This window comes from Anabrus simplex, chromosome 8 (assembly GCF_040414725.1).
Source record: "Anabrus simplex isolate iqAnaSimp1 chromosome 8, ASM4041472v1, whole genome shotgun sequence".
Lineage (NCBI taxonomy): Eukaryota > Metazoa > Arthropoda > Insecta > Orthoptera > Tettigoniidae > Anabrus > Anabrus simplex.
In genome coordinates, this window is record NC_090272.1 from 166,921,540 (window position 1) to 167,047,354 (window position 125,815).

The window sequence follows — 125,815 nt, forward strand, 5'->3', positions numbered from 1 at the left end:
ATGAAAATCACCGGGAGCAAGATCAGGACTGTACGGTGGATGATCAAACACCTCCCAGCCGAACTCCTGCAAAAGATCTGCTGAGCGCCGAGCTGTATGTGAGCGAGCACAACACCAGCACTGAGCAGACCACGCCTCATGTCCTGAGTGGCCGATCAGAATTCTCGTAGAAACTGTATCACAGACCGAATCTCACAGGCGGCTGGAGAAAGAATACGAGCCGCCATTTCGAGCCACTGCTGCTGCGCTACTGACACAAGGCGGGACTTGTCCGGTCGGTATGTGATTGCTACGTCGTAGATTTGTCACACATGCTCATTTTCCGATTAAATACGTTAACTTTACAAGAAAGGAAGTAGGAAAACAAATTTCTGGATGGCCTAGGTACATAGATAACGAAAGTCGTGAAAGCCTTCGTGAGGAGTGCGGGAATTTGGAGTTACTTTAGAGTATTATTGTGCTTCTCTAGAGATCGACAACCGCACATCAAAGAGCTGCCTAGAAGTGAGTGGGATGGGAAGAAGAGGAAGCGGAGTTGTCGCTTTCCTTTCTGTAGTGCAGCTAATAACAACACCAGCCATGTTCTCAAGTGAACTTGTTGCTAGGGGCTTTACGTCGCACCGACACAGATAGGTCTTATGGCGACGATAGGGTAGGAAAGGCCTAGGAGTTGGAAGGAAGCGGCCGTGGCCTTAAGGTACAGCCCCAGCATTTGCCTGGTGTGAAAATGGGAAACCACGGAAAACCATCTTCAGGGCTGCCGATAGTGGGATTTGAACCTACTATCTCCCGGATGCAAGCTCACAGCCGCGCGCTTCTACGCGCACGGCCAACTCGCCCGGTCTCAAGTGAACTAGCACAATATTGTAATGGTCATAGCGTCCGCCATGTCAACTGGCAGTGGGCCCGACCCGGCACCGTAAAGACCCACCCCTTACGCCTCAACTGCGCCAATCACTAGCAGCGCTTTAGTGCTAGGCCAGCCCCACTCGCTCCCGCTCGCGGTCCCGTCACCGAGGAGTATGGAAATGACTCCACGATTAATCTGGAGTGTTCCATCTCGCGGTGTTCCTGGATCCATCCAGCATCCGGACGATTCTAGAAGAGCCAGCGCAGGTATAAAAGAGAGGAACGACCTGCCTGGAGTCAGTGAGAGACTGAGTTAGAAGTTGGTGTGATTCAGTTGTGAGTGACTGCCAGTGTAGTGAAGTATGTGAACTGCCGTGATTGTCGGACTAGTGTGCAACAGTGCGGACTGTCGGCGAAGGAGAGAACGTGTAGCCGCGCGACGCGGGACCTTGTGTGCGAGTGTGAAACTGTGTAGTGTGAGAACAAGTGAGAAACGAAGGGAGAGAGAGCGCGCGAACTGTGCAAGTTTGTGTTATGAGCTAAAGTTGTGTGTAGTCTTGTGTAGTTTAGTGCCTAGTTAATAAATCTTAGTATTGAAGCTACCAGTCTGGTGTTAATTGATCATACTACCCCGCCAACTCGTTATAATATGAAAGAAGACAAGACATCGCAACCCAGCGCGTCACTCCACGCGGACTTGACAAGAAACGGACATCCAACATTTTCAGGTTTTCATTGGATTCTTCAGGGCTCTCACTGGTGCGGCTTGCATCAAATAATATTTCCCATTGTTGTACCGAAGCTGTCCGTGACAAGGCAAGGAACATGGAAGCTAAGCCGCATAGTAACGTTTAGAGAACACAATAAGGCAGTTTTCACAATGCAGGCGGAGCAAAAAGCGTGTCCGAACTTGGCAAGACCGACCATAGCAACTGAATGTTCACACAAGTCGCACCGATAGGTCGGTCAAAACAATTGGTGTCCAACAACTGGGGCATCGGTATGTCCCTACCACCAGCCAGTATTTTATTGCTCCTAGATAGTCCATGGCGGGTATTTGGTAGAAAAAGGAGACGTTTTTGGGCTCATGACTTGAATGTTGATAACCCCTGTGGGTGGGGGTGATGGAAGAACACCCACGGTATCCCTTGCCTGCCGTAAGAGGCGACAAAACCCTAACTAATATAAACTAATTCATTGTAATCATTATCCTAGTCATATCTTTTGTAACCTTGTTCTACTACCTTCGATTAATCTTTCTTGCATTCCTTTTCCCCTATACCGAATTAAAGTTAATCCATGGGAGAGTGGGTTGGTGACTACGGGGTCCTCAGCTGAGTCCTGGTAGAAAAACAGATCTGGTGAATTTATGGAACCTCCGGACCCCAGAATGTCCACTGACGCCGACCATAAAGAGGCCAATGAAAATATTCGGCTTTGCATGAAAAATAACGAAAAACATTGAAAATAATTCTCGATGAGCGCTGTTCCATGAAAAATAAAACTTTGGTAGCATCTTCAAAATCTGGCTTGATACAGCAAAACGGTTTTCAGATTTGAAATCAGCATGAAAAACTGGCCTGGAAACAGTAAACATCACGTAGGATATTTAGCCCTTGTACATCAGTGTTATAACGTCCAGATACTGCACACAAGTTCAGGCTGACAACACATGCGGCGATGGGCTTCTTCGTTGGACACACGTAACCTTAAGCAGGCGCCACGTTTCGAAGGATTGGATTTTCTTCTCCGTGGAATCTACTAGTGTCCAAGTTTCTGCACCGTAAAGAAGTGCGCAGTAGACGTAACACCTAACTATTCGTCTCTTCAAGTTTAGGCTGTCATTTTAATGTCGGTTCTATGCGACATCTGATTTTTGAAGAAGAATCCAAATTTTCACTGAAGGTAATCCCAAAACTTGAGTATACCGAGTGGTAATTCATGTCTGCTGATGACCTTGTATTTCATTTTTTCTTTTACATTAATAGCAAGGCCGTATTGAAGGCTGGGATGGCACACTGTGTTTAAGAGCTGTTGCGTCGTCTGCATACCGCATACTGTTGATGACTTCACCGCTCACCTTTATTCCGTCCAATACATCGTCGAGCGCTTCTCTAAGGGTTTGCTCAGAATATACGTTGAACAGCAGTGGTGACAACACACAACTCTGTGGCGTGTCTCTAGTGATCATGACTGGCTCCGAGAGCTTGTTTCCGAAGTGCACACTCACTTCTTGACCCCCTTCGAGTTATTCGGGTCTCTTTTCCAACCACCCCAGTGCTTTTCAGCGCACCGAACATTTTATCGTGAAGACAACTTTCAAAGGCGAGTCTCGGTCTATAAAGAAGTGCTGCAAAATAGAGTTCACCACCACCAACAAAATGTGTGTACGAACCAACATATTTTACCACGCACAGCAAGTACCAAATCTGCCCGTATCTACATGATTAAGATATCAAATAATACGAGTATGTTACCATAATATACAAGTAACTCTGCAGTCAACAATTCTGAGCCTGCCACAATGTTATCAAATCACATTCAAAAGTAAAAGAAAAGCCTATCTGGAGTTGAAAATTTAATTTTGTGATCTTCCAACAATTTACCTAATGAAAACAATCATGTTTTTTAAGCATTTATTTACTACATGAGTAACTAAACATTTGTATTGATTATATTTCATGTTATAGTCTATTCTTTATTATGTCTACATCTATGTTCGATTTAAACAGTGACCAATGTCATTTAACTATTTTAACTGTAATGTGCATAATGTGAGGAGGTGCTCTTTAGGGTCTATTAAATAAATAAATAAATAAATAAATAAATAAATAAATAAATTGGTTTTGTTTGGAATATTTTCAGGTCTAACGAACTGTAAGATCAATGAAGATCACAACCAAAAAACTGCCTCCTTAGTAGCCGGTCATCCGTGATTGAGAGAGAAGTTATCCATTGTATACCCAAGTATAATGAACAAAATGTTTTTTTTTTTCAGATTTCACGGGAACTACAATAATCTGCATGGCGGATTTTTGACGGAAAGCTTCACTAGTTTGACGGGGTACATTACTGGGTTTGATTTCATCGATCGTAAACCCGCTGATGAACTCTTCAATGTGATCCGCCAAGAGTTTAGGAATGGTTCAGTGATCACGTGTGGTCGTGGGGTAAGTTCCCTCCTTGCCAATCACTAGAAGAAGTAAGTAGTCTGATCTAGTGGTTCAGATTTCATGCACGAATTGTTCAATGCTCTCCAAAAAGCCCTATTTGTTTGTGTTTACTATTTGAAGAGAATATTGCATTTGTTTTGTGAAACTTAAGCCATCGGCTTACGATCATTTCCCTTCGAATACCTCCTGAAGTTGGGCTTATTTCTTTAAAATGTAGGTTAAGAAAACTGGAAGTATTTAAAGACAGTATTGCAACGAATAACATTAAGGTAACTTTGCATTTTGCTGCCTTTCACTGAAGGCTTCTAGAATCGCAGTAGACTTCCTACGGGAGGAGATATTATTATTGTAATTATTATTGTTACGGGGATACCCGTGGAGCAGAAAGAGGTTAAGGAATGTGCCAGGGTGAATGGGTCTATCTACAATATCAAAATTGAATTAAAACTTTAACAAAGGTTATATTTCTTTAGAATTTCAAACAACAATTTTTCACTGAATGAACATAACAATGAAACATCAGGTACAATGACAATTTCAAACATTAGAAAATTCAAGTTTCAGACCTTGACAATTTTGGGCTACAAGCCCCTAGGTTACAAATTTACAACTGAAAGTGGTATTATTTAATTAAGGGCAGAACCCTAATTCAAGAGCACTTGCTCTCCAAATATAATATCTAGCCTTCCAGAGGCACTCTTTACTATTACCAAAACTTTGAAAAAGTGCTAACAGGCTCTCAGTTTCTTCTAGCCTACTCAAGGCAACATCAAGAGTTACAATCTCTGGCTTCTTAAGGCACAACTTACAAATTGAAAATAATTATATACAGGGGTATCTAATACCCAACCTACAGGGCCTTTGCGAAAAAGAACAGGTTAAATAAACGGCCCCAACACAAACTGAATGGAGGCGTAGACTGCGCTCCGAGATAATGAAAAAATTAAGATCCTACAGGGCTCTCGGCCGATGAAACAAGGGCTAGTCCCAAACTACTGAGGTGGCTCGCATGGAAATTACTTTAACACATTACAGGAGAACACAGTTACGAAAACGTAGTCACCTCAAACCAAGATGAAGGGGAGCTCGAGAGGGTAACTCACTCTCTACCCCCGATTTACAGTTAAAGATTTAATGTTTTACATTAGCCGAAAGAAAATTTACATTTTAGAGGGGTATAGTTACATAGTTAAAGATTCGGACCTTACCCTCAGATAAAGTTGCGGAGACAGCAAGAAAGATAGAATTTTATGTGGCCATTACCTTATAGATGTTCTGGCTGCCGACGAAAGAGGCGCCCCGCCTCCTGCCTTAACACACACTTATAAAGACGACGATCAATTGACAAGGAAACATGAAAAGCCGCAGTTTATATACCCTCAGGGAAGGTTCGAGAGGATTCTGGGCTAATCCGTACACACCCTCTCAATTTTATTGGTTAAGTTCAAAAGTTACATTCAAAATCGAACAAGAGGCCTGTGATAGGTTGAAAATTACAGAAATTTGTCATTGGTCAGATTCAAAACTGGCGGAAAAAAAAGAAGTGTTGAGAACCCAAAAATAAATGAACATAGATTCAGTTATGGAAAACCTAGGAATATGAAAGTTCTTTAATTTATGTTCTTCCACCTTGCACCAGAGTGCATGATCAGAGTTTTTTGGTAGTGATATCTGTGGAAACATGTCCAAACTTCTTGATATATAGCAAACAAAACAAGGAGAAATGCCATCAGTTTAGAAAACTTCACAATAACACAGTTCCTCAATATTTTAGTAGTGACATCTTCTGATTAAAAGTTACGACTTCATGTGGTATCAATTTCACCTTTTGACCGACAGAGGAGTTCATTAAGGCGCTTATTTTGAATGCACGGCGTTGAGGTGTACCTCCCTGTACAATTATAATAATAATAATAATTATTATTAATATTAATTTATGTCCCACTGTCCCACTAACTAATTTTAAACGGTTGCCGAGCTGATTGGAACAGACGGTTGAGACGCTGGCCTTCTGAAGGCGTAAAATCCTTGTTAAATCAACACCAGATTATTGAAGGCAAAAAAAAAAAAAAATTGATAACTAAGGTATCATAAGAGACGCCATCCACATCATGAGAATATATAACTATATAAAGTCTGAATAATTTGTTGTACGTGGTATTATCACTATGTAATGGATACCAACGATGAAGATTATGTTTGGCATTACTTTCCAGGATATCGAGACAGCAGGATTGGTAGCAAACCACGCTTACACCGTGACAGGAGCCAGAAGAGTCGAGCTCCCTGGTCAAGCTGTAGTTAAACTATTGCGCGTACGCAATCCTTGGGGAAAAGTCGAGTGGAGCGGAGAATGGGGTGACAGGTAAGTCTTTTAGCGCAAGCGCGAAGAGATGAATGAGGAACATCGAAAATGTCTCAGGCAGCCTAAATGGCCTTTAATCAAAATACCTGGACACGGTAGCACAGGCCATAGGATTATTATTATTATTATTATTATTATTATATACGAATAAGCCCATTAGGACTACGCAAAGCAATTATAGCCTTGTATTTGTCTTCCTTCGTTCCCATATTTCTATTATTCTTTTGCAGTGAACTTCATTTCTGTCTTCAGGCCAGGTTGTTCCAATCGTCTTCTTCTTCTTCTTCTTCTTATTCGGTCTTTCCTCTTGGTCCACTTGGTCATTTGTAATTTTGGATCTGAAGATTAACCTGTTCTGGACATCTGCTGGTGTAATTCCTGCCTGTTTCAAATCAGTTTTTATTTCGCCAATCATTTTCATTGTGTTTGTTTTGGCTTTACTCCTGGTTTCGTGGAATTCAACTATTTGTTTCCTGAGAGTGGATTAATCAAGGGTATGTAAATTACAAGTATTCTGTTACTCACGGAACTTACGTTCCCTTTTGATTCGCTAGTGACATTTTCGGCTTGATACGATAACTTTTATTTATTTTGTAATTCATTTCGAAATTCCTTCGTTGATAAATCATTTTGGTTTATTTTAAATTTCTTTTCCACTTTATTTGTTCAGAGAGGATGAATACCTAGTTTTGCTTCCTTTTAAAACACAAATCACCACCACCACCACCCTAAATCGTGGCAGAGTCCGGTAGTATTTGAAGGTGCCCAAATACGTCAGTCTCGTGTCGGTAGATTTAATAGCACGTAAAAGAACTCCTGTGGGAGTAACTTTCGGTACCTCAGCGTCTCCTAAAACAGTTCGAAGTAGTTAGTGGGACGTAAAAACAACAACAGTCAGTCTAGCCTAAGCAAGTGTTATGTGCAGGCGTGCTGGGTCGAGTGTGCCGGTAGAGCGGGAGTGCAGTGTGAGCGGTGAGTACAAGAGAGAAGACGAGAGTGAAGTGGAAGATGATTGGTGTGGAACAATATCGGGTAGTTATAGGAAGATGGCAGGGGAGAAGGAAGAAGGAAACAGCTGAAGGAGAAGGAGGTAAAGTGGAAATAAGATTGAAGGATGAGATGATACTGGTGGTAGTGGTGATTATGGTACTGGTAGTTATAGGGGGCGTGGAAGTAAACCCCGGCCCGACTTCCACTGGAAATATGAGCTGGGAAGATGTGGAGGTCATAAGAAGGGTGATAAAGGAGGTTGTGGAAGAAGTATGCCCATTTGAAAAGATTTAAAATATGATTGAGGAACAAGTGAAAGAGTTCGAAAATATGGGGCAATGGATCCTGGGAAAAATATATGAAACAATGACCAAAGTGGGAAACAGCGAGAGAGAAATTATGCCACTCAAGTAGAAAATAAGGAATATGGAAGAAGAGGTGATGAAGCTGAAGGCAGAAATAGAAGACAGTAGCCAGGAACGCAGGAAGAAATGATTATTTATATATGGAGTGCCGGAAGAAAAAGGAGAGGACAAAGTTATCACAATTTACAAAGTTGTGGAAGTCATCTAAAAAAATAAAAATTAACTTCAGTGAAGTTGATATAGACGATGTGGAAAGGATAGGTAAAACACAGGGTAACAGGCCGATAAAAGTGAATTTGTTACCCACCCTGATGGCGGAAATAGTGATAAGAAACACGGGTAATCTACAGAGTACACAAATTTGGATTAAGAGAGATATGGGAAGAGAAGGGATTAAGAATATAACAACCCTAAAGAAACATTTAGTGAGGACCAGACTTCAAGGATTAAGGGCTCACATTAGGGGTCAGCAATTAGTGGTAATCAATGGCCAATGGACTAGATTTTGGACAGTGACTAAATTACGGGAATTAGAAGAGAACTTGAAGCAAGAAGAAGTGATGGGGAAGAGAGTGGGAGAAAGGCAAGTTATAGAAAGAAATGTCGGAGAAGATAGGAAACAGGAAGTTGAGTGAGGAAAGGCCGGGAGATGAACATAGTGAAAGAGTGGTCGTGCATAGTGAAAAGGAAAATAGCAGTGGAAAACAGGGTGAGAATAGAAATATTTAGGGAAGCAGCTATGGACATAGCCAGGGAAGAGGAAAGGCAGAGTGGTGAACACAGTGAAGGAATGGACGTGCAGAGTGGAAAGGAGAGGTTAGTTGAGAACAGGGAGAGAATAGAACTGCTTATGAACAAAAAGAGGAGCAGGAGCTTAAGGAATCTCTGGGGAGTGAAAAAAGTAATGAGGGCATAGTAACAAGAAGTAAAAGGTCAAGTAAAGTTAGTAAGTAAGGGAATAGTGGGTGAAGACATGGTGGTAATATAAGGAGAGGTGGATCGGTTGGTTAAGAATGAGGAAGTTATAGTGGTTGTGAGGATTTGAAATGCAGAGTGAATTGGATTTGAAATGTATTGTCAATTTAGTTGTTTTTGTTAAGTGTGATTTTGTTAGGAGTGATTATAGTTAAGTAGATTTAAGGATTAAGCTGGAAGGAGAGTGGAGTTGATGGGGTGATATTTGGTGTGATTGTAAATGAGGAAAGATTGTCTGGTTTGTTAAGAGTATGTATAAATTGGTAGGTGGTAGAGTGTGCTTGTTAATGGGATTTTAAATGTATAGTGAATTTAGTGGTTAAGTGTGATTTTGAGAGACGGTAGCTAAGAGGGTTGGTACATCGTATATTGAATGTTTTCTAATCAATTTAAATTTGGAAGGTGATGGAGTGGGGTTGTTAATAGTATAAGAGGATGATTTGGTGGTATGTGTCGGTATTTTGAGTGATTGTTGCTAAGAGTGGGTATGGTCAAAAATGGATGGATAATTTAATGTGAGTATAAATAAGGGAAGATGATCAGGTTTGATAATTGAATTGTACGCGTACGTGGTAGATATGTGGAGTCTGGTCTGACGAATGAGTGAAGGATTAAGCTGGAAGGTGAGTAGAGTGAATCGTGAATTGAGGGATTGTTATTTTAATAGAGTGTGTTCGTAATTAAGTTATGTTGGCAGAGGATAACGCAAGGTGGTGAGGTTTGATAATTGAATTGTATTGAATTGTAAGTGGTGGTATAAGGTGAGAGGAGGGATTTGTGCGTGGTGGTTTATGAATGGGAATTATGAAGCGGTATTGGCTTGGTGGAGTTTGGCTTGTTATAAGACGGAAATGAAAGTAGTGAAGTATATTTTAATGTGGAGTTTGGCTTGATTCGTTTGTTTACAATTAGAATAGAAGATATAGTATGATTAAGAGTGATGGTGATTATAATGGTTGGTAAAGAGTGTAATATTAGATTGTTTTGGTGGATTTAGTTTGTAATTACTTAAATAGCAAGTGGTTAGATAATGTTGTCATAGTGAGTAATGGAAGTAGAACAATGTACTAGGTAGATACATGAGAAAAATAGAGGACACTGACACAGCAGATGTTTCAACGTTGGTCTGGCTCAGCAAATTGTAATGGGTCGCGTGTTGACATGTAGGAGTGGAATGTGTAATAACTTGCTGTGTCAGTCCGGAGAGGAGTGGGTGGACATTACCCCTCCATATGGATGGCCAAGCGCCATGTGCCGTGCTGCCGTTTATTTTATTTCACCGTATTTTATGCCATATATGCCATTTTGTTTTGTGTTCACACAATTGCCGTATTCCCACGGATAACGGATCTCTGAGAAGGAGTTGACCGTGGGTCTCTTGACAGTGTCTGTCGATGATTTCATGGAATATTATTTTGTTTGTCTGTTTGTTTATTTTTCAACAAATGCAAATTGATTGAACATAAGTTAATAAGATTAGACATTGTTATTTTTCTCCGATATAGATCATTAAGGTCATGTACTGTAGATCTGGAGGAAAACAAATAAATATATCCATAAAAATATATCCATAAAAACAACAAAAACAACAACATTATTACCTGCATACTTTCCTTATGTACATGCGGACTGAATAGGTTTAACATCGTGGATGGTTCAGCAATGTACTAATTCTGACATTTTCCTTCCGTTTTTACTTATTCCTCAGCCTCATCATCACATTCCTACTTCTCCCTTCTATAAGTCCTCACATACACACTGCCCTTGTTCATTAATAATCCCTGAAATGTCTTTCCAGAAACCTGTTTCCTCCTTAAAGTACCAATGCATATCATTCCATTTCCCCTAAAATTTGCTGAGTTCCTCAGATCTCTCCTTATTTCCAAAACCATTCCTAACTATCTTTCCACGCCGTACCTCCTCTATCTCTTCATTTCTCTACTATAATATAGTGAATACTTTAATGTATTTTGGTGCATGTTTACCCGATCAAAATGAGAATAATATGATAATATGAAAACTGTTAGCCTTATCAGGAAAGGAGAATAAGTACAGGAATTAGAATCCAATTTCCTAGTAGTTAAGAATGCACGATTAATTAATTTAGAGTTCATTCCTAAACACATTAAACGGCATAAATGTCTCCTTTAACGAGCTTCTCCACACCTGTCCATGTATAATGCCCGTAATACTGTCTTGCTATTTAAAGTCGTCCTTAAGTCACCTGCAGTAGATCTGTCCACGCCTTCTGCACTCATTTGGTGTCATACGTTTGTTCCTCAAATGTTGCAAACTATGACTGCGCGAGCGAATCTGTGGCTAGAGGTAATTGTCCATATAGTTTCGGATCCACAAATAACGTTTTTTTTGACATAAATGTCTTATGGTTGTGGGTGATCTGTAATTAGCGATACAAAACTTGTGATGCGATGTTACCTAGCAAATGTGCAGGCTGTGGTGTGAATTATTGATGGATGGCCATGACTGAGCCACATATAGAAGGATACTTTATCATACTCTAGAGACGTGATTTCATTCGTGGTAGTTTCGTAGGTCCTCAGTCAGTTTCTCCCTTTCGAAGTATCGAATTGTATACTTGTGTCCAAATTCCATACTGATGTATCTCGAAAACGATTCGTTAGAGACAAATAAATTAATCGATATCAATTTGAGTTTCATTTATTGAAATATATATTTATGATCATTTAATTTTTCCAATGAAAAATTAGACACCATTTGTGTTTATTGAAGTAAATTTCTTTAAAATGCATTTTCAATTGCGTCACACCAATATATACAAAAGAAAAAGCTCCGGAAATGTAGATCTGCCTATTTTCCTCAGAAACCTACAAAATATTTACGACAATTTCTCTATAGTTGTATATGAAGAACCTGGAATCGGCAAAAGAAACAAAATTGCTGGAACACTCAAAACATAAATTTACATTTTGATGTTCAAAATCCATGTTTTATTGTATGCTGTCGTGTTACCGTCAGTTTCAAAATATAACTGTATATTTTCAGTGACACTCGATGGAAGAAAGTGGCCGAGACCGTTAGAAAAGAGATGGAGTACCACCCAGAGGACGATGGAGAGTTTTGGATTAACGTGGCCGATTTCGTCAAGGTGTTCGACAGTATTTTCTTCGCCAACAAGATTCCAGATAGACAGAATGACAAGCCAATTGAATTAAAAACCGTAAGTATTATATGTGGTAATATAACGTGAATTCCTGAATGTATCTAGAGGGAAACTCGAGTTTTATTATTATGTTTATTTATCTAATAATAACTAAAATAAATAACTAATTATAATTCAGCACGGTAAAATGAAATGGCGTATGGCTTCTAGTGCCTGGAGTGTTCGAGGACATGTTCCATGCTGAAAGTTCGTGAGTCATTATGGAAGTGAAGACGGACAGTGAGATTATTCGTAGTACCGAGTGTTAATATCAGTATAACTATATGGTACATTTTATACACGTATAAAAGTTTGTGATTGAAAATAAATTATCAACAGAAAGCTGACAGTACTTTATGAAGGCAGTGTGCAGAACCTGAATTAATAAATTTCAAGATAGACGGTAAAACAATTATTCGGAGCAGGAAACTGTAGGAGCGTGGCGAACACTAGGCGGCCTAGGAATATTTCGGGAAGTGCCGGGTTGAATAAAACGACATATCGTCGTTTCAAAAGCTTGTGGTGCGGGCATAAGCGTAGAAAAGAATTGTGAAAGTGTCATGGGTCTTAGGCACCTATAAGTGTTTTGTTGTATAAATTATCATAAATTCATAATTAGGGTGTTAATGATGGGTAATCGGCCAGGAGTGTTTTTTATAGCAATGTTATAAAGTTCGGCAAGATGAACGAGTAGACGGATATGGGGCCATGAAGCTTCTCAATCGCCACGAGACAATGGAAATCTACACAGGAATGAGTACACAAATTTGATATATTATGGGATGTTATCGCGATAAGACACGAGTGAGTTCTGCCACTGTAAAGTTGCTGATTTCATTACTAATGTTTTCTTGCAGTTCCTCCAATGTGTGAGGATTTGTTCGATACACTTTTTCTCTCAGTTTACCCCACAAGTAAATATCACACACTGTTGAATCTGGAGAACGCGAGGTAAATAGACCAGCACAGATCACTCTGTTTGCAAACACTTCCAAGATTGTGAGAAGGGAATCTTCCGCTGTATGAGCAGGGACTGAATCTTGTTGAAACCACCCATGCGATTTGGTTTTTTTCCGTTAACTGATGGCAGAACGGCATCAAACCGACATCTTGGTACCTCTCTGCATTTACTGTCATCTCGAAAAAGTAGGCCTAATTATTCGTCTTACACTAACAGCACGCCAAACACTAATCTTCCTATCATAATGAGGGACTTCATAAACAACGTTAGGATCTTCTGCACACCAATAGTGGGAGTTAAGACTGTTCAAACGGCCATTAAGATGAATCCAGAACTTTTGCATAGGAAAATACTGCGTTTCAGTGATAACTGTCTCAACATTTTAACAGCTAAGATTCACACTGGCGACTGGTGCTTTCCTGGTCGAACACGTGCAGGCTGCTTGCACACCTCCCATACTGCAGCTTGCGGATCGGAGAGTTAATGAAAACGCCGTTTCGATGACCTTAGTTTATATGAGAGACCTGTATGTGGGTCATCAACAATTCGCCCAAATACGGCATCGAATAAACAGAAACTCGACTAAGGCCTGCACTGTATTCCAACAACTACTATTAAAATTAATGTACTGTACTTCAGCTTACAAGGAGAATATCATTAAAACTACCCTCTGGTTTTACCCTAATATTCCCTCGGTATTTTTTTCTTTACAGTTGATCTCATTGCGAAATGCCTGGGTGAAAGGAAGAACTGCAGGAGGTTCCCTGGGATATGATATACAGAAGTATGCTACTAATCCACAATATCTGTTGATTGTCAAAGAAACAGGTAAGCTCACAAAATCATATGAACCGTTTACTCCCCAAAGTAGTCTAAGTTCATATTTGCATTTTTGTGATATTGAAAGTTTTGCGTTTAATCGCAGAATGCAATCTAGGAAGCATATAGGAAAACCTGTCAATATTTGTCAAATTTTCGTGTCCACTGAAAAACAATAATTTATTTGCAAAGTATTGCTTTATAACGCGGAAAACAATAGAATATTGCTAAAATAACATTTCAAAGAAAATATTTTGTTACTTTTCTACGCCAAATGAGTGACTAAATAGTTTTGGAATCTTGTATTAATATTTCTTGCTTTTTTAAAATTACATTTCAATTTCAGTAGGCAAATTTTCAATATGGTTACAGGAGTAATTATTAATTAAACTATAAAATACACTTGTATTTATTTTTACTGATAGAGTATGGGCACATATTACTAGATCTTTTGGTGATGATGATGATAATGATGATGATTGTTGTTTAAAGGGGCCTAACATCGAAGATCATCGGCCCCTAATGGAACGAGATGGACGACATGATATATGACAGTTAAAATTTTAAAACGCATCCACTGACTAGAGTTTAATAAAATGGTGGTGAAAATGAGTATGTGTATGTATGTATGTTCAGTCTTCAGCCCTAAGGCTGGTTGGATCCTCAACAGCTCTGCCATCAGCTGCCATAGATGGCCTAGGCATCACTGAAGAGGCGTACTAGGGAAATGAGAAGTGAGGTAGTTTCCCGTTGCTTTCCTCACCGAGCCAGAAGTTGCTATTACATATCAGTCTGCCAAGCCCTCTGAGATGCATGCAACAACCGACCCTATGAGCAACGTTTCACAGCATTCATAGCAGGGACTGGCTGCACAAGGAATGACATTACTAGCATCGCTCATACCTCAGCCACTTTCATATTGTCAAAGCCAAGGATAAGACAGAGACAGATCAATGAAAGTAACAAAATTGCTCTAGCCCATACCAGAAGACATAGTGCACTGTAAACACTAGGTCCTGCCAGCAAAGGCATGAAAAATGAGTATGTGATTAAAACAATCAGTGGATCTAATTCGCAATGCCTTATTTTGTAATAAAATAAGAGAAAATACAGGAGACAAAGGAATAAGGCATTGCCTGCTAGTGCAAATATACTTTACATTAGACGTTAAAATAACACATTAAAATACGCAACACGAACTAAAATGAAGTCAATAGGATAAAAGCGCAGTTAACACAAAGACACGAGCACAAAGGACATCATTATATACGATAAAACAGACCACTATCCCTCATAAAGCGGATGACGATGTCTGCTGACTGCTCGTCATCTCGCAAGATAAGGGATATGGTACCCGGGAGGTTAAGACTTCGGCGAAGATCGACCAGGTCCATACACTCCGTAAGGATGTGTACCACGGTAAGATGGTCGCCGCAGGTACAAAAGATGCGAGTGAGTCACGATACCATGGCCGATCCGAAGACGACAAAATACCACGGCTTCCCTCTGCGAAGCCCGAAGGGAAGATCTTCCATACCTTCGTTGTTCCTTTTATCGCTCTCAGCTTATTGGGAAGTGGAATGGCCTGCCACTCCATCTCCCAAAGGGACATAACCAGATGTCTCAGCTGAGAGCGAATATCACTTGCTGGAACCTTGAAAGGCAACGGGGGCAGTGTAAGTGCCTCCTTGACAGCCTGATCTGCTAACTCGTTTCCCTCTATGCCCATGTGGCTTGGGAGCCACAGAAACGTGATTCTGGTGCCGGCATCCGAACACCCGGCCAGCAGGTCCTGGATCAGCTGCACCAGAGGGTGCCGATGGAAACAGGTATCAATAGACTGGAGCGAACTCAAGGAGTCAGTACACACAAGAAAGTGTCGGCGCTCGTTGTACAGTGCGTACCGCAGAGCTGCACAGATAGCATAGAGCTCTGCTGTGTTCACACTACAGGTTTCCGAGAGAGCAAAAAGAAACCTATCATTGTTGACAACGAACGCACAGCCCACCTTCGTATCTGTCCTTGAACCATCCGTGTAGACACTAGACCTTTTCAAAATTTAATTGTAAATTATGCGATGTTCCAAAATGACATCTAGCTACAGTTAGCCCGATATAGGATTCCCGCATAACACAAAAACTGTACTGAATCCATAATTCTAGCTTGCTAAATATTGCAACTACAAGATGCAACTACGAGTGCAACCATAATTCTTTATTGGAAGCTTATCTCACGTTCCGTGGCAAGCGAGCCACACATTCGAACGGGGTCGGAACACTTCGGCTGACCTCTGGTAATTAATAAATTAACTTCCAGATAAAAACCTTCATTGCGAGAGATTTCGGCAATATCATTAACCAACAAATAAATAAAGAATTATTTAACGAAGCTAAAATCCATAGGGTGGAAATGTATTTAATTAGGCCTGGAGAAAATTCAGCATCCATACTGGCAGATTAGAAACACGTGCCAATGTCACGCAATCAAAATGCGCGCGGACTCACCCGCACGAAATTAATTACGCCCGTTAAAGGAACGGGAAAAATCATCAAACACCATCACGATTTGAAATTTTGGTGGAATTTTTGGGGTAAGTCTTAACGCGTGAGGGTCCGGTCGTTTCAACCATTTCTATTTACTTTTACCAATCCTTCCGCGAACACTGTTCATTATACTTCCTCCACCTCAGTACCTTTCAATGGACTCATCCACACTTCTCTCACACCACTGGTATCCCTCTCCACTCGTTCAGTGAGTGACAAGCTGGCTATCCGATCGTTTCCTTCGCACGCGACTCCTCACGCTACCAGTCTCCGGTCTATTCAACCATACGCGACTCACGGCGTAGACTCTTTTATAATGTGGAAAAAGCATAGTTATCATTCATTGTTGAGTAAAGGGAGAGGAGCATTGTCTACATTTGTGTTAAATGAAATTAAACATCATTTTAAAAGTATTTTCCATAAACAGAACTTTAATTTTTATTTTCAAATTCATCAGCAAAAGGCAATCTCATGATTATAATTATTATTTTAAAAAGTGTCCGCCTCTGTGGTGTAGTGGTTAGCGTGATTAGCTGCCACCCCCGGAGGCACGGGTTCGATTCCCGGCTCTGCCACAAAATTTGAAAAGTGGTATGAGGGCTGGAACGGGGTCCACTCAGCCTCGGGAGGTCAACTGAGTAGAGCTGGGTTCGATTCCCACCTCAGCCATCCTGGAAGTGGTTTTCCGTGGTTTCCCACTTCTTCTCCAGGCGAATGCCGGGATGGTACCTAACTTAAGGCCATGGCCGCTTCCTTCCCTCTTCCTTGCCTATCCCTTCCAATCTTCCCATCCCTCTCCAAGGCCCCTGTTCAGCATAGCAGGTGAGGCCGCCTGGGCGAGGTACTGGCCATTCTCCCCAGTTGTATCCCCGACCGAGAGTCTGAAGCTCCAGGACACTGCCCTTGAGGCGGTAGAGGTGGGATCCCTCGCTGTGTCCGAGGGAAAAGCCGACCCTGGAGGGTAAACAGATGATGATGATGATGTTAAAAAGTGTTTGTGTTTAAATAGTATTGCCACATATTATTGTAACAATAAATAGCGTAATAAGTAAGCGTTTTGTATTTTATTCATTTCCGGTCGAAACTATTTTTTTGCTATTTGTCTTACGTCGCACCGGTACAGATAGGTCCTATGACGACGATGGGACAGAAAAGGCCTAGGAATGGGAAGGAAGCGGCCGTGGCCTTAATTAAGGTACAGCCCCAGCATTTGCCTGGTGTGAAAATGGGAAACCACGGAAAACCATCTTCAGGGCACCCGATAGTGGGGTTCGAACCCACTATCTCCCGGATGCGAGCTCACAGCTGCACGCTCCTAACCGCACGGCCAACTCGCCTGGTCCGGTCGAAACGACCGAACGCGACTCCTGACGTTACACTCGGCTTGCGACCCCTCGCGGGTTAAAGAAATCGGTCCAGTGGTTATGAAATTGTATGATTACACCACAATACATCACGACCAGGAAGGCGTACCTAGAAAAGTTCAGAAAGCATCTCATTCACTTTGTCATTGTTCACAAGTGCGGACCTACGTCGTTTTAATATCAAGTGGGGGCTCTCAAGTATTCCTTAAATAAACATTTATTGAGTTAGTTGGCTCGAGATAGAATATTTTTACCAAGTGGTAAAATGGTAAAATAAAAGTATTAATTGAATCACTATAGAATTCTTGAACTTCTCAAATGGGAACAGCGAATTCATAGATAGCTTTCGTGAATTATTGTGTCTCTTAGTAGTCACTGAAGGGAACCGTAGACTGGCCAAGGTAAGCTTCGGGTTTCATACCTGTAAACCACCTGACACAAGAAGGAGCGATTGGGAAGCTTTCACGGAGTGTTAAGTCTTCGCCGAGGAACGGGGCAGTTGTACAGATTGTGTGTGTCTAGAATAATTTATTATTTACGTGTGTTTATCAATTATAGTGTAGAACTTGGGTAATTATAAGTATAATAAACAAAAAGGAAGAATGTGTTCTTCAACCTTGATGGGCTAAATTGTGAGACAAGCTGGTCAAAAATGTAACCAAGCTAGCCCCGGGTCTACAACGCAGTTACAAGATCTATCTAATTTGAATATCATGTTTCGTAGTTAGAAATTGTACATGCTTGTCCCGTTAAATTAATATTGGCGTGTGAAAAAATTAAGTGTATTGCAATGTTGAGGCGAAGTGTCTATTATTCATGTCAGTGCGCGAAACTCGAAAATGCGTTTAAATTTCTTTTGGAAAATGAAGTTGAAGTTTTAAATATTGTACTGAAAATCAATTATATATAGTCAGGCGGGTGAAAGTAACAGTAATGATAATGAAAAACAGCTGTTGTTAGCGTGATAAAAGTTTCAACATCCGTATGCTGCCAGACGGAATGCTCGTCACAAGAGGGGCTGCTTGTAAGTGAATATCCTCTTTTCAGTTGCTACTTGCATTCTTTCCTTGTTTTACAAGTGACTCGCCAATACGGACATGAATATGAAGAATATTTTTTCTCTCTTGGTATGGTCAAATTAGTGGGGAAGAAAAAGTGAAACCCCACGATGTTACAGGCCTGACGAGTCTTGTCTTATCAAACAAGCGTTGGTCGATTATGATGAGACGCATGGTGAGCGCAATGAAACACTTTTCCTTGAATTTCTAAATTGGGGCCGCTATCTCACCGTCAGAAGCTTAACTGTTCTTACGTAGGTTGAGTGAAAACATTCCTGATGTTGCCAGGAGTTGTACCCGCGGCCTCCGTGTGAAACGCAATCTCGTCACCCACAAATAGTGCTGGTGGTGGTGATTATTGTTTTAAGAGGAAGTACAACTAGGCAACCATCCTCTAAATAACACTAATCTGAGGGGGGGGGGGGAATGGAAGGGATCCGACACTTCGAAAAATGAAGGTATCGGCCAAAGGAAGACAAGGGCCACGAAGAGCGTGAAAATCAAACACTCCCTAGGCCTCCATACGCAATACCGTCGGGGTCGGAAAAGAGCAAGAGTTGAGGAAGAGAGGTCGGATAGGATTGATGAAAGTGAGGAGCCTGGCACGAGTAAGTTGAAGCAATGCCAGGACTCAGCTAAGGAGCCCGTGGACGCCAATCTACGCTCCAAAGTTCAGAGCCCCTGAGGGGATACCGTGGGTGTTATTCTACCACCCCCACCCACAGGGGGGGGGACAAATAGTGGGGCATGCTCATTTCTCTATCAGAATTAGTATATCAAATGCATTGAGGGATGAAACGTACACAAGATATTGCAGAAATAAAATTAAAACAATGTACCTCTTGTGACCCAGTGTCCTCATATGAGGATATCATGTTTACAAAGCTGTGCATTTTTTCAGGTTTCTGAAAATCACAAAACGAATAACAGAACATGAAGGTTATATTTTCAGCTATGTTTAACCACCTATAGATTTAAATTCCTGAATTGATCGACAGTTATGCAATGTCAATAAATAACAGTCAACTCCGCTCAGTAGAGAAGACAACAATGACTGATTTCCGTACGTTCTATTTCATTGTTGATCCAGCTGAGAGCAGGAAGTTTGAAATGAATGCATAAAGAAAGTTCGAAGGAAGATATATCACACATTCAGTCCACTTCTACGGTATGCCTAAGAATTTCAGGCAGAAGAAAGTGATATCCTCAAATGAGGACATGGTGAGCACAAGGGAAATGCAATCATTTTACATTATATCTAGTACTTTTCATTGAAAGGTTCTTTTTTTAACAATCTGCTCTACGTTGCACCGACTCCTCTAAAAACATTCCTTGAAATATTAAGGCTTTAAACGTCCTGTTTTGACTTCTCATTTCAACCTACTGTATTGCCGAGCGAGTTGGACATGCGGTTAGGGACCAGTTGCTGTGAGCTTTCATTTGGGAGATTGGGTTCGAATCCCACAGTTGACAGCCCTAAAGTTATGTTAAATCACTAGAGAAAATATAACTACTGTATTACACGAATTTTTACGAATAATTTCACAAACAATATATAATTAGTCATATGAAAGTTCCCTATGAGAATAATTCGGCAAAATTTTATGAAATTCCGCCCAGTGGTTTCAACTTTATGCCATCTCGGAAGGCAGACAGGGAAAAAGACGAGATTTAATTTGGTGTATACAGTACATGTATTGAACCCTTTTCCTCAGGATATGGGTTCAGTATGTATGTATGTAGGTAGGTAGGTAGATTACCCTGCCAGAAGGCTAGTTGGATCCTTAACAATTCTGCTATCAGTTTCCATGGATGGCCTATTATTACTACAGAGTCATACAAGAGAAGTGAGGCAGTTTCCGATGCTTTCCTCACTTCAGTTTTTTCTTCTTCTTGTTTATGAATTTGGCCGCCTATGGACAGAATTGAACCTAAGGCTTCCTTTTACTTCTTTATCATCTTCTTCTTATTCTTCTTCTCCTTTTTCTCCATGAACCTCTTCATTCTTTCACTCCTAATCTTCCTTTTTTTCTCAGATATGACCAATTTGGGTCTACATTTCGTTGGTTCCTCCTGGAATGTTTTGATGCTGTCCACTCGGCTTCAAAATTCTTTTCTGTTGTGAATCGTATCCATTTAAGTCCACTTTCCATTGCATCTCTTTTTACCTCTCCGACCCACTTCGTCGAAGCTTTCAGTCCAGTGATGTAATTGAATATTTTCACACTTAGCTGTTTCTTATCCACTCTTTCTAGATGTCCATATAATTTTAGCCTTCGCTTTCGCCTAGTGACTGATTTTTTCGGTGTATTTGTAGAGATCATCACTTTTTCTATTCTTCCACTCACCATCAGCATTTTTATGTGGTCCTAAAATTTTCTTTAAAATTCTCCTCTCCTTTTTTCCGAGTTCCTGAAGCTCACCCTTTTCATTCGTTGACAGGCTCTTTGAAGTTTAGAGACATTCTGGCCTTACCACTGTGCTGTAGTGTATAACTTTCGCCTTGTAAGATATTGCTCTTTTGTTGAATCTGTTCTGGGTTAACCTGTAAGCTAATTCTAGTTTTCTAATTCTTGCCCTATTCGCGTCTTTATCCAATCCGTTAGGTTCTATCCATTCCCATAGATATTTAAATTTCAGTTTCATACAAAAATAATGTTTTGATAATAACCTCCTGATTACTATCCTGTTATGTTCCAGACGACGATGATGACTGTCAACCAGGAGAGGCTCCGGATCAACATGCTGATCATAAGCGCAACACCTGTACTCTGACTGTCGAGTTGGTACAAGAACACAATCGCAAAAAAATGCGGAAGTTGTACTATATTGGCTTCTATCTTTATCAATATAAGGTAACTATGGCGCTAGTCTGCAAAAATATGAATAAGATTTGTGGAGAGGAAAAGGTGAAGGGAACAGAGTATACAGTGGGTTGTCAATTATTCGGACAGTTGAGCTTAATAAACAGTCTCCACCTGTCAGTTTGAGTAATTCTTAAGTAACAATTAGTAGTGCTCAGTTCTTAGAATTTAGTAAGTGAGTTGTCTTTAACAAAGCAGCAGTAGCTTATGGAAGAACTGAAAAGGATATCGTAGAAAAGGTTGAGAATTAAGGGACGGGTACAATGTATCAATTTGAGATTGGGAACCCTGACCCGGAAACGTCTTAATCGGTAGGTATAAACCAATCTTGTTTTGGGATACGTATAAACGTGGGATGGAAATAAAACTAAAATCTTCTTGTGGAGATGTAATAGCTGTATTTATCTGCACTGTATGCACATACTACAGAGACATATGCAACAGCTGTTTAAAATAGTGCCCCCCCCCCAGCTTCTACGAATGCATGACTACGTCGCAATAACAACTGCGTATCCGCTCGAACATCTCAGGAGTCATTCTGACAATGTCACTAGCAGTGAAAATTCTTTTTTTTTTCTATTTGCTTTACGTCGCACCGACACAGACAGGTCTTATGCGACGATGGGACAGGAAGGAGCTAGGAGTGCGAAGGAAGCGGCCGTGGCCTTAATTAGGTACAGCCCCAGCATTTGCCTGGTGTGAAAATGGGAAACCACGGAAAACCATCTTCAGGGCTGCCGACAGTGGGGCTCGAACCCACTATCTCCCGAATACTGGATACTGGCCGCAATTAAGCGACTGCAGCTATCGAGCTCGGTAGTGAAAATTCTTGCCAGGAGGTCCTTTTCCAGACTCCAGAAGTGTATCGCAGACAAGACACTTCCTACAGCTCCACAAGAATGAATCAAGTGGGAACAGATCAGGAGAACGAGGTGGCCTCGCTACATAATCCACTCTGCCTATCCACTTTTCCGGGAATATCTGACTAAAGTGTTCATGAGTAGAAAGTAAAAAACGGACTTGCACCGCATCATGTTGAACCAACATGCGAAACGCAAAACGGCGTAGGCATATAAGATGCGATGGACGTTTCCAGACCGATGTTCCCTATCTCAAATTGCTACATGTGCCCTTCCACACCATCTCTAAAATTCTATAATCAGGGGAAAAACCCTGTATAACATAAGGACAGTTGAGTTTCCATGTATTTCTACACAGCAAAGATTCAAACCACATTTTTATGAGCACTACTGATGTAGGCCTATTCTGATGCATGAAGTTTACTAAATACAAGAGTGACTGTAAAAAATACGGGTTGGACCTTAGTGAACTACATATGTTTATTAACGTCATGCTTCTGATAATTCCTTCTAAAATGTTTCGTAATTCCAATATTCTCAGATAACATCACTCATTTTTTATTATAAATTCGTGCACTGATTACTACCCTACAAATTAATTCTCCGTACTTTTACATTACAGAAACCCAAGCCTGCTAAAAGGCTGTCTGCTGGTGACTTGAGGGAGTTTCAACCACTTGGATATGCCATGCACTTGCCAGTAAGTTCTGCAGTGGGAAGATTTGTTCTAGAGCCGGGATCATATGTCATCATTCCCTGTACCGAGGAGCCCGATTTAAGTCGGGACTTTCTGCTGCGTGTGTACTGCCGCAAGCCCATCACTTTTAAAGAGCTATGTTGATTGTTCGCACATGAATCTGGGTATTTTGTACTAACAACCTTTCAAGGAACTTACATCCAATACTTTCATCTGGTAACCAGAAAGTACATTTTTATCCATTCAAATGTTCTCAAAAAAAGCGTTTATTGTTTTGTCCTTTATTATCTTATTTTAATTTTCTTAAAATTGTGCCGTAAATTGTTTTAATGTGGCCCTGCGTCAACCGAACGTCCTTACCGGTTGGCGGATGCAGAATAGACTTCAGCTTACCGCTGGCCGCGGCTGGACCGTGGTGCTACACAAGGCCAACTGCGTTACACCTCTGAAATGAAATGTCGTATGGCTTTTAGTGCCGGGATATCCCAGGGCGGGTTCAGATCGCCAGGTGCAGGTCTTTCTATTTGACTCCCGTAGGCGACCTGCGCGTCGTGATGAGGATGAAATGATGATGAAGACAGCACATACACCCAACCCCCGTGCCATTGGAAATAACCAATTAAGGTTAAAATCCCCGACCCGGCCGGGAATTCGAACCCGGGACCCTCTGAACCGAAGACCAGTACGCTGACCGTTCAGCCAACGAGTCGGACCGCTACACCTCTTCATTCGTGAGACGCAAGGAGGCTGGTTCTTACCTCCGGCTGACCTGACAATTATTTTCCGTGGTTTTTCTTTCTCCTGCACTAAGGGAAAATCCAGGACAGTTCATAGTATAGGCCACGGCCACCAACCCCCACTATTTCTCCATACATCACCTTCGCCCCACCTTCACCTCTAAAGTTTCCTTGACGTGAGAGAAGGCGTAACTTCCGTGGTTTTCCATTTTCACACCAGGAAAATGTTGGGGCTGTACCTTAACTAAGGCTACAGTCGCTGTCTTTCTACTCCCAGCCCTTTCCTCTTCCATCGTCGCCGTAAGACCAATCTGTGTCGGTGGGACGTAAAGCCAATTGTAGAAGGCGTAACCTTCTTTACTTGCTATTAGCTTTACGTCGCACCGACACAGATGTCTTATGGCGACGATGGGACAGGAAAGGGCTAGGACTGGGAAGGAAGCGGTCGTGGCCTTAAGGTACAGACCCAGCATTTGCCTGGTGTGAAAATGGGAAACCACGAAAAACCATCTTCAGGGCTGCCGACAGTGGGGTTCGAACCTACTATCTCCCGAATACTGGAAACTGGCCGCACTTAAGCGACTGCAGCTATCGAGCTCGGTACGTAACCCTTTAAGAGGCCCATCGTACTCCGTAAGGATACGAAATGAAAATATTTTGTTGTTGTTGTAGTAGTAGTAGTAGTAGTAGTAGTAGTAGTAGTAGTAGTAGTAGTAGTAGTGGGAGGAATCTTCGTTATCTGCTAATTCATCAGGATGAGCATTCCAAGACTATGTACGTTCATGTTTATCCATTCGGTATTACTTGCTAAATTGGATACTTATGTGAAGAAAGGTGCGCAGTGACAAGAAACATTCCATATCATCGGGGCTAGGACCAGAGAAGGCTTCTCAAGGCCAAAAAACATGGTAGTAGTACGAAGTCCTCTATGACTGGTACACATTTCTTTGACATTCATAACGAATAAACAGGGGCATAATTGCCCATACTACTTGGCCTTAATGAAAAAGAGAATGGTTGCACATAACCAGCCATGAAGAAAATCGATGAGATTATCGTCACTAAAAATCTGAATATTTCGAAAGTTCCTTCAACGTATTAACTCGTGTTCTTTAAATATCGTACATATCACTAGTAAATCTACTGGCACAAGGCTGACATATTTGAGCACCTTCAAATATCACTGAACTAAGCCAGGATCGAACCTGCCAAATTAAGCTCAGAAGGCCAGTACTCTACCGACTTTAGTAACTTACTGTTTACAAGTTTGGCACTCCGCGCCTTTCTGCTGAAAAGTATCCAATTGTAGATACATCGCAATACTCTACTTAAAAAGAAGAGGTGGTAGGTTTGAGAAATATAATTGCCTGCGGGACGTGCAGTGACAGCCTCTTCTTGTCAGCCGACATATTAGTGCAAAATAGTATGACGTTACCAAAAAAAAGTGAAATGCAGCAGAAGGACGAGTATATTAAGGCTGGTTTACATTAGGCAAGTTTATGGGTTTGTGGCTGTTTTTCTGGTGTCAAAAATTACAACTACCCCTACGTAAACCCCTAGGACAGTACAAGCCCCAGTGTATGAAACAGGATAGCGTATATTCACTATCCCACTGTCCTCTCCTCACCATCACATTTTCTTTCAAGAGGCTAGAGGAAGAAGTTAGCTTTCTTCTCCTTTCAACCTTGGCTTTTACCCGATCCCTTTTCAGTAAGCACATTTCATCCTCGATCGTAGAATTTAGTTAGGTCAAGAAAGCTCTGCTCATACTGAAGGCACATTTATTTTCGTGAGAGTTTTCCATTACGACACACAAATGGCTTCATATTAATTGCTACACTAGCCGTTGCCTTTGTGTGTAAACAGCTGCTATCAATTTTGTGAAGTAGTTCAATGAACGGACCACCTGCTAGGCCTAGTGTCAACCTTTCATACTGGCGTAATGTAAACAGCATCCTAGATCTTTGAAATGTGACACTGTTTCAATGATGCTTCTGTCCCAAGTAGTAAAATTGCTGGTGATTTTCTGTTAGCTGATTACCTTATTCACTAAGTACAATGGTTATAGAAAGAGAGAAAATGTGTTATGTTCCCCTTGAGGATTCCTATGCCTTACTAAGTGCCAGAAAGTTTGACAACATTTTACTCAGTGCGTACTAAAGTTTTAATTGATACCAAAGAGCATGTCTTACGAGGGAACACACACATGCGTTACACTCGGATTCGGTTGAAATTTGGTAGGAATATTCGTGGGAGGCAGTAGAATGCTAAGGTGAAAACTGCATGTGCCCAGCGCAAGTTTAAACGCCAAGATTGAACAAAAAAATAGTCGTAAAATTAGAAGTGCCGCGGGAGTATCGGGGTGTGGCGGAGAGGTAGGGAGGAGCGAAACAGCAGACGTGAACCAACCAGGATGTAACAAGCTGCACCAGCAGCCAGGCAGCGTATAGTTAGCGCGTTCCCCTTAACTTCCCGATCAGATGTGCAAAATGTAAATATGAATACAGCATATGAATTCACGCCCGAGTTCTTGTTATTCGTTGTAATTTTACACACCTTTTTGGCATCGTTGTTAAAACATCGTCCTTTGTACACTTGTTTCATGTGCTGTTTCCATATTTACGTTTTGTACATCTAATCGGGAAGTTAGGGGAACGCGCTATAACTATACGCTGCCTGGCTGCTGGCGCAGCTCGACGCAACCCGGTTGGTTCACGCCCGCTGCTTCGCTCCTCCCTACCTCTCCGCCACATCCCGATACTCCCACGGCACTTCTAATTTTACGACTATTTATTTGTTCAATTTTGGCGTTTAAACTTCGCTGGGCACATGCAGTTTTCACCTTAGCATTCTACTGCCTCCCACGAACATTCCTACCAATTTTCAACCGAATTCGAGTGTAACACATGTATGTGTTACCTCGTTAGCTAAAGAAATCATTATTACTTACGTGAATCGTTATTTGTGCATATTTTAATAAATGTCATAGAACAAGCTTTTTAACTTCTGTCCAAGTACAGCAATTATATATATATTGAAAAATAAAAGATAGTTTTCTTAACAGCAGGCCTTTCCTGGGCACTGCCAATTGAAATTCTTTAATTTCATACTATGACGTAATTGCATTCTTTTTGTACTCAAGAGAGTATGGAAAATGACACTTTACCGTACAGTAATTACAGTAATTGTTTGATTAGAGATAGTGTTTGATTGCTGAACTCCGCTTCACAGTAATGTAAACACTTGTAGTCAGAGTGATTATGAATCGGAGAACACCTTCATGAATTGTTTGTCCGACTAATTATAATACTGTAGTTCCGTATCCCTCAACAGCAAAAAGACATCTCTGCATCCCCTAGCTAATGTGATCTGCCGCCGTCACAATGTTGACTAATGTATAGCTTAATCCCTTTCCGACAGATAAATATCGCATATATTACAGTATATCGTTAATTCCGTATTACCTTCATTAATCCAGGACTGGGTGACCATTTTTATGACTCCGATAGCTTACTGCACTATTCACTGTTTCAAATAACATTAATGTTGATATTTTACTATCGCACAACTATATCTTCCTTAGCAGCATATTCATAAAGAAAAAAAAACCTCACTGCATGAGTCAAACATGGATAATTTGAGTAACGGCGTTACAAAAGTACTTATAATTAAATACTGAATTTGTCCGCCTCTGTGGTGTAGTGGTTAGCTGCCACCCCCGACTCGATTCCCAGCTCTTCCACGAAATTTGAAAAAAGTGGTACGAGGGCTGGAATGGGGTCCACTCAGCCTCGGGAGGTCAGCTGATTAGAGGGCGTTCACTTCCCACCTCAGCCATCCTCGAAGTGGTTTTCCGTGGTTTCCCACTTCTCCTCCAGGCAAATGCCGGGATGGTACGTAACTTAAGGCCACGGCCGCTTCCTTACCTCTCTATTGCCTATCCTTTCCAATCTTCCCATCCACCTACAAGGACTCTGTTCCGCTCAGCAGGTGAAACCACCTGGGCGAGGTACTGGTCCTCCTCCCAGCTGTATTTCCTGACCCAATGTCTCACACTCCAGGACACTGCCCTTGAGGCGGTAGAGGTGGGATCCCTCGCTCAGTGCGAGGAAAACCAACCCTGGACGGTAAATAGACTAAGAAAGAACAAATAAGAAATATTTTATTTAAAATAAGTAAATACACCGTAGTACGAGGTAAAATATTGTACGCATCAGCCATTAAAGTGATAAGTTTAAGTTAGTCGTTTCGAATTTCCGCGTAAACATCGCACTTGTAATGTAAAAATCGCTTTCCTTGGTAGTTGTGTAAATAACTATTACAGCACATTTTATACCGGCCCCGCAGTGTAGGGGTAGCGTGCCCAGGGCCCCTGGTTCGATTCCCGGCCAGGTCAGGGATTTTTACCTGCATCTGAGAGCTGGCTCGAGGTCCACTCGGCCTACGTAATTACAATTGAGGAGCTATCTGACGGTGAGATTGCGGCCCCGGTCTAGAAATGCAAGAATAACGCCCGAGAGGATCCGTCGTGCTGACCACACGACACCTCGTAATCTGCAGGCGTTCGGACTGAGCAGCAGTCGCTTGGTAGGCCATGGCCCTTCGGGGCTGTTACGCCATGGGTGGTGGGACATTTCATGATTTACTCTACCACAAGTTACCTATATCACGAAATTGCCGATTATTTCCTGTTCAGATACGAAGTGAAGTTTTCAAATTATAATTCCGAAAATGTTTCAACATTTCAGTTAGAAGTTGTACATTACTTTATCAAGGATGTTTTGAAGAGGAAATATGAGCAGTTCGATGTAATACATGTAATATTTGTGTTCCCCTACACAATTCATCCCTACTATATATCATAGCCCTCACTTACTTCTCAGATGTTCATGACAGACATACAAGGGCTCAAACATCCAACCTGCTCATCATCGAACTGCCGCATATAACAGTTCATTCTCGGTGTTTGCGCACGAGAATGGAGTCGTTTACCGGACGACGTCAGAGGAATACCAACTACAGTGTCATTTAAAAGAGCGTTAAGAGGTGTTTTTTTGTACGTCGCACCGACACAGATAGGTCTTATGGCGACAATGGGACAGGAAAGGGCTAGGAGTGGGAAGGAAGTGGCCGTGGCCTTAATTAAGGTACAGCCTTAGCATTGGCCTGGTGTGAAAATGGGAATCCACGGAAAACCATCTTCAGGGCTGCCGATAGTGGGGTTCGAACCTACTATCTCCCGAATACTGGATACTGGCCGCACTTAAGCGACTGCAGCTATCGAGCTCGGTGTTAAGAGGTATAACAGGATGCGTGTGACCTGTGAATTTCTGTCCTTTCAGTGATCGTGCTACTACAATATTATTATTATTATTATTATTATTATCATTATTATTGCTGTTGTATGTATGTCCTACTGTGGTGGAATTTTATTTCAGTTGTATTTTGATTGTGTTTTAATTATGTCTTCTAGTATTAATTACGGTAGTATTACTTAGGACTTTAATGTATACTAATTGGTTTAGTGTAAGAGAAGGCCCAATAGCCTTAACTACGCCAATAAAGACATCTATCTATCTATCTATCTATCTATCTATATGCTTCAAAAACACGCAATTAGGACACATAATGCCAAAGAGTACATACTTACTGTAACAACGTAATCGAAGAAATCCCAACAAAAATAGAAGTATTCTAATATGCCATAGGCCCACATAACCTTACTTCTGTTTAATGGGTTTCTTTCCTTTGAATTGATATTTTTGTCATGGTAATAAGTAAAATTATATATGCAACTCATATGCGTGTCTTTTTTTTTTTTTTTTTTTTTTTTTTTTGCACTTGTATAATTTAAGCACCAGGCGTTTCATTTCCAAGGTGTTCAGAGAAAAATAAGCAAAGTCTCTGTCACAAAATGTTTTCACGATGGCTACGTATTCTTCTTTTCATAACCTTTATAATGATCTCTGCCACTATGTAGAATCTAAGAAGGTTTATGAAACGAACTCTGTATTATACGGCTCTGTGGCTGAGCAACTTATGAACCTCGGGGTTACGATTTCGATTTTAATTGTTAATAATTAATTCTTTTGGCTTGAGGACTAGGTGTTTGTGCTGTCTCCATCATTCTTAGAACTCTCCCAGCCTCACTGGAAGGTCTGTCTTACAAGGGCTGCTCTAGGCTTATTAGACACATAATAATAATAATAATAATAATTATTATTATTATTATTATTATTTATTAAATAAATATTAAAATTATTATTATTATTATTATTATATTATTATTATTATTATTATTATTATTATTATTATTATTATTATTATTATTATACGAAGTCAATTTTGGAGATGTAGCTTAATTAATCAAGGTCATGGACGCTACCTTCCCAGTTCTGGTGGTTCCCTATATCTGTGTCGTTAAAAATTTGTATGTTTCATTGCGATGTCACGTAGCTTGTAAAAGAATTCCCAATGCTGTCAAACCAGTAGCATTTCTTGTATGCTAAGTAAAATATTTTGTGTCAGTTCAGACGCTATATGTGTAATAATATCTGAATCTTTCTCCTTTTATATCTTAGAGCTATGCATGAATTTGTTACTAATTTTGGATTGCTATCAATTTCTAACTTGCATCATCAAACTATGCTTATACAAAGAATATTAATTGCTGTATAATTAGCACATGTATTGCCAAGTGTGTTTAAAGTATGTAATGAAAAGTTTCAGTGAAATGGTGAAAAATAAATGTTTTACAATGCCCACATTATTGTTGTTTTGAATTATTTATTGAAAAGGAAAATGAAAACCTACAACCTGTTTTCCAGTCATTGACCGGGTCAGGGATGGAATGAATGAAGCAGATATAGGCTGTTAGTACGATGGGGTCGCCACTCCCAAAGTGATTTATTAATGAGTGATAGATGCTATGAAATGAGAATGGAGAGTGTTGCTGGAATGAAAGATGATAGGGAAAACCGGAGTACCCGGAGAAAAACCTGTCCCGCCTCCGCTTTGTCCAGCACAAATCTCACATGGAGCGACCGGGATTTGAACCACGGTATCCAGCGGTGAGAGGCCGACGCGCTGCCGTCTGAGCCACGGAGGCTCTGAATTATTTATTATATTTTCCTATTACACTTACACTGTGATATGGCATGGAACGATATTCATCGACGAATAAGCTTGAATGGAGATTCTAAAGATAGGAAATATAATATGAAGATAAAGTTGGAATTAAAGTGGGCAAATTGGGGTAGGTATTTGTTTTATAAGCATAGGAATTAGGTAATGAAATAATTTACCAGGGGAGATGTTCGATAGATTTCCAAAATCAAATAATTTAAGAAAAGGCTAGATAAACAATTGATAGGGAATATACCATCTAGCTGATGATCAGTCTTGAACAAACGAAGGGAAAAAAAAGAATGAATGAATGAATTAATTAATTAATGAATATTAATTAATGAATATTAATTAATGAATTGGAGGGCCTAGCGCCAGACGGAGCTAAAGTGAGTTTTGGGGGGTATTTGGACAGCTCATGTCATGTCTTAACAAGTGTTTAAATCTCTAGTATGTGGGGTATTCAGGCAGTTTTACCAACTCACAATGCGAGGCTTTGTATGACTCTCAGTGCCAGACATCTAAAGATGGCTTGATCTAAACATCAAAGAGATCCTACAGCTGTATCCTCTTATATTACTACACTGATGGCTTAGATACCAAACTTGTTTCCTGAAGGAACTTTACTGCACTGAAACTACGAGTCCTACTGTCCATGCGAGACCTTTCATCCCACCAGTTTTTCATTCATTTTATGATGATTTAACAGCTTCAAGCCGTGCAGATTCCAATTTAAAAGCTGAAGAAATTGAATATTGGACACAGTGTTTGTATTTTCAAGACTTTTCAAATGCTTTAATTACTGCGCTTTGAAATTACCACCGAGCTCAATAGTTGCAGTCGCTTAAGTGCGGCCAGTATCTATTATTTCAGGGGATAGTGGGTTCGAACCCCACTGTCGGCAGCCCTGAAGATGGTTTTCCGGGGTTTACCATTTTCACATCAGACACATGCTGGGGCTGTACCTTAATTAAGATCACGGCCGCTTTCTTCCCACTCCTAGCCCTTTTCTCTCTCATCGTCGCCATAAGACATATCTGCGTCAGTGCGAAGTAAAGCAACTTGTAAATATATAAAAATTTAAAAAAATGAAATTATGGCTTAGTAACATTAATGTACTTTGTAGAAAAGTTAGTGTTTTAAAAAGTAATCAAACAATAAATGTTTTTCAATTATATAGTAATATTTTATTTCGTATGGCATGAGGATACATTGTTACAATTTGGTTATTAACTATATTTATACATTTGAGCTCATCAATATCTGCATTGCTGCTAAAGCTGAATGTCCAGTTTTGTTAGCCAACTCACAGCTTCATCACTGGCCTCGTGGATATCCTTTATTGTCCCACTGAATCTTCGGAGTGGGCACTCTGTGACGATATGTTGAACGGTCTGAGGCACATCAGAGCAGTCGCGATAAGGATCGCTGTTAATCTTCCACTTGTGTTTCCAGAAGTTGCATCTGCCATGTTGAGTTCTGATCCGATTAAGTGATGACCAGATTTTTCTGGGTAAGTTGAAACCAGGAGGTTGCATAACTGGATCCGAAATTAGACCTAATCTGTCAGGGTTTGAAGCTGCCCACCCATAGCGCCAGGCAGTGTTAGTATGAAATTCATCTTTGACTAGCCTCTTTCCTAGTAACCAAGAAGGTTTCCTAGATTTCAGCCTGAGATCTTCACGTAGGCAGTCTTGATGTATTGGTAGAAGAGGATTGTCACAGCATTTAACCCATTCTTTCTTCAGTGCCATTTGTCTTCGGAGATGAGGAGGTGGAATATTTGAAAGAACTGGTAACCACTCCAAAGGTGTGGATTGGATGGTTCCTGATATAGCCCTCATTGTATCGTTTAACTGAGTAATATACAATATATGGAGGACATATTGAACTAAAAAACATAGTGTAATAATCGCATGGGGAGAGATCAGGACTATAGGGTGGGTGCTCCAGTGTCTCCGCTTGTTATTGTCCGTAATGGATGAGGCTGGCCTCCCAGATCGACCGGCTTCTTGTGTCGAAACGCGACCCGCACGGCACTTGGTGCACCGTTCCTCAACGGTAGATTTCGACAGGCGTGTTGCCCCATACCACATACAGTAGAGCAGGCGCGGCTCCATAATATGATCTGCAGAGCTGCAGAACCACCACAATGAAAGATACACAGTAGTATATAGCGATTAGCGATCCCATCCTTGATACTGAGTGTTTATATCGAGCCAAAGATCGATACCCATACAGCTTTTGGTGATCTGGCAACCCTGTTTAGATCTGTGAACGACAGAACATTAGGAGAGAACACTTAATTACAGCTTTCTTCCGATAGGTGCCTAAGGGTCGCCCATAAGGTTCTGTATGAACTGCACGCCTTGCAGTACGTCTGGTTTATTCCGTGACCATACAGTTAGTAAATAATACACTAGACAGCGCCACCGTCCGTGAGAGAATCGTTGCAGCGAGCGAGCATCTTGAAATGTCAGCTATTTGGGAAAAGCTCCCTCCATTGTACTCATCATCAGTGTAAATAGAGAACTTTTAAAACTGTGTGGATATTGATATGGTTTAAAATTCTTACATGTCAACATTCTAAGATACCGTACTACAGTATAGTTGCGATGCTTCTGTTCAGTAGAAAGAAAGTTCAAATTGCTTAAATACAGGATAAATGCGTGATAAAAGAGGATGGTTGTGATTAAATAACACAAAATCAATTTACTGTTCATGTTAAGTCTTCAAACAACATACCTTAAGATTGTGGGTATGTATAATTCTCTATATTTTGTGTAAATGACCAGGACTTCAGCATAATTCTATCCAACGACCGAAAACATTCTCTCTCGTACGAAGCGAGTTCTTAGGCCTGCAAGTAATCATGACTAGGTTTCTCCGTAATGGTAGTGAATTCTTCCGAGTTATGTAGTCAAGAAAATGAAAACAGAAACGCTAGTACCATCAGATGATATTCCCCCTCCATTAAGAAAGCCGGCTCCCAAAGATGTATGCAGGTCTCGGAAGCTTTGTAAATATAAATGTATCGATAGATCAGCATTTTTTTCGATAAGGGGAAGAGGGGCTTTATTTTTTGTAACTTTTAATTGTTGTTTTTTGTACAAGTCAGTAAATGAAATGGCGTATGGCTTTTAGTGCCGCGAGTGTCCGAGGACATGTTCGGCTCGCCAGATGCAGGTCTTTTGATTTGACGCCCTTAGGCGACCTTATTTATATTGTCGATGTCCCTCGAAATCGGAGTCTTACAAATTGAGAGATGAACATCCACCTGTAGTTTTTCGGTACATTTTCGAGAACTTCACACTGATAGGACATGGATTAAAGCGTTTCCGCGGAGTTGAAGGATGGATTCACAGGAGCTCAGCTGGCACTTCCCGTATGCAATACGAATTTAGATTTGCCTATTACACTTACTGCAATGGACTGGGCGTCACTGAGCAGAACCACCAACATTATTCAGCACGAGCCGCTACTGCAGTAGAGACAATACGCGACACTTACGGATTTAGCCTTGTTAAAATGGGAGACAATTCGACTGTGGCGCTGCTAATGACTTGACCTAAAAAATCGCGCTAAATTCAAATATCAATGGAAATGCTTATACGAAAATGGATAAATAAATTACGTCTAGAAAGAAAGTATTATTGAGATATTAACTTCGAAGTTTCTAAAGCAATTCTGGATAAATGAATGAAGAATTATTTAAAAGGTTATTATTTATTTATTTTTTGCTAGGGGCTTTACGTCGCACCGACACAGATAGGTCTTATGGCGACGATGGGATAGGAAAGGCCTAGGAGTTGGAAGGAAGCGGCCGTGGCCTTAATTAAGGTACAGCCCCAGCATTTGCCTGGTGTGAAAATGGGAAACCACGGAAAACCATCTTCAGGACTGCCGATAGTGGGATTCGAACCTACTATCTCCCGGATGCAAGCTCACAGCCACGCGCCTCTACGCGCACGGCCAACTCGCCCGGTGTTATTATTTAAAGACTGAAGTTAGACATATAAACAAGATGTGAAATGGACTGCTGTAAAATGGGTTGATCTTTCATTTATGCATTACTTTTCTTTGCTTTAGCTTTCCTGCCTGAAATTTTACGATTAGATTTGTCTTTTTTCTCATTTAGAAAACATTGTATCATCACATTAAGACACTTGTCAATAAAAACATCGCCACATTTCTTACACACGTGATGCAACGAACTAACATTTAAAAGCTGGACAATTTTCTTCTTAACATTAAGCCTACTAACAGAAAGGAAATCTATAAAATCCCGGCTTTAATCTGAGAAGAGGCATAAAAGGAAGAAAAGTATTAAAATGTTGTCAATAGTGATGCTTTGAGGAATATTTACGCACAGTTAGAGTAAACATGTAACATACCCTTGGCTGTATAGTCGAGGATTTTTAAAGTCGCTGGCCTGGAAATGATCTGAACAGATCTTATAATTCTTATATAAGCGTAACGCCCCTTCTTTCTTGTACACCTTATCCAAATCACTTCTGTGACATTTCAAAACACATAGATCACACCTACAACACATCGGTATTGAAGGTTAACTGCTGCACTATACAATAAAATATGCGTATTATATTTTAAGCCAGTTAAAATATGGGTCGAGCAGGTCAGAAGATTATGAAGTACTATAAAAATATCTTTGTCACTGGAAGAATATGTATGCAAACACAATATTACTTACATTTTCTTGTCATGAGGGAACCGAAAGAAAGACCGCGCATTCTTCTCTACTTCATAGTTACTGTAACAAAACACAGGACATACCTTTCCCCTCATGTTGAGAGGAGATATCAAGGAATGACACACGCTATCTCAACTCATTGAAAACGCATAAATAACACGAAAAACTTCACACATAAATACACGTGGTCTTATGACAGAATCAGTAGTTGTCAGGTCTACCCGCTAGAGAGAGCTCTAATAGCTGTCCCCGCGGCTGTGAGCTTGCATCCGGGAGATAGTAGGTTCGAATCCCACTATCGGCAGCCCTGAAAATGGTTTTCCGTGGTTTCCCATTTTCACACCAGACAAATGCTGGGGCTGTACCTTAATTAAGGCCACGGCCGCTTCCTTCCAACTCCTAGGCCTTTCCTATCCCATCGTCGCCATAAGACCTATCTGTGTCGGTGCGACGTAAAGCCCATAGCAAAAAAAAAAAAATAGCTGTCCCTCGATATATCGCTGAGTGTCGCGTATTGCCTCTACTGTATTTGCCCATACGCAGTCTTTGAGAAAATAAAGTTCTATTAAAACCTTGTTTTTCTCATATTGCATCACATGTGGGATAGCTCCCTATGGTACTGAGCCCCTCAGTTAATTAATAAAACCCGTCTGTTGCAATTTGTTGATGGATGCAGTATTTTTGCCCTGTCTTGAGTACCGGCCAGAACAAAGTTAAATCCCATTGATATCACAGCAATATAGTCATGCAGAGGAGGTGTAGTGATGAGTGATATTGCGAGCAAGAACAGTGCGTCTGAATGTTATGAAAGGAGTTACTCAAAGGATAAGTCGTGCTGCAATAGCTCTTCCTGGACCATTGACGAAAGCAATGGGAAATTAACTCACTCCCCATTTTCATTGGTACACCTCATTTTGGTGCCACCACCTTTTTGTTTTGGACTTCCGCCATTACCGCTTAATCTTCCGCAGTGGATTTTCTTTTATAAGTCCCACACGTACCGTATATATTATTTGGATTTCTCCATATTTCTTTCATCGGATACGCTCATGCGCCGGGTTGATGCGTGTACCAATGTTAACGGAAGGCATTTTGAAAAGAAAGAGTTTCATGTAATATGCGAGCACGTTCTGCACCTACGCATTTCCTATGAGTAGTGTACAGTGGAACCTCGATATCTCGAGTCACCTCGGGAGCTAAATTTTATTTCGAGTTACCGAAAATTCGAGATATAGAGAATACCTTTTTGAGCATGTACAGCGCATAATTGATTCATATCTATCGGCTTATATTGAATACCTACATTATTTTAACAGTATTTAGATATATACAAACTCTAAATTTACGGCATCACTTTAATATTATAACCCTTATTATATTAACTTTTTAGAAGAGAGGATACAGAACGTGCAGCAATGAAACAAAAAACATACTGAACCATACAGTTCATGGAACGATAGTATGGATTTTAGTATTAGATATTGGGATTACCTGAGGCCACCAAGGAAGTCATTGTCTTATAGTTTATTTCATAAAAGATTCCAGAAGAAGCGTTCTCGTGGGAAGAGAGCTAGAGCATCATTATGAAAAATTCCAGACACTCATTAAAGGGATTTATATCCCAAGGGAAGCGTCTTCATGGAGACCGGGGACGCTCCCCAGATCACGGCAAACAAACCTTTGGAGGGAAGAAGGAATTAATTTAATGTCTCTGGCTACGGAAGAGATGCATTGGATCTGATACAAGAATTGCAACCTGCATAATTTATGCTAAATTTTGATATGCAACATGGCTGTAATCATAAATGCATTCGTTAAGTAGGGTACTTGACGTGCTTTGTGCGGGAGAACTTCGAGTCGCGGGCGCGCGTATCCTACACGCAATCAAGCGGCGTGGTTACGCTAACCTGATTATAAATGCAGGTCCGCCTGGCACGTCAGCCTCATTCTCTGACCGTAAGGCTGCTTGAACGAAGTCGTCACGCTGCGAGTCGGCACCGAGAACGTCTTATCTTCGAGCTGCACATACAACTACCACTACTGAATCTGGAGGAAATTACCTCTGCATCAAGCCAGTACGAGCTTCTACATAATCATTGCGAAGAAGGCAAAGTGGGAGCTGAAGCCGGCACGACATCGGGAATCGATCCAAGAACGTTGGGCGTACCTGATCAGCGCGACGTCGAATGGGACATCTTCTAACCATCTAAGGAACTGCAAGAAGGATTCACGCCAGATAGAATGTCTCCAGTCGTCCGCCTGTATCTGCTGCAAGCGTCGCAGTTTATCATGATGTGGTAAATTCAGTGGTCCACAGGAAGGGCCGCTCCGTCATGTCATCAATCATATAAGGTCAGAGATTTCCAATTCTGTTTCAAGCATGTCATTTAAATTTAGATAGGAACAGGGTGGGCCGTCAGCCAACAGGTTAGTTTATGGTAGGAAAATTATTGATAATATATAGCTTTGCCTCAAGCTCGAACCCAGTACATTAGTGTAGGTAGTAGGTTGTATATTCCTTGTTGGTGTGATTATATTTCATTTCGATAGTATTATATTAGTGTACGTGTAATCTTCATGAGTCAGGTAGAACTCCCTTGGTCATGTTAGGTAAGTGTGACAGACAGGCACTGTTTATAGTGTAGCGTTTAGGCAGATGTCTTTGCAGACGTAGGTTGTGTTTTTGAGATCAGGATTTACCCCGTAACTCACCTAGCTTATCTGACAGGGTGGGCGTGTCCGTATGTTTGAGAGATTTGGGCATTATGCATGTAGCTGACTGTATGAATTGATATGAGAGAGCCCCAGAACAGATTAAGAGTGTATTAGATGCATATGAGATGCCTTATTATGGCTATGTGATGATAGCACATTGGATTGTGCCTTTGTATTTTTAAGGATGAGCCCATTGGAGGCGGAAATGAGATTTGTTGTATTGTTTGTGGCATTGAGATGAGGGCGTGTAGCCCATGTGTATTTAAAAGAGCGCTTTAGCAGCCAGATTATGTGAGGTACTTTGAAAAGCGAAGTTTCTTTGCACTCAGCCTACAAGTCAGTCAGCTGAGCTCATAATTTGTGTGGGTAGCCGCCTGTCTAGTGAACCGCTGGTGAGGGTCTTGAAACTCGGTTATATTGCTGTCTGCAGCTTGTCGAGTGTGTAGAGGGGAAGGAAGACCTTGATGTTATGACGCAGGGAGAGATTTTAGTTCTGTTTGTTCTGCTTTACTTTAACGTTTTGCCCGTTTTATGTTGACCCTTAGACAAGGTAGTTGTGTTCCTTTTAAATTGTATTTTTTTTTGTTGGTGTATGATTATTTAACGCCTTGCTCTTCATTGGACCAGGGATTGATGCCGGGTCAGGGCACTGTACATTATGTGTTTATATTTGTTTGCACCGGGGTTCGATGTTCCGAGGCATAGTAAATTTTTATGATGAGGAGATTACTGTTAGATGTGTATTTCAGCAGATATCCATTTTCTCTTTATTTCATTACTTACACCATTGTCCCATGCTTGTTACAGCATAGCTGTTTCGTGAAGGCAGTGAACTGGTAATCATCGGCTCAACATTATCTTTACCCCAGTCACATTTGAAAGCTCTTATATTTGTAAATAGTATTTTTATGTAATAAATCCGTGATTGTAAAACTTTGAATGCAGCGATGTTTTCTGTTAGATATTTTTTTGGTAGGATTTTTCTCTTACCCTGCATTATTTCGTATCCACCTAAGTTACCTTATTTAGCCCTCATTTCTACCCTGATACCCTGATTCATGTTCTACTGAGCTGCAGGTTGTGGATACGCCCCGCAAGGCAAGACATGTGCCGTACATACATCTTTTCTTGGGTGTATCGGTCACTATAATGTTCTTGGTTCGAATTCGGCATTTGCCTGACGGGAATCAAAAGCATTATAGGGCACAATACCTCCGTTAAAACTTTTGGAAACAAATCCGTTAGGCTCTTCTGTATATTACTGTTAATATTCCCTACCTTCACGTTGAAACTTCTCGTCAACACCACGCAGCCGAGATTCATAAATGGAGCTTGTCATCCGTGACTTCGAGCGTTGCTTTCGTACGTGACCAGACATTAATTCACACCCGAGAAACAGCGAGACTTCACTGATTTTCCGATCATTAGAAGTTTTAGTTTTTCGGTTCCCGTCATACTAGCTCCCAGCATCACTGTAAACCTTTATTTGCTTGTTAACTGTTCCTCACAAACCACAAAGGCCATATTGCACAGTTAATGTTGCACAAAATTCGAATTACAAAGAATGTTTTGCTTCAAGGGAGGAAGCGTTTGCTTCGAGAAATCGAGAAATTCGTGTAACCGAATTTCGAGTAATAGAGAAATAAATACACGTGTAGAATAGGACAAGCGGCCGGGAAATTTAAGTTACTTCGAGATACTGAAAATTCTAGTAATGAAGGTTCGAGAAATCGAGGTTCGACTATATTATGTAGAGTTGTAGAAAATGAGTCCTAGCATGGAAATAAAGCATTTCCGCATGCATGTCCGAATAATATATTTTCTTCTCCTACGCGTAAGGAATGCGTCCTGAATGTTTGGGCATAGGCTACCCGACTTTTACTTCTCTTTCTTCAATTTTCTTTTCCGTCGCACTGACACAGACAGGTCTTATGGCGACGGTGGGATAGGAAAGGCCTGGGAGTGGGAAGGAAGTGGTCATGGCCTTAGTTAAGGAACTGCCGCAGCATTTGCCTGGTGTGGAAATTGGAAACCACGAAAGACCATCTTCAGAGCTGCCAACTATGGGGTTCGAACCCACTATCTCCCGAATGAAAACTGATAACTACGTGACCAAAACCACGCGGCCACTTTCTCGGTTCCTCATTGTTACACCCAGTAGATTGTGTTCATAGGAGCCGAGCTGAGTGGCTCAGACGGTTAAGGCGCTGGCCTTCCAACCCCAACTTGGCAGGTTCGATCCTGGCTCAGTCCGGTGGTATTTGAAGGTGCTAAAATACGACAACCCCGTGTCGGTAGATTTACTGACACGTAAAAGAACTCCTGCGGGACTAAATTCCGGCACCTCGGCGTCTCCGAAGACCTTAAAAAATAGTTAGTGGGACGTAAAGCAAATAACATTATTATCAGTGTTCATAGGAATGTGCCATTCTAAGCTCGTTACTCTGATATTAATGTTATTACTGGGAGTGGGAACTATTCTGGACCTAAACGATGTAAATAATGCACTTCTTGTAAACTAGCTGTGTTATCAAAAATATATTCATTACTACATTAGCCTATAGGCTAATATTGGAAAAAAATATTAGAACAAAATGTGTTCTCACTCGAAAAAAAACCCAGAAAGAACCATCATACCGTACGACTGTAGTGGTGGTGGTGGTGGTGGTGGTGGTGGTGGGATTCTACGGCAAACAAGAAGATACAAATTTGACACAGATAATTTTTGCTAGTTGTTTAACGTCGCACCGACACAGATAGGTCTTACGGCGACGATGGGACAGGAAAGGGCCAGGAGTGGGAAGGAAGCGGCCGTGGCCTTAATTAAGGTACAGCCCCAGCATTTGCCTGGTGTGAAAATGGGAAACCACCGAAAACCATTTTCAGGGCTGCCGACAGTGGGGTTCGAACCTACTATCTCCCGAATACTGGATACTGGCCGCAATTAAGCAACTTCAGCTATCGAGCTCGGTGACACAGATAAATCACTGAACATAAACATACTGTACTCGGCTGTAGCATACAATTCTGCTTCACAGGGATGTTTGGAGGTTTGCCGCTATAGCCGGGCGTCAGATTGTTTTATTCATGCTATGGTCTTCATACTCGGTCATACATGGCCATGTTTAGTCTTCACTCGACGAACCAGCTGGTGTTATCTGCCTTGAACTTCTGCGATTACACTGTGCGAGTTATGGCGGCACTGGCCTTGCCATAATTGCTACAGTGCAAACTGCGATGAGTGTGGAACTCCAATGACACAGCTGTCTTCCCTGTATACATAAGGGCGACCTTGCTACAGACTACAGAGGTCACGGCCTCGTGGTTACCTCCGTTGTAGGTAGTGACGTATCATTGATAAGGCAGTGTATTTCATCAGTACACCGTAGTTCATTTTTTCTGTGAAACTCATGCTTATTCTAGTTCCTTCATGGTATTCGAATACTAGCGCAACGTGGGAATTTTTTGCAGGTAAGCTGAATGGAAGACAAAGTTTCATGTAATAATAAACTACCGGTCACAGTTTATTATAGGTTCGACATTTCTTCATGTTTTCTTATTCTGGGTTGTTTTTTAAGTACAATCTACTATCGTCCGTACAAACGACTCCTTGGCTGAACGATTAGCGTTGAAGCCTTCGTTTCAGGGGGTCCCTGCTTCGATTCTCGGTCGGGTCAGGGATTTCAATCGCGTCTGATAAATTATTGTGGCTCGGGAAATGGGTGTTTGTGCTTGTCCCAGCACTCTCCTCTTCATATTAAAACAACGCATCACACGCAATAGTGTTCACATACCTACGAAAAAGGGTTGCGTCAAGAAGGGCATCCGGCCGTAAAATAGGGTCAAATCATCATGTGCGGCGTAGTTTTTATCTTCAAGACCACAGGTTTGGGAAAAAGCGGAAGAAGAATTATAAGAAGGAGAAGAAGAATATCGTCCCTACAGAGACTTGTGGTGCAGAATACTGGTTGAAAGTCAGGTTACGACAGTAATTTTATTTTTTTAAACCTTTCTTCTCGCCCCTAAAATATCGAGATTTTATTCGAGAATCGGTCGAAAGTTATCCCACGCCAAGATTTGCCTTTAAGCAACAAAAGTTTTATTTGTGACCTGAATTTTGCAAATTAACTTTTAGAAATATGACCGCTTTTTTATTAACAACGAGGTAGTAGATATATCAGGACAGATGTGGAAGGTTGACCCCTCAGCAGTGCCACATACTGTATATTCCTCAGTTTTCCTAAGTATATAAGTATATGTCAAGGAAAATTCCGACGAAAAGGTAATCATGTGAAAGAGTATTCCAGAGAAATATTTCAAGTGCTACACTGGATAATGAAAAGAATTCCCCTCCGAATTCGACATCTGTTTGTTCGCTGTCATGACAGAAACCAAGTAATAAATCAGCTAATGTGAGTGAAAATTAAATAGCTATTTTCCTAAGGTAAGGTAAGGGTTATTCTGCCCGAAGGCAGGTCCGAACCTCCGCAGAGGTGTTCCTGAGCCGGAGTTTACGTGCGGTAGGGTGGCCAGTTCCTTTCCGCTCCTCCATTCCCTTATCCCCCACCAACAGCGCGTGGCAACCCATCCAACTCCTGACCACGCCCAATTTTGCTTAACTTCGGAGATCTCACGGGATCCGGTGTTTGAACAAGGCTACGGCTGTTGGCATTTTCTTAAGAAGCAAATATAAATTTCTTAAAAGAAAAGTCGATATTGGACACTTGCCTAATAAACCACTTCATTTTTAGGTCATGGTGTTAACAGTTATTTATGTCGCGGTTAATTCTCGCACAATTATTTTAAAGTATGCGACTTAAAACGAGCACAGATAAGCGACTTTATAAATGAAAAGATAACAACTCATTGTAAAATATCCACTGCCGAATATCTTTGGTGTCAGTCGCAATCAAAAAAAAAAAATTCGTGAATACTTTTTAAATGAAACTCTGTCAGGTGTTCGAAAATGAGTTGGTAAACACTGGAGCACGACAAATAACAAAAACATTATTTAAGAAGCACTTAGTAAATATCAGTCAATAATTTAAATGACCTTATTCCATGCATTTACGTTCAGCAATCGCCTATTGACGAAACTAGCGCTCTGCAGTGGCGAAGCATGTGAACTAACCCGAGTCAGCTCACTATATTATTCTGCTACTTGTGTTTTAACGTCGCACTAACACGCAGAAGGTTTGCTATATTCTTAATGTTATTGGCTGTACGTCCCACTAACTACTCTTTTACGGTTTTCGGAGACTATATTCTTCTAATTGTTATGGTACCTACAAAATAAAAAATCGTAACGACCGTGTATCTGTACATTGACCATTTTGACGAAATTTCCGTACAGTTATCCGTGTCAGGTGTAATAATGACCACCTGCATATTTTTTAGCTTTGGTGTCTGCTTGTTTGTCTGTCTATCTATAACTAGAAAACTACTGGATATATGTTTACCAAACTTCATATTTAAAATCCACCTGTCCTTGGGTAGGTTTAAGGGCAAATATTATTTTTACGAATCCCAAACCGTGATTTTGCACTCCCACAAAATATACACAACCAGACTTGATGGAAATTAATGTCTAAACTTTTTTCTCATGTGCATCATTTCGATACCAGGAAATTAAGGGAGATGTCATTAACGGACCTTTTTTCGGTACAAGTCCCACTGGACTTAACTCAAGAGCGGGTGCGTGTAAAGCGTATTTCTTACAACTTGAAAACTACTGAAGATATTTGAACCAAACTTTATATTTAGCATCCACCTGTCCAAGGGTAGGTTTTAAGGTCAATACCATTTCAAATTCTCGGAATGGACTGGGGTTTTGTAGGGAACCGATATGGAGATTTTACTCTCCCACAATATAGCCTATACAGTACAAGACCAACCTGACCGAAAATCGACCAAAACTGATGGAAATCCATTTCTAATTTTTTCATGTGCATTTTTTCGACAGTAGGATTAATAAGAGAGGTATCATGAAAGGTCGGTTTGTCAGGCTAAGTCCAGCAGACACAGCCCAAAAGGTGTTGTACGTGGAGCAGATCCCTGAATCTATCTATATAAATCCAATCGTAACGACCGTGTGTTTGTGCATTGACTATTTTGGCAAAATTTACGTACAGCTTTCCGTTTAAGGGGTAATAATGACCATCTGCATATTTTTCTTGCTATAGTTACCTGAAAGTCCTAAATTTTATTCCCTCGCCCAAAATCAAGATCTGCAAAATAGAATTTAGGCAAAATTATACGTTTTAGCCGGTTTCTTACAGAAAACTTCCAAGATCTTTAAATGTTTTCACTTTTTATGCCGAAGAATATCGAAATATAAAGGCAATTTAATGACGGTGCAGACCTTCGTTTCGAGGTATTTCGCGGCTAAACGGTAAGTCCTATCACAAAACGGATGGCACAATCTCCGTTCAATTTCGAGTGATCTACAACTTTGGTCCTGTGACATTTTGTCGTTTCTCTCTCTCCCTTATAGGGTAGATTAGGCTATATACTTCGATTGTTCGTAAATTTTATGCTTTTTACACATATGTTACATAGTTTGACACACTTATAGGAAAGATAGTCATCTAATTTGACACGCACATTGACACGATCAATGGCTATATGCAAACCAAATTTCATGATTCTAGCTTCCACGTACGTATGTGAAAAATAATTTAAAATATTAAAAATGTGACAAAATTTCACCCCATCAAATATCGTAACTCAGTCGAACCCATAAATATGGGAGATACGAGAAAATGTTCTAAGAACAAACAAGTAGAACGATAAAAGGACGTCTGAGGGTGCAAACCGCTTGTTGATATGATATACCGTTTAGGAGCAGTACATCTCGAAATGAAGATTTTCACTTACTTATCTGTCACCTACATAAATATAATCGTAACGACCGCCTGTCTGTACATTGACTATTTTGGCGGAATTTCCGTCCAGTTATCCGTTTCAGGTGTAATAATGACCATCTGCATATTTCTTAGCTTTGGTGTCTGTCTGTTTGATTCGTGAGTTCTTATAACTTGAAAACTACTGAATATATTTCTACCAAACTTGATATTTAGAATCCACCTGTCCTTGAGTAGGTTTTAGGGCCAATATTATTTCTGAATACCTAAATTAACTGGGGGTTTTATCCGAAACCGGAACCATGAATTTGCACTCCCTCAAAATATGCACATTCGAAATTAATGGAAATCTACTATCCTTAATGGGAATCCATTTCTAAAACTTTTTTCATGTGCATTTTTTCGACAGGAGGATAAATAAGTGAGCGGTCGGTTTTGCAGGGTAAGTACAGCGGACATAGCCCAAAAGGTGTTTCACGTGGAGCAGATTCCTTATCTATCTATATAAATAAAATCGTAACGACTGTGTGTGTCTGTACATTGACTATTTTGGTGAAATTTTTGTCTAGCTACCCGTCTGAGGGGTAATAATAACCTGAAAGTCCTAATTTTACCCCCTATCACCCAAAATCCAGATTGCGGCATAACCTGCCAGACGAGCAAGAAAATTGAAATTTGGAAAAATTATACGTTTTAGTCTGTAACGGACGGAAAACTTCCAAGATCTTTAAATTTTTCACTTTTGATTCCCGAAGTATATCGAAATATGGAGGCAATTTTAATGATGGTGTAGACCTGCTTTTCGAGGTATTTCGTGGGATAAACGGGAAGTCCTATCACATAATGGATGGCACAATCTCCGTTCAATTTGGAGTGATCTACAACCTTGGTCTTATGACTTTTTGTCGTATCTGTATCCCTTATATGTTAGATTAGTCTTTATTTCTCGATTTTAAGTAAATTTGGACTTTTTACATGCATAATTCATACTTTCAATCACTTACAGGAAAGACAGAATCATCAAACTCTACACGAACATTGGCCCACCCAGTACCCACATGTGAGCCAAATGCTATGTCACATAATTATTCGAAAAGTAATGAAATGTAAGATAATCTTACACAAATTTTACCCTATTCAACGTTTCTAACTGTCTGACCCATGAATAGATGAGATGCGAGAAGATATTATAGGAACAGCCATTTAGGCAGCTAAATGCTGCGTCTTATGCTACAATCCTTTGTCGATATGATGTACCGTTTAGCAGCAGTTAATTTGTAAGTGGAGGTCTGCAACATTGTAAACATGCATATCGTATGTTGATCTATATATATTCATTGATGTCGATTTGTAGCGATCGAGAAAGGGTGTGTCTGCTATTGTAATCAGTACTCCCCACACCGACTTTGAATGGCAGTTGGAATGGGGTCCTTCTTCAACTCCTGTGTAACTGGCATTAGTAAGGAGGGTCTACCATTGTAATGAATAATTCACTTCTCTATTTGACTTTTAGAAGGCAAAGGAGCATGCAGTTTTGCTCAAAACTCCCCTACCCGATTGTGTTTGGCTGAAGGCTTGGGTGCCCGCCATTATAAACAAATGTTCCAATCTAAAATGTGACTAGCATTAGGCATAGTGGCCTGCTATTTTAATGGAAACTCACCAACTCTGTGTGACTGGCAATAAGTTGCTTGGCGGAAGGAAAGAGGGCCTGTCATTATAATGATAACTGCACAACTCTATTTTGACCGGTAGTAGGGAAGTTGCCTGCTATTATAATAAAAACTCCTGGTCTGTGTTTAGAGCTGTCGCCCAAGTGGCAGATTCACTGGCCGGGCGGTAAGGGACACGCAACTGTGGGCTTGCATCCGGGAGATAGTGCGTTCGAACCCCGCTGTCGGCAGCCCTGAAGGTGATTTTCCGTGGTTTCCCATTTTAACACCAGGCAAATGCTCGAGCTGTACTTTAAATAAGGCCACGGCCGCTTCCTTTTGTCGGAAATCATCCAGAACAATCTTGCTGCTTTCCATTGGATCTCTTCCAGTTCTCGAATAAAGTAGTTCTGATGAAGGTTCCATACACCAAAACCATACCATAATATCAGGGTATTACCAGAGACATTTTCACCCTCTCCTTTGCATCTCTACCGCAACTCCTAAATACCCTCAATACCATATGGAGAGATCTGAAACATGTATATATAATCCCGTTTAAGTGATTACCCCAGTGAAGGTATTTCCTTATCTTAACACTTACAGCAGATACTTACAGTGATCCCCACGGGTTAGTCACCCCAGCAACACAATAGTTTTTGTTTGTTTGCTTGTTTGTGTGTTTGCTTTGCTAGTTGTTTAGCGTTGCACTAACACATCGAATGTTTTCGGTAACGGAAGGATGGCAAAGGGTTGGGACTGGGAAGATAGTGGCCGTAACCTTAAGGTACAGTCCCAGCATTTGCCTGGTGTGAAAATGGGAAACCACGTAAAACCATTTTAAGAGGTGCCGATGGTGGGATTCGAATCCACCATCTCCCGAATGCAAACTCACAGCTATGCGACCCTCACCTCTAACTCGCTCGGTGTCACATTATAGTTAGAATTATATAGTAAAGTGGATATCTCGTAAAAGAATGGTGACCCCAAAACAGTACAACATTGCTGACTAACAGTGTTAACTAGTGGCAGTTAACAGGCGTGAACAGCTAATTATAAGCTACAGCTGCTAATCTCGGTTCATAAGATTTGGCTCACTGCCTGTTTGGACTGTGATTAGGTAACTTTCCAGCTGTTCAAGTCGTGGAGATATAGTTCCAACTTTCATGTGATCAGAAGAACAGCTAAAGAATATTAGAATTTAAGAAGATATCTTGTTTCTTTGCTTTTAATTTTTGCTTCGTGTCATGCCGACTCGGGTAGATCTTATGGTGACAGTGCGATGCTAGCTAGGACTGCAAATGAAGTAATCGTGGCCTTAATAAAGATACAGCCCCAGCATTTGCCTGGAGGAAAAATTGGAAACCACGGAAAACACGGCTGTCGACAGCGGGGTTTCGAATCCATCATCTCTCGAATGCAAGCTAACAGCTACACGGTCCTAACCGCGCAGCCAACTCACTCAGGGAGGAATAACTTTTAAAGAGGTAAGTGATTCAATCGTTTGCTGCACTAAATTCTAACACGAAGATGACCATCTTCAGCGCTGCAGACAATGAGTTTCGAATCCACTGTCTCCCGAATATAAACTAACAGCTACGTAATCCAAAACCGGGCATCCACTCGATCAGTCTGAAAAATTATGGCTTCCTTCTCATCAAAATAATTAGTAACATCAAAACGCTAAAATAACAATCATTATTTTATAGGTTAGATATTTTAATTATTTCTCTGCAACTGTAAATTAATTGTTTAAGCTTCATGTGTTTGTTAAAATTTTAGTGTAACAGAAGGCTTCAAAGTCTTAACTACGCCAGTTATAAGAAGACAAATAAACAAATAAGTAAATAAATAAATAAATAAATTTTCATTATAGAATGTCATGCCTTTCAGCGTTCAGTCTGCAAACCTGTGTGAATTTTCTAATCGCCACCACCTCTTTTTATATAAGTTGCTTTACGTCGTACCGACCCAGATATGTCATATGGCGGCGAAGCGATAGGAAAGGACAAGGAGTGGAAAGGAAGCAGCGGGGTCTTAAGGTACAGCCCCAGCATTTGCCTCGTGTGCAAATGGGAACACGCGGAAAACCATCTTCGGCGCTGCCGACAGTGGAGTTGGAACCCACCATATCCCAGATGCAAGTTCACAGCTGCGCGCTTCTAACCACACGACCAACTCTCTCGGTTAGTAAAATACATCTTCCTATCAAAAATGTGTATAGAAAAAATCGTAAATAAAAATGTAAACTTGTTTTGTTCTGTAATATTTGTCAGTAAGTTGTTCGGCTGTTCGATTGAATGGTCAGCGTGCTTACCTTCTGTTCAGAGATATGTGTGAGATTCCCGGCAGGGCCGGGGATTTTAACTTATTGTTCATTCCTCTGTCTCGGGGACTGGGTATTTATGTTCGCAATAGTGAATACATCCACATACAGCTGGTGTTGAGGAGGGTATCCAGCCGTAAAACTGCGCCAAACCTAATGAAGTGACAATGCCAACAAATAGCGAAAATCTAGGAAGAAGAATATAGGTCCGTTAATTCAATATTAAGGGAGATATTTAAAAAAAAATGATGCTACCTTGTAACTGGTGTTCAATATTGAATTTAGAAAAACCTGTATCCTAGTAACGTATTACAGCCTAGCTTAGTCGAGATACCAAGTTTCCTAAATATATTGTCTGACTTTTGCGTGATTGTGGAACAAGCAGAGCGACGTGAATAGATATTCTTGCTGTCATTTATCCTAAGTGAAAGTGAGGAATGTGGCACAAGTAACTGGAAGTAAAGTCAGACTCAGCAAGGGTTTCCGTGCTCACTAACCCAAGTTAAGAGCACCTTGGATTTCCTTTAGTTACTTATTACAACAAGCAGAAAGCAGAGGACAATGAATTTGTTCGACATCCCGACGCACACGGAGACTTTATTACACTTCCGGATGAAGCGCCTTAAAGTAAAGGAAGTTCGTCTGAAGATGAAGATTATCTCGTATTTATAGACAAGCAATTCGGTTCCATGGCTAAATAGTTAGCGTGCTGGTCTTTAGTCACAGGAGTGCCATGTTCGATTCCCGGCAGGGTCGAGAATTTTAACCATAATTAGTTAATTCCGCTGGCGCGGGGGATGGGTGTATGTGTCGCCTTCATCATCATTTCATCCTCATTACGACGCGCAGGTCGCCTACGGGTATTAGATCAAAAGACCTGCATCTGGCGAGCCGAACTTGTGTTCGGTCATTCCCGGCACTAAAAACCATACGCCATTTCATCTCATTTCAATTGGGTTAGGCTAGGCAATGGTGAAGGTATTAGGTATTAATTAAATGTAATTAATAATGTTATTGTTCTTATCCTACTAACTAATTTTGGAATTTTGTCCCGAAGGAATTCTTTTGCATACCAGTAAATCCACAGACACGAGGCTGACGTATTTGAGCACCTTCAAATACCACCGGATTGAGCCAGCATCGAACCTGCCAAGTTGGGGCCAGAAGGCCAGAGCCTCAAATGTCTGAATCACTCAGCCCGGCAGAGGACGTTCATCTGAAGCTGTAGCTTATCTGGTATTTATAAACAAGCAATTCGGTTCGACTAGAGAATGGTGAGGGTATTAGGTATAAATTCACAGTACTTAAACTAATTACTTTTCTGGTATAAACCTCCTCTATAAAAGAGACTTTATTTTAATGACTCATTGAAATGCTTAAGACAACTCGTGTTTTTTTTAACTCTTTGCGGTCATAATTGATTTAATGATGTTTATAGTAAGTTTCCAAGGTTAAGGACAACATTCGCCATTTAACTCCTTTCAAAATTAGATGTTGTCCGTGCTCCATCTACTCCGAGGTCGGTATGGGTCAGTGGCGTAAAGATATCTACAGACAAGTTACTTAACCTCACGTCATATGGATTTTAGTTCCAACAGTCTTCCCATCGCATTGAGACGCCAGCTCTTTCGGTGAGTCCTTGATTTTACCATTTGTCGTAATATTATAGAACTTTCAGAATTCATATAAACTCTTTAAAAATTTCTGGAAGACATGATTTTTGTTTACGTGTATGTCAAGTGTGAATGGTATCAGTAGAGCGGCGCCATTTCCAGGGGTGAGTATTTCAGTTTCCCCCCTGAGGGTCGCATTTCAACTAGGGACTGTGTCACGAGTTTATGACTCGTGGAGGTTGCGGTTAATCTCAGTAATATTCCTGGTTAGTGGAATGGTATAATTATTTTCGATGTTCGGCTCCATGGCTAAATGGTTAGCGTGCTGGCCTTTCGTCACGGGAGTCCCGGGTTCGATTCACGGCAGGGTCGGGAATTTTAACCATCATTGGTTGATTTTCCTGGCACGAGGGCTGGGTGTTTGTGTAGGCTTCATCATCATTTCATCCTCATCACGACGCGCAGGTCGCCTACGGGAGTCCAATAAAAAACCTGCACCTGGGATATCCCGGCACTAAAAGCCATACGCCATTTCATTTATTATTTTCGATTTCGTTTATCAAGTAGTTTTCAGTAATTTTACCAAGTGTGTACTATTACGTGACGTTTGATATCACAATATTATACCAACGGGAATTCGAAATCTGCGCCGTGAAACTGGAACAGGAACGAGACATTCCATTCCATATATCCTACAGGCAGTGATAGAGTTATAAACCGTGTTTTCCTTAGTGAGAAGCAACTCGGCTTTCCAACATTTTCAGTAGCAGACTTAAGTCATTATATCCTTCTTCCTCTTAGTATTAATCTGCTTACCCTCCAGGGTAGGTTTTTCCCTCGGACTCAACGAGAGATCCCACCTCTGCCGCCTCAAGGGCAGTGTCCTGGAGCTTCAGACTCTGGGTCGGGTGATACAAATGGGGAAGATGACAAGTACCACGCCCAGGAGGCCTCACCTGCTATGCTGAATAGGAGCCTTGTGTGGGGATGGGAAGATCGGAAGGGATAGACAAGGAAGAGGGAAGGAAGCGGCCGTGGCCTTAAGTTAGGTACCATCCCGGCATTTGCCTGGAGAAGAAGTCGGAAACCACGAAAAACCACTTTCAGGATGGCTGAGATGGGACTCGAACCCACCTCTACTCAGTTGACCTCCCGAGGCTGAGTGGACCACGTTCCAGCCCTCGCACCACTTTTCAAATTTCATGGCAGAGCCAGGAATCGAACCCGGGCTTTCGAGGGTGACAGGTAACCACTACACCACAGAGGTGGACCAGTCGTGATATTACCTAATAATATACCAGGCGAACCTACTGCCCCTTATAATGAGGTTTATGCCACCCGCTGTGTATAGATTACTTGAAAATAACGTTCCCTGTAGTTATGCACAAACAGTAAACCCTTGATAAGACACTCCCGTCTATTACGCTATTCTGGTTGATACAATATTTTTCCTTATGAGAAACCTTTAAAAAATACCCCGTTATATCGGGTTTCGCTCTCGTTTAAGACGCTCATTTTTGAGGGAGTGTTGTTTGGTTAATGTTTAGCTAGCTTCAGAAGAAATGGAAAAAATTTGCTCCTTTGTCTGCGGAGGTTCGGACCTGCCTTCGGGCAGAATACACCCTTACCTTACCTTACCTTCGTCGCAAGTATACCTACACACATATAACCGAAGAAAACTGTGAACTTTACATGGAGCAGTGACGTATGCTGGTATCAAGACGTGGGCTACCAGTAGACTTCGGTTGCCCCTTTTCGATAGTTGGTTTAGGGAACGTCAAGTCTTAAGCATTTTGAGCTGCAGTCAATAGCCAACAGAGAAGCCTGCTGTGTTGTCAAGGCTGCTTCACAAGCTACTGCCCTGGCCTCTGCCACTGCTCAACCCCTGATCAGTGGAGATAGCGTAAGGTTTAGCAAATGAAAGTCCGGCTTTGTGGCTAAATGGATAGAATGCTTGCCTTTGGTGCGACTGCCGCGGTTCAGTTTTCAGAATCAACCCCCCCCCCCCCCTACTACTGTTAATCCCCGTAGCTTGGAGACTTGTGTTTATGGCGTCTTCGCAATTCATTTTATCCTTATTAGTTCACCACCAAGCCTATACAGATGCCATGGACATTATTATTATTATTATTATTATTATTATTATTATTATTATTATTATTATTATTAACATCATCATAATCGTTAAATAACAATGTTGAATTTTACAGTGGTCGTACCCATCTTTCACAGGTTAATTATCTTCCTCGGAAGATCATTGGTGGTATCCGACCCATAATCATGGGTTCGATTCCAACCAACAAAAGAGAACATTAAACCTGAAAGATTGCGTTTCATTTTAGCAGATCTACCAATAAAAAGAAAACTATATTGCTCCTATAACAGCAGCCCTGCAGTGTCTTCCTACATGGATGTAGAAGTAAACGGGAGTGAAATACCAGCACTCTGCTATCTATATAATTAAGACAGAAGGATGAGGTGAAGTATATACGATGATTAACGCATGGTTGATAGCAGTAGCGATCTGACGGACCGAAGCCTAAACACAGCTATCCTCCGCCGGTCCCCGCGCCTGTGGGCATACATACAGCAGCAAGCCGCGTGAGCCGAGTCGAGGGGAGCGGGACGAGAGTCTAGCTGCAATATCAGTCTCCGATGCCTTGTTCTCAGAAATACATGCGACGTCTATGGAACAATGTTCAGATGCTTACAGTATAATGTGCTTTAGATTTCCATCGCTCGTATTTGAGGTTTGGGCTTCACCGATAGCCTTGGTAGCCCTCAGTATACGCCACTGACCTGGAGCTAAAGGCTAATAGAGCACGTTGATATTCAGACCTCGCAAACACCTTGTCTTAATCTCGCCGCGGGAGTTTGCAGTATTCGCAAATGGACTAAACTGTAGAGGCGAAGAGAGGCTAAGTTAAGATTTCCTGAAAACAAGTTGTTACATACCAATGTAGAAATCATGGACAAGGAAGTGCGAGAAGAAACCATTTCATTACATCCTTTACTGGCTAAGGCACGTATTCACCAACGCGAGTAAAAGCTTTTATCTTGGTTTATGGCTAAGAAAACCGAGATAACAGTTAAATTTGTATTCATTAACAACATTATCTCGGTTTAACATTTTACCGGAGAAGGTTGGCTGGTAAAACAGGAAATCTAACATAATAGCCTTTCAAGAAGGCAGCTCGCAGACTGCTGAAATGTTGAACTGAAAAAGAAAATCAAAGCGACAAGGAATATGACCACGTTTATGCAATAAAACATCCTGGGTGAATAAGAAGAAAGCGCTACGTACTTTTCTGCTATTTGTTTTACGTTGCGGCGACACAGATGAGTCTTATGACGACGATGGGATAGGAGAGGTCTAGGAGTGGGAAGGAAACGGCCGTGGCCTTAAGGTACAGCCCCAGCATTTGCCTGGTGTTAAAATGGGAAACCACGGAAAACCATCTTCAGGGCTGCCGACAGTGGGATTCGAACCCACTATCTCCCGATTACTGGATACTGGCCGCACTTAAGCGACTGCAGCTATCGAGCTCGGTGCTACGTACTTTCAAGACTACAAGGACACTGATTTTGAAACGCATTTTACGTTATCTAAAGCTCGACACTCTCTGTGATGTATAAGATGGCGCAGAGTGAAACCACGCGTAGGTAGAGCTCCTAGAAACTGTGTATTTTTAGTGTGTACAGCAGAAAATTACACGTTAACTCGTAACTATATCAAAACCAGATGGGTTTTGACGCTTGAAGGAAGTGTAAATATTGAAAAGTCATAAGTTATTAACGTGATATCTGTAAAAAGAAGTGAAAGAGCTACCTCCTAGTCGCCATGGGTTTGTGTGCGGAATGTAAGGAGGTAGGGAAGGGAGCCAAAAACGGGTGCGATGCGCATTGGTATCACCCAAATATCACTATAAAATTTGTCACAAATGGAACATAATAATTTCTTTTACACATATCAAGTGAAAAATCTGCGGCAAATTAAGAAATACCTTCGTTATTTGAGAAATATGAAAACATACTTAAGGCTTGTAGACAGGACTAGTTTATGTCGTACTCCGCTGCTGGTGCCGTCTTTGTTACTTTCTTGAGGTCCAGGGCTAGCACCGTGGAATGGGAGTGCTATGTCTGTGGATTCTCATTATCTTTGTCCATAATACTAGAGCGGCCAGTTCAAACAGCAAAATGGAGGTCAACAGAAAAATAGCATGATCCCTGGACCAATAAATATTTTTATTTCTGTTCGAACGAAAGTAGCTCGATCCCTGGACCAATAAATCACTAGTCCACTGAATTTTTCTTATTTACATTGACCACACCATTTTGTCGCCTATTAAATATTTCATATCGCGATACAATTCATGAAATGATGTCATTGACAAGTGAAGCAATGAAACGAAAGCAAAGAACTTCAGTGAACACAGATATCACACACGAAATTGTAATAATAATAATAATGTTATTTGTTTTACGTCCCACTAACTACTCTTTTACGGTTTTCGGAGACGCCGAGGTGCCGGAATTTAGTCCCGCAGGAGTTCTTTTACGTGCCAGTAAATCTACCGACACGAGGCTGACGTATTTAAGCACCTTCAAATACCACCGGACTGAGCCAGGATCGAACCTGCCAAGTTGGGGTCAGAAGGCCAGCGCCTTAACCGTCTGAGCCACTCAGCCCGGCACACGAAATTGTTGAAAGTGTAAGACAAAAGACATACGTGTGTCACTGTGAGTGTAACACCAAATGTACTTGTAAAGTGGTAAATTACGTATACATAATATTCTCCAAAAGTCAAATATTTCTTAATTTGCCGCAGATTTTTCACTTGATATGTGTAAAAGCAATTATTATGTTCCATTTGTGACAAATTTTATAGTGATATTTGAGTGATACCAATGCGCACTATACCCGCCAAAAACAGTGCGAAACGTGTAAACACTTGTACCACGTGAAGTGCTTCAGTGTCGATGGAGAAAGTGATGAATTGTGTAGACATTGCAACAAAGGAACATCTCCATCAATTGTTCATGTGATCGAACTTATTAACAAGTTTCGGCGAGAAATGAAAGAGATGAAAAAGGTACAGACTCAGGTGGAATTCATTAGAACTGTGTCACACTAAACTCGATGATAACGCCAGCCTTCTGAAGAAACAGCAGGGTGATGTAGCTCAGTCAGTACGTTTACATGCAGGATTCAGATCGATCTGAGCACACTTGCCGTATTGAAAACGCCATGTAAACGGGGACTCAGTTCGGATTGAGTCTCAAGGTCGATACGGTAAAATCTGGGATCGTATCGTACTCGGTTCGAATTGAATTTCATGTAAACGCGGATCGTACTGAGATCGTATTGAAAACGACTGCGCATACACTCCATGTTTGTTCTGACGAAATCATCATAATCAAAGTTCTGTCGAAATAACAAATATAATAGGTTAGTAAATATGTAGCCTCCGTGGCTCAGGCGGCAGCACGACGGCCTCTCACCGCTGGGTTCCGTGGTTCAAATCCCGGTCACTCCATGTGAGATTTGTGCTGGAAAAAGCGGAGGCGGGACAGGTTTTTCTCCGGGTACTCCGGGTTTCCCTGTCATAATTCATTCCAGCAACACTCTCCAATGTCATTTCATCTGTCATTCATTAATCATTGCCTAATAGGAGTGCGGCAGACTTCGGCAGCCGGCACAATTCCTATCCTCGTCGCTAGATGGGGGCTTCATTCATTCCATTCCTGACCCGCTCGAATGACTGGAAACAGGCTGTGGATTATCAATAAGCCAGTAAATATATTTGCCTGTATAAATGATTAACATCTGCAATCATATTATAAGACGGCCAGCCCTTGCGATTAACAAAATCACGATAACCTTCTGTTGGGGGTAAAATTGGAATGTACGTTCCATCTATTGCACCAATTACATTTGGAATACCACACATACTTTCAAAACAAAGTTATCTCGTGGGCTTCTACTGCATTTGGCGTTTTTAAATTCTAAGAGGTGATATCGATTTTACTACAATTCTGCATCGTTCGTATACGTACTTGTTGCCTGGCGGATTCAATACGATACTCAAACAGCCTACTACTGTACATGTAAACGGGGATCGTATTCAATACGGTAAGTTTACTCAAATCGATCTCAATCCCCATGTAAACGTACTAGTGTTAGGCCAAGATCGAACTTGTAACGAAGGAGAATAGCAATCTGCGTGCCAAAGTGAAGGCTCTAGAGAACCGTGTTGTAGAGAGAGAACAATATTCCAGAGGGAACACCCTTGAAATACGGGTGTGTTCCTGAGTGCCCGAATGAAAACGTACTAGAAATTCTAAAGCAGATTGGAAGAGCTCTGGGCCCTGTTTCATAAAACATCTTTCACTAATATTATTAGTAAGAAACCAATAATATTAATTAATAATATTAGTATTATATTTCATAAAATTATTCGCTAATAATATTAGTTATTAGTTTATGAGTCAAAATTATTAGTAGATGTTCCTAATAATATCAGTAAATTGTTTCATAGACAACATGACTAATAAAAGTTACTCATATTATTAGGATTATTTCCATTAGTGTATTTTGACTCATAATTCATATTATTAGTGAAACCAAAGTGAGCGGTATTTTAATATTTTGGCATAAAATCATGAAGATCACTGAAATGGTCGACTCTGATTCAAATAGTGATAAGGAACGAGTGTAGGTATTCACCGTTCAATAAATGTTACGTCAAAAACAGCCTGTACTGGAATATAACAAACATATTGATACAATGGGAGATTTAGGTTAGATTACAGAACTACTGAGTATTTGCTTGATAGGATTGGTAATAGAACGTTCCACTGCAAGGAATGTAATAATAATAATAATAATAATAATAATAATAATAATAATAATAATAATTGTTTTTACGTCCCACTAACTACTCTTTTACGGTTTTCGGAGACGCCGAGGTGCCGGAATTTAGTCCCGCCCACTGCAAGGAATGAAGTATAACCTTAAAATATCAGCTTCAATATTAGAACTCATAAAAATAATTATTAGTTCACCAAATTCTGTTTCATAAAGATTTACACATGACTAATAAAATATCTCCACTAATAATATTAGTTCATTAGTCAGCTGATACAAATGGAGGTTAGAATCGGTCTGTTGCATATGTTCTTGGTTTGGGTTTGTTCCTAGCAGTAGGCTAATGCTTGACTACAACCGACTATAAATCCACATGTTCAAAAGGCTCACTTTATTTATTTTCATTGTTGTGACTTTGATACTTATGAAAATGGATAAAAGAAGTGAAAATAATGTGAGAGAATTTCTTTATGGAAAGTGTGAGTTTAAGCGTCAACTATTCGCAGCCTTTTGCACACTATAACTTTCCTTATTCCTTTTTTATTTCATGTGCTCTTAAAAATCTCCGTTGAGATGGACTAGAAAAATATTTGTTTACTACCCCTTGTTGGTGGGGGCGGTAGAATAACAGCCACGGTATCCCCTGCCTGTCATAAGAGGCGAATAAAAGGCGTCCCAGGGCTCTCAACTTGGGAGCGTGTGTTAGCAAACATGGGGCATTGAGATGAGTCCTGTCATTGCTTCAACTTACTTGTGCCAGGCTCATTTTCATCTACCCTTCCGACCTCCCTTATTCAACTCTTGTTCTTTTCCGACACTGACAGTATTAGGTTGTGAGGCCGAGGGAGTCTTTCATTTACACACCCTTCGTGGCCCTTCTCTTTCTTTGGCCAATACCTTCATTTTTCAAAATGTCGGATCCTTTCCATTTTTCTATCTGATTAGTGTTATTATAGATGATGGTTGCCTAGTTGTAGCCTACTTGCTCTTAAAACAATAATCAACACCAGCATCAACTTGGTTTACTGGTGATACAAGCCAAGATTTTAAAAGATACTTGGAGTGTCCGAGCAGAACTGCACTAGAGAAACACAATTATACTGTGTATCACTACCAACTGGTGGAGTGCAATGCGAAGCTGCTATTTTAAGGTTATGCTTCATTCCTAGCAGCGAAACATTCTATTACCTACCAATCCTATCAAGCAAATACTCAAAAGTTATGTAATCTAATCTAAATTTCCCATTATACCGGTATTCATATGTTGGTTACATGTCAGTACAGGATGTTTTTGACATAACATTTATTGAACAATGAATACCTACACTCGTTCCTTATCACTATTTGAATCAGAGTCGACTATTTCAGTGATCTTCATGATTTTATGCCTAAATATGAAAATACCGCTCACTTTGGTTTAATCTATAATATGAATTATGAGTCAAAATACACTCCTGGAAATAATCCTAATAATATGAGTAAATTTTATTAGTCATGCTGTCTATGAAACAATTTGCTAATATTATTAGGAACATCTACTAATAATTTTGACTCAAACTAATAACTAATATTATTAGCTAATAATTTTACGAAACATAATACTAATATTATTAGTTAATATTATTGGTTTCTTACTAATAATATTAGTGAAGGATGTTTTATGAAACAGGGTCCTGGACGTGGAAGTTAAAGACGAGATGGTTGACGCGTGCCACCGACTTCCTAAACAACCCAGCCAAGAACATAAGAGCGATAGTGGTGAAATTCGTGCGGCGCTTCGACAAGGAGAAACTCATCGAACCTCGCTGGGTGATGAAGAACCTCTCTACGAATCATATTGGACTTCCTGGAGACTCCACTGTGTACGTGAATGAAAGCCTGGTTCTGGAGAAGAGGAAGCTTTTAATATGCTAAAATAGCAAGTCGCGAACTTAACATACGCAACACTAAGCTAGGCAAACCCTGAATTCAAACAGGGCAAGCCACATCATATACTGTGCTAGTCATGACACCGAATGAGATCGTTGTCTTAGGCAATTAACACACATACAGACACACAGCACACTTACAGAATTAAGCAATATTTTGGATGGATAGATGGATGACCACAACATATACACAAATTCCTACCACAATACGGCAACAATTATTACACAGGCAACCCAAAACATAAATTTAACTAAATTATATATTAAAAAAGACACACTACAGATAACTGACACTACAGGTCGACAGAGGAGACTCGAACGAGACACTGGTATCGGCAAGACACAAGATGCATATACAGAGACCTAGGGAAGCTTCTAACTACTGCCCGTCAGAAGAGGAGGGAGAAACAGTAAGTTTTCTTATGGGTAAGAAATGGAACTATTAAAATGCGGAAAAGTCAGGGTTCACCGGTAGTGATTATTAATTGTACCGAAGACCTCAAGAAACTATAGAGGGTGAGCTAGAATTGATAAATATTTACTATCAGAATGTGCGAGGAATGAGAACCAAATTAGACTCGTTTAATGAAAATTTATTATCTAATAATGTAGATATTTGTATATTAGGTGAAACCTGGCTTGATGATAGTATATAAATGACAATGAGGTCTGTAGCACTGGATACCAAGTGTACAGACAAGACAGAGGTAGCAGCAGGAGAGGGGGGTGAGGTGCTCATAGCAGTGAAGGAAAGCATTAAGGTGCTCACGTAGGGCAGAGGCCTTATTGTTTAAATTAGAACTACAGGGAAACATTTGTTTTATTTGTGCTGTCTACATCCCGTCTTGAGTCATACTAGGAAGTGCTAGAGTGGCTAGAAGCCCAATATACCGAGCTCGATAGCTGCAGTCGCTTAAGTGCGCTCAGTATCCAGTATTCGGGAGATAGTGGGTTCGAACCCCACTGTCGGCAGCCCTGAAAATGGTTTTCCGTGGTTTCCCATTTTCACACCAGGCAAATGCTGGGGCTGTACCTTAATTAAGGCTACGGCCGCTTCCTTCCCACTCCTAGCCCTTCCCTGTCCCATCGTCGCCATAAGACCTATCTGTGTCGGTGCGACGTAAAGCAACTAGCAAGAAAAAAAAAAGAAGCCCAATATGTAATTTACAGTAATAACGTGATCATAGCAGGTGACTTCAACATTCTCACGATAACAAGTACAGACCTCAATCCCTATGATGGTAACAGTCAATGTCAGATGATAAAAAAAATCTATGATTTTCGAACTAACATCTCATAACACTGTGCAAAATTGCAATGGGAAAACCCTTCACTTAATTCTTACCAATTATACGCAATTGGAAGTTTCCAAGGACACATCCCCTCTCTTACCGCAAGATAAGCACCACCCTTCATTAAAATTAAATTTACCACTAAAAAGTGCTATAGAGAATTTCAGAATAAAAATTGAAACAAGATTTAATTTTAGGAAAGTTGAATTTGAGAAGCTATTCGCGGAATTAAGGGCCACTGACAGAAATGAGCTATACAGTACCACGGAAATAAATTCGGCAGTAAATACTTTTTACAGTCAACTGTACATGGTATTGCGGAGAAACGTTCCAGTGTCTCATTCATGGAGGCTTAATAAATACCCCTCCTGGTTCACAAGATGACTTTAAACAGAAAGATTTTCATAGAAAACGTAAGGGCATTTCCCAATATAGTGATAGGAAATTTAAACAACACAGAAGCAAAATAAAGGCAGATATTAAAGTAGCTTATAGGAAATATGTAACGACCGTCGGAGACACCATTGCACATGATAATAAAAAAAATGGTCTTATGTAAGAAGTAGAAGACGTAAGTTAGGAACATGTAATTATATGTGGTACAATTATGAGGAGTTAAAGAGTGGTGAATCAGTTGTGGGTGGGTTTACTAAGTATTTCAGATCGGTCTACTCGCAACACACTGCTCTATACAATATTCCCACAGGTAATACTAGTGACTCAAACTTTACACATCGATGAAATAACGATGGAAGACATTGACAGAGCAGTGAGAAATTTAAAGCCGAAGACATCCGCAGGTCCGGATCAGATACCTTCATATATCGTAAAGGAAATGCTTAGGAAGCCATTTTATTTTCTTTATAATCTTGCTCTTAAACCACAAACTTTCGCTAATGTTTGGAAAAAGTCTCGGGTTTGCCCCATACCAGAATCAGGTGATCAGCTGTTAATTAAAAAACTATCGACCAGTGTGTATCCTATCAGCTTTTGCAAACGTTTTTGAGTTTATTCTTCATGGTAAGATTATTTTACACATTGGACCACTAATATCTGACCAGCAGCATTGTTTTCTATCTAGGAGATCTACAGCTACAAATCTGGTCAATCTGTGTCAGAATATATCTAAACAATTAGATAATGTGGGGAAAATGGACGTTGTTTTCACAGATTTTGAAAAGGCATTTGACAGCGTGGATCATGCTGTATTGTTAAATAAACCGAGTAGACTTGGATTCTCGCGAGATATGCTCAAATTTTTTAGTATTTATTTATCTAATAAGAAACAATATGTTTAATACGTTGGAAATTCGTCTATGGAATATAATGTAAATTCTGGAATCGTTCAGGGTTCGAACCTGAGCCCAATAATGTTCGTAATTTTTATAAATGATTTACATAAACATGTAAAAAAAATTCAACTGTCTTCTTTATGCAGATGACTTCAAAATATTCAGACCGGTTAGCTCAACTCAAGACTGCTTCTTACTACAAAAAGTCCTTGATATTCTAATGTGGAGCCATATGAACAAATTAAAATTTAACGTCTCGAAATGTGTAACAATTTCATTCACCCGAAAAAAGAAAAAAAAACCTATATTTCCATACAAGCTGGGTTCAAACACCCGGCAGGAAGTTGATAAAGTCAGGTAACAGGAGAGGCCTACCGGGCATTGGGATTTATCATACGGAGCACTAAACTGTTCAGAAAGACGAATTCATTCATAGCACTCTATAATGCCTTTGTACGAACAAAACTGGAATATGCCAGCGTTGTATGGAATCAAACGTTCGATAAATATATTAAGTTAATCGAAAGAGTGGAAAAACGTTTTGTAAGATTCCTGCCTGCCTGCTGTCATTTTTTGATGGATGCAGTACTTTTTCATCCATCTCTTGGCACAGGCCAGAGTAAAGTGTAGCTTCCACCGAAGTCCCAGTCAACATCCATTGCTGTGACAATATGGAAGTTGCTGGGGTATGGGTAGTGCTGAGTAATGACATTCAGAGCATGACTAGTGCATCTGAGTGTTATGAAAGGTGCTGCTCATAGGGTCAGTCGTGCTGCAATAGTACTTTCTGACCCAGTGAGGAAAGCAATGGCATACTACCTCACTCCTCAGCTTGCCTAGTACGCCTCAGTTTGGTGCTGCTATTGGTTTTTGGGGTTTCCTTATAACAGCATAACCTTTGGTGATGCTATTTGAGGATCCAACCAGCCTCTGGGCTGATGACCTAACAGACAGACAGACAGACAGACAGACAGACAGACAGACAGACAGACAGACAGACAGACAGACGAGATTCCTGCATCACCAAACACATGGCTTGTACTCATTTATGGTGCCATACAAAAATTTGCTAACCAGTGTCGGAATGACCAGTCTTGAAAATCAGAGAAAAATAATTGATGCCAAATATCTGCATACATTATTAAACAATAAAATAGATGATATGAATTTACTGTCTCTATTGAATTTTCGCGTACCTCGCTTTCATTTAAGAGAGCGCAGCACGTTTAGGACTGAAAGAGCTCTGACTACCGCCCACAACCATTCACCACTCTATAGGAGAGGTTGTGTAACAACTATAATGAAGCTGTTGGCATGGACAATAACTTGGACTTCGACATGTCAATATCCAAATTCATAAAACGTTTTGCAGCTACACTGCCAACAACACTAAGCATTAAAATCACGTTGAAAGCTGTCAAAAAGTTATAGGTACTGGATAATTTGGTTATTAAGAAATTTATTTTTCTTTATTAAGATCCAATACTTGTAGCAATGTAATTTAATTCATAATTTAGTTATTAAGAATTGTTATTTTAGTTATTGAGATCTAACATTTGTGTCAATGTAATTTAATAAGTAGTATAAAGATTTTTAGGTTTACTGTAATTGGGGTTTACTACCCTTTTGTAAATCGGCTTTTAAATAAATAAATAAATAAATAAATGATTGAACATAACCTGGAATTCTCAGCACAAAGGTAGGCCTACCGAGCTCGATAGCTGCACTCGCTTAAGTGCGGTCAGTATCCAGTATTCGGGAGATAGTAGGTTCAAACCCCACTGTCGGCAGCTCTGAAAATGGTTTTCTGTAGTTTCCCATTTTCACACCAGGCAAATGCTGGGGCTGTACCTTAATTAAGGCCACGGCCGTCTCCTTCCCACTCCTAGCCCTTCCCTGTCCCATCGTCGCCATAAGACCTACCTGTGTCGGTGCGACGTAAAGCAACTAGCAAAAAAGGTAGGCCTAAGCTAAATGCTCGATTATAGCTTATATCTCGTACGCTACACGACTGGATGACTTTTGAGTGATTATGATGATGATGATGCTTGTTGTTTAAAGGGGCCTAACATCTAGGTCGGCGGCCCCTAATGGCACGAAATGAGACGAAATGTAAGGACAATTAAAATCCATAATCCTCCACTGACCAGAATTCAGAACGTGAGGACGAGAATGAATGGATGGATATGAAGTTAAAACTATCAGTGAATCCGACCCGCAATGCCCCATACTCCCAGAAACTAGCGTTAAACAATATTATTACTGACCAAGGGACTGCTTCTAAAGCACAATACTGAATCGATGATGCTTTTAATCTAAAGGGGTCCAAAATCCAGATCATTGGCCCCTCATAATGGTACTTATCTCTAGGAACGTGGAACCATGGTATTTGTCAGACTTTTGAGTGAAGAATTAAGGAATATTACCTGTTTCTTTTAGTGAAATATAACCCGGGACTCTTTCGACCACATGCCAGCATACTAAATATTTAGCCACTAGCAGTTACCCGCGGCTTCACTCGCGTGGGTTTCGTAATTTGATAAAAGTAATCGTTCCTCGGTACTGTATTAAGACATTATCTGAAAATCCCTGAAGTATAAAAACTCACTGAAAAATTGAGTTTCATTTACCCCATAAACTGTTTGTAAACCACGTTTGTGGTATTACCTTTTGGGGCTAAGATGACTATGAGACATAGAATAGTACATGTGAGAAACAGTCTTCTCTCAAGTCGAAAAATAAACATTTTTATTTTTAAAGGAGATTCCAAATATCTATTTCCACGTCTGTAACATCAAGATTTCAATTTTTTCACTTCCGTTAACCGTAGCCCCTTAGGTGAATTTTCCGAAAACAAAAAATACGTGTTTCTTAATTTATAAAGGATCTTCCAAGTACCAGTTAACAGGACTGTAGTGTAACATCTTCAATTTTTAAGATATGTGCCCTCATAAAAGGAATTCGAATCCTTTTCACTCCCCTCTCCCCCCACGTTGATTTCCCCCCAAATTCCGTGTTTCTTTACTTTAAAGGAGATTCCAAATACCAATTTTCACATCTGCAACATTTTTAGTTTTTGAGATGTAAGTATCCTCATTTTAAAAAAATTAACTATTTTTTTTCATTTTTCACCCTCCTTAAGTGAATTTTCCGAAAATGAAAAAGCATTTCTTTATTTTTAAAGGAGATTCCAATCAACAATTTTCACGTCTGTAACACCTTCAGTTTTTGAGATATCAGTATCCTAATAAAAATGCCCCTTTTCAGACCCCCCCCCAAGTGGTTTCCCGAAAACAAAAAATACATGTTTCTTTATTTTTGAAAGAGATGCAAAATACCAATTTTCACTTCTGTAACGTGTTAAGTTTCTGAGATATACTGTAGATATGTTCATTCTACAATTTCACCCCCTTTCTTAGTTCCTCTTAAGTGGATTTTCTGAAAACAAATTACCGTATCTATATTTCTTTACTTTTACAGGAGATTCTGAATACCAGTTTTTTCGTCTGTAATATGTTGTGATTCTGAGATATACTGTAGATATAGTCTTTATAACAATTCAGCCATTTGTCACTCCTGTTCACCCCCATTAATTGGATTTTCCAAAAACAAAAAGTACGTGCTTCATTATTTTTAAAGGAGATTTCAAATACCAATTTTCATGTCTGTAACATATTCAGTTTTTGAGATATAAATATCATCATAAAAGGTATTCAACCCCTCTTTCACCTTTTTTCACCTCCCTTAATGAGATTATCCGAAAACAAAAATGTATATGTTTCTTCATTTTAATGGAGACTCTAAATACAAATTTTTACGACTGTAAACTTTTAAGTTTTTGAGACATACAAAGGGCACTAGGGAAGTTTTGCAATGTGAGTGAAGGCTTTAGAAGTTTTCAAAATAATTTCTACCACACTCAATACACTTCTTCACACGTCGAAACCAGTCACTGAACCAACTCTGCCACTTTTCTTGGGTTACATTTTCACACTCTTTATCCCATGCTGCGAGAAGCTCCTCGTCGGATGCAAAACGCCGCCCTTTCAGCTTCATCTTCACTTCTGGGAAGAGTACGAAGTCACATGGGGCAAGATCAGGATAGTATGGAGGGTGATCAAGCACAGTCAACCCTGATCTGACAAGAAAATCCATTGTTACATTAGCACGATGTGGTGGAACATTGTCGTGATGCAAGAACCAAGTGTTGAGCCGTGATCTTGGGGGGAACTGCTTGAGAGCCTGGATGACCTGAGGCAGACAAGTCTCACTGTACCACTTCGCAGTAACTGTCCTTTGTGTTTATGACACAACCCGAGTCAGGATGCCCCGTTTAGTGAAGAATACTGCAATCATCCTTTTCTTCACTGACCTTGACTTTCGCACAGTCACAGGAGTACCCTCATCTTCAAACTGCCATACCTTGTTCTGGGATTTTGTTGGGACATCGTAATAATAAAGCCAAGTTTCGTCACCTGTAACGATAATATTGACGTTACGCGAAGTCCCATTTTCAAACTGTTTTAGCATTTTTCGGCACCATTTCACTCGATGTGCCCTTTGTTCCTCTGAAAGTGAATTGGGCACCCAAAGGGAACAAACCTTTCTAACATGAAGATGGTCGTGTAGAATTGAATGAATAGCTGGTTCAGGGATGTGGAGGGTCTCTTCTACTGCCGATGTGTCAACCGCCTCTCTTGCTGCAACATTTTCCTGACAGCTTCAATGTTTTCCTCAGTCACTGATTCAGACGGTCGCCCAGAACGAGGATCGTCTTCAACCTACAACCTCAAAATTTCCCCTCTGGAACTCTTTGTACCAGCGGAAAATTGTTGTCCGATGTGGACAGTCTTTCCCCAGCACAGGAGTCATTTCCTCCAGGCACTGGTCACCATTTAATCCACGAGCAAAATTGTAGCGGATAATTGCGCGATATTCACCTTTAGACCACACTGACATCTTAACTTGCTTTCAATCCCACTGCTTGGTAACAAATGGTGTGAAGGTCACGCCTTGCTGTCTTCTAGACCGGTTTTCACCCCTCTTTTCATACCTCACCATAACATGGGTGTTCAGCCAACCGTTTTTGCGTATTGCAAAACTTTCCTAGTGCCCTTTGTAGATATACATATTTAAAAATTCGCCCCCCCCCCCCTTTTTCACCCCCTTAGCGCCGGAATATCCAAAAATCCTCCCTTACTGAGCACCTACGCTCTAATATAAATGTTTTCCAAAATTTTCATTTCTTTATACCCAGTAGTTTTGGCTCGGCAATGATGAATCAGTCAGTCGGTGAGGACAGGTTTTACGTACATAGATTAGCAGTTACCCGCGGCTTCGCTCACGTGGATTTCTTAACCCAATGAACTCTGATGACGCGGCACGACCGCTTGCGCGCACATGGCCTACAACTCGGATAACGAGTTAGGCCCGCTCATTGCCAGTGCTCAGATATCTTTCTATAGTTCACTCAGTTTGTAACAGATGGCTCTTGCGTTAAGATTTTCGTATACTAGAAGGTTGACGCGAGGATATGTCGAAGTTTGCCCTTGTTTGACTTTCACACCACGTGTATAGGGCGACTGAAATATTTCAAATTTCTTTCAAGCCAGTAGCCAATATGGCAACTAGCAGCGCGCGCGTTTCTGAACACGAAGAATTAGTGAAGTTAATTAACAGTGTTTTAGGTAGTGATTCCAACGATAGTGTAAGTGAAGATATTCAGGAATTAGAACACGATAATTTGTATGAGGAAGTGTTGAGTGTAAATAGTGTCAATGAGTCAGGAAATGTATTAAGTTAAAATCTTCAGGAATTAGAAGACGATAATTTGTGTAAGGAAGTGTTGAGTGTAAATAGTGTTAATGAGTCAGGAAATGTATATATTACTAGTGACTCACAGATTGATGATGAGCTAAATCTTCACGCCAGGTCTCCACAACTAATCTATCACAGAAGAACATCATTTTAGGTGAGTACATGTATTCATTCACCTTATGACGAAATTTCAGGTTAATATCTTGTATAGTTTTCTTTTAACAATATATTTTCCGTTGTGCTGCACAAACAGCTTCCCCACTGGGATTTAAATCGAGTCATTGTGACACGCAGGGGTATTTAAATGAGAGTCCATTGGGGTAATTTGATAAAGGTAATCGTTCCTCGGTACTGTACTAACACATTGTCTGAAAATCCCTAAAGTATTAATACTCACCGAAAAATTGAGTTCGATTTACTCCAGAAACTCTTCGTAAACCACGTAGTGGTATTGCCTTTTGGAGCTGAGATGACCATGCGACATAGAACTGTACATGTGAGAAACATCTTCCCTCAAGTCGAAAACAAAAATACATGTTTCTTTATTTTTAAAGGAGATGCCAAATACGTATTTCCACGTCTGTAACTTCTTTAGTTTTTTTAGACATAACTATCGCCATCAAAAGAATTCAACCCATTTATCAGTACTTCCTCCACGCTCACCCCCATCCACACTTAAGTGGATATTCCGACAACAATAATCCACGCTTCTTTATTGTAAAGGAGATTCCAAATACCAATTTTTACGTCTGTAAACGTTTACGTTTTTGAGATATAGATAAATTTTACTCATTTAAAAATTTCACCCCCATTTTCATCCCCTTAGCAATGAAATGTCGAAAAATCCTCCCTTGGTAAGCACCTACATTGTAATATAAATGTATCCTAAAAATGTCATTTCTTTATGTCAAGTAGTTTTGGCTCTGCGATAATGAGTCAGTCAGGACATGTTATTTTATATATATAGATTGAGCCGGAGAAAGGACAATGTCATATCGAGGTTTTACTGTAATACAAGATAAATGCTAAGGAAAATCTCAGTCAACGTAACAGTGTCTCTAATTGCTCAAATACGACAGCGTCGTGTCGGTAGATTTACTGGCACGTAAAAGAACTCCTGCGGGACTAAATTCCGGCACCTCGGCATCTCCGAAGACCTTAAAAAGTAGTTAGTGGGACGTAAAACAAATAACATGATTATTATTATTATTATTATTATTATTATTATTATTATTATTATTATTATTAATTTATATGTATTTGTCTTCAGATTTAATAACAGATCTTAACTTTGGTGCTAATAAACAACGTGTAACTAGCAGGATGATACTTACACCATTCAGCAATAGAAGTGATACGTGAAGGGCTTGTATTAATAACAGCCTCCATGCAATTTTCCTCAATTTTATTGTTTTATTATTATTATTATTATTATTATTATTATTATTATTATTATTATTATTATTATTATTATTATTATGTCACTATCGTGAGAAGTCTTTCTAAGCCCTTTCCTTGATGACTCAAATTGTTCGCCTTTTTTCAGCTACCATTTAGTTGTATACTTACCTTCAATTTTGTTTTTATGTTATATGCTATCCTGGTCCAGTTTAACACTTTGTTGACGATGGCTTGTTACTCTCCTCACTGTGTGCCACAGGAAACTATGCCTTTAGTTTGAGAATTAGACATGTATTCAGAACTTGAACAATGAAGTCGACGTAGTACCTCTCATAAAATCCCACGTCATACCATTACATTTATAGGATGTTTCACCGTTTTTAATAGATGTTCTTGGAACAGTTTTTTAATTTTTTTCTGTACAATACGTTGAACTAGATTTTGTCTTGGAGTCTTACAGAAACAACACCTTTTAGCGCGGAGTTTTGTAGTACACTCTGAACTGATTTCTTTTTTGTTCGGCTGATAAATAAATAAATAAATAAATAAATAAATAAATAAATACACAAATAAAATAAATAAATAATCTGGGCAGATTTATCTTGTGCAGACATTTTAACCTGACGCCATTTAGGCTCCTTTCTCGTCATTTTCGACGACTGAGTGAGCAATTTTTCATTCCCTAACCTGAAGGGGTGAGGTGGGCCACCTAAAATCTTACACCTTCCCTCTGGCCAGGAGATTTGACGATTGGAGGAGTTTTGTAGGATGAAGGAGATGGGTGAAATGTAGACGTTCTGTTTTACGACAGAGTATCTCTGATCTCTCTTGGGTGACCTATGGCGGAGACTTGTAATTATTTTGTCGGGTGGACACCAAATGTCTCTAGAGATCTTTTACATGCCAACATTATACGCCAAAGTGTCGAATGGAATTTCCTCCGCCATTCAAAAATACGACTACCTCAGTTGTGTTTGAACCCCCAATCTTGGGATACGGAGGCCGACATTCTACCATTGATCCATGGAGGGAGTTTAATAGAGACCCAGCAATTATTTCATTAAAATTCCTAATTCGATGGCCACCCTCTGTAAGTAAGAGATAGCAAGAATGACTGACCATGTACATTATAAATCCAGAAATGTGTTATTAAAAACGAGTACACACGTACTCAGATTTCTTTCCAAAACCTACTCTAATGGAAATCTACAACTATTCTAGCAGTGGGATTAAAAACATGGGGAACAAAATCAACCCTCGTCCACCGCCATCTGAGCAGCCCGATATCTCTTCAGTTAATGGGAGTGGACTCTTTTGTGATCCGGAGTTCCCAGCCACCGATGAATCGCTCTTCCAGGATCCTGACGAGAAAGTGTCACGAAGTATAACATGGAAACGTCCGCACGTAAGTATTAGTATCTCAGCACAGTTTATATTCCAATAATGTAACTACTGTAAATATTAACTAGGTGGGTCTGTGAAGCAGTTAATGTACGTGGGGCTTGACAATTTTTACTAGACCAGCCACCTCAAAGTGTTCGCCTTTCTTTTTTTCTTTAGCTAGCATTTAGTATAAAATAAAACTGAAAGCAAACAGTTCCCAGGGATGACAAATAGTTGACAACATGACATGAGTCTTCGTGACCATAAGCCACTGTCCTATACAAAATGTCTGGTGTGGTTCCAAACGAAAAGGCGGACGGCTGTGTGACAGGCCATTTTGGAGACTATAAATCCTAAAAGAATGTTGTCAAAAGTGGTCACAGGTGGCTTCCGCTCTCGATTTACCACCAGCTCGTGGTAATAATAATAATAATAATAATAATAATAATAATAATAATAATAATAATAATAATAATAATAATAATTACTATTACTGGTTTTACGTACGGTTTTCGCAGACGCCGAGGTGCCGGAATTGTGTTCCATAAGAATTATTTAATGTGCCGGTAAATCTACCGACACGAGGCTGGCGTATCTGAGCACTTTCAAATCCCAGCAGGCTGAGTAAGGCTAGAACCTTCCAACTTGAGCACGGAAGGCCAGTCCGAGCTACTCAGCCCAAGGGATAAAAGAGAGCTGAATTAGACAAATATTCGTAAGAAGTGTGAAATACCAAATTTAGTAATTATTAGGCATTAATAGCCAGCAGCTGACATGCAAAAGTCAATAAGACAATGTTTATTCAAAAATGAACACAATGCACATAGGAGAAATTATTTTACCAATCAATAACAAATTTTCTTCATTGACGATACATTTATTTTAACAAAAAGCTCGTCAACATAACGTTGTTAATATAGCCTACATGTTTGTACTGAATGGATTTCCTGATGTGTTCTAAATACCGAAGCATGATTTTGAAAATTAGAATGCGTTTATATTTTCAAATTCATATTCTAACGAAGGTATACAATCGTTTGCCACACGTATTAAGTAATTTGTATAAACATGATCTTTGTAGTAACTGTTTGTATTAAAGGAAGGGTCTAGGAACAGAAGTTACAATATACAAATCCTGTCTCTAGGGAAATTAGAAAGAATCCTACCAATTTATATTTGATTATTTACAATTTACTATTTTTTGTATCAATATGTTTCAGTAATACTAATTAAATACCTTTGCTTGTGTAAATAAATTATCCAACCAACCAACCAACCAACCAACCAACCAACCAACCAACCCCATGGCACTACAGCCCTTGAAGCGCCTTGGCCTACCAAGCGACCGCTGCTCAGCCCGAAGGCCTGCAGATTACTGGGTGTCGTGGTGTCAGCACGACGAATCGTCTCGGCCGTTATTCTTGGCTTTCTAGACCGGGGCCTCTATCTCACCATCAGGTAGCTCCTCAATTTTAATCACGAAAACTAAGTGGACCTCGAACCAGTCCTCCTATCCACGTAAAAATCCCTCACTTTGTCGGGAATCGAACACGGTGTCCCCCGGGTAAGAGGTGGGCACGCTACCCCTACACCGCGGGGCCGGCAAATAATTTGTCGACATATATACACATTTATATTTATAAATTATTTATAATGCTTTGATGCCCTAACTTCGAAATCTTTTACTTCGTAACTCAAATATATTTACTTACAGGGGTCTCTCACATAAACTCAGACCGAACGTATGGTGTTTGTACTTTGCGCTACGGTAGCTGTCTCAGCCGAACTTACGTTGCGCGGCCGTCCTGCTTCAAGCGTGTGTAAAATCTTATATGAAACCTTACCTTATAAAAGGGATGCTGGGGGTGTCGTCCTTCCTGGGTTATACAGGCATGGTACCTGGTATCCGCATTCTGGTTAACGCAAATGAGTTCTGCCACTGTAATGTTTCTGATGATTTCATTCGAAATGTTTTCTTTCAGTTGCTCCTTCCCCCTGTGGGTGGGGGCTGTAGAATAACACCCACGGTATCCCCTGCCTTTCGTAAGAGGCGACTAAAAGGGACCTCAGGGGCTCTGAAATTTGGAGCGTGGGTTGGCGACCACGGGACCCTCAGCTGAGTCCTGGCATTGTTTCCACTTGTGCCAGGCTCCTCACTTTCATCTATCCTATCCGACCTCCCTTGGTCAATACTTGTTCTTTTCCGACCCCGACGCTATTAGGTTTGCGAGGGCTAGGGAGTCTTTCATTTTCATGCCCTTCGCGGCCCTCGACTTCCTTTGACCGATAGCTTCATTTTTCGAAGTGTCGGACCCCTTCCATTTTTCCCTCTGATTAGTGTTATATAGAGGATGGTTGCCTAGTTGTACTTCCTCTTAAAACAATAATCACCACCACCACCTTTCAGTTGCTCCAGTGTATGAGGATTTGTTCGATACACTTTTTCTTTCAGTTTACCCTACAAGTAAAAATCACATACTGTGAGATCTGGAGGACGAGTTGCGAATAGACCAGCACTGATCACTCTATCTGTAAACACTTCCGAGATTGTAAGAAGAGAATCTTCTCTGTGTGAGCAGGGGCGGATTTTTTAAACCACCCACGCGAATTTTCTTCTTCCGTTAACTGATAGAAGAACGGCTTCAAAATGTCATCTTGGTACCTCTCTGCATTTACTGTCGTCTCGAATAAAACAGGCCCAATTATTCGTCTTGCACTAACAGCACACCAAACAGCAATCTTCCTATCATAATGAGGGACTTCATAAACACCATTAGGATTTTCTGCGCACCAATAGCGAGAGTTATGACTGTTCATACGGCCATTAAGACGAAACAAGAACTTTTACGGTGTTTGCAATGATAACTGTTTCACGATGTTAACAGGTGAGATTCAGACCGGCGACTGGTGCTTTAATTTTTAATTTCGTGTGGCTATTACTAGCCGAGTGCAGCCCTTGTAAGGCAGACCCTCCGATGAGGGTGGGCGGCATCTGCCATGTGTAGGTACCTGCGTGTTATTGTGGTCGAGGATAGTGTTATGTGTGGTGTGTGAGTTGGAGGGATGTTGGGGACAGCACAAACACCCAGCCCCAATGAAGGTTAAAATTCCCGACCCGGCCGGGAATCGAACCCGGGACCCTCTGAACCGAAGGCCAGTCCGCTGACCACTCAGCCAATGAGTCGGACAACTGGTGCTTACCAGATCGAACACGTGCAGACTGCTTGCAACGTCAAGAACTATGCGCGCGCCTCCCATAGTGCAGAACCCTAATCGGAGAGTATGAACGCCGTTTCGGCGGTCTTAGTTTATATAAGAGACCCCTGTATTGCATAGAACATTACATGCCAAACAACAATCCTATAGAATCACGGAGGATTAGCAGTTGTGCTTATTTTAAATCATTCTCTTCCGAGTCATTTTCCTAGCCATACTAGAACCTGTTTCTTCTACAACAGCGTCTATTTGACATAATGAAGGATCGACACACAGATTAACGTATAATTTAGTTAGCTCGCAAGACTACCGGCCAACACGAGCTGAGGAAAATCAGGTTAAGATTTGGATCGTATAATCGTTGCACAATGCATAACGAACGTTTTATACCCTGTAATGTACACTGCCTGACAAAAATTTGAAGCACCTAGAAGAAATGGTCGGATGTCAATGAAACTTCTTACACCTGTACACCATCGACGGGTGTGTAAACGCTTAGAGTTGCAATTCTGTCACAGGTAGAACGGCGACCAGAATGCAGTAGTGTTGTTCGTGTTTAGTGTTATTACCACGCCTGGTACGTGTATAAGGGGCGTGAACAGCGTCAGATGTTGAGTGATCACTGAACGGCACACAGATGCTGCGTACTCGTGTGAGACAGCTTTATCAGCACCTGACAGAGTTTGAAAGTGGCCACATTGTGGGTCTCTATTTGGTAGAATCGTGCAATATCCAGATTTTTGCGGCATTCGGATGTAACATTGGCCCTATGTAGGATCGCATGGGAATGTGAGGTCAGGCATACTCGTCGTCAATGTTCCGGTCGACCACGTCTGATCGCCACAAGGAAGGATCGCCGCATTGTGCACCAAGCACATCGTAACACCCTTGACATCTGCACCTACCATCTGAGAACAAGTACTTGACTCCCTGCTATATTCTGTGCCATCCCGCACCATTGGTCGGAGACTAGTAGCAGCCGAATTAGGGAATTACCGTTCCATGGGTAGTCTGCCGTTAACACCACACCACAACCGCTACATATCCGCTCACATGTGGCCTGTTACATAAAGGAGTGGTGAGAAAATAACATTGACAGCTTAAGGGGTCTATGAGGTATCAGTTTCCGGCCTCAAGAGACATGTCTGGTCGTGACATCCCAGGGAAGGGTAGTACCAGTTCCTCGCCAGGGGTGATGTCGCGACTAGACAGATTTAGGATATAATTAGTATAGATTTAATATAGTTAAGTAGTTAGTTTAGTTAGATGTAGAGGTAGTGTGTTGCATGTGGAGCTGGCTATCCGCCCATGTATAAGATGCTACACAGTAGATTTAGTGGTATTTAAGTAGTAATTAGTGCTTAGTTAAAAAATATTCTGTATGTAGGGGTGGCGTCTTGCATGTGTCTGGCTATCGGCCCATGTGAGAGGCCACATAGTAGATTTAGTTTGATTTTATTTGTTTATAAATGTTTACTTCTGTGGTTATTTTGAATTTGGAATAGGGGAACATTGTAATTGGGCGAAAGCGTGTTATGTTCAATAAATACTTACTCGTACTACAACCGCTACATTTTAAATGGTGCCGTGACCGGAAAACATTGACTGTGATGAATGGCATCGCATTTTGTTAGGTGATGAATGACGGTTCTGCACTAATGATGATGACCACCGTCTGCGAGTATGGTGGCGACCTTGGAAGAGTTTCTATTCTTCCAATGTTTTGGAGAGGCACAGCGGTGTTACTCCTGCCTTCATGGTGTGGGGATCCATTGGGTATGATTTCAGGTCACGGCTGGTAACGACTGAGGGAACTGTGACGGCACAACGGTACATCACTGACATCCTGCGTCCTCATGTGTTTCCTCTCATGCGACAGTATCGTGGTGCCGTTTTTTAACAGGAAAATGCTCGTTCACACACGCCACGTATCTCTATGAACTGTCTGCGCAATGTTGAGGTACTCCCGTGGCTAGCAAGATCCCCAGATCCGTCCCCGATAGAACATGCGTGGGACTAGCTCGGACGTCAACTCCGTTCCGGTGACGGTATCCAAGATATCAAGGACCAGTTACAACAGTTGTGGAACATCCTGCCTCAAGAGAGGATACAATGGCTTTAATGACACCCTTCCCAACCGAATCAGTGCATGCATCCAGGCCAGAGTGGATGAAACGTCATACTGATAAGTGGGCTCATACTACCAAGTTCTTTCTAAATTTGACTATTTTGTAATCACTGAAATATCACACACCCTCTTAATACGTGAAGTTTCATCTCGTTTCCTCCCCCCCCCCCACCCTTTTGGGTGGTTCATTTTATTTGTCGGGCATGTAATTCATACAGACACAAAACTTTTTTTGATAAGAAAAGTCGTAAATATATCAATTTATACTCCTCGCCTTTTTATTAATAACGGAATGTGATACACATTATTCCTTGCCCAACTGACCCGTACGATCGTGCAGGTTAGAATTTGCGGCGGCAACGTGGAATATAATGATTGTGGAGTTCTCGCAGAGTGTGTTTATGTTTCTGTGATCAGCCAGCAGGCATCAACCCTAGAATTTGTCGATGCAAGAGTAAGACCAAAACACTGTGTAAAGTGTGATGCCTACCTGTTCCTCTCCAGGAAAATGTCGACATCCGTAGTGTAACGGCCGGTGCTATTTAGCTACTGTCCTCAAGAGGCCTGGTTTCACTTCTCGGTACTTTCAGAAATTTATGATTGGCAGAAGGGCTGATATGTGGTTGAAAAAGTACATGCAGCTTACCTCCATTGGGAGTGTGCCTGAAAAGAGCTGCATCGCCTCGGTACGAGGACGCGAATTTACTTTCCAAGGAAGCGCACCGTTTTAAAATTCCATATACGCGTGAAATGGCCTGCTAGAAACAGATTAAATGGAATATCTGGGTGAAATGTTTGATATGAATCGCACCAATATTGTTAAACATTAGTGGCAAAATAATTTATTATTATTTGGTATCCTCTCCCCAATGAATTAGTTAAGGGCCATTTAAAGTATTTTACTTTTGTCATTGTGTTTAACAAATAATGTGAACATTTTCTCCAAGGTTGTGTTGGTTCCTTTCCAGAACACGTATGGGATAAATATTTTAAAAGTATATTTTTTTCAGACCTTGTAAACACCCCAGAAATGTATTCTTAAATTAAAGAGAATCAACAAAAATAATTTTCAGTTGGGAAACGGGAATGTTTATAGAAATCTCAAGCATGCTGCTTCACAAAATATTCAGATCTTAGTAAAATAGAGGATTCTTACTGCCACTGTCTTAATTCATACCGAAAAGAATGATGTTCTATTGACTTGTATGTACTCAGGAAATCGTTTCCCGGCCTGAGATATTTGTTGACGGAGCTAATCGTACGGATGTGAGACAAGGTAATCTGGGAGACTGCTGGTTCCTCTCAGCCGCTGCAGCTATAGCTTCAAGACCGGATCTGATAAAACAGGTAACATTCTATTAAGAATATGAAGATGAAGAAGTTTTTTTAAATATTTTATTTTAAATTAGATTGAATCAAGGTGTCATAAAGCTAATGCAGTGATCTCGCAGCTGCGATCAACAGTATTCTGTAAGAAGGAACTGAGCTCCCAGACGAAACTATCTTTACATCGGTCTGTTTTCAGACCAACTTTGCTTTACGGAAGCGAAAGCTGGGTGGACTCAGGATACGTTATTCATAAGTTAGAAGTAACAGGCATGAAAGTAGCAAGAATTATTGCTGGTACAAACAGGTGGGAACAATGGCAGGAGGGTACAGGAGGGTACTCGGAATGACGAGATAAAGGCTAATTTAGGAATGAACTCGATGGATGAAGCTGTACGCATAAACCGGCTTCGGTGGTGGGGTCATGTGAGGCGAATGGAGGAGGATAGGTTACCTAGGAGAATAATGGACTCTGCTATGGAGGGTAAGAGAAGTAGAGGGAGACCAAGACGACGATGGTTAGAATCGGTTTCTAACGATTTAAAGATAAGAGGTATAGAACTAAATGAGGCCACAACACTAGTTGCAAATCAAGGATTGTGGCGACGTTTAGTAAATTCACAGAGGCTTGCAGACTGAACGCTGAAAGACATAACAGTCTATAATGATAATGTATGTATGTATGTATGTTTTCCGTTTCTGAAACTATAAATTATTTAACTGTATTTATGTTGTATCTTGTATATTAAGTCCTAATAGGAGAGTCTGGTTGGTTCTGAACAGTTCTACTGTCAAGAATCATACAATCTCGGGCGTCTAAGTGGCGTGGTAGGGAAAAGGGGAGTTAAGTAATTGACCGATTTTATGACTGTGCCACAATGTTTTACGTGTTTAAGATACGGTTGTACTCCACCACGTCAGGGACTATTGTCTGTTTAGGTTAGTACTCTGCCATCTGGCTCTGTCACCAAATACAGTAGCGTGCTAAATCTGTGACTGCTCAGCTAGTCAGACAATCAGTCTTTGGTGATACAGTGGTTCCTTTTGCTCTAACGTTGCTAGCACTTTAACGATCAACACATATTCCATTCTGAAGTCGCCTTAATCTTCTTGCATTTGTAGCACTCACAGATCTTTTTTTCTAAAATTAATCTTCTTCTGTCGGTATCGCAAGGTTCGCATGATAACAGTACTCGGTCTACTGACATTCCCGCTGCTAACCCCATTGTGCTCTACCCACTTCAATAAATACCTGCACTGCCTCGCACAAATGAGGAAGGTCTATTTCCACATCAATGTTTTTTAGGATTGCAGTAGTTGAATTCTGTCGAATGCCAAGAGCAATCCAGACAAGAAAGACGGACTGTAATTCCTTAAAAGTATACCATACCCGATCGTGGGGACGTTCCATGTGCATTTTATGGTATATTCCCTTGCGGTTTTCCACAACTTTATTAGGGTGGAAACAACGCCTTTTGAACAGACACTTCTCAATTGTAAAAATATTTTGAAACACATTACAGTGTTCAAAAAGGTTTTGCGTATTACGATATTACCCAGTACTTTCGCGGAATCTCAAACAATTTTTCATTATGCGCTGTAGGCCAATGTATGAGAAGACACACATGGACACTAAACCAAGATAAGTTTCTATATTTGTCCGATAGGAGATATTAGTCGTGTCGTCGGTTTAACAATTTCGCTTGCAAGGTCGGTAGTGTATAGTCAGCTCGCATAGAACTGAGGAAGAAATTGCAAGAATACCCATTTCTGCTACTGACCCCATTCAATTGGGACATTGCTGCAACAAGGATGGAGATAAGTGGATGTCGCCGCTCGTGAGAGTGACGTCTCTAAAGTTTTAAAAAAGTTCAGAGGGGATCAAACGGTTGTTGATCGACAACGGACGGGACTTCCACGCTGAACTACTCGTAAGGAGGATCGGTATTTATTGCTTATAGTCGTCGTAGTCTACTGCCACTGTTACCTCTTTCCACCAGGATCTTTGAAGGGCCACTGGGTTGAATGTTTCAGACCAGACAGTGCAAAATCGGCTGCACAACGGAGGTTGGATATCAAGATGGCCTGTGCCGAAAGCTCTTCTTAAACCACACTATATACCGGGCGAGTTGGCCGTGCGGTCAGAGGCACGCGGCTGTGAGCTTGCATCCGGAAGATAGTGGGTTTGAATCGCACTGTCGGCAGCCCTGAAGATGGTTTTGCGTGGTTTCCCCATTTTCACACCAGACAAATTCTGGGTCTGTACCTTAATTAAAGCCACGGCCGCTTCCTTCCAACTCCTAGGCCTTTTCTATCCCATCGTCGCCATAAGACCTATCTGTGTCGGTGCGACGTAAAGCAACTAGCAATAGCCCATTTCATTAGGAACAGTGGAAGCGTGTGCTCTTTTCTGATGAAATCACCATAATCTTGTCCCCCATACAACAGGAGCATTAGAGTGAGGAGACGATCCGGTGGGAGATGGAACAAGCACTTCTCCTGGAGCGCCAGCAGCAACAAAGTGGTTGGGCCATGATTTGGGGTGGGAACTTATCTAGACGACGTACGCCTCCCAACCTGCAGTTATCGGGTTTGGTGCTACTGCGGGTGAGGGCTTTACAGTAGTAGATCATAAAGCTGGTAGCCAGCGAGCCAAAGTGGTCAATCATTTCTTTGAAGCGCACGGCATACAGCGACTGGACATGAAGTCTGTTGAAGTTGCATGGCGCGGACTGAAGAGAACTATTGCCCTCCACCCTAATACTACTACTACTACTACTACTACTAATAATAATAATAATAATAATGTTATTTGCTTTACAGTACGTCCCACTAATTACTTCTTTACGGTTTTCGGAGACGCCGAGTGCCGGAATTTAGTCCCACAGGAGTTCTTTTACGTGCCAGCAAATCTATCGACACGAGGCTGACGTATTTGAGCACCTTGAAATACCGCTGGACTGAGCCAGGATCGAACCTGCCAAGTTGGGATCAGAAGGCCAGCGCTTTAACCGTCTGAGCCACTCAGCCCGGCTTCAAATATTTAGCAAAAGACTAAAGCTGCTATTCTAGAATGGGATGATCAGCCCCTAAACAAGTTAGATTCTTCGATGCTGAATATGCCCCAGTGTTGAAGCAAGCATCGAGGTCCGACGTGGCTATATGCGGTACTAATCTGTCATACTATAAACAACAGCTGTGTGTTCAAAATCTCGCGCTACCAAGATTTTCCTCTTGGTTTCTGTTGCTTTTGCATAGCTGACTCCATGTTGTTATTCTTTGTGTAACTCTTCATCATCATCATCATCATCATCATCTGTTTACCCTCAAGGTTCGGCTTTTCTCTCGGACCCAGCGAGGTATCCCACCTCTACCGCCTCAAGGGCAGTGTCCTGGAGCTTCAGACTCTTGGTCGGAGGATACAACTGGGGAGTATGACCAGTACCTCGCCCAGGCGGCCTCACCTGCTATGGGGAACAGGGGCCTGGTAGGGGGATGGGAAGATTGGAAGGGATAGACAAGGAAGAGGGAAGGAAGCGGCCGTGGCCTTAAGTTAGGTACCATCCCGGCATTCGCCTGGAGGTGAAGTGGGGAAACCACGGAAAACCACTTCGAGGATGGCTGAGGTGGGAATCGAACCCACATCTACTCAGTTGATGTCCCGAGGCTGAGTGGACCCCGTTCCAGCCCTCGTACCACTTTTCAAATTTCGTGGCAGAGCCGGGAATCGAACCCGGACCTCCGGGGGTGGCAGCTAATCACGCTAACCACTACACCACAGAGACGGCGGTGTAACTCTTCGTAACGTATAATGTACGTATATACACGTAGCAAAATAAAAAAGGAGCACTAAATAGAATTATTTAGAATCATTTTGAGCTCTGGATGACATGTCAATCTGCCTAACCCACTGAAACACAAACGCCAGCTAATCTTGCAAATCATAATTCTAGACCATTCATCACAAGGACTGGTTCAGTAACAAATAGCGTTATTAAAGTGCGATATTCGTGAGAAGGAACGTAACAGATTTGGCAGGAGTCACCCAATGGGTTCTCATTGGCTGTTACGTGATACGGGCAGTACATAGTGCCGAATCGTATCACATGGCCATTTCACTGATGTAGTGTTACTATTTTTTCGAAAAAATGAATAAGTACGGTATGTAATTATTGTCAGTGTAGATGGAAATTCTGTCAGTTTCCCGTCGGACACGTTTACTTGAATGGTAGCATTTCCCCCACGTTGTATTAGGTTCGGTGATTGTTGCTAATATTTTTATATTTAGGCCTAAATATTTGTTTATTTATTTGTGGAAATCTGCTATACTTGAAGAATGATGATGACTGCTCGTAGAAGGAGGCATAGAACTCAACCTCGCACTAGAGGTTACCATTAGAAAAATAAAATGCCGCATCCAGAACAAGTCACCTCAAAGAGTCGAAAGTTGGTATGCTGCACCATCAAGGGCAATACTGAAGGTGCTAGGGGCCGATCGGAAACGCCACTAGACACAAAATTAGTAACTTCAGTTTAAACGACCTCAGGAAGACTCTGTACGCAGTACTATCGATGTGCTTGTGAAGCCGGTATAAGTGTGTAGCCAGCATGTGTCAGCAACGCATGCGACAGCAGTATAAACAACTCACGGAGTTTGAATGAGGGCGGATTGTTGGAATACGAGATTCAGAATGGACGCTTCGTCGGACTGGCTGCCAACTGAGTCATTATGATCGAACTGTGCGTTGGTGTTGGGAGCAATGAGTACAGGAAGGAAGTCATACGCACCGGGAAGGTTCTGGGTAACCCAGAATGACTACCAAATCATAGGACCGCCCCATCGTTAAAAAGGCGCGAATGCAACCAACGATGATGCTGTATACCATTCAATGACATGTAGCGGTATCGCCAGAGACCTCGGTGTCCTCCAGCACCATTTCGATGCGCCTTGCAGACACCCCAACATCGACGTCGTCGTCTGGAGTTTTGCTCTGAGCGGTGGTACGGACCTCCGAGAACTGGCGTTGGGTCATTTTTAGCGACGAATCAATCTTTTCCCCCATACACTGAAACCAAACTGTAAATGGAGTCTTACCAGTGACTTTTTCTTGTTATTTCTTTTACGTCGCACCGACACAGATAGGTCTTATGGCGACGATGGGACAAGAAAGGCCTAGGAATGGGAAGGAAGCGGCCGTGGCCTTAATTAAGGTACAGCCCCAGCATTTGCCTAGTGTGAAAATGGGAAACCACGGAAAACCATCTTCAGGGCTGCCGACAGTGGGGTTCGAACCCACTATCTCCCGGATGCGAGCTCACAGCTGCGCGCTCCTAACCGCACGGCCAACTCGCCCGGTTTACCAGTGACTTACACCCTTACTACAACCCCTAAATACCCTCATAACCATGTGAAGAGAACGGTGATCTTTACTTACAATCCCATTTATGTGATAACCGTAATGACGATTTTTTTTTCCTTCTATCATCAGCTAGATACTTAGAGTGATCCCCTTGCGGTACTTTCGCCTAGTCAACGCAGTAATTTTATCCTTAGACATTTTCATTTCCTGAATTGTTAATCGCAGACCAAATCGTTATCCTCAAGATCGTCACTTCTTGAAGCCTCCTTTTCGACCCACGTAGCCCACTTAACTGAGGCCCACCATGTGCCATTTTTTCTCCTGTCCCTCATTTACATTCCCCTGTAGGTGGGGGAGGTAGAATAACACCCACGGTATCCCCTGGCTGTCGTAAGAGGCGACTAAAAGGGGCCCCAAGGGCTCTGAACTTTGGAGCGTGGGTTGGCGACCATGTGGCCCTCAGCTAAGTCCTGGCATTGCTTACACTTACTTGTGTCAGGCTCCTCACTTTCATCTATCCTATCCGACCTCCCTTGGTCAACTCTTGTTCTTTTCCGACCCCGACGCTATTAGGTGTGCGAGGGCTAGGGAGTCCTTCATTTTCTCGCCCTTCGTGGCCCTTGTCTTTCTTTGGCCGATATCTTCATTTTTCGAAGTGTCGGATCCCTTCCATTTTTTCCTCTGATTAGTGTTATATAGAGGATGGTTGCCTAGTTGTACTTCCTCTTAAAACAATAATCACCACCACCACCCTCCCTCATTTACAGTCCTACAGTACCTCGACCATTCAGAGAGAATCTCCAGTTCCCGAATTGTAAGCCCAAATGTATTACGCTAAGGTTCCGATATATGCAGCCTGGTTTCGTAGGCATTATCACGTTATACGTCGTCTTCGGAAATCGTTTCCTTGAACTCTTATAATTTCTATCTTACTTTCAGGTGATTCCCGAAGGCCAGGTACTGTACGGGCAAGGCTACAGAGGACTAGTCACTTTCCGGTTCTGGAGGATGGGAACTTGGGTCACTGTCGATATTGACGACAGACTTCCTGTTGACGAAAATGGTGACCTTTACTATGCAACATGTAGGGATCCCAATGAGTTTTGGCTCCCTCTTCTGGAGAAAGCATTTGCCAAGTGAGTTGTTGACATAGAATTATGAGTAGCTGTAAGTTTTCCGTAAATATTGGTAACGAATCTAGGAATTTGGCTTGTCTTCTAGTGGTTTACCGCCGCACTAAGTTATCGAAGGTTTTTGCCGAAGTAAGGATGGAAAAGAACTAAGATTGGGAAGGTAGATACAATGGCCTTAATTAAGTTACAGACCCAGAATATACCTGTTGTGGAAATGGGAAACCATGTCGACGGAAAATCATCTTCAGGGCTTCGAAGCACTATCTCCCGAATGCAAGCTCTCAGCTACGTGACCCAAAACGCATGACCAACTTGCTGGATAATTATGGCATGCAATAACGATTTTAAACCTAACTTTATCAGACTTCGCACTGCCGAGAAACTTTAAACGGTTAACAACGTTTTAGCAATGGCGATACAACTTTATAATTTGGATAACAATACGAACACTAAGGGATATGATTTATTAAAATTGTAATACCATCGAATGGTGCTATTTTATATTACGGTGGTGGTGGTGGTGGTGATTATTGTTTAAAGAGGTAGTACAGCTTGGCAACCATCCTCTATATAACACTAATCAGAGAGAAAAATGGAAAGGATCCGACACTTTGAGCAATAAAGGTATCGGCTAAAGAAAGACAAGGGCCGCGAAGGGCGTGAAAATGAAAGACACACTAGTCCTCCGGAACCTAATACCGTCGGGTCGGAAAAGAACAAGAGTTGACCAAGGGAGGTTGGATAGGATAGATGAACATGAAGAGCCTGGCAGAAGTAAGTGGAAGCAATGCCAGGAATTAGCTAAGGGCCCCGTGGTCGCCAACTCACGCTCCCAAGTTGAGGGCCCCCTGGACCCTTTTAGTCGCCTCTTTCGACAGGCAGGGGATACAGTGGGCGTTATTCTACCGTCCCGACCCAGAGCGGAATTTTATTTTATGAAGTCGAAGTGTGTCTGTAGAAGAAAAAAGCCCTCTTTTCCTTCCGATTAATGCAGCTGAAACAATATACTAGGAAGATAACAATTACTCCTAAATGCAGAATGAATGCAGCTGTAATTTGTTGTGGTCAGTTTTGAAATGGGCTCCACCGTGAACTTTTCAACACGACGGTAGACGTGAAGGGCAATCCTCAATGTTGTAACGTGAAGTTTCTACTATTTTACAGATGTTTGTTTTCTTCGTCTGCATTAAATGTTATTGGTTTCTTCGTCTCCCTAATTAATTTTACGGTGTTCAGAGATGACGAGGTGCCTAAAGTTGTCCCGGAGGAATGGCAGTAAATCTGCCAAAACGAGGCTGTTGTATTTTATTTCCAAATGCCACCGAACTGAATCGTAATTGAACCTGACAACTTGGCAACCAAGTCTTATTATTGTTATTATTATTATTATTATTATTATCATTATTATCATCATCATCATCATCATCTGTTTACCCTCCAGGTTCGGTTTCTCCCTCGGACTTAGCGAGGGATCCCACCTCTACCGCCTCATGGGCAGTGTCCTGGAGCTTCAGACTATTGGTCGGGGGATACAACTGGGGAGTATGACCAGTACCTCGCCCAGGCGGCCTCACCTGCTATGCTGAACAGGGGCCTTGTGGAGGGATGGGAAGATGGGAAGGGATAGGCAAGGAAGAGGGAAGGAAGCGGCCGTGGCCTTAAGTTAGGTACCATCCCGGCATTCGCCTGGAGGAGAAGTGGAAAACCACGGAAAACCACTTCCAGGATGGCTGATGTGGGAATCGAACCCACCTCTACTCAGTTGACCTCCCGAGGCTGAGTGGCCCCCGTTCCAGCCGTCGTACCACTTTTTCAAATTTCGTGGCAGAGCCGGGAATCGAACCCGGGCCTCCGGGGGTGGCAGCTAATCATACTAACCACTACACCACAGAGGCGGACATTATTATTATTATTATTATTATTATTATTATTATTATTATTATTATTTCATAAAATGCATTATTTCTTCTGTTTCAGATTTCATGGTAATTATAACAATATAGATGGAGGCCAACTGTCAGAGAGTTTCATTAGTATGACAGGTTACATTTCCGAGACGATAGAGACCGATGAGTTGCCTATGAATGATCTTTTCAATTTAATACGTCTAGAGTTCAGGAATGGATCATTAATCAGTTGTTCTACAGGGGTAAGTAATTCAATGAACCCGTCTAGATAGCCACTGATCTCTATAAAATGAATGACTAATAAAATAATATGGTGGTATCATAGTATGGTAGTGGTGGTGATGTTTGTTTTAAGAGGAAGTACAACTACTAGGAAACCATCCTCCCTTGATACTAATCTGAGTAAAGTTGAAGGAGGTCAAACCCTTCGAAGAATGAGGATATCTGTAAATGGAATAATAGGGCTGGGAAAAGATTGAAAATGAAAGTTGGACCTCGATGATCTAATACCGTCGGGGTCGGAAGAGAACAAGAGTTGGCCAAGGGAGGTCGGATATGTAACATGAAGGCGAGGAGCCTGTCTCACGTAAGGGTGTTCCCCTTTTAGTCATCTCTTACTACAGGGTGGGGGACCTGTCTCAAGTGTAAAAGTCACAAAATATAGAATACATACTATTTCCTTTTTGCATCTTTTGGATCTGTGGTAGAGTGTCGGCCTTCGAGTCCCAAGATAGCGGGTTCAAACCCGGCTGAGGTAGTCGGATTTTTGAAGGGCGGAAAAAAGTCCATTCGATACTCGATGTCGTACGATGTCGGTATGTAAAAGATCTCTGGTGATACATTTGGTATTTACCCGACAAAATTCATTAAATCTCAGCCATAGACACCCAAGAGAGATCCTGTTTACTTGGTCTGCCATCTAGTGGGGCTAGAGTAAAACGGAACGTCGAAATTGACGAGTAGACAGCCAGATGGCGTCAAATCGAAATGTCTGCACACGGTAGCTGAGACCATACGATTATTATTATTATTATTATTATTATTATTATTATTATTATTATTATTATTATTATTATTATTGGCTTAATTAAATTGACTGTAAGGAGGGTGATCCATATGACCCCAGGGAAAACAGCACTGACTGTCCATCTTACCTTGGCAGACTGTTGACGTGCATTACCGTGGAACACAAGCATACTTCGTGACAGTTTTCCAGGTCGAAACAAATTTTCCTTATACAAGAATGTAAATATGACACATTGTATTCGTTTGGACAGAACCATTAAACATGAATTTTGCTTCAACTATTCTCTGCATTAGCAAATGTATTGCTCTTGGCTATCCCGTTAGTTTTAGCAGTGGCCACGGCCTTTCCTTCCCATTCCTAGGCCTTTCCTGTCCCATCGTCGCCATAAGACCTATCTGTGTCGGTGCTACGTAAAGCAACTAGCAAAAATAAATTTTAGCAGTGTTGTCGGCTTTCAATTCAACTAACCTTAAACAAATATCTCGACAACTTGCTCTGTACACCGAGGTGGCCAATTTTTGCACACTGCTGCATGCGTTCAACCCAACTAGGCTTAGTGCGCTTCAATTTCCAATTTCCATTGTCCGGCTCCATGACTAAATGGTTAGCGTGCTGGCCTTTGGTCACAGGGTTCCCGGGTTCGATTCCCGGTACGGTGGGGAATTTGACCACCATTGGTTAATTTCGCTGGCACGGGGGCTGGGTTTATGTGTCATCTTCATCATCATTTCATTCTCATCGCGACGCGCAGGCCACCTACGGGAGTCAAATCAAAGGACTTGCACCTGGCGAGCCGAACATGTCCTCGGACACTCCCGACACTAAAAGACATACGCCATTTCATTTTTTCCCACTTTCCATTCTTCTCTACCAGATGACAGAGTAAGCAGAATCTTTGCTGGCTGATATACGACTGATTTTTATAATGAACAACTTGTACACGTGAGAGATTTTTAGACACGGAATTAACCAATCGAGGTTGGGAGCGAACTTCACAGACGAGAATCTCCGAAGATTTGGGTTTGTATGCATACAGAAAGCTTTCTCCCAGATATTAGCTTTATTGTTCCTTCGACTAGTAATAAGAACATAGAGTGGAATTTGCGTAGCAAAGAAGTAATAGTTATTTACAATTGTCGAAAACATGACTTACATATTCTGGTTAAAAAGAAAATATGGAGAGAGGCAGTGCCACAGTATCGTCCCAGGCTTACGCGTGGAAACGTGGGTGTGTTAATTACGTGAGAGAAATTAAAGAGTATTTGTATTTCATATATTTTTCGCACAATATCACTCCTTTGTTGTATGCAGGGTTATAGTAAGGGAATATGTTTCCCGGCCGCCGACGCCGTCTGTGTCCATAACAGGCTCATCCCTGGACATATTCGCCACCATACTATCTCCGGCATGCGCCGCCACCTAAACCGATGTACTCACTTGTTAGATGTCTACTTGGGATTGTTTGGTTCCTAGTTCGCTCCTTTGTGTAGTTCTCAATGTTCTTTTACCCTATCATTTTGCATGCACTTGGACGTTTTGCCACGAAGCCACCAAAATTTCACTACTTTCACTTTCCTCTATTAAATGTTTGGTTATCCGTAACTATATCTTTATGATGTTCAATAGTTTTTTTAGGTCCATTAACTACAAAACTGCACCTTCTGAATGATTCTACCCCATTCTGTGCCGACACTACAGTGACTTTCGTGCCCTGAAACAGAGGAAATCACCAGCCATCTTGGCAGCCAACTTTTTTTGTGTGACCTTCTTAACACTATTTGGCGAATTTGTTTGGTCCTCTATTCTTTTCTCTTGTCAAATATGTCAATACATTAGCTCTATGTTTTCTATGGGTTTCAAATTCGACTTCAAATCTGTTTAACCTACTATTTTTGAACGTGATTCCCAGTCCCAGGATGGGACATGTGAACATGGAAACGTTCTGAGGAAAGACATAGAGAGGGAACATAGTGATAGAAAAGGACGTTTGCCTGCATTTCTTCGCCACAGCAATGTAGGAGAGGAAGGCAACTGTGGTGGGGAAGCGTGTAAGTTAAGCACAGCCGATCTGCATACGGATGCACAACGTGGGCCATGCCTCCAAAATTGTAATTTTGAGGATTCATGCATGGTATGGGCAACTTATAAACACTGGATCCTGCTGGTGTTTAAGTGAAAGTATGAACGGTTTTGCTTCTAAAGATCTTATAGCTAGGATTAAGGATTAACTCTCTCCAGGATTGCGATTCCAATTGGAATCAGTAACTTACACGTTTTATGTGAGTTACCTTAGTAAATCTTTCATATTCCCCAATGATTTCGTCTGGAATCACTGTTCCACTTTCTCTATCTTTCCTAGAATTATATGGATTTTTACATGGAAAATTCATTCATACCTATTTGAAGGGAACTTTGAAGAATGTTCTTTCTTTCATTTATCAAATACATTTGGGCTGGAGAGGATTAATAGTGCTCTTTAGTGAATGCACTAAGGCGAATGAAACGTCTGTGCATGTGGAAGAGTACATCTGGTCTAGGCACAATCTATTACCTACATTGTAATCTACCTAAAGCCCACCATCTCCTCTGTTAGTTCAATAGGAACCGGCATGGATTGTCGCCAAGCCGTGCTCCTAATTTTATTTGTGAGCCATAGGGGATACACAATTTATAAAACAGTGCATGACAAGCTTTGGAGAACAATTGGAAATCTGTTTTACGTATCAAATGGAGGGATGAGAAACGCATTGCCACCCCGCTGTTTATGAACTCCGTCTGAACATCTCTAATGACCCTGGTTATGGTTTCAGGCTCGGTTGTATGTTTGCGAGAGAAGAGAGTTTGACCTTCGGTACTTTCTGATATTTATGTTTTATTTTTCAGACACTCAAGACTAGAGGCCTGTTAACATTGCACGCGTACACAGTGACTGGAGCCTGGAGAATTGAAATGCCGCATGAGGGAGTGGTGAAATTGGTGCGAGTCTGTAATCCTTGGGGGAAGATTGAGTGGTGTGGAGATTGGTGTGAGAAGTAAGTGTTCTTACCCCTTAACCACAGACGGGCGGGGCGGTCTGTGTGACCTTGTAAGTTTTTCCTCACGTATCTCTCTCAGGGTTTCTTTATTTATAAAGTCTTCCTGGCTTAATTAGGTATGTCACTCGTGTTCTTGTTCATCAGTGTGACCGGGATAATAGGTAACCGCGATTTATACCAGCCTGAGAGACTGCATGCCGAGGGATTGTACCTGGATGCAGTACAGGGAAGAGAGACCGATTCTGTAGTACATAGTAAGAAATAAGAGATCTGTAAGTAAAGTATAGGCAATGCTGATAGAACACGATATTTAATGAACTAACAGTACAATTGCTTTACATTCCTTCAATGTAGTTACCTGCAAAAAGAGAGAGAGAAAAAAAGAAATGGCTTATATGGCTTTAAGTGCCGGGAGTGTCCGAGGACAAGTTCGGCTCGTCAGATGCAGGTCTTTTGATTTGACTCCCGTAAGAGACCTGCACGTCGTGATGAGTATGAAATGATAATGAAGAAGACAAATACATCCAGCCCCCGTGCTAGCGAAATTAAACAATTAAGGTTAAAATTCCCGACCCTGCCGGGAATCAAACCCGGGACCCCTGTGACCAAAGGCCAGCACGCTAACCATTTAGCCATGGAGCCGAACCACCTGCAAAGTATTTTAACTTTTGGCAAGGCGTTCTCTGTTGAAGACCGCGACGGAACACCCATTTGCGCGGAGTACAAATGCTTGCCATGTACGTGCTAAATTTGAGAACAAGGAATTTCCCTATCGTTTTCTGCTAGGAGACTCTAGCTATCCATGCAATTCCTATCTGATAACGTCACTGCTATAGAAAACAGATAGTTTCATAGTTAATTTATCCGCGTGCTCTATTGCTTCACATGCAACGCCTTCTGTATTCTAACGAAAAAAACTTTGATGTGATATAGCGGGCATTGATCCTTCGCAAAGTTCCAGTGCTCATTTAACTACAGCACTAGGCGAGTTATCTGCAACTCCGGAAATTACATAAAATAACGATGCAGGAAGTAACGGAGGAATAATTATTTAAAGATATGTATTCTTGCAACCCACTCTTAGTCTACTTTCAATGAAAATTGATTTGGGGAAGAAGTGGATCTTCGTTCTGTTCGTCACTGCACTCAGTAGAGTTCCTTGCAATCTTCAGACTGTTCAGTTAGACCATTTTCTGTTCATTGGCTCAGCGTATTAGCAGGAAACAATCATCATCATCATCATCATCATCATCATCATCATATCCCAACTCCAGTTTCCCGGGTATGGTATACAAGTACTCGCATCTCCTTCTGTCTTCATACATCTGTTCCAGTGCATCCTCCCATTTGTGTCCTCTCTCCTTCACATCTGATCTCACAGTCTCTATCCAGCGTTTTCTTGGTCTTCCCTGTGGTCTTCTTCCTATGAGATTAAGGTCAAAACATTTTCTGGCAGGTCTTTCCCTGTTCATTCTCATTATGTGCCCATACCACTGAAGTCTGCGTTTCTTTATGACACTGGTAATAGGAACTTCGATACCAGCTACTTTCTTATTCACTTCATTTCTGATATTGTCCTTTCTGGTAGTTTGGTTCTCATTTAAGTTGCTTGGATTTTACTGAAGTCTTTGTTTAGTAGGGTATATGTCTCTAAACCGTACGTGAGGATTGGTACAAAGTAAGTGTGGTGCATGATTGTTTTTGCTTTTTGTGGTATTTTGCAGTCTCAGAGAAGATTTCTGACTTGACTGTACAAGTTTGATGCTTTCTGTGTCCTGCTGAGTATTTCCTGCCTAACAGTGTTGTCTTTCCAGATTGTGCTTCCGAGGAAGCAGAAAACGTCTTTTCCAAAATCTATGAACGGCTGCACTATATACGCGAGGTGCTAAAAGCTTAAATGCTGCGGCCAACACGTGTTGCTCTTTTTTAAAATTAAGACGGACACAAAGGCGACCGTGATGTCTTGCACATCGGACATACGAGCGCTAAGGGTTGTTTATGAAGTTTATCTAGAGAAGCACGTATATGGATCGTGGGGTAAGTTATGACTATTCGCATTGTTCGGTGTAAGAGTATGCTAGGCATTGCTACGCGACTTTTGGGTATGGGAGGAACAAGTGTGCGTAACTCTGTCAGACGCTCGTACACAAAGCACTGCACAGATTACGCGAAATTCAATAGCTCACTATCGAAGCTAGTTACCATCAAAGTAGTTGCCATTACACGAGATTCTCTTCGCTGGTATTCTCTAACAGCCTGCTCGCTTAAGAGAATGACATGACTGACTATAATTAATCATCTTTCTTAATATCATCATTACTAACGCATCTTCACAGAGGAGACTCTCTTTAACTGACAGTTTTCCTACTGCGATCTATCTTTCTTTCGTCCGTTCTGTCCTACATCATATGTTATATTATCAATAATTAAGAGTAACTCTGCAGCATAATACCCAGAAAACATTCCTTGAATGTAATGTGCTGGCTGTCCTCTTTCAGCGACCCTCGATGGGAGATGGTACCAGGCAACGTCAAGAAGGAGATGGAATATCGCCTGGAGGACGACGGAGAGTTCTGGATAACAATGTCCGACTTCCTTAAGAAATTTGAGGTTATCACCATAGCAACAAAAGTACCGCGTCTGGATATTACGCACCCAGTTCTCCTCAATAACGTAAGTTCCTGCATAGTAAACTTGCTTTATTGACGTAATTTGATAACTGAAACCATCTGTTTTCAGTTTAAACTCAGTCTGTGTTGTTTATTTCATCTTTGTTTATGAGTATATAGATGGTGATTTGGCAATTAATCTGTTTATTATTTTAGTTCTAATGTCTGTCTTGTCTACAATGTTTTTGATTATTAGACCAAATTTGATAAGTATTTTATTGGGTTGAGATGGATTCGGTTTGGTCTCTTATAGTTTGGTGATTTATTACCAGAATGTGAAGTCCTACAACGCTCGGTTGTTAATATCTCTTTATAATAGAATTGGACCTGGCGAGTTGGCCGTGCGCTTACGGGCCTGCAGCTGTGAACTCGTATCCGGGTGATAGTGGGTTCGAACACTGTCGGCAGCCCTGAAAATGGTTTACCGTGGTTCTCCATTTTCACACCAGGCAAATGCCGGGGCTGTACCATAATTATGGCCACGGCCGCCTCCTCCCCATTCCTAGGCCTTTCCTGCCCCATTGTCGCCGTAAGACCTGTCTGTGTCGGTGCGACGTAAGGCAAATAGCAAAAAAAAAAAAATTAATAGAATTGGACATTTGGCGCTGATGAAGGCTATTACTTGAATAATAAGATCCGAGAACTTGAATTATGTCTATTATTCAGATTTCGGTAAGGATTCTTTTGTTATTTTGATTAGGGTAATAGTAGTACTATCAGTCATAACTAAAATTGCACAAATTCCTTTTTCCTTCATGACTTCCGGCTGCCATAGCTGCTCCAAAACCTGTTTCAGCTGTTCTACATTGTCTACACTAGTAACAGCTGGGGTTTACTTATTAATTAGGTTTAATAGCTTGTTTGATGATACGTGGTATTCGAAGTTTTTGTTGCTTATGGCTGGTTTGACCGTGTTTATGGCTTGCTTAAGGAGATAATTTTGAGTTTGATTTGAAAAAGATTATTGCTTTATCGACTAAGTCAGTTAGGGTTAGTAAAAATATTATCTATGGGATATCCAAAGTTGGTTTTCTTAACCTCCTTACTCATACTTTATTTAATGCCTTATTGTTCATATGTGCTAGTTCTTTAATACCTGAAAATTAAACAACTTCATTACAATACATTGACATGCTTCGATCTTGAAAGATCATCATCAGATTCTACCAATTCATACTCATAAATTTAGAAACGTAATTTATTTTATTTCGGTTCAAACATTTAAAAACTTGAAATTTGCAACTTATCTTACTAAAGTTCTCACTTCTCTCCACTCTAGAGGCTAGTTCATAAATTATTAGTTTAGTCAAAATTGGTTTCGGTAGACTAAAGAACCTAAGAGTTATAAATTGAGGTAAGTTGAAATCTGTTCTTCTTTGTAGTCAACTTCAATGATGCAAACGGAAGCACACTTATCTAACAAACAGGTGAATCTGGTTTCGAGCGACTGCATAAGGAAGATGAAGAGGTTATATAGTATTTATTAATAGTATAGTATTTACTGAACATTACAGGCTTTTGGCCCAAATACATGTTCCCGTTACAAAGATATATATAAACTAAATCAACCATGTGAATGCAAAATAAAACTAAACTAAGTCTACAGTGTGGACCCTCACATGGGCGGGAAACCTATCCGCATGTGAGCGCCACCCTTATAACTACCTTACTGACCGGCCGTGCCGTCCCCAGCTAGTGAGGAATAAAAGGAGCCGCCCTCCCTGGAACGACACGTTCGGCCCTCAACACAGTTGACAAAGCTATATCCCCACAATTCCGTTTGGGTACAGACACCCGCGCACTGGGATCCAGCACCCCAGGCGCCCCGTATCTCTCTCTCTCTCTCTCTCTCTCTCTCTCCCTCAATCTATCCACCTTTGTCAACAACCTTTGGGATAGGCCCACCCTATCCTTCCCTAAAAGAGGTCATATAGTCTCTAAACTGACGGTAGCATTGATTATGATGATTAAGGGCCGGTATTATAATGAGGGTTTAAACTGAAGATTGAGAAACTGTAACTTGAGTTTAAACCGATGCTGAGTCTTACAATGGCCAGCCTAAGTTAAACTGAGGTGAAGAAGGCAATATACGATCTTGGTAGCAGTGACTTGCGAGGAAAGGTGACTGTCGATAATGTTTTGCAGTGACTTGCATGAAAAGATGACTATCGATAATGTTTCGTTTACTTCTCGTAGGTAAAATGGCGGATAAAAGCAATAAACGTTGTCCTAATTTTACTTGTAAGGAAATAGAATTGCTTGTGCAATTAGTACAGAAATATTTATATAGTCCGTGAAACAGTGGCCTTATGAATTCCTCCAAAATCTCCTATTTTAATAAACATACTACGGGAGGCATAAAACCGCAATGCTATTAGTAGCTGACTGAGGGGTTTTGCGGCATGATTTCTGAAATAGAAGGGAGTTACTTTATTTTCTAAAATGTATACTTTTGACATTCAAACAGTTAAAAAAGTCATTTTTACATTCTTACCTTTGTGTTGCGTGTTTTATTCTAACAGAAATTTGCTGAAATAGGGTTATGACAGTCTGTTTAGTAAGCCTAAACCTATTTAAAAACTATTTTTTATTCCATATATGAAAGTGACGTCCCCTTTCTCGGAAAACTCGTAGTGCCCGTGGTCATTCAATAATTTGAACCACTTCTTCGTCATCGCTCAGTATTTCTTCAAACACCTCAAAAATATCTTCGAGATCCATTCGTTCTGCCATATTGTAAGGTTATGTATTCTTAAACTTCAGTTTAAACGGTAGATGAGTGGCAGTAAAATTAATCTCTAGTTAAACTTAAGATCAAGTTTTATAATACACGACTAACAGATAAACCGAAGTTTAAACTGAACCAACAGTTTAAACCTTTATTATAATACCGGCCCTAAGACGACGACGTTTAACGACAACACAACCGTCATCTTACCATAATACTATTTCTGATCTGATTTCGTCTAATAATTGCTATTTTAGACCCAAGAGTTCATATACCTATCGAAATCTGCGACTATCAGTGACAGAATAAATAAATAAATAAATAAATAAATAAATAAATAAATATAATATTTATTTTCTTGATAGGTTCAATATCAGTATGGTATGAAACTAATACTAGCGGAACAACACAAAAGGAGACAATATAGAAAAGTCCTTAGTAGTTACCAGCCGACTCCTAAATATTTGTTTGTCACAATTGTGGTAATGTGTGTTCATCGCGGATGTGATGATTAGCCATCATTTTGAAGAATGAATTAGGAAAACACTACTTGCTGAAGAGTGATTGCCAATGGTGATGATTATCATAAATACTTCGAAAAAAGGAAAACCGCCTTTGCACTCATGTACAAAGCGTTGTTGTCCCTGCTACCATTGAAGTACAGACTGCACAGATTACACGAAATTCAGTGGCTTCACTGTCGAAGCTTGCTGTAGCTACAAATACAGAAGATTCTCTTCGATGGTATTCTCCAACAGCCTGCTCGCTTACAAGGGGAGTTAGGGATTGGAATAACTTACCAAGGGAGACGTTCAATAAATTTCCATTTTCTTTGAAATCATTTAGGAAAAGACTAGGAAAACAACAGATAGGGAATCTGCCACCTGGGCGACTGTCCTAGTTGCAGATCAGTATTGACTGATTGATTGAAATGGCTGGCTCTAATTAATCATCTTTCTTAATACTATGTTCATTGCTGACGCACCCTCGCAAAGATGACTTTTTGTAACTTACAAACTTCCTACTCCGTTGCTCTCCTTTTTTAATGAGGAAGCCACGTCTCGAATGCCTAACATCAGAATATCATGCAAATATCTTGATCTTCTCCTGAACTGAGAATTACCACTCCATGGGTAACTGCAGTGAAGGAAATCTGACCGATGCTTCTACAATTCAGGACCTGGATGAGATAAAGGTGGAATTTAAAAGGAGAGATTGGGGCGAATGATCATTTATAGGACGAGGAGTAGGAGATTGGAATAAATTATCAAGGAAAATGTTCGATAAATTTTCAAGGTCATAAAAATATTTAAGAGAAAGCTAAGTAAACAATTATAAATAAATGTAAATATGAGTTAAACAACTGATAGGAAATCTGCCACCTGGGTGACCGCCCTAAATGCAGAGTTTTGTTGATTGATTGATTGATTGATTGATTGATTGATTGATTGATTGATTGATTGATTGATTGATTGATTGATTGATTGATTGATTGATTGATTGATTGATTGATTGATTGATTGAATAAACGACCTTTCGGAAAGAGTGAAAAGAAGACGTGGCGTAAAGTGGTCCGAGAAACGAAGAAGTGCATCCTCCAAAGTACTGGAAATTCAGATTTAACCGTGGGGCTACGTGGCCGAAATAATGATGGTGGTGGTGGTGGTGGTGGTGGTGATTATTGTTTTAAGAGGAACTATAAGTTAATCTATTAACATTAATCAGAGGGAGAAATGGAAAGGGTCCGACACGTCGAAAATTGAAGGATTTGCATAAGAAAGACGAGGGCCATGAAAGGCGTCAAATGACTCCCTAGGCTTCGTGAAGCTAATACCGCGGAGATCGGAAAAGAACAAAAATCGACCAAGGAAGGTCAGATAGGATAGATGAAAGTGAGGAGCATGGCCCACGTAAGGGGAAATAATGCCAAGTCTCAGCTAACGGCCCCATGGTCGCCAACCCACGTACTCACGTTAAGAGCCGCTGGAGCACCTTTTAGTCACCTCTTAAGACAGGCAGAGGATACCGTGGATGTTATTCTACTGCCCCAACTCACACGGGGATATAATAATAATAATAATAATAATAATAATAATAATAATAATAATAATAATAATAATAATAATAATAATAATAATAATATCTTGGAAAAAATCTGTATGATATTCTATGAACTTAAAGTGGTATACTCGTCGCGTCCCATGCTTGTCCATTGTGATGAAGTGTCAGTGATCTCGATCGATCTATGGTTCCCGGGGTGTTAGGAGTGAAAATCTTCCATTCATCTTGAGATGCTCTCTTCGGGAATTTAAGGGAGTGTAGAACGTATTTTATTTTCAACACCCACTAATATATCCAATTCTTTGAGAATCCGTTTTAAAGTGAAATCATTGTCCCGCTCAAGACTTGTTTTGATGTGGATTAACCTTGATCATAGAAGGCGTGGGTGGTCGAATTCTGAAACTTTCGCTCTAATATTCTACCTCTTATTACACACTGACTGGAATATACGAAGGACATAATTCACACAGTTCTTTATGCATTTTACAGATATTCGACGAGGATGAACTTTTCCTTCTGCTTCTCAAGCAACGGAGGACTTCTTTAAAGTTCATAGGACTGCCGAAAAATAAATTAGTAATAAAGATATGCATGGAATGAATTCGACATGGCATGATACGATTAAGGTGCGAGTAACTCAGGCGGAAGACTGCTGGCCTTCTGAGCCCAGATTCGATTCTGGCTCAGTCCGGTGGTATTTGAAGGTACTCAAGTCGGTAGATTTACTGGCACGTAAAATAACTCTTGCTGAACAAATTTACGGTGCCTTGGCAACTCTGAACAACCATAAAATTGTAATAAGTGAGGCACAAAATTATTATTATTATTATTATTATTATTATTATTATTATTATTATTATTATTATTATTATTATTATTATTATTATTATTTGACACAGTATCACCGTCTTGGTGGTTGGTAATTCAGTTCAAGGAGCATTGATATCGATGTGTTTAGCCCTACAATGGTAATTAGGGTTTTGGATAAAGGAAAGAAACGGCTCCGAATAGCTGAGAACTGAAAGGATCTTCTAGGGTTTGATATTGTGGTACCATGGGAACTGGAAATGAATGGCTATTAGTTTGGTTCATCAAGGGGGATGGGCGGGGATGTCTGGCACAATTAAGAGGAAAGAATGTCAGGTATCATGTATGATTCTTCTTGTTCTTTTTCACCTTGCGACTTCAGTTCATAGAAGATTGGTGACCCATCATGCAGTAATTATTTCGATACTGCGCTCTTCATATCAGAGTTGCCGTGCCATCCACTGCCAGAGATTCTGGGCCCGGAATAGCCTCCTCCACCCATAATATTGATATCGTCGTTGAAGACATAAAACCTCGTATGTGACTATGCTCCTCCTATCCGTTATTTCCTTTACAACTCGCCACTCCTGTCGGCCTCATATGAATATGCAGTCCACCAGAACAATTTTCGTTGTGTTCATTACCCAGTGCATGTGTGTGAAGGAAAATGAACCTTAACATATCGTACTGTAGGGATGTATGTTTGTGTGACATTTACACACTCCTACAGTACAATGTTTTCAAGGTTCATTTTCCTTGACACCTACGCATGGGAAAATAAACACAAGGAAATTTCTCTAATGGACTGCGTATCCATATGTAGCTGGGAGGTGTGACCAGCCTTCAGGAAAATTTGTATAGGAAGAGCATTGTGACATACGAGGTATTATTTATTCACCGACGATATGCTGGATATTCCAAAAAAGGTACTCACTATTGGAGTTGCAATAAATTAAGTTTTCATTAATATATATACAAGGTTAATTACTTAATGTAAATTAATAAAGACCACGAAATGAAGGAAATTAAAGTAACCATGTCCAGGAAAAAAGTTAAGTGTCACCTGCTTGTTCACAAATGTTCAAAAATTGCCTGGAGTAATGAGGCTACCTTTATGTTAAATGGTTCCATTAATAGACATATTTGTACATAATGGGTGGCTGAAGACCCATATGTGACTGTTTAACACCACATTAACCTACTAGGAGTTATCTGCGGGGTGGGGTATCTGCAATGGGCATCCTAGGCTCGTTCTTTTTTGACCAAAATGTCACGGGGGATATTTACCTAAACTTGCCGCAAGAATCCGTATTTCCATGCATTGCAGAAACTTTTGGGGACGAAGAGTGTTACTTCTAGTAATATGGAGCCCCACTACCATCGTGATGTGAAGGCCTGTTTCGATGCCACACTTCAAACAGATGTAGCGTTGAAGTCCCTGCGCGTTCCCCCAACCTCAGGCCAAGAGAATACATCGAAGATGAAGTCACGGCACAAAACCCACAACAGTCGATGAGTTGAAGGAGGAAATTACAAGAAAATGTCTTGCAGTTTCAAATGCACGACTCGTAACGTTATTGGCTCCATTGGTCCACGTTACCAGCTGTATCATCAGTTTGAACATTTGCAAATCTGCAGCGGGCACTAGATTTCTTTTCTTTATTTTCTGGGCCTGGTTTCATTAATTTCCTGCATTTAACATTCTTTAATTTAAATGAAACAATTAGTCTTGTGTCTACATTAACAAACACACAATTTTTTCATCTTTCCCGTAGTTAGTACATTCTTTTGAGACATTCTGTATTCATCAGTCCTGTGAGATCTTGAACTAAATCTATACAATAAGCAATTGAAAGGTGCATTCGATCAACTTCTATGACATCAATCGTGGTACATTTGTATATTTAATATTTCTATGCTAGCGCTTAATTCCTAACCATTCCTTTTGTGTTTCTATTGACAGTTATTTGCAATGCAGAATTCCTGGCTGGAGGGGAAAACAGCAGGTGGCTCCAGGAAAAAGGACATTAGAAGATATTCCTCAAACCCCCAGTATCTCTTGACTGTGAAAGAACCAGGTAAGCTTGAAGAAATTTCATTTAATTGTTTTTAAAAAGGAGAAAAGTGGGTATAATTAAAAGAACATTCCAAAGTCTCTTCTTAAATGTTGTAACTGTACAACAGGGTTACAGATTTCATTCATCATTTATCATTATTATTATTATTATTATTAACTGGGCTGATTCATTAGATTTTATATTCTGTTTTTCATCATTTAGACTGTAATAATTAGGTATCACGCATACGATATTATTTAACCATCGGATAAGGGAATTTTATTTGTAATTACTCTGTATATTATTAAGTGAGATTTGATGGTTTGAAATATTCGTACTGTAACTTGTAACTGTGGTCAGATGAGCTGGCATATTATTTTGCAATCGAGGCTATGTTTAACCGAGGCCGTATTAGGCAAATCAATTTTCCGCTGTCACATTCTATATAGTCATTGTTTGTAAGCGTGGTCAAGCTTGAAGACACATGACTGATGTCGTCAATGCGTGGCCATGTGGTTTCGACCGAGTGTCTGCATTCACTAGCTAGCGTGTGTGTATGTGGAGGGGATGATCAGATAGTAGGGAGATGAGTGTTCATTACGAGTTTATAAAAGTAGAGGTAAGAATAGTTGGCCCGTCTAAGAGTGGTGGTCAGAGCTAAGAAGTGGTCTAAGTGTTCTAAGAGGTGTTTGAAGAGGTCTTAGAATCGTCGAAGAGGTCTACGAGTAGTGGTTTGATCTGAGTAGAGACTGGTACTGGGCTGATAGTGAAACATCATCCACTTGTGTTTCAATAATGTTTTCCAATTTCCGCTTATAAATATTGAGTGTACGTAACCGCATTGGAGGTCACTACACTCGGAAAGGAAATGTAGGTCAACTCCAGGTTACATAAGAAGATAAGATAACAGCAGACGGCTTCCAAAGGTTCTTCCAGGAATTTCAAGTTCAACAGTGGTGTGTGCAGACATCAGGTAATTACAGCATCCGACATGTTATGCATTAATAACACGAAGAAGGATGTAATCAGCGGCGATATCATATTTCACTTCAAGTTCATGCCAATAGTTTTTTATTTAGATTAAATTTTATGCTTCTGTAACAGCAAATCTCACTGGGTATATTTTTTGTGTTGAAATTAAAGTACGGCAATGCTAGTTCATTGTGATGTAAAGTATACTCATACATTCAGTTTTCTTTTAATAATAAGTTATTCTATTTCCAAGTACAATCCTCAATTGTGGAAATGCAACCGTAATCTACAATTGCCCTGATCCATATTCCTGTATATTGCCAGATGTGTGAGTTTATCACCTCACGCCTTCGGAATAATTGAGATAGGAGGCATGCTCTCCGAATTTTATTGTTTTTTATAGCACCTGACGCTCAACAAATGTAATATACATTGTGTGAAAGAGATTAAGGTGTAAGAGTAGTGGTAGGAGTAGTTACAATGTGTATTTTCCTATTATGGTACTATAACGTATTAACTCTATACATCAAAACATTCAAATGCGATGTTGATGTTGGCCTGATACTTGCTGTAGCGTGGTGATGATTATGAGGATGATGTTTGTTGTTTAAAGGGGCCTAACAGCTTTGTCATCGGCCCCTAATGGTACGAGGTGCAACGAAATAAAATGGAATATATCCGTTGACTAAAACTATAAAATGAATGACGATGACAAATGAACATGAATCCAAAACAACCAGAGGATCCAATTCAGATACTTCATATTCTGAGGTGATGCTTGTTGTCCAAAGGGGTCCTAAATCACCGTCACCGGTCCCTCATAATAGTACTAATTACTGGTAAAGCAGAGCCATGGTGTTCCTACTACAGTGGTACAAATTCAGGTAATGTAGACCCATGGTATGTCACACATAATGACGCCACAAACAGTTAACAGAGACCCACAAAGGCACACATAGGCACTGCTTACAGGCAACGCAGACCCATGGTGGTCCACACGTATTGGTACAAATTACGGGCAAAACACAACCCCGTGGTGTTCCTCACATAGTGGTACCAATCACGGGCAATGCACAATCCCGTGGTGTTCCTCACACGGTGGTACCAATCACAGGCAACGCAGACCCATAGTGCTCCTCATATAGTAGTACTACTCGTAGGTAACGCAGACTCGTTCTGTGTACAGAGGAACCCAGGCAATTCAGCACGGCGCACGGCAGCTCTTCACGCATGGACGCCAGTTCGTGATACCTCGCGCCCACTCCTCCGCCTCGGTGCAATAGTACCAATCATAGGCAACGCCCAGACCCATGGTGTTCCTCACATAATTGTACTAATCGCAAGTAAAGTCGACCTGTGGTGTTCCTGACTTAATAGTACTAATCACAAGTAATTTCATGGTTACAATTCCATCAGCCCTCGGTCGTCCCTTTTAGTTGCCTCTTACAACAGGCAGGAAATACCGTGGGTGTATTCTTCGTCTGCGTCCCTCGCCCACAAGGGGTCCGCTGTAGTATTGAGCGAGGACTCTGCTCGTCCTGCGCTGAGGCCCGGTATCTCGGTGACACAGAATACAGTAGGGGAAATTTCAAACGACCCTTAGTGTTATGCAATCGTTTCACCATAACTTTTATGTCCAATTTCTTCAACGAATCTTAAGTTTTGAAATTTCTGTTAAGTAGACTTCACGCACAATTGAACAAACTGACTTGTTAACACTAACATTTTAGAGTCGTCAGAAAAACGCTTTCCACAAAGACCCCTACTTAACAAAGGTATAATGAACAAGGTAGGTACTGGAATAAATTGAAAGTCACACTGACACAGATACGTCTTATGGCGACGATGGGAGAAGAAAGGGCTGGGAGTCGGAAGAAGCGGCCGTGGCCTTCATTAAGGTTTATCCCCAGTATTTGGCTGGTGTGAAAGCGGGAAACCATGGAAAACCATCTTCAGGGCTGCCGACAGTAGGGCTCGAACTCACTACCTCCTGGATGCAAGCTCACAACTGCGCGGCCCTAATCGCACGGCCAACTCGCCCGGTAAATAACTATTCAATAGAATGCGTATTGACATCAAAGCAGAAAGATGACAGTGCCACAGAGTCATTTTTCTGAGGATGTTCTTTTTGAAATTTCGCATTTAAACAATAAAAAATAACACCGCATTTAGAATTGCTTGAAAAATCTTTGGAATGAGCTACCGTCACCGAATTTGCACTCCTCACGTAGTACAGACTTCGCTCAACAGATCGCAGGGATAGTTACTTGTTACAGATTGAGAAGTTTTGCTGACTTACGTCTTATCTTTTAAGTTACAGTCACCGTCCGAACTGGGAAGTGAGTGTCGTGAAAAATGCAGAAAAAACGACCCTGTTAGTTAGAAAAGGAAATAAGTAGTCATAATACTTTCTGAAGTCTAGTGAACAGGGTAAACTTTACACTAAAAAATTGGGGTACTTTTACAGGTTCTCAGAGTGTTTCAAAAATTATAACTCAAACTTAATTCGATATTAGAACGGGTCTTTTTCATAAGTTGTATATCAGCACTAATAAGTCAAAAATTATTTCCAGACCAATTCGTGCTTAAATCAGTAATAATGCTTCAGACTCTTTGAATCAGTGCTAGAGTGTCGGCCTCCGGATCCTACGGTAGCGGGTTCGAACTCGGCGGAGCCAGTGGATTATTGAAGGGCGGAGGAAATGTCCATTCGATACTTCACATCGTACGACATCGGCATATAAAATACTTTTGCTAAGACATTGTGTTTACCCGCGAAAATTCATTAAAAACTCAGCCATAGACGCCCAAGAAGGATTTGGTTTATTCCGCCATCTAGTAGGCCTGGTGTAAACCGCAACGTCGAAGTTGACGAGCAAGCAGCCAGATGGTGTCAAATTAAAAATACTGTACTTGAACCACGGTGGCTGAGGCCATGCGATTATTATTATTATTATTATTATTATTATTATTATTATTATTGTGTTCAATTAACTTGGTACCAGTTTTGTGTTAAATCTGTTAATAGATGTGAGAATTTCAAAAAGGCAGCATGACGTAAACATGAAGACTATCTGTAAACGAGGAAGGAAAAGCCATAATGAATACGGTATTGGGCATCGCACATGTACACACAAACTTCCAGATATCACGGATTGAATAAGGCTCCTCGCGTCAAGGGCCGGATAGTCTCCATGGGCTTAAAATGGCTCGTTGACTAGTATTATCTATGTTATGTACGTCGCCTAGCAACAGTGAATCCATGCATTTAATCCTGGTGACAGCACGCTGGATTATCATATTCGAACACATATTTTCCGCCACTTTTTCATTCATAACTCCCCAAAGAATTCGAAAATGAAGAATCCGGCTTCGAGGTGCATTTGAACCACCTTCCATCCATCTATGTTAAAAATTTCAGATCTCTGCATTTCGTTGATTTGGCTGGGCATCACACACACACACACACACATACACACAGACACACACACACACACACACACACACACACACACACACACACACACACAATCTCTCTCTCTCTCTCTCTCTCTCATTACATTATTATTATTACTATAGGATATTAAAATAACCAGATTTATCGCAACCCTTCTTCAGAACCGTAGGTTTTTGTGGACTTCCAAGGACAGCGCAGTCGGTGGAGGACTCAAAGAAACGGTTTACCTCAAGGAAGTGTGCTGGCACCAATCCTCTTTAATATATACACGAATGACCAGCCGGTAGCTCCAAATAGCAGAAGTTTCTTGTATGCTGATGATCTTGCCCTGGCAACACAATGTACAGACTTTGAGACAGTGGAAAGGAATCTAACCATTGCCCTCGAAAGTTTGTCATCCTATTACAAGGCAAACCAGTTAAGGCCTAACCCTATGAAAACACAAGTTTGTGCCTTTCATCTGAAAAATAGGGAAGCTCATCGTAAGCTGCATATAGTGTGGTCAGGTGTTGAGTTACAATACTGTGAAACTCCAAAATACCTAGGAGTGACGCTTGATAGAGCTCTTACATTCAAGAAACACTGCATGAACACTAAACTTAAAGTTTCCACCAGGAATCATCTTCTACGTAAATTATCTGGATCAGAATGGGGCAGTCAACCAAAAACTATTCGTGCTTCCGCCATGGCACTATGTTATTCTCCAGCGGAATATGCCTGCCCTGCTTGGTACAATTCATCTCATGCCAGACAGGTAGACATATCACTTAATGAGTCCTGTAGACTTGTCACAGGTTGTCTAAAGTCTACTCCAACTGAAAAACTCTATCGTCTTGCAGGGATAGCACCACCCGGTGTGCGAAGAGAAGTAGCTGCAAATAAGGAAAGGACAAAGGTTAAGCACGAAAGTACTCATCTACTGCATGGACATGAGCTTCCAGTACACTGAAATCTAGGAAGAGCTTCCTACGAACATCTCAGGAACTTATAGTACCAGCTGAGAAGGCAAGGATACAGCTATGGAAGACGAAGATCCCCCAAGGCTCTGAGCAGATGGCGGTTGAGGAACGTTTGCCACGCAGTTGCAATGAGAGCTGGACAATCTGGAAATCTCTCAATAGGTTGAGATCAGGAGTGGGAAGGTCCAAAGTTAATTTGGCAAGATGGGGCTTCATCAATAGCGACAACACCAAGTGTGACTGCGGAGAAGATCAAACCATCCAGCATATGCTTCAGTGTCCGCTGTGTCCATCTTCGTGCACGCAAGATGACCTGCATCGAGCTACGAAGAGAGGACTTGAAGTAGCGTTGTATTGGTCCAAGATTATTTAAATGTTACTTGAAATTGTTGTAACTGTTTTCTTTTTTTGATGTATCTGACACGAGAATAATATATTATTATTATTATTATTATTATTATTATTATTATTATTATTATTATTATTATTATTATTTACCCGGATGATATTCCTCAGTGCTCATTTCTATGGTGTCCTGTTCCAGACGATGATGATATTTGCCAGCCAGGTGAGGCACCGGATGAACTTATCTGCCGTGCGATCACCACCTGCAATGTGATTGTTGAGTTAGTTCAAGAACACAACCGCAAGAAATTTCAAGATTTCTACAAAATTGGCTTCTCCGTGTATCCGTACGAGGTAGGTGGGAAAGTGAATTGGTAAAGTCTTGTTCATATTCCACATTGGGAGAATCTTTTTCTTCAAAAGAATCATGGGGAACCACGAAACTTAATTAGAAATGATTGGTTGATGATTCATTAACTGAAAAATGACAGAGAAAAGTTGGTACAAATGGTGGTGATTCCTGCTTAAAGGGAAAAACATTAGGCAACCATCACATCGTAACACTAATCAGTACGGTACGTAAGGTTATGACCACACGAGGCGCAAAATAAACCCTAAAATCTAGCTAAATATGATCCTAAAGAAAGGTAAAATATGACTAGTATTTTAAGGATAGGTAGCAAGTAATAGAGCAGGCCCTCTCGGAGTGTACGCACCTGGTGCATGCACTGTGCACGGTGCAAAAGACGACTTCGCCTGGTTGACCAGAGTGCAGATCCCCCACTTCTCGATTTGGAGCAATAGCGCTGCCTCTCTTTCCCCACGCCTGTCTCGCTCGCTTCGCCTGTCTCCCTCTTCATCACTTGCTCCGTAGCGCTCCAAATCCGAGCCGAGCTTAGCCGAGTAGCCCAGAGACGAAGCGTTGGTCCGAGCCGAGCCGAATGGGACCGATGCACAGGCACTCTGCGCCTCAATTTGCACGCGTGAGATTTTGGGCGTTTGAGAAGCCCTGTACTAGAGTATTACTAACATTAAATGTGTCAAAACTTGATTAACGATAACACAGCAGACACATTTAATCATACAAACTGACAGAGCAGCAGTAGGTAAATTAAAACGTTATACATTCAATATCATAGCCCTAAGATGCAGTTCTCATTTCTTTTCTTAAAACATAAACATGACGTATTGGCGTACGTTCGTAGAGCATCTCCTTTTCGGAATCATGCCTTCTAAACCTGATACCTATCTCTTTCTGAAAAGGAAATAAAAATACATCTGCTACAGTATTTTGCAAATCCTGTGTTTGAAAATCGACGCAAATAGCATGTACTTTGTTTAAAACAACGCCTCAACTTGATAAAACAATGCTCAAAATATAACCAGATATGACCTTATATCACTAAAATAAGAAAATATCACCAATGCAATAAAATGGCTGAAATATGCAACTATATTCAACATAAAATTGCTTTAAACGGGGTCAGGAACCCACCATTCACAGCTATTTCTCAGATATCGGGTAAAAAGACCTCAGGAATGAACTATAACTTTTTCTTAACAACGAAATCTTACAAATCAGAAATGTAAAAGGACTTCAAAGTGAAAGTCTACCGGATCTCACAATCCTACCGATAGGGAAAACTAGTTCACCAATGGAGACCAGGTAGGAAAGATGAAAGTAAGGTGGTGGTGGCAGTGGTGAGGAAGTAAAACTATAATCAGAGAGAAAAACGGAAGAGATCCGACACTTCGAAGAATGAAGGTATCGGCCGAAGAAATACAAAGGCCACGAAGGACGTGGAAACGAAAGACTCCCTAGGCCTCGAGTGCAGAGGCCTGGCACAAGCAAGTAGAAGTAAGGCTAGACTGAAACGGGAACCCCGTCGTGACCATCCTGCGCTCACAAATTGAGAGGGAAGAGTGATTCCAGGCGGTCCTCAGTATTAAAAAGTTGCAGAAAAACAGAATGCTGACGATGACTCGCTATAAACAAAGATGAATGAGATTTAGAGGATAATTACACAGACTATGCTTATCCCAAGAGGCATAGATATCCAATAATAAAGGGTTAAGTTTATTCACCTATGATGTTACACGGAAATAACTTCTAAACCATTAAAGATATCGGCATTCTGTTTTCATGTTCATAGATGGTACCCAGGAGCTTGTAAAATAATGTGCTCTGTATTCTCATGGAGTGATTAATAACCAAGATATTGATACCAACTCCACATTTTTAAATAGAACGGCACGAATTCATACAGCTGGTCTAAAAGTTCAACTACGTACAAGTTCAAATATGTAAGTATTTTCAAAATCGGACAGTTAGTTTTGAGATATCAATAAGAACAGAATGCGCTATTTTGCATGCCGCATCAGACAGCGTGAAGTCGAGCAAGGACATATTGATGCGTAAGCAGGTTCTTGGTTGTGATTCCAGCCACAGAATGAGCGCCAAGAATATAAGCATATCGTACACATGTGATGGGTTTGCAAAGTGTGTATGACAGACGAACTCATGACAGCACAGGGAGGTGTGATGTTTGTAAAAGGAATAAAATAATTTCTTTGACTTCAAAGGAACATAACGAAAGTTATAATTGTCACTGGTTTGGGTGTACAGTTCATACTACTGTATGAATTGAGAAATAAACATAATACAGGACACCAGAAGAGCTCCTTCTAGAAAAATAATGAATAATATCTGAATAATCTCCCTTCCCCGTTGTGTGTTCGCCAGTCACACAATAACGTTACACACCCAGGGTATGTTACGGTACATCACATTATGTGTACGATAGTTTACAGTACATGCCTGGTTTCCGTTCTGTGGCTGGAATCAATGCCAGGAAACAGCTTGCGTGCCAATACGCCCTTGGCCGACCGTACGCTCTCTGATGCGGCACGCAAAAGCCCAAATGCGTTCTTATTGATATTTCAAAACGTAACTGTCCGATTTTGAAAATACTTAGATATTTGAACTTGTATGCGGTTGAACTTCCAGGCCAGCTGTATGCATTCCTGCCGTTCCATTTAAGAATATGGAGTTAGTATCAATATCTCTGTTATTAATCATCCCATGAGAATAAGTAGCATGTTATTTTACAAGAACCTGGGTACCATTAGCGAATATGAAAACAGAATGCCGATATCTTTAATTGTTTAGAAGTTATTTCCGTGTAACGTCCGGCTCCATGGCTAAATGGTTAGCGTGCTGGCCTTTGGTCACAGGAGTCCTGGGTTCGATTCCCGGCAAGGTCGGGAATTTTAACCATCATTGGTTAATTTCTCTGGCACGGGGGCTGGGTGTATGTGTTGTCTTCATCATCATTTCATCCTCATCACGACGCGCAGGTCGCCTACGGGTGTCAAATCGAAAGACCTGCAACTGGCGAGCCGAACATGTCCCCGGACACTCCCGGCACTAAAAGCCATACGCCATTTCATTTCATTTCCGTGTAACATTTTAGGTGAGTAACTCTGTATATGGAGTAATCCCATGCAAAGTCCGACCGAGCGGAAAGATAAATCCAAACAAAAGAAGCTAATAAACTTATAAAAGTTCGCCAAATATAAAGATAAGAATTTCCTAGGAAAAAAGCCTAGCAACTCCCACCATATGTACCTTACAAGAAAAGCAGCATACTGGGGCACAACTAACCAGACACACAGGGGGTGAGCCCATAACACTTTGCGTCGGGAGAACAAGTGAGAAAGCGGATGTGAGGAGAGAAAATAAATCTCGAAAATAGGGTGCAGTCAAACAAGATTATTTCAAGGGAAATACTCTCGAAACGTCCTCGAAGAATACAGCATAAAGCATAATGGTTCAGCACAAACTTGTTGGCTCTATTCAAAATCCAATTGGGCAAGCCTGAAGATATACAGAATTTCAATTAGAATACATTTCCCCTAGAGGACTTGAAGAATGATATTACAATCCCTAACTCAGCTATCTATAGTGATCCATGTAATCCACCCGCCAGGTCTAGTCTTATGACTAGAGCCCGGATTTCAATGCAAATGCATAAGCTAGTTACACTTCTCAAACTTTGCAAATATTCGTTTTATGGCTTAACAATGTCAAATAACCGTTCTTTTTCCGTGCATGTTTGCATATTTTGGCCCTTTTTAGGAGAAAACTCATGCTTAATGCATATTTTGAAGATTTTGGAATTAATAGCGAATAGTTGGACGTTTAATATTGCATAATATGACTTTTCTTCTGATTTTGGCACATATATAATGTTAACTTGCATGATAGTTCCTTTTAAGAATATTGGTGTCCACAATTTGGGACCATTTTCCCACGTTATACGGTATGTCTATTATTAACAGACTGAGAGAATGTATTCTTGGGATCCTATGTGACAACCAAAGTTAGTATATACGGTAGAGGTCCTATACAAAACTCGTATCGCACTTCTGTGGCGCCGCGTTAGTGAGATTGCAGCTTGCAAACCTTGGTTTTGCCTTGAAGTCTCTTCCATTGTTATCCTGGAATTTCCTACCCGGAACTCTCACTCATCACACCTTTGTTATCGCAAGAGGCAATATTTAGCAGTTATTGAAACCATCATCATCTGCAATCATTGCACGGAGAAGTAGCTGCGGCAGCTAGAAGCAAGCTGAACAAAGTGAACCGTTCAAATCCTGATCTTGAATTCATCAAGCTTAAAAAAGGCGTATTGTGGTGAAAATCCAAAAGACATACCATTTCACCTCATTTTGTCCCAAATTTCTTAATTTAAGTATGTATTTGTTACTTTTTGCGATGTAGAAAGATCATTTTCTGTGTTTAAGAATGTACTGACAGATAAACGGATGAGCTTAAATCAGGACAATTTTGAGAAACTAGTTGTACAATGTTTCAAAGGGAACTGAGTTTTGATACAGCATATTTTCCAGCTTATTGTGTATGTTTTGCCGTATGATAGGGCATGAATGGATGCATATTTTGATATTTGATAGTGCATGGAAATCCGCGCTCTACTTATGACCATCTGGATCAGTCATCACTCGTAAATGACACCTCCGTTCCACATGCCAGCTAACAGGCAGCCGTTCTTCGTACCGCTAGCTACACTCAACCGCAGAAAAGTTGGCCGTCCCAGAAGGTTACTTTCTTTCAAAATCCTCTTGTTAGAAACATACTGTGCAGGTGGATCTCGAAGAATGATCTCTTTGACCACCGACTACCCACAGTTTACGAATATCCCCACTTTTCGAGAATGTATCAAATTAAATATTCGTTTGCCGGACAATTTTTGCCTAAGATAAAATGCTAAAAGAGTTTAATTGTATAAAGTCCATCTGTTCAATACACGCTTGCCATTTGATAAATGGTCTGTCTAAAAAGCTACATAGGGCATGTTTCGACCTATATTAAAGGCCGTCATCAGTTAAAATAACTTTAAAAAAAGACATACATAAAAACAGTGATAATTAAAATAACTTGAGATAAAATACAATCAACAAATTCAATGTAAATCTATGTATTAAATGTACATAGCTTCAATCTCAAAATACGGACAAAAATGCAATGGAAATCTGTGTTTAAAAATTGGCCCTTTTCATGTCCAAACTCTGTACTGCTCTGTTCACTCAGATTTACTACTTAATATGGTACACTGCTTTATCTCACTTTTGGAGAGAATCAGACTACATTATCAATCTGTTAATCATATACTTTTAAGATGCTCATCTGGCCGTTGTCAGGCCGGGAGCCTGTCACAAGGAAGTGGAAGCAATGTCAATCTTAAAATTTTAAACACAGATTTCCATTGCATTTGTTCATTGTATTTTAAGATTCAAGCTATGCAAATTTTATACATAAATTTCCATTGCATTTCTTGATGTATTTTACCTCAAGAGTTTTATGTATCACTGATTTTTGTATAGGTCTTTATTCTTTCTATATTATTTTTAGCTGAAGATGACTTCTAGGCTAGGTCGAAACACGTCGTATGTAGCTAGGTAGCTATCAAATGGCAAACGTGTATTGAAGAGATGGACTTTATGCAATTAAATTCTTTTCGAATTGTATCGTAGATATTTTTTTTTTTTTTGCTAGGGGCTTTACGTCGCACCGACACAGATAGGTCTTATGGCGACGATGGGATAGGAAAAGCCTAGGAGTTGGAAGGAAGCGGCCGTGGCCTTAATTAAGGTACAGCCCCAGCATTTGCCTGGTGTGAAAATGGGAAACCACGGAAAACCATTTTCAGGGCTGCCGATAGTGGGATTCGAACCTACTATCTCCCGGATGCAAGCTCACAGCCGCGCGCCTCTACGCGCACGGCCAACTCGCCCGGTCGTAGATATTTAAAGACAATACGGAACCGGAATGAAGTTCATTAATTGTAAGGACAATTTTTATGCAGTTGAAAGTTTTCGGGACTGCTGACTCAGGTATGTTGTTTACTGTCATGATTACCTCCGCTTATCAAAACCAGATGGTGAGCATGTGGAATCAACGTCCAAACAACCTGAACATATTTAAAGTGAAGGAATCATAGTCGCAACTACAGTATTATTCTTAACATTAATTAGGTGAGGCAAATTGATGATTCCCCTTCCTTAGAAATGAAGATCTTAGCAAAAGAAAGAGAAGGGCCACGGAGGACGCGAAAATGAAAGAACACGCTAGGCTACATAAATTAATATATTCGGAGTCAAAAAAGAACAACATACGACCAAGGGAGGTGAGATGGGAACGATGGTAGCGATGAGCCTGTCACAAGAAAGTGGAAGCAATGTCTGTCTTAGCTGCTAAGGTCTCCATGGTTACTAACCAACGCTCCTAGGTTGGAAGGTCCTGAGGGTTAGTCATTGCAGTTTCCTTTTACGATGGATAGGAGCTACTGAAAATGAATCCTACTATTTCTAGCCATAGGGGGACAGCTACAAAAAGCCACATAGCCTGTCAAATATACATTTCACGAACAGGATTGTTACAACTGCAAAAAAATCAGATCAATTACTGTACAGATTTCTTCCTGTTCATTCACATTAAACGAGTAACAACATTTTAGTAGTAGTGGTAGTGTTCGACTCCTTGGTTGAATGGTCAGCGTTGAGGCCTTCGGTACAGAGGGTCCCGGGTTCGATTCCCGACCAGGTCGGGAATTTTTATCACCTTTGATTAATTCTTCTCGCCTGGAGGCTGGGTGTTTGTGTTTGTCCCAACACTTTCCTCTTCATATTCAGGCAACACAATACACTACCAATCACCACAGAAATACGCAATAGTAATTACATCCCTCCATATAGGGTTGGCGTCAGGAAGGGCATCCGGCTGTGAAACAGGGCCAAATCCACATGTGCGCCACAGTTCGCACCCGCGAACCCACATGTGTGGGAAAAGGTGTAGAAAAAGAAGTAGTGGTGGTAGTAGTAGTAGTAGTAGTAGTAGTAGTAGTAGTAAAATGTAAATAATGAATTTTGATTATTAACATTAACCGATGTAACAAATTGTTTAGAGCAGCATCCAATCACTGGACTACAACATTTTGCTAGTACTGTTACACTTCTTTATATATTTTATGTCTTTTATATCTCTTACCACTGTTTCTTCTCTTCTTTATCTTCAGCATTTCATATCCAAACTCTACACTGCTCAGTTCACTCAGATTTACTACTTAATAGGATACACTCCTTTACCTCAGTTTTGGAGGGAAGCAGACTACATTAACTGCCGGGTAATCCTATACTTTTAGGATGCTCTTCTGGCCATTGTCAGACTCGATTGAAACTGACTGATCTCTTAGAGCAGGGCCTCTCAAACTCCCAAAATCTCACGCGTGCAAACCGAGGCGGAAGGACTCCGTGCACTGTGCATCGGTCCGACTCGGCTCGACTCGGATGGTGTAGTGTGCTGAGTATGACGAAGTGTTCGGTGATAGACGTTATAAGTGAAATAGATAAGCGCAAGACAACAACATAATCAAGGAGCAACCTGTTTCGAGGGAAGCAAACACTTCCGAAAGTATATTTCAATCGAACTGGGAACTTTCGTATTTGTTTCTCAGTCGTGACGATAAAGCCAAATGCTTAATCTGTGGGACAATAATTACGTGATCATCAAAAAGATCTGTTTTTCAATACAAAGGCTTTGCTGGAATTTTACGAAAATTTGTCGAAGGAAGATTTTCCTAAGCTGCATCGAGAATCAGCAAAGTTTATTTCTATGTTTGGTTCCACATGCATATCTCCAAGACTTTTTTCTTTTTCTGTTTTGAGTTGTACGAAAACTAGATTGCGTGCGAGTATTTCTGATTGTAATTTAAAGAACGCTCTCAGAATTGCTGTCAGCTGATCCCTTGTTCCACATATTACTGGTATAATTGCAAAGAAAAAGGGAAACAAGAGCTAGAGAAGATAAATTGTCTGCTCAAACCATATTCAAAGACGAGTTTTTAACACCGGTAACATTGTCGCATACAACTGAGTGTCTCCCCTCACCACACACAAACATTTCCCAGTGAGGGGAAAATCAGTGAGGAAGGTGGAGAAGGCGGAGACAGGCCGAACGGTTGAGAGAGATGCGGGGAAAGTGGAGTGGGGATTTACACTCTGGTCAACTTAGTGAAGTCGTCTCCTGCACCTTGCGCCGTGCAGTGCACGGGTGCATGCATCCTGAGAGGCCCCGTCTTATGGAGTTAATATTGAGTTGAAAATTTGACAGCGGTAAATTCAAACATGGGAGAAGCGATTTATGCATTTGATAGAAACATGGAATAACAAGTCTAGCGTCCATGCTCCATCAAAATCCTTAATCACTGCTTTTTCAGCAGGTAAAAGCACTTTTTAGGGACCTAAAATACAATTTTTAGCTGCCATAAATTGTATTTTAGTAGTCTAAAACTGTATATTAGTTATTGTTTAATAATATTTAGAAGCTAATTTAGGAGTTGAGATATGGTGCTTCCTAAGGGACTACAATCTCGAGATTTCCTCATACTACTGCAGAGTTTTGTATTTTCGCATGCCCTTACGGAAAACTTATTAAAATAATTCTCTCTGGCTTACTTTTCAGAAATCCATGCCACGCAAGAGGCTGACTGCTGGTGACTTGAACGAGGTTGAACCATTGGAAGGATCTGTCAGACACTTACGTACAAGCTCTGTGGTGGGCAGACTTAATCTGAAGCCGGGATCTTACGTCATCATTCCTTGTACCAAGGAACCCGATTTGAGTCGGGACTTCTTGCTACGAGTGTACTGCCGCAAACTCATCACACTTATAGAACTGTGTTGACTTGGAGCAATTTTTACTTCCTTGCATTTATCCATATTGAAGCTCCAGGCAGAATTTCAACGGAATCAACAAAGATCTCTGCAAAGGACGATATTACGCTACGCTTCAAACCATTACTCCAACTACCAGTGCACAATGGCTCGACAGTATCAATCTCACCAGATGTCATCGGTCATCGTACATCTCTAATACAAACGAAACAAGGACACATATTGCGGGTTATGAAACAATGCTACGTATCTGACAATACTCTTCTAAACCATTTTCTTAAATATTATACTGCAGGAGGGTGTAATTACGTCATGCAAACATACAATCCTACAGTACGCTAAGATTCATTTTTCTTTACACATAACAATAGGAAAATTAACACAACGAAAATTGTTCTGATGGACTGCATTCACATATGCGGCGAGGCGGCGTGGCCATTCTTAGGAAAAATAATGAATAGGAAGAGAATTTTCAGATATGGGGTACTGTTTCTTAATCCGCGAAATATTATGCCAACCATCTTCATAATATTGAAGTGCTGGACTCCTCCACGTGTGAATATGATCCCCCGATGTGTGGCAGATTTGAAGCATATGGCATTTTTGTACAAAGTACAGTGTAGCACGATCAGTGTCATTCATAAAATTCCTACACTTCCTACAAGTGAGGCGTATTTTATTACCTCCATTCAATCACCATATATACACAATTAGTTTAATTTCCCCCCCCCCAAAAAAAAAATTAAAACAATTTATGTTGTTTCCAGTTATTTATTTTTAATCCAAAATTATATTGGACCGCGGTTATGACACTAGGTGATCCAAGAGAATGAACTGTGAACTGTACAACATCCCATGAAGGATTTTTCTTTTAAAAGGATTTCTGAAAATACCGCCCTTTAATTTATTTCTTCAAAACATTATTCTATCATTTTCTGATGATGATTGTTGTCTAAAGGGGCCGAACAGGTAGGTCATCGGCCTCTAATGGCACGAGCTTCAACGAAATGACACGACAATTAAAATTTAAAAATGGATTCACTGACTAGAATCTAAAAGGAACGATGATGAAAAATTGATCATAAATCGAAAATAGCCAGTGGATGCAATTCACAATTCCTTATTTTTAGAGATGATGCTAGCTGTCAAAAGACCGAGCGAGTTGGACGTGCGGTTAGGGGTTCGAATCCCACTGTCAGCAGCCCTGAAGAGGGTTTTTCGTGGTTTCCCATTTTAACACCAGGCAAATGCTGGGGCTGTACCTTAATTAAGGCCACGGCCGCTTCCTTCACAACTCCTAGACCTTTCTTATCCCATCGTCCCCATAAGACCTATCTGTGTCTGTGCGACTTAAAACCAGTAGCAAAAAAAGAAAAGGTTGTCAAAAAAGGTCCAAAATCCAGGTCACCGGCCCCTCCTAACAGTAATCGCTGGTAAAGCAGAACCATAGTATCCCTCCTATAGTGCTACTAATCACAGATAACGTAGATGGTTTGTCACACACAATGGCACCACTTACGGTTAACACCATAGTATTTTGCACGTAAGGGTGTTACTCTCAGGCAACGCAGACCCATGGTTTTCCTCACATAGCTGTACTAATCACGAGCGACAGCCAAACCCGTGGTGTTTCTCACATAGTGGCACTAACCACAGGCAACGTAGACCCGTAGTGTTTCTCATAAAGTGGTACTACTCATAGGTAACGCAGACCCATTCTGAACACAGTGGAACCGACCTGTGGAATGCACACGACGACACCTATCACAAGCAACGCCCAGACCCCTAGTGTTCCTCGAATAATGCCACTGCTCCAATGTAACGTACACCCATGGTTTTCCTCGCAAGGTGGTACTAGTCGTAAGTAACGTCGACCCATGGTGTTCCCCACGTAATGGTACTGTCTCAAGTAGCCTTATGGTTCTAATGTCATCAACTCTTGGTCGCACCTTTTAGTCACATCTTACGACAGGCAGGGGATACCGTGGCTGTATTCTTCGTCTGCGACCCCCACCCATAGGGGTTCTATCATTTTCTCTACCACGTACAGTGTGCAATATGTCAAGTTACTCCGTAATGTCTAGTCTATATACACAAAGTGAAATGTCCTCTTTGACTGACTCACTCACTCATCAACGCCAAACCCAAACCACTGAACCTAGGAACATAAAATTTGGAGATTATGTTCCTTCTATAATGCATGCACTATCTAAGAAGCTTTTTTCGAAGTTCAACGTCTAAGAAGGTGCAAAAGGAATTACACCCGATCCTGAGTAGTCAGTGCTTAGAGAAAGAAGCAGAATTAAATATTTTGGTATGACTTTGATGTAGATAATCTATGACTCCAACGCACTATCTCCTTACACTCTTTTAAGAATGACACATATCCGAATCAAACTGACACACACAGTAGACAAACATTAACAGCAGACATAATCAAAGCGACATTCAAGGAGATTCCATCCATCCAACGGTTTTCTGCACTGTAACTCGGGCACGTAGGGTATTCCCTATTAAAAAGTGTTCTGACTAGGTGGACAAAAGAATATTCGAGAGGTAACACCTCAGGACGAGCCCATCGACAGCACTCCATTCTCCATTTAAATCAATCACCGTCAAGCAGCGCTATTCACCTTATTGTCCGGTCACCACTACAGCAACGGCCAGCACCACGACCACGTCAAACAGCCGCAGCTGCCTACCACTCTGCCATAATGTTCAGTTTTGCAACTCCTGACTACCAGGCCAGATTTCTTTTCAAGACACCAGCTCCGCTGGGGGACAACACTACAGTTCAGTTCCAGTTTAAGAGGTTTTCTCCACAGTCTGCTACAGAGGGAGAACAAGCTCCACGACGCCTTGCTTTGGACCCGGAACCTGCACCATCGACAAACATTGCAAGTGCCCCGCCAACGTTCATGGATGTCATCAATCAGCACATTCCTCCCATTTCTACCCCCCGACCACCACTATCCTCTCTCCGCTTGGACTTTCATCAGCATCCGGGCAATGAGCACCCTCAAACAACCTCGTTTTCACCAACCTATCCCCTCAGGAGAACGCATCTCCCCACGCCATGAACAACTTTATTTATGAGATATTTGTGTAGACTTTAAGATAAAAATATACTTACAATGTCATAAAATGAAGCCGTAAAATTCTTAACAAACATCCCGTAACTTGAACTTAGCGCCCCCTAAGCCTGGTAAATGTGGTATTTTATCCGCCGGTTCTAATAATGAGGTTAGGCGTTTCCTTTCTCCACTTCTCTCCATTCTTTCGAATATAAAACCTGCCTTCTTTCATCAGGTGCGTTTTCTTCATTTCTTTCCTCCTCTTCCCGCCCAGATTCCATTCCATGGCTACGAACAGTAACTGTATTGAACCCATAAGCTTTGAGACCATTAAAGGTCTCAGTATGTACCTTTACACACCAGCTTTCTGTATCTTCAAAGGTAATTTCCTCTCCACCACTAAATTATTCATTTAACCATCCACTTATGACCGAGGAATCCACAGTAGTCAACATTCTTGTCTTCTTAGATATTGACATGATAGGCTGTACGTTATTGCTGATGCCGTCGCAACAACATGCGAGCTTTTACATTGATGAGATTACAATGAATATGAATGCATTCCCTTGAACTTACCACAGATATCAAATGAAATAAAAATAAAACTTACTGTGATTGGAAGGAAAAGCTGTAACGTGAATAGGCCCGTGGGGGACATCCATTAACCAACGATGTTTAACGTCTTCTGGTTCTGATACGGAATCACCAATGAACAGTATAATCATCAGATATTCTTGGCAATAATTTCCTTGAAAGGTATTGAAAGACACACGAGCCTGGAGTAAGTTTTTTTCTATTTGCTTTACGTCGCACCGACAGATATGTCTTACGGCGACGATGGGATGGGAAAGGCCTAGGAATTGGAAGGAAGCGGCCGTGGACTTAATTAAGGCACAGCCCCGGCATTTGCCTGGTATGAAAATGGGAAACCACGGAAAACCATCTTCAGGGCTGCCGACAGTGGGGCTCGAACCCACTATCTCCCGATTACTGGATACTGACCGCACTTAAGCGACTGCAGCTATCGAGCTCGGTCCTGGAGTAAGTGAACTAGCAACAAAATAAAGTAAAATCTACGTGGGTGACACGTGCTTCCCACGTGCCTGCTCCAGGGTTAAAAACAACAATCACTCTCCATCAGGCCAATTTCTTTTATTATTTATATATACAGCAGATTATTGAAGCAAAGTAACAATAACTATGGATTTTTACAGTATATATCGTAATTGCTAGGCAACAGACCAATGCTTCCTAGTTTTGAATAAATAGCAAAATTGCTTGTAAAACGAGTATTTATCTTCAGTAATTCTTTGAATTCTGCGATGGGTAGCTATCGTACATCTGCGTCTCCAATAGAGAATAACACATCAGGGATGAAGTTTCATAGGATGTTGCGATAGTGGGAAGTTATCAACGCTTCTTTTAAAGATGGAAGAAGTTATAATATTTGAGGAAGACCCGAATGAAGGCAAGAAAAGTAAAAGCGAAGACCAGGATTACGGTCATAATGGCAGCATGAATGTGGAGGACACAATGCCTTCTTGGCATCTAATGAATATCTCATCACTTGAAAACATTTATAAAGATATTAAAAAATGTAATTGTTCCTGTAAGTGGATATCTAGGGAAGAGTCTGATTATATTAAAAATATGATGGAAAACATTAGTTACAACTCCGAGGATTACCCACAATATCAAGAAGAAATATATCCTCTTTCGATAACATCAGACACTTCAGTTACTGATCAAATACGTGCGAATTCATCTTCTTCATCAACAGCTTCAATAGAATTACAGAGGAGACCGTCGTTTCTTGACGAGCTGAAGAGATTACACGACTCGCTGACTAATATTGCTACGCGATTTTGGATGAACAGTGAAGATTCACAAGCTTGTGTATCTAAGTCAGAGGAACGTATGAACTCCTCGATAACAACATGATTATTACAAATTAAGAAATAAAATAAATATCACTCGATTTTCCGAGAAAAGCAAGCCCTGAGACCTGCAAAACATATGTTAACAGGTGTTATGGTTGTTGTTTTTGGGTCATCAGTCGATAGATTGGTTTGATGCCTCTCGAGCGCCACCCTATCCTCTGGTAACATTTTCATTTCTACGTAACTGCTACATCCAACATCTATTCTAATCTGTTTGTCATATTCATACCTTTCTTTTTGGCAAGTTGCTTTACGTCGCACCGGCAGAGATCATACCTTGATCTACCCTACCGTTCTTACCGCCGACACTTCCCTCAAGAACAAACAGAGCAAGTCGCGGGTGCATTAAGATGTGTCTATCATTCTAATCTCTTCTTCTGGTCAAATTTCTTGAAATCGTTCTTCTCTCACCAATTCGATTCAGTATCTCGCATTCGTGATTCGATCGACCCATCTAATTTTCAGCATTCTCCTGTAACAGCACATTTAACAGCCTATTCTCTTCCTTTCTGACCCAGTTATCGTCCATGTTTCACTTCCATACAATGCCACGCTCCAGCAGAAGAATGTCTTCAAAAATGCCTTTCCGATTCCAGTGCCAATATTCGATGTGAGCAAATTTATTTTCGTATGAAAGGCCTTCCTTCCTTGCTTGTGCTGTTCTGCATTTTATGTCTTCCTTACTTCTGCCATCATTTAAGATGAAAAATGAAAACCTACAACCTGTTTTCCAGTCATTGACCGGGTCAGGGATGAAATGAATGAATCATATATAGGCTATTTGTACGATGGAGTCGCCACTCCCAAAGTGATTTATTAATGACCGATAGATGCTATGAAATGAGAATGGAAAGTGATGCTGGAATGTAAGATGACAGGGAAAACCGGAGTACTTTGAGATAAACCTGTCCCCCCTCAGCTTTGTCCAGCACAAATCTCACGTGGATTGACCGGGATTTGAACCACGGTATCCAACGGTGAGAGGCCGACGCGCTGCCGTCTGAGCCACGGAGGCTCTTTCCTGTAAGATATCATTCCGTAATCTAATATAGTCTAATATTTCCTGCATCACCTGACTTTATTCGACTGCGCTGTATTACTTTTGGTTTGGATTTATTTACTTTCATCTTGAACTCCTCCTCTGAAAAGTCAATAAGGCACAAGACTTAGGAATAGACTCGTTACAAACACGTTGTGTGCGTACGTATTCAGAGTGTGCTGATGGCAGAATTCAGTCTGTCAGAAGAAAATATAACTGCGGTTCGTTATACAGATGTATCACTTCCCACATCACCCCCCCCCTTTTTCACCACACACACACACACACACACACACACACACACACACACAACAAAAGACAACCGATTGAGTCACATCAGAAATGTCTACATTGAGTGAGACCAGGGTTCTAGACGGGCAACACATCGACTAGATCCAAAATAGCACATCGATATAGTCCTGCATACAGCATTTTCATGTTTACAAAGTGCTAGCGTCGCACTCCGCTGTGTTGCCAGCTGCGCCTACATTTTAAAAATCATGGTAGCGAGAAGGACTATTGCTACTGTTCTCATATACGCTGAGTAGCCAAAAGTCATGGGAAGACAGTGAATGCGATGTTAATAATGACTTGGTCCTCCTCGATCCTCAAAACGGCAGCAATGCGGCGAGGCAGCAATACTGTACAAGGTGTTGGAATCGTTCTGGGGGAATATTGGCCAACGCATCTTGCACTGCTACCAATTTTTGGTCTCTTGTAGTTGGTGCGGTGTTCATGAAGCGTACACCAGCATCGACAGCATCCCATAAAAGCTCGATTGGATTAAGATCGGGGCATCTGGAGGGCCAATCCATGGTCGTAACTTCACGGGAGTGCTCCTCCAGCCACCTGCGTGCCACCACAGAGCGGTGACATGGCTCATTGTCCTATTGATACATGGTATCTCCAACAGGGTACTGTAGGGCCAGAAAGGGATGCAGATGGTCTGAAAGAATGTCCAAATAACGTACACTTGTCAGTGCAACCTGCAGCCGCACAATGGGGCATAATTGCGACTATGAGAACGCCGTCCAGACCAGAACTGAGCCACCTCCCACCTGAACACAACCTTGATGACAAGCAGGGCCCATAGATCCATGGGGCATACGCCACACTCTCACGCCCCGATCAGCTCGATAGACCTAGAATCGGGATTTATCGAACCATACCACAAGCCGCCACTGTTCCATGCTCCATTGCCGATGTTCGCGGGCCCATGCACGTATGTATCGTTGTATTGGGTTGAACGATGATGAGGAGATAATGGTCTGTAGGCAGTTAGTTACGTCGTATATGTTCCAAGCTTCATAGACCACACGTTGGGCAGAGTATGACCCAGTGGAACGTTAACAGCAGGCGATGGCAAGTAAGTATGTAGCTGCACGAACTCCCCTCCTTCGAGCAATTCACAACACAAAGTTTATTCACTGCCTCGAGATGTATTCCAGCGACGAGTATGAGGATATGTTACTTATCTAAGGAGAAGCTAGACAGAATCCATACCAGGCACAACGCCTGTACCAAAAAAAGTTATCCGGTTAGACGACAACCGACGGGCATGACATTTCGGAGCGTGAAAGACGCCTGCGGGATACTGCATCCCTGGGAAGGACACGGCCTGTTCGAGATCATCCCGTGGCGTCTGCTGACAATGAAGAGGTTGTGTTTAACGCTATCCGAGGTAACCCTCATACTAGCACACGGGCCATTTCACCGGAGACCAACATCAGCGGAGCGTCTGTTATGCGGATATCGCATACCCACCAGTTTCACCCGTATCATCTGCACTTACACCAGGAGCTCCATGGTCATAATTTCGATGCCCGGGTGGCGTTCTGTCAATGGATCCTACAGCATGTTGAAACTGAACTGCTTTTCTAGCGACTCTCTTGTTTACGGACGAAGCTCGATTCCACAACAATGGAACCATTAACAGTCTTAATATGCATGACTGGAATGTGGATAATCACCATTGGGTGCGATAGACAGCTTTTCAGGTATAGTGGGGCATAAATGTATGGTGTGGAATTATGGGTGATCACTTCATCGGTCCCCATTTCTTGGAGTGCCATCTGACCAACCAACGCTATCTGCGGTTTCTCCAAGATGAACTATCACAGTTTTTGGAACATGTGCCACTCATTGACCGCTGCAAGGTGTAGTTTGAACATGACGGAGCGGCGGTGGTCGTCCCCCACCATCTCCGTGCGCCGTATCCTGATAAATGGATAGGAAGTGGGAGGACCTGTCCCCTGATCTTACGCCCGTGGATATTTTTCTGTGGGGTCTTGTAAAACAAATGGTATATGCACAGGAGTCAGCCAGTCCTTGTCACCTTAGACAGTGCATCACCAAGGCATGCCGATACGTTTCGCCAGAGATGTTGTAACGGATCATGCGGATTCGTAGCTGCAGACTGAGATCTGACCTTACAAAGGATTTCTTCATATTAATGAATTGTTTCCTGGTCTGCTCAATTCTAGATTTTATCTCTCGTTTCGCATCACACTGGTCGTTCAGCATCGTTTCCAAATATTTGAAAGGGGACACTCGCTCAAGTATAATACAACTTATAGTGATATTTTCTCGTATTGTCTGCATAGAGTACACGGCCATTTTTTGTTTTGGAAGGGTTAACATATAAGCCAAACACTTCACTAAAGGTGGGTAAATTATCTGCTATGGCAACAGTATTATCCGTATACTTGATGTTAATAATAACTGCCCAATTTATCTTGGATCCAAAGATATTATGTCAGCGTTTCCTTAAAGATTGCCTCAGGATAAATGTTTAACAGAAGAGGTGACAATAACAACCCTCACGGACACCTTTTCTGACCGAAGTTTTTTCTGAAGTTCCTTCATCTGTTTTGGCATTTGCAGTCTGATTCCAGTACAGGTTACTGATTATGCGTACATCGTTACGGTCAATACCAGTTGATCTAAGAATCTCCATCAGTTTTTTCATGCAATCATTTTTTTTGTAATGTATGAAACAAGCATAGACATCAACATTCATCCCGAGGCTGATTGGACCCCGTTCCAGTCCGCGTACCTATTTTCAAATTTCGTGGCAGAGCCGGGAATTGAAAGCGGGCCTCCGGGGGTGACAGGTAATCATCTCTTAAATCGCCTCTTAAACGAGATTATTACTTCATGCTCCTCATAACAACCGGCGTGCAAACCTCGCCTTACAGAAAAACATGTTCTAGCACTATTGAGAAAACCTCGTTGTACGCAGCAAGAAATACAAAGGCGATGCTTGGAATTGTGCCTGAATAGCGGATTTTATTATTATTATTATTATTATTATTATTATTATTATTATTATTATTATTACTTTGCTGGCAAGACCTAGTGTTTACAGTGCACTATGTCTTCTGGTATGGGTTAGAGCAATTTTGTTACTTTCATTGATCTGTCTCAATCCTATCCTGGGCTTTCACGATATTCAGCTAGTCCCTGTTATGAATGGTGTGAAATTTTTGCTCATAGGGTTGGGTGGTGCGTGTATTTCAGTCGGCTTTCCAGTCTGATATGTAACAGCAATGCCTGGCTCGGTGAGGGAAGCAATAGGAAACTACCGCACTCCTTATTTCCCCAGTACAACTCTTCAGTGATGCCTAGGCTATCTACGGCAGCTGATGGTGGAGCTGTTGAGGAACCAACCAGCCTCCGGGCTGAGCACTGAACATAAACACATAATTACTGTAACAAGATAGGCCTAATTATTTCGGGACTAGTCCTTGCGGGGCATGGAAATTCGTGTCCTATTATTTATGCAGAATTACCCCAATGAAAGTAGAAAGGGTATCTACGTTACTTGTTTGGTCTTGCTCTTATGAACTTTGAAAACTGTCAGTGATGCTATTTTATTTCCTGGGCGAGAATTCATTTTTTATTAATGCCATAAAGGGACAATCTAAGGCGCCGGTATTATTACCACATTCTCCCTGTTGGATCAAGATGTTCATGTTGGTTATCCTGTTACTAGACTGTCATTTGTTTTCAGTGTGAGTGCTGCACAATATAGGGTGCCTTGCAATCGAGCGAGTAGATGGCGAGCGTGCATTAATCATAGGCGCGTCGGGTAGTGTAGAGCTAGGATGCTAACGAGTCGGATCTATTGGAATAAGGCACCTTGAGGGTGACTAAAACGTAAGATGTGCAATCTTCCTTAGTCTAGCATCTCCTTTCGTATTCTAATGTTCAAGAATTGTGATTTTCCTTGCACAGTGTGAACTTTAAGTACCGCGCGCTAATGCACCACGCATTCGGCAAGATTAACGAGTAAAACTATCCTTATCAAGTTTATTTTTGCAAGTTGCATTGCGTCCCACCGTAGGTCTTATGGCGACGATGGAGCAGGAAAGGGCTGGGAGTGGGAAGGAAGCGTCCATGGCCTTAATCAAGGTACAGCCCCAGCATTTGCCTGTTGTGAAAATGGGAAACCACGGAAAACCATCTTCAAGGCTGCCGACAGTGGGGTTCGAATCCACTATCTCCCGAATAGTGGATAATGGCCGCACTTGAGCG

General features: G+C 41.0%; 1 protein-coding gene across 5 annotated transcripts; it reads left to right on the top strand.

Annotated features, from left to right (window-relative positions):
* Nucleotides 1–41,738: 41,738 nt before the first annotated feature.
* LOC136879247 (calpain-2 catalytic subunit) lies at nt 41,739–115,890 on the top strand. Of its 5 annotated transcripts, none has more exons than XM_067153054.2 (12): nt 41,745–41,823; nt 50,251–50,429; nt 50,685–50,824; nt 70,626–70,809; nt 77,347–77,478; nt 83,757–83,953; nt 85,928–86,099; nt 89,768–89,916; nt 92,418–92,592; nt 100,148–100,262; nt 106,174–106,328; nt 115,015–115,890. In XM_067153054.2, exons 3-12 carry the CDS (start codon nt 50,772–50,774, stop codon nt 115,234–115,236), a joined length of 1,554 nt encoding a protein of 517 aa, XP_067009155.2. In that variant the 5' UTR covers nt 41,745–41,823; nt 50,251–50,429; nt 50,685–50,771; the 3' UTR covers nt 115,237–115,890. The 5 variants fall into 5 exon arrangements, with proteins under 5 accessions (XP_067009156.2, XP_067009155.2, XP_067009157.2 ...); XM_068228864.1 differs by lacking the exon at nt 41,745–41,823 and adding an exon at nt 48,193–48,354; XM_067153056.2 differs by lacking the exon at nt 77,347–77,478.
* The last annotated feature ends 9,925 nt before the right edge of the window (nt 115,891–125,815 follow it).

Excerpts from the sequence above, each read along its gene's own strand:
- LOC136879247 (XM_067153054.2), top strand. The coding sequence starts at position 50,772 with ATGGATTTTAGTTCCAACAGTCTTCCCATCGCATTGAGACGCCAGCTC. Across the intron at positions 100,263-106,173 it reads CTTGACTGTGAAAGAACCAG|ACGATGATGATATTTGCCAG; the intron begins GTAAGCTTGAAG and ends GTCCTGTTCCAG. Across the intron at positions 106,329-115,014 it reads TCTCCGTGTATCCGTACGAG|AAATCCATGCCACGCAAGAG; the intron begins GTAGGTGGGAAA and ends CTTACTTTTCAG.